The 144,179-nt window shown below is 44.1% G+C and overlaps 1 long non-coding RNA gene across 1 annotated transcript; it reads right to left on the bottom strand.

Moving 5' to 3' along the window:
* Window positions 1–50,603: 50,603 nt before the first annotated feature.
* On the bottom strand, window positions 50,604–119,103 carry LOC146776004 (uncharacterized). The gene is made up of 4 exons (XR_014972180.1): window positions 118,988–119,103; window positions 82,513–82,582; window positions 82,331–82,391; window positions 50,604–51,017 (listed from the first exon to the last, which is right to left on the bottom strand). It is a non-coding gene; the product is annotated as an uncharacterized LOC146776004 (long non-coding RNA).
* Between the last annotated feature and the right edge of the window lie 25,076 nt (window positions 119,104–144,179).

The raw sequence follows: 144,179 nt of genomic DNA on the forward strand, positions 1-144,179 counted from the left end.
ATTAGCATGAGTGACTATGTGTGTGAGTAACTCTATGGATAAGTGGCATTGTGTAACAGGATGTATAGGTGTATGAGTACATATGATGAGTGAGTACATGTATGAGTGACTGTATAGGACTGTTGGTGAATGAGTGGATGTGTATGTGGATCTTAGAATTACTGAATAGGTTGTTGTAACTGGTATTGGTATGTCCATTGTTTTGAAAATTATAGTCTCTATTTTTGAATGTGTGTATCAAAGGTTATATTAGGGTGAGAGGAGGTCTGCCACTCTATCACAAGGATGATATCATCAGTGATGTCATTTGAGATGTCATCAGTGATGTCATGAGTGATGTCACTGACCATGTCATGAGTGATGTAATATGTGACGTCATCAGCAGTGCATTGCGGGCACGCGAGTTATAGTTAGCTGAACTAACTATAACGGGGGAATTTCAATGGTTTTGTACAAGTGAAAAGTCCAGCTAACTATAACACCCCTGAAACCTATTGTTTTTTCAGTGAATTTCTGAGGTTTTTTAAATGCTAATTCCTAACTATAACGTGCCTGAAACCTATGTTTTTTTCTGTGAATTTCAAAGGTTTTTTAAATGCTAATTTCTAACTATGCCTACAGAGATAGGACATGTGAAGAAAGAAGAAAAAATGCACAGAAAGAAACAAAAGAAGTGCAGAAAGAAGCAACAGAAGTCCTCAAAGACGAAGAAAAGTGCAGGAAGAAGGATAACGTGCAGAAAGAACAAAAAGAAGAGCAGAAAGAAGCCTTGTTGCAAAATCATCCTGTACCCTCAAATTTTTCAGACGGATACTGGTGGTAACTGAGTCTGACTAACCAGTCCTAGAGCCAGTGCTATGTTAAAAGACACTTAGAATACAGTGAAAACACCTACATACACTAGGAAACATTATGCGTTGGGGTCCCCCTGTGATTAGCATGACCTCCTCTGTAAGCCCCTAGCATATAATAGGGCAGGGGGATTAAAACTACCTCTTAAAACAGGCCACAGGGCGTTTTTGCACATGTTAACTCAGGCCCCTTCCCCTCCCTTCACCCCTGTGTAAACACGCCCTGTGTCCGTTTTTAGTTGGGAGATTAAGTTCATTTGAATCCTGAGGGTCCCTAGGGTCCAACTAGCCCACTAGGTACCTCCAGTAAGTGCCAGAGAGCTGCGTTGCAGAGAGGTGTAAAAAGTGGCACGGCCTGGACCACCTCTCTGCAATGCAGCTCAGTGGCGCTTACTGGAAGCACTTGGTGGGCTAGTTAGCCCCCAGGGGCCCTCAGTATTGAAGGGAAATTATATCCCCAATTTAAAACGTCCCATAGTGCGTGTTTGCACACGTCACCTCAGGCCCCGTCCCCTCCCTTCACCGCTGTGTAAACGCGCCCTGTGGCTGTTCTAAGTTGAGAGATTAAGTCCCCTTGAATCCTAAGGGTCCCTAGGTTCAAACTAGACCACTAGGTACCTCCAGTAAGCACCACAGACCTGCGTTGCAGAGAGGTGTAAAAAGGGGCTTGGCCTCAGAACACCTGTCTGCAGCGCAGCTCCCTGGCACATACTGGAGATGCCTGTTGGGCTAGTTGGCCCTCAGGGGCCCTCAGTATTGAAGAGGAATTAATTCCCCAATTTACAATTCGCCAGGGGGCGCGTTTGCAGAGTGCTGCAAGGAGGGGGCATGGCCTCCGGCACAATGCCAGTCTTTTATTTATTTTAATTTTTTAAGAAGGGGGGGCTGTGTGGTTCCCCTTCTTATTCTAATTTATTGGCCCTGATGACCCCATCCCCCAGGGCCTGTCTCCTAATTATATTTTTTTGACCCCAATCTCCAGGGCCGGCCACTGTTTTTTATTATTTTTAAAAAATATATATTTATGGACACACCTAGGACATGCGGGACAAACGGTACGTACCTATCACCATGACGATTTGCGTGATATTCATTAAAAGGCGACTATGCATACAATGAATCCACGTGGAATGTATTTACACCACTAGTGAAGCTCTGACATGTCTGATGCCCTACCGTGCCTAATCCCGGTAGACACCCTTGTCGTTTATTTATACAAACATGGGTAGCTATTGACGGGCACATTTAATACACATGCACACCAAGCCCTTCAAAGGGGATTCGACAAAAATTCGACCAAAACTATGCAAGAAACCCCCCTCACGGTTAATAAAACACACATCCACTGCCGGATGTGTAATACTTTTTATTTTACTCTCTGGAAAGGGGACGAACATCACTTGAGAGTCACAGCGCGCTCCTGGCAGAGCCCAATGCTGTGTTACACCCACCATTGCCTGCTGAGGGCCACACACCTCTGTGTTGTATTCCACTAGCTAGTGCATATGCTATGACACTCTCTAGCCCATGTGCACTGTAACACCACCCCGTGAATATGTCATGCCACACTTGTCTTCGCACAGGTTATATTGCCCCATCTAACGTGCCTTCCTCGATGCCTATGTTATAACGCACAGTGCTATGCCATACATATTACAATCTGGGATCCATATCTTTGTCACAGTGCATATGCAACGTTACACTCCCCAGCACATATTTTATATTACAACTTTAGAGACTAGTTAGGTTACACAACACTGCCCTGTGCATATTACACTCCAATGCGCATGACGCATAGCACGCGCTAGTGCCTGAGCTATCTCGCGCTCTCCAATGAATCTGTAATTGCGCACAATGTATTGCATATTATATTTCACGCCCGGTTCATCTTATATCACACTTTTTGGTGCATAGTTTATACCATACACTATATCTAGTTTTCATTTTCAATCGTGCTCTCAGGACTATGTTCTATATAATACTGTGTTCACCTACCCTTTTCACGGGCATTACATTTTGCAATAGGGGGTGGAGGGTCAGGGGGTGTTTCTGCCAAGTGAGCCCAGAGTCACAGTCACAAACGTCCTCTTCTTCCTGAATAAAAGTGAGATTATGCTGCATACTTGTTCATATTTTAAGTAGTTCGCACAGACACACGTTTTAAAAACAATAAAGTTCCTAATACCCGCCTTCTCTGAACAGTTAGCTTGCTGCCCCATCCCCCTCCTCCCTATCCTCTGTTGTGTGAATCCATGGACTAGCCTCCTCCCTCCTGCCATGTATGGTCTGATGTGCTGCCACTGCCCTCAATTTAGTATGATGTACCAGTCCACTCCTCCTGCCCTCCATTGCCCAATTCTATGCCCCATCATTGACCTCCTGCTTAAACTCTGTGCTTAGCTTGCTGCCCCTATTCTCCTTCCCCCTGCCCTCCGATGTCTTTGTGCATGCCCCTGCCCCATCCTTTTTGCCCACCATGTTCCATGGACCTGCCACTCCTATCTACTCTGAGTGTTCTGTTGGGCTGCCACTCCCCTCCCACCTGCCTAGCATTGTCAGATGACTGTAACCTGTCCCTGCCACCTCCACCCTGCCTGTCCACATGCCATGCCCCTATCCTCTTCCTCCTGTCCTACATGGTCCATTGTACTGCCACACCCTTCTGCCCTCCCTGGTCTGTTGTGCTGCAACTGTTCCTCCTGCCTGCCCCGTGCAGTCTATTGTGAGGCCCCTTCCCCTGAACTTTGTCTGTGGACAGGTCCTGACCCTCCCTTCTATCCTCCATCGTCCTTTGTGCATGCCCCTGCACCCTCCTTCTTGCCCATCATAGCCATTGTGCTGCCACTAACCCTCCCACTTGCCATGCATGTTCTTCTGTGCTGCCATGGCCCCTCCCACCTTCCCTGTGTGGTCAGTTAGCTGCCCCTGACCCCCTCCCACCGTCCCTCCATGGTCTGTGTGTATGCCATCACAGTCTCACTGTTGCTCTTCATGGTGGGTCTTGCTTCTAGTGCCCATCCTGCCTGGCCTTCATGGCTATCTTGCTGCTCCTGACCTGCCCCTTGCCCCCAGCCCTCTGTTTACATGTGCAGACCCCTACTCCCTCCCTCCTGGCTTGTCTGTTCCATTGTAATGCCCCTGATCCGTCCCTCCTGCCCTTTATGGTCTGTTATGCTGCAGCTTTCTCTCCTGTCTGTCCATTATGGTCAGCTAGCTACCATTGCCTCTTGCCCCTGTGTTCTCTGTTGTCCATGTGCATGGTCCTGTCCCCTCTCTCTTGCTTTCTATGGATTGTTGTGCTGCACTCCCGTCCCGCATGCCCTGTGTGGTGTATTGTGCTGCTGCAAACCCTGATGCCTGCCCTGCAGGGTCCGTTTGGTGCACCTCTCCATGTCCCTCCTGTCCTCTGTTATCCAAGTCCATGTCCCTACCCCATTTCCTTCCATGATCCAATGTACCATACTTGCGAACATTTTGAACTTGATAAGAGGGAGATTTTGAAAAAAAACTGGGGTATTGATTTTCCCCTTTGAGTTACATTGAAAAAGAGGAGATTGTAGACAGGAGACAGATCAAATAAAGCCCATTTGAGCTTAAAAACATTGGCCGTTTCCTGGCTGAACTGGGTCTGTTGGCATGTATGGTTGTACTACCAGTGCCTCTTCCTTCTGCCCACAATGGTCTATTACATTGCCACAGCCTCTCTTGCAAGTCCTGTATTGTTGGTTTGTTGCCCCTGCCCCCCTTTCCACTGCCCTCCCTAGTCTGTTTTGCTGCCACAGCCCTTCCTGCCTGCTCAGTGTGGTTAAATTGTTGCCTTTGCACCCTTCTACCTGCCTTCAATTTTCAGAGTCCGTGCCCCTGGCCTCTGCCTCTCAACAGTATCCTAATGAACAACTAGATTGCTAACATTCTATATTTATTACAAAAGTGTGGAACGCCTGACGTCATCTTGATGTAATCAAAACTGTAATACCTAGAGCATTTCCTTTAGAAATTACATATATGAGAGGGTCTTATTGGCATCAAAATTATGGTTAGTGCTCTAAAAGACTAAAATAAGGACATATTTTCTGAGTTTTCAAATAGCGACAAAGCCCTTTTAAATTATTTGTTATCTTTATGTTTTTTTATCCAGTTGACCACTTGATTAAATGTTGCACTTAGGGGAGAGGATGTGGTGTTACTTCCAGAACTGCAGACTTTGCAACTGGGGAACCAGGTTGGAGTTTCTGCTTCAGCTCGTCATTCTGTGATTCTGGTCAAATCACTTAGTCTCCCCATGTCTACAACCAAAATGAATTTGTTCTTGTGTGATGTAACCAATGCTCATGTAAAGCACTCCAATACCTGACAAGTCTGCACTATATAACACTGCAAAAACACAAAATAATAAGTGTTTTGCACACTTCTGTCATTGGGCTATATTTGGGCTACATCTGGGTGATTTTGGGCTACATTTGGGCTCTTTTGTCTCCGGTGGCCATCTTGGGAGATTTACTTGTTATGAAGTTTCCTAATTTCCTCATGTACTGCAGTCTCCTCAGTAGGAAATGCTTTCAGTTTTTTACTTTGATTCCATCATGAAGGTATTCAGATATGTCACACATTTGCCATAAATTCTGAATGTTAGCACTCTAGTTGCTCATTAGATCACTGTAGTAAAACTACTGTTCACCATGGAAGTCTGCTCCTGGTATTAAAAGTGCATGTTTCAGTCTGCATGTCAGAATTTTTTAATGAAATAGAAGAGGATTTGAGAAGTCACTCAAAATGTGCCCTCATTTTCTTTCTTCAGCATTAATCATAATTTCTATGGCAAAATGAACCCCCTCATTGTGTTCCTTTTTAAATTAAATGTTTTAAGTGTTACCAATTTATTCCAATCAAGATGGCTTCAGGTGTGCCATACTTTTGTCATAATGAAGACAGTAAGCGCTCTAGTTGTTTTTAAGAACACTCTGGGACATTCTGTCATTGGGCTATACTTGGGCTACATCTGGGTGATATTTGGGCTACATTTGGACTCTTTTGTCTCTGGTGACCATCTTGGGAGACTTATTTGTTATGAAGTTTCCTAATTTCCTCATTTACTGAAGTCTCCTCAGTAGGAAATACTTTCAGTTTTTTACTTTGATTCCATCAAGAAGGCATTCAGATGTGTCACACATTTGCCATAAATTCAGAATGTTAGCACTCTTTTTGCTCATTAGATCACTGTAGTAAAGCTACTGCTCACCAGGGAAAACTGCTGCTGGTATTGAAAGTGCATGTTTCAGTCTGCATGTCAGAATTTTTTCATGAAATTGAAGAGGATTTGAGAAGTCACTCAAAATGTGCCCTCATTTTCTTTCTTCAGCATTAATCATAATTTCTATGGCAAAATGAACCCCCTCATTGTGTTCCTTTTTAAATTAAATGCTTTAAGTGTTACCAATTTATTCCAATCAAGATGGCTTCAGGTGTGCCATACTTTTGTCATAATGAAGACAGTAAGCGCTCTAGTTGTTTTTAAGAACACTCTGGGACATTCTGTCATTGGGCTATCCTTGGGCTACATCTGGGTGATATTTGGGCTACATTTGGGCTCTTTTGTCTCTGGTGGCCATCTTGGGAGACTTATTTGTTATGAAGTTTCCTAATTTCCTCATTTACTGCAGTCTCCTCAGTAGGAAATACTTTCAGTTTTTTACTTTGATTCCATCAAGAAGGCATTCAGATGTGTCACACATTTGCCTTAAATTCAGAATGTTAGCACTCTTTTTGCTCATTAGATCACTGTAGTAAAGCTACTGCTCACCAGGGAAAACTGCTGCTGGTATTGAAAGTGCATGTTTCAGTCTGCATATCAGAATTTTTTAATGAAATAGAAGAGGATTTGAGAAGTCACTCAAAATGTGCCCTAGTTTTTCTTTCTGCAGCACTAATCATACTTTTTATGGAAAAATTAACCCCCTCATTTTGTTCCTTTTTAAATTAAATGTTTTAAGAGTTACCACTTTAATCCAAGCAAGATGGCTTCAGGTGTGCCATATATTTATCATAAGTAGGACTGTTAGCGCTCTAGTTGTTCTTTGGAACACTCTGGGAAGCTGCAGTAGAACACAAAGGAATCAACTGACAGTCTCTGCCCTTGTTGGATGTACATGTTTTACTGAGAATGTCAGAATTCATTCTCACATGACTGAGAAAGATAATGTGAAGTTACAGAAAATAAGCTCTCAGTTTAGCTTATAGATCAGCTTCCAAAACTCTGTGGGAAAAGCATGAGAAAATATTTTTCTCTCAATCATGATATCCCAGCAGAAGGCTTTTTCACATGGTGAAATCACCTTAGAACATACCACAATTCCTAAAATGAGTATGGTACCATCAACAAATGATTTATAATGTAACTAAAGTCTTAAAACCTTCTATTAACTGCAATGCTTTTTAATGAGGTGCTATCATGTAGATTGGTCCCAAGATGGCTGCCAACACTTCTTGGATGAAGTGCTGACAGCCAATCAGATCTCAGGATGAGATGTGTGGTTAGGCTCCGCCCACATATATATATGATTTTACTTTTGATTTTCTCAGGAACTACTGAACAGATTGACACCAGACCTGCAAAGGCACTTCCCTGACCTGAGGACTACCTCTCTGCCAAATTTCAAGTAATTCTGTTCAGCAGTTCTGGCTGTACCTTGGACTAAAGGTCCCTATGGAAAATTGAATGGGGAAAACGCTTTTTGGGACCCCCTTTTTTCTCAGCCCCCGGTTGACGAATCCCCCCGAGACTTTCAGGGTAGGAGCGGAGCGGAGCGCCCCCACCTATTCGTCAACCGGCGCCAAAGTTATTCCAAATAGAATGTTGCGGATTTCCTATGGAAACACGGTCCTAACTATAACTATCTACTGGCGACCGCCAGTAGATAATATATATATATATATATGTATATATATATATATATATATATATATATTATCGAAAGAACTCTCCAAATGTGCAGTCACGCACAACAACAGGAACGGACAACTTCAATCGCCAATGCTTAGAAATCTTCTTTATTTAATAATCGATATGTGCACAGTCCATGACGCGTTTCGAGCCCCTTGGCCCTTGCTCACATGACCGCGTTACGTGTATAGCAGTGAATTTTAAAGGAACAAACCAACCATCACCTGATCAAAATGTTACGGCACTGTCATGGAAACTGAAGAAATACTTTGATGCGCTGTTAGTATATTTTAAATACAATATCAATTTTCAAACAGCCTTAACCATCATAAGCAGCATAGTGCTAAAATATATACTCAATTTTCAATATTACATTAACAACGATGGATCTTCATTGATGTAGATACATAACGATTATTTCGTTAGTGTCATGACGCTCTACATATATACAGATTATACATTTATGAGTAGTACATTGAAAATGTCAACATAGGTACCGCTCTTGAAAAAGAACTGGTTGTGGTATTTAGCTTCGCATAAGCCTGTATATATACGAACGAGTAGCATGATTACAGTGCCGTGCATTAGAAGTGCTCAGTGCTAAAGTGCAGTGTAAATCTAATCTTAAATGCAATTCTTAGTTAAAAGTATTTACTTAATGTATTATATATATATATATATTACCTACTGGCGGTCGCCAGTAGGTAGTTATAGTTTGGACCTATTATCCATAGGAAATCCGCAACATTCTATTTGGAATAACTTTGGCACCGGTTGACGAACTTCGTGAAATTTTCAAAACTGGTGGGGCGCTCCGGTCTGCTCCTATTCTGAAAGTCTCGGGATGATTTGTCAAATGAGGGCCGAGAAGAAAGGGGGTCCCAAAACGTGTTTTCCCCATGCAATTTTCCATAGGAACCGTTAATTGCAGCTGCAGCCCGAACTGCTGAACGGAATTACACGAAAATTGGCAAAGAGGTAGCCCTTGGTTCACACTCGTGCCTTTTTGTTAAATGGTGTAAATCCGTTCAGTAGTTGCTGAGAAAATCAAAAGTAAATTCATAGATATATCTGGGCGGAGCCTAACCACACATCTCATCGTGAGATCTGATTGACTGTCAGCACTTCATCCAAGAAGTGTTGGCAGCCATCTTGGGACCAATATACATGATAGCACCTCATTAAAAAGCATTGCAGTTAATAGAAGGTTTTAAGACTTTAGTTACATTAGAAGTCATTTGTTGATGGTACCATACTTATTTTAGGAATTGTGGTATGTTCTAAGGTGATTTTACCATGTGAAAAAGCCTTCTGCTGGGATATCATGAATCATGTTTGAGAAAAAACTATTTTCCCACAGAGGTTTGGAAGGTGATCTATAAGCTAAACTGAGAGCATATTTTCTGTTACTTTACATTATTTTTCTCAGTCATGTGAGAATGAAGTCTGACATTCTCAGTAAAACATGTACACCCAACAAGGGCAGAGACTGTCAGTTGATTCCTTTGTGTTCTACTGCAGCTTCCCAGAGTGCTATAAAGAACAACTGAAGCCATCTTGATTGGCATAAAGTGGTAACTATTAAAACATTTAATTTAAAAAGGAACAAAATGAGGGGGTTCATTTTGCCATAGAAAGTATGATTAGTGCTGCAGAAAGAAAAATTAGGGCACATTTTGAGTGACTTCTCAAATCCTCTTCTATTTCGTTAAAAAAACTTTGACATGCAGACTGAAACATGCACTTTCAATACCAGCAGCAGACTTCCCTGGTGAGCAGTAGCTTTACTACAGTGATCTAATAAGCAACTAGAGTGCTAACATTCCCAAGTTATGGCAAATGTATGACATATCTGAATGCCTTCTTGATGAAATCAATGTAAAACACTGAAAGTATTTCCTAATGAGGAGACTGTAGTAAATGAGGAAATTAGGAAACTTCATAACAAATAAGTCTCCCAAGATGGCCACCAGAGACAAAAGAGCCCAAATGTAGCACTAATATCACCCAGATGTAGCCCAAGTATAGCCCAATGACAGAAAGTCCCAGAGTGTTCTAAAAACAACTAGTTCTCTGGCTCTAAAGCAGCTCTGCTGACTTGGTTCCCTGGCTCTAAAGCAGCTCTGCTGACCTGGTTCTCTGGCTCTAAAGCAGCTCTGCTGACCCGGTTCTATGGCTCTAAAGCAGTTCTGCTGACATGGTTCTCTGGCTCTAGAGCAGCTCTGCTGACATGGTTTTCTCCCTCTAGAGCCACTCTGCTGACCTGGTTCTCTCCCTCTATAGCAGCTCTACTGACCTGGTTTCTCTGGCTCTACAGCAGCTCTGCTGACCTGGTTCTCTGGCTCTAGAGCAGCTCTGCTGACCTGGTTCTTGGGCTCTAGAGCAGCTCTGCTGACCTGGTTCTCTGGCTCTAAAGCAGCTCTGCTGACCTGGTTCTATGGCTCTAAAGCAGCTCTGCTGACTTCGTTCTCTTGCTCTAGAGCAGCTCTGCTGACATGGTTCTCTGGCTCTAAAGCAGCTCTGCTGACCTGGTTCTCTGGCTCTAAAGCAGCTCTGCTGACTTGGTTCTCTGGCTCTAAAGCAGCTCTGCTGACCTGGTTATCTTCCTCTAAAGCAGCTCTGCTGACCTGGTTTCTCTGGCTCTATAGCAGTTCTGCTGACCTGGTTCTCTGGCTCTAGAGCAGCTCTGCTGATCTAGTTCTTAGGCTCTAGAGCAGCTCTGCTGACCTGGTTTTCCGGCTCTACAACAGCTCTGCTGACGTGGTTCTCTGGCTATAACACAGCTCTGCTGACCCGGTTCTATGGCTCTAAAGCAGTTCTGCTGACCTGGTTTTCTGGCTCTAGAGCAGCTCTGCTGACCTGGTCCCTTGGCTCAAAGCAGCTCTGCTGACCTGGTTCTTTCCCTCTAAAGCAGCTCTGCTGACCTGGTTCTCTCGCTCTAAAGCAGGTCTACTGACCTGGTTTCTCTGGCTCTACAGCAGCTCTGCTGACCTGGTTCTCTGGCTTTAGAGCAGCTCTGCTGACCTGGTTCTTAGGCTCTAGAGCAGCTCTGCTGGCCTGGTTCTCTGGCTCTAAAGCAGCTCTGCTGGCCTGGTTCTATGGCTCCAAAGCAGCTCTGCTGATCTGATTCTCTGGCTTGAGAGCAGCTCTGCTGACCTGGTTCTCTGGCTCTAGAGCAGCTCTGCTGACCTGGTTCTTGGGCTCTAGAGCAGCTCTGCTGACCTGGTTCTCTGGCTCTAAAGCAGCTCTGCTGACCTGGTTCTATGGCTCTAAAGCAGCTCTGCTGACTTCGTTCTCTTGCTCTAGAGCAGCTCTGCTGACATGGTTCTCTGGCTCTAAAGCAGCTCTGCTGACCTGGTTCTCTGGCTCTAAAGCAGCTCTGCTGACTTGGTTCTCTGGCTCTAAAGCAGCTCTGCTGACCTGGTTATCTTCCTCTAAAGCAGCTCTGCTGACCTGGTTTCTCTGGCTCTATAGCAGTTCTGCTGACCTGGTTCTCTGGCTCTAGAGCAGCTCTGCTGATCTAGTTCTTAGGCTCTAGAGCAGCTCTGCTGACCTGGTTTTCTGGCTCTACAACAGCTCTGCTGACCTGGTTCTCTGGCTATAACACAGCTCTGCTGACCCAGTTCTATGGCTCTAAAGCAGTTCTGCTGACCTGGTTTTCTGGCTCTAGAGCAGCTCTGCTGACCTGGTCCCTTGACTCTAAAGCAGCTCTGCTGACCTGGTTCTCTCCCTCTAAAGCAGCTCTGCTGACCTGGTTCTCTCGCTCTAAAGCAGGTCTACTGACCTGGTTTCTCTGGCTCTACAGCAGCTCTGCTGACCTGGTTCTCTGGCTTTAGAGCAGCTCTGCTGACCTGGTTCTTAGGCTCTAGAGCAGCTCTGCTGGCCTGGCTCTCTGGCTCTAAAGCAGCTCTGCTGGCCTGGTTCTATGGCTCCAAAGCAGCTCTGCTGATCTGATTCTCTGGCTCGAGAGAAGCTCTGCTGACCTGGTTCTCTGGCTCTAAAGCAGCTTTGCTGACCCGGTTCTCTCCCTCCAACTCAACTCTGCTGACCTGGTTCTCTGCCTCAAGAGCAGCTCTGCTGACCTGGTTCTGTGGCTCTAAAGCGGCTCTGCTGACCTGGTTCTCTGGCTCTACAGCAGCTCTGCTGACCTGGTTCTCTGTGCTCACGATGCACGCACCCGACTTCGCGAAAATATATTTAAAAATAATATACGTTTATTCTAAGTACAAATATATTATTTTTATGATAATCTCTTGCCCTAATATGTATATTAAAGACACACACATCATTTTGGATCCGGTTCTCTGGCTCTACAACTGCTCTGCTGACCTGGTTTCTCTGGCTCTAGAGCAGCTCTGCTGACCTGGTTCTCTGGCTCTAGAGCAGCTCTGCTGACCTGGTTCTCTGGCTCTAAAGCAGATCTGCTCACCTGGTTCTCTGGCTCTAAAGCAGCTCTGCTGACTTGGTTCTCTGGCTCTAAAGCAGCTCTGCTGACCTGGTTATCTTTCTCTAAAGCAGCTGCTGACCTGGTTTCTCTGGCTCTATAGCAGCTCTGCTGACCTGGTTCTCTGGCTCTAGAGCAGCTCTGCTGATCTAGTTCTTAGGCTCTAGAGCAGCTCTGCTGACCTGGTTCTCTGGCTCTACAACAACTCTGCTGACCTGGTTCTCTGGCTATAACACAGCTCTGCTGACCCGGTTCTATGGCTCTAAAGCAGTTCTGCTGACCTGGTTTTCGGACTCTAGAGCAGCTCTGCTGACCTGGTCCCTTGGCTCTAAAGCAGCTCTGCTGACCTGGTTCTCTCCCTCTAAAGCAGCTCTGCTGACCTGGTTCTCTCGCTCTAAAGCAGGTCTACTGACCTGGTTTCTCTGGCTCTACAGCAGCTCTGCTGACCTGGTTCTCTGGCTTTAGAGCAGCTCTGCTGACCTGGTTCTTAGGCTCTAGAGCAGCTCTGCTGACCTGGTTCTCTGGCTCTAAAGCAGCTCTGCTGGCCTGGTTCTATGGCTCCAAAGCAGCTCTGCAGACCTGATTCTCTGGCTCGAGAGCAGCTCTGCTGACCTGGTTCTCTGGCTCTAAAGCAGCTCTGCTGACCCGGTTCTCTGGCTCTACAGCAGCTCTGCTGACCTGGTTCTCTGTGCTCACCCGACTTCGCGAAAATATATTTAAAAATAATATAAGTTTATTCTAAGTACAAATATATTATTTTTATGATAATATAATCTCTTGCCCTAATATGTATATTAAAGACACACACATCATTTTGGATCTGGTTCTCTGGCTCTACAACTGCTCTGCTGACCTGGTTTCTCTGGCTCTAGAGCAGCTCTGCTGACCTGGTTCACTGGCTCTAGAGCAGCTCTGCTGACCTGGTTCTCTGGCTCTAAAGCAGCTCTGCTGACTTGGTTCCCTGGCTCTAACGCAGCTCTGCTGACCTGTTTCTCTGGCTCTAAAGCAGCTCTGCTGACTTGGTTCTCTGGCTCTAAAGCAGCTCTGCTGACTTGGTTCTCTGGCTCTAGAGCAGCTCTGCTGACCTGGTTCTCTGGCTCTAAAGCAGCTCTGCTGACCTGGTTCTCTTCCTCTAAAGCAGCTCTGCTGACCTGGTTCTCTGGCTCTACAGCAGCTCTGCTGACCTAGTTCTTAGGCTCTAGAGCAGCTCTGCTGACCTGGTTCTCTGGCTCTACAACAGCTCTGCTGACCTGGTTCTCTGGCTCTAAAACAGCTCTGCTGACCTGGTTCTATGGCTCTAGAGCAGCTCTGCTGACCTGGTCCCTTGGCTCTAAAGCAGCTCTGCTGACCTGGTTCTCTCCCTCTAAAGCAGCTCTGCTGACCTGGTTCTCTAGCTCTAAAGCAGGTCTACTGACCTGGTTTCTCTGGCTCTACAGCAGCTCTGCTGAGCTGGTTCTCTGGCTTTAGAGCAGCTCTGCTGACCTGGTTCTTAGGCTCTAGAACAGCTCTGCTGACCTGGTTCTCTGGCTCTAAAGCGGTTCTGCTGACCTGGTTCTTTCCCTCTAAAGCAGCTTTGCTGGCCCGGTTCTCTGGCTCTAAAACAGCTCTGCTGACCCGGTTCTATGGCTCTAGAGCAGCTCTGCTGACCCGGTTCTCTGGCTCTAAAGCAGTTCTGCTGACCTGGTTCTCTCCCTCTAAAGCAGCTCTGCTGACCTGGTTTCTCTGGCTCTAGAGCAGCTCTACTGACCTGGGTCTCTGGTTCTATAGCAGCTCTGCTGACCTGCCTTTTAGGCTCTAGAGCAGCTCTGCTGACCTGGTTCTCTGGCTCTACAATGGCTCTGCTGACCTGGTTTCTCTGGCTCTACAGCAGCTCTGCTGACCTGGTTCTCTGTGCTCACGATGCACGCACCCCACTTCGCGAAAATATATTTAAAAATAAGTTTATTCTAAGTACAAATATATTATTTTTATGAATATCTTAGATAATTTCTTGCCCTAATATGTATATTAAAGACTCACACATCATTTTGGAACATACATTTTTTTTGCGGGAGTCTCGCACCCAGCGCGCCCCAGCATGTATATGACGTCACGCGGGACCCGCCACTGCGCAAGCATCTCGTACCATAATGCGCATGTGTCGCAAATGTGCAGGAGCAGGAGTCGCGGACTGGTCGCATACCAATCGCGCACATCACGTAATATTAAATGTATATAATGTAACTGAAAAACACGCAGCCATTGCACACCGTACGCAGATCCTTCACAACTTTTCTAAAATGGCGGCTAGATTCCGCGCACTCACCGTGATGTGTGCGCTTTGAGTGTGCGACTCCGAGAAAAAAAATGCATTTTTTTACAAAGAAATAATATAAATATATTAAAAGAAAAAATGAAAACAAAAAAAAATCAATCTTTCACTTTGAATGTTTTTAACATATTTTTGCAATTTTCAGAAAAATATATAATGTTATTTAATGAATAAAATATTTATAAATAAACAGTTAAAAAACTGTAGAAAATCAGTACAAAAAAATAGGTATAACTACTATCACACTTAAAAATTAGAATTTAAAAGAAATTTGAAATTTTCTGAAAAAAAACATAGGTTTCAGAGACGTTATAGTTAGAAATTAGCATTTAAAAAAGCTTTGAAATTCACTGTAAAAACCATAGGTTTCAGAGACGTTATAGTTAGAAATTAGCATTTAAAAAACCTTAGAAATTCACAGAAAAAACCATAGGTTTCAGGGGTGTTATAGTTAGCTGGCCATTTCACTCGTACAAAACCATAGAAATTCCTCCGTTATAGTTAGTTCTGCTAACTATAACTCGCGCACCCGCAATGCACTGCTGATGATGTCACATATTGCATCATTCATGACATGGTCAGTGACATCACTGATGACATCTCAAATGACATCACTGATGGCATCTCAAATGACATCACTGATAGCTGGATTGGTGACTGAACATGTAAATGAGTGTCTATATGGGTGAGTAAAAGGGTTGATGAGTGGCTCTATGGGTGCATGAATGAGTGTGTAAGTGGGTGTCTGGGTGAGTGACTGTATGGGTAAATGGTTACATGGACGTTATAGTTAGGCTAAGATTTCACTTCTAAACTACCAGTGAAATTCAGAAGTTATAGTTACCTGATCTAACTATAATGTGCACCCCCACAATGCACTGCTTATGACCTCACATATTACATTACTCATGACATGGTCAGTGGCATTGCTCAGGACATCACTGATGACATCTCAAATAACATCACTGGTGACATCACTGATGACATCATCCACATAACTTTTCATACACCCTATCACACCCCCATACAACCTCTTGTATGCCTACTAACACCCCCACAAAACCACTCACATACTCATTCACAGACTGTTAGAAATGGGGGTCTCTAGTTGGCAAGGGCTTGCACCTTTGTCCAAGTAGGGCCCCTTCCTTCTATTCAGGATAAGGGAGCAACACTCCTAAAATTACCCCTGCTCACCCTCTTGGTTGCTTTGCACAAGCAGTCAGGCTTATTTTAGAGGCAGTGTGTAAAGCATTTGCACATAACCAACAGTAATACAGTGTAAGCACTACAAAAGGACACCACACCAGTTTAGAAAAATATCCAATATTTTTATATACCTAAGGGAAGACCAAAAACGAAATCCACAATACATTACTTAACAATCTTTAGTTATCAAAACAAGCTTGAAAAAAAAGCTTGTTGAAGTCGCCAGCTTCGTCTGGGGCTATCACGGCATCGCGAACAACAAATCCAAGCAGTTCTGCCTGACCGCTGCATCGCAGGCCAGCTACGGTGTGGGGAAGAACCACAAAACAGTACCTGTAGAAATGCAGGGCGTCGGCCACCTCTCGTTAAGCTCAAAAAGCATGGTGTCTGCAGGCGTCGGTTCTGGAGGTCAGTGCAGGTGTTGGTCTCACGAAGTCGCACATAATGCAAATTGAACTCCTCGTGGTTAAAGTCGGACATTGGGTGCTGCACTTCAAAGTGCAGTGGTGTGGCGTGTGGTGCCCTCTGGTTGTGGTGCAAGCAGCAGCTCGGTGACTGTCATCCAGCGGCGTCGGTGAGATCAGGGCTGCAGTGCGCAGTGATGCAGTGCTTGTTGTGGTGCTGGCAGGTCACGGTGCAAGCAGCGTCAAAGTCGTTACTGAAGCGCTGTCGTCAGCTGACGAACTGAAGTCAATGGCGCCGACGTCAGTAGGTCAAGGCTGCAGTGTGGGATAAGGGTGCTGCATAGTGTAACTTACGAGCGGTGCCTTTGAACCACAGTGTAAGCAGCGGCATCGGTGTCAGCATGAAGTGAGGGCAATGGCATGAAGCAAGGTGGTGTGGAGTGCGGTGCCCACTGGCCATGTTGCAAGCAGCAGCTCGGTGGCGGCATCAGGTGGCGTCATCGGTGAGACCAGGTTGGCAGGGCAGCAGTGCCCTTTGTGGTGCTGTTGCTGCAGCGTGGAACATTAAATTCCCCCTTCGTCACAGACCAATTACCTCAACATCAAATTCACTTATATACATTCAGTGGTGGGGCCCATAACACCAATACTTACACTCAGTTGATCTGTTTTCTTAGGGAAATAAGCTTCCAAACGCTGACATGAAAGGAATACCTTTACCTTACCCTAAACACATTGACTTCAAACCTAAGATATCCCCTCTCATAAGGAGATGGATCATTTCGTTGTTTGTAGGTTTAGTTTCACAATCATTTATCTAGTCTTTAAATCCCACTAAATTCTCTACTTACAATAATCGACACATTTGTCAATTATTCAAATATTCTTTATCTAAGAAATATTGCAAGAAACGTTAGAAATCATCATCAGCATTTCAGAGCATCATATTTACCTATTCTGGCTAAAGTCGTCCTCTAAGTCAGTCAGTCAAGGAAGAATTTTATTCAGCAAAGTTAGGCCGCAATTCAGTCTCTCAAAGATTCAGGATAACAGCTGTCCAGCAGTGTCACCGTCCTCTCCGTCAGCATAACGTCAGGAAATCAAGTTCGTCAAAGAAGAGCGAGTTTTTTTTAGTTCAATTCCCTACCTACTTTTATAATGAAAATAATGTCAAAAAGTATCAAGATCGGGATTCAGAAAGTCCTGATTGGTTGACTTGGGGTTAGGAGGTGCAGTTCTCAGGGTGTTAAACGATGAACTCATCGTACTTGCTGGTTCCGGTTTTTAAATCAAGCATTGTCTTTGGTATTGGCTAGGTTCCCGGAGCGTCCTTGAAGGGTACATGTTCTCCCGGGGTCAGGTCCAGGCCACTGCTGCTAGCGGTGACGCCTGCGCACTTCACCCAGAACCTCGTGTTGTTAGGGCAGTCACGTTTAACGTCTCGTTCAGCCATCTTGTTTAGGCCGAAATGGTCAACTTAAGCAAAAGAAACACAAGGTGCAATTCCCACGTGTAATTCTTTTGTTAGTATGATTGGTAAATTTTCACTGCAAACCAATTAATATGATTACTATTAGTTAATTATTCAAATTAATATAAACATGCAGAATGGGGGGGGGTATACAAAATGTTGTACTACCCGCTATAGCACTGTCAGGACACGGAGTTGGCAGTGGCATCTTAGACGGCGTCAGGTTGCTTTTTCTTCTGTTGCAGCACAAAACACAGTCCTGAGTGCTGATGGCAGAAGAACTTGAAGTCTTTGCTGTTCCTGAGACTTCTTGGACAGGGGGCAAGCTCTACCTCAAACCCTTGGAGAAGCTCACAAAAAGAAATTGTAGAAAGTTCAGTCCAGTCCTTTTACTGCTCAAGACATAAGCAGCAACTGCAGGCCAAAACAGCAAAGCACACAGCAAAGTGGTAATACCTCCTCACTGATTCTCCAGCTCTTCTTCTTGGCAGTCTTCTTGGTTCCAAAAGAGTTCTAAGGTTCAGGGGTCTGGGCCTCAGTATTTATACCCAAAATGTCTTTGTTCTCTCAGGCAGAGAGTGTCTGTGCTTAGTTCAAACCAGTTTGGTCCTCTCTGGCCCAGCTTCCCAGGAGGAGGTGGAGACAGCATTGTCCAAGACAGACAGGGCTTATTCAGGTGCAAGGGAAATCTCCTCCCAGCACTCTAAATTCAGACCAGGCCTATTCAGGCGCTAGTGACAACTCCTCCCACTACTCTGAATGCAGCCCAGGTCTATTCGGCCCAGCCCTGACTCTTTCAGACTCTCTGGAGCCACTGCACATCCCCAAACCGCTGTCACTCCAAAGCCAGACAGTCAATACACATCCTAGCAGAGGCACACAGGATGGCTAAGCACGAAAATACCTACTTTCGAAAAATGGTATTTTCAAACACAGAATGTCAAAATCACCTTTACTAAAAGATGCATCTTTAGATTCGGAGTTCAGGCAAACTAAACTTTATTGTTCTACCTTATTCCCAGGGGTAGTTATTTTTATAAAATGTTATAAGCAAACTCCCCATTCTATCCTATGGGAACAGATGGCCTTGCAATAGTGAAAAACTAAATTGGCAGTATTTCACTATCAGGACATGCCACACACATCAGAGCATTTCCTACCTTTCACATTCACTGCACCCTGCCCACAGGGGTACCTTGGGCCTACCTTAGGGGTGACACACATGTAAGAAAAAGGAAGGATAGGGCCTGGCAAGTGGGTGTACTTGCTAATTCGACATGGCAGTTACAAACTGCGCGCAGACTCTGCAGTGGCAGGTCTGAGTTACCTTTTCCGAGCTACTTATATGGATGGCACAATCAGTGCTGCGGGCCCACTAGTAGCATTTGATTTACAGTCACTGGCACACTCAGTGCACTTTACTAGGGGCTGACTAGTAAATCAAATATGCCAATCATGGAAACACTTATCCATAACACAATTTACATGGAGAGCATATTTACTTTAGCTTTGATCAGCAGTGATAAAGTGCCCAGAGTTCTAAAACCAACAAAGACAGGTCAGGAACAAATAGGAGGAAGAAGCAAAACGTTTGGGGATAACCCTGCAAAAAGGCCCATTTCAACACAGACCTGTACCAGTACTCACATACACACTCACTCCTGCATAGAGGCACTCACACATCCGCTATCTCACTCATACAGGCACTCACACAATCATTCACTCGCCCATACAGCCACTCATTCAACCTATCAAGCACCCCTACAGCCACTCACATAGCCACACACTCACCCATATAGCCTCTCAACACAGCTACTCACTCACTCATACAAGCACTCGCACACTCACTCATATACCCACACAACCACTTACATATTAATTTGCACATCCACACGAGCACTCACACATCCACTCACTCACCCATACAGCCATTCACACAGACACTTACTCTCCAATACAGTCACTCAAACACTAACTCACTTAACCAAACACCCACTCAAACAGCCACTCACTCATACATCCATTCAGACACCCACTCACTCACCCATATAGTGACTACACACCCACTTACCCACTCATAAAGCCACTCACGCTGCCATTCACTCACCCATACAGCCACTGACACACCCACTCACTCACCAACACAGCAGAGAGAATGCCCTTCTCTGGATGGTTTGCGGCAGCAGGCTACAAACCAGACAGCCATTGGCAACAGGTACATCCTGGTCTTGGTGGACCATTCCACCTGGTACCCAAAGCTATCCCTCTCAGGACGACGGCACCCATGGTGGGCTGGGTGTTAATGGGGATCTAGTTCCACATGTGGTTCCCCAGAAAGTTCCTATCTGACCAGGGTACCAATTTCATATCCAAGTAGATGACATCCCTGTGGGAAGAGTGTGATGCAACCTACAAGTTCACTACTCCTTCCCACCCCCAAGGCAGCGGTTTGGTGGAGAGATTCAAACAAACTCTGAAGGGCATGATCAAATCTGACTGAACCCATGAGGCAGAAGTGGGACGTCCTCTTACCATGCCTCCTCTTTACTTACAGGGAGGTACTGCTGAAGTCATTGGGGTCAGTCTCTTTGTGTTACCGTATGGGCACCCTGTGAGAGGACCTCTCAGTCTAGTGAAAGAAGGCTGGGAGGTGATGTATTTAGTTACATGCTGGCCTTTAAAAAACCACACTGCGCACTTCAGGTGACTCGCTCATTAGAACCTGGAAGACAGCCAGGAAGAGATGAAATGTTGGTATGACCAGAATGCCACTGTGGTACAGTTTCAACCTAGCTAAAACGTGTGGGTCATGGCCCCAGTAGAGCATTTCGTTCTTCAGGACGAGTGGACTGGGGCTTTTGAGGTGATAAGAGCACAAGAGTGATGTCACCTACCTGGTGAAAGTACTCCCACGAACCCTTAGAGGGTCCTACATGTGAACCACCTCCAACCTCTATTTGAGAGGTCTGAAGAAAGCATGCTCTTAGCGACAGATGATGGGGTGGAAGAGGGGAGTGAACCTCTCCCTGACCTCCTGTCTGCCATGGAACACAATGGGTCAATGGAAGGCTTGAACCTCTCCCCTGCACTGACCCCAGAAAAGCAGACTAACTGTTGCCAGCTGTTGGGGCATTGCCATTTACAATGCCAATCGCTCAAAAACTTGCAATTGCATTGTAAATGCTTGTTACATTTTGTGTTTGAAAACAGCACTTATAGAAAGTGGGCATTTTCTTACTTAGCCATCCTGTGTGCCTCTGCCTGTTTGTGTATTCATCGTCTGGTGGTTTTGAAGTGGCAGGAGCTGGGGATGTGCATTCAAACTAGACAGTCACAAGTGGGGTTGAGGTGTGTCCTTCCTTTCCTGGGTGACTCATAGCCAGGCTGAATAAACCTTTTCTGCTTTTAGAGTTGTAGGAGGAGTTTTCACTAGCACTTGAATAGGCTGTGTCTGTCTGCCCAATGCTGTCTCCACCTCCTGCAGTGTAGCTGGACCACGGAGAACAGAACTGTGTTTTAATGAACTCAGAGACTTTCTGCCTAAAGCTTCAAAGGGAAAAGTAGTATAAATATTGGGGGCCTCAGCCAGAACTTTAGAACTCTTTTGGATTAAGGAACCTGCCAAGAAGAAGAGCTGCAGAAGCTGTGAGGGGGAACTACCACTTTGTTGTGTGCTTTGCTGTGTTGGCCTGCAGGGGCTGTTTCTATCTTGGACAGTGAAACGACTGGACTGAACTTTCTGCACCTCATTTTCCAACATTTCTCAAAGGGCTTGAAGTAGCGATGCCTCCTGTTGGAAGTCTCAGGAACACCAAAGACTTCACCATCCCCTGAGTACCTGCTTCTGGAGCTGTGTGAAAAGCAACTTGAAGCCATCAATGACGCCTCTGTGGACTCCGTGACCTGTTGGCACCGCATGGAGCACGACCCGCTTCGCACCGCAACCCTGGTTTCACCTACCGATGCCACCCATTGCCGCCACGGAGCCACAGCTTGCACCATGACCTGAGGGCTCTGCAGTCCGCACCTCCTTGCTTCGCATTGCCACCCAAGTGTCCCCAACGACAATGCTCCATGCCGACAACAACGCTGCTGCCTGCACTGTGGGCTGAGGGCACCGCTCGTAAGTTACTCAATGTACTGCTCCATCTCACAGCGCAGCCTTGGCCACCGACGCCAGAGCCATTGACTCCAAATCATCTACCGACGACAGTGCTTCAGCAACGAGGACACCGCTGCTTGCACCGTGACCTGCCAGCACTGCGACGAGCACCATCACACATCACACCGCAACCCTCGTCTCACTGACGCTGCTGGATGCTGTCACCAAGCCGCTGCCTGCACGTGACCTGTGGATACTGCATACCGCACAACTGCACTTTGCAGCGCAGCCTCGATGCCTGCTGACACTAGCGCTCCTGACTTCAATATCACAGAGTTTGATCTGCAACACGTGTGACTTCAAGGGTCCAGTGACTCCTGCACCAACCCCCAGGACCAATGTCTGCCGACGCCACCTCTCCTGTGCTCATCGCAAGGGCCATGATGCCCTGCATTTCCAAGGTACTGTTTGCGAGTCTTCCCGACACCATCGCTGGCCTGCAACGCCAGATTGGCCTGACCTGTTGGATTGGTTTGTTCACAATGCCGTGATAGCCCTGGACTGAGCTATTGACTTCAAGGCCGGGGCGTAACACAGGCCCCCGCATTGCGGGGGGCCCCCAAGCTCCAGGGGGCCCCCTCGGTACTACACTCTGGCAGGAGAGCTCCTGACTGAGCCCGGAGGGGGCCCCTCTACGTACCGTGCAGGGAGGCAACCTCAATTTTCGTTACACCAGTGCTTCAAGGGACTGTATTTTAAAGCTAATTTTTGCAATACTCTTATTTTGATTACTATATGTTGGCTTTCCGTTATTTTGGCCTTGTTTTACACAGATAAATATTGGCTATTTTTCGAAAACTGGTGTAGTGTCCTTTTGCAGCCGCTGCCTGCACGTGACCTGTGGATACTGCATACCGCACAACTGCACTTTGCAGCGCAGCCTCGATGCCTGCTGACACTAGCGCTCCTGACTTCAATATCACAGAGTTTGATCTGCAACACGTGTGACTTCAAGGGTCCAGTGACTCCTGCACCAACCCCCAGGACCAATGTCTGCCGACGCCACCTCTCCTGTGCTCATCGCAAGGGCCATGATGCCCTGCATTTCCAAGGTACTGTTTGCGAGTCTTCCCGACACCATCGCTGGCCTGCAACGCCAGATTGGCCTGACCTGTTGGATTGGTTTGTTCACAATGCCGTGATAGCCCTGGACTGAGCTATTGACTTCAAGGCCGGGGCGTAACACAGGCCCCCGCATTGCGGGGGGCCCCAAGCTCCAGGGGGCCCCTCGGTACTACACTCTGGCAGGAGAGCTCCTGACTGAGCCCGGAGGGGGCCCCTCTACGTACCGTGCAGGGAGGCAACCTCAATTTTCGTTACACCAGTGCTTCAAGGGACTGTATTTTAAAGCTAATTTTTGCAATACTCTTACTTTGATTACTATATGTTGGCTTTCCGTTATTTTGGCCTTGTTTTACACAGATAAATATTGGCTATTTTTCGAAAACTGGTGTAGTGTCCTTTTGCAGTGTTTTCCCTGTATTACTGTGTGTTATGTGCAAATGCTTTACACCAGGGGTCTCCAACGAGTAGCTCGGGAGCTACTGGTAGCTCACCAGCACCCTCAGAGTAGCTCTCAGAGGTGTAGTCAAGCAGCTCATTCAGAGAGTCTGTGCATATTAAAGAAAGCAATACTGCTAATCTCAAGACCCTTAGAGTGACAGCCAGGCAAACCAAAGACACATCTCATGATAATCAGATAGACACTCTGCCCGCATATCGGGTCTGCAAATTCACCATATGTCTCCAGTCTCAATCTAGCTAATTACCAAGAAGATTGGACATGTTTTATACCCTGCTCTAGGAGTCCACCTTGTGTGTGAATAATGGGCCATGAAACAAGAGTGACAGCAGTAGCGTGAGCAGTAACCGGTGCTGACCCACAAAGGTTTTGGACGACAGGATCCAGAGTGAAAAACATTGTTATTTAGGTGCATGATCAGTCAAAGAGCGGAGAAGAACAGGGTATGGATACAGAGCTGAGACAATTAAGAGCCCCATCAGTGCAAATTTATGTGCGTCTGTGTTCATGACATTGTGTCCCTTCATAATAAACAGTATCGCTCACTGAAAGCTTTTCCTGGTGTCAAGGACAACAGAAGTATAAGCTCCCATCATAACAGGTTATACTCTGGCACAGTTGTGTGTATTCATGTCATAATAGTGTGTATGGCATAAGGGTTTTCCTTGGCCATTTTTGGCAATCTTGGTCTAGCTGTGGCATTCTCAAAGCCATCTCTGACATATTAACCCCTTCAGTGCCCCGCCCTTTCCCCGCCCTGTGACGGGCCTTTCATTAGCGGGCGGGGTTCATGACGAGATAGTCTCGTCATGGGCACAGCGCAACCGCGCTCCATGACGAGACCATCTCGTCATGGGCACTGAAGGAGTTAAGAGCATAACTGGCCAACTTGTAGCTATCCCTGACAAAGGTGGCTGCCCCTCTCATGAAAATGACAATGCCTGATAGTTGAAAGATAATTCAATCTTAGTAAGCTTAGTTGGGGCGACCTGTTGCTGTGGTTATGTCCTTTGGGCTCAAGGGCATGTGATGCTTTGGGTGTTATTACATTAATTAGGGAGAGGCAATTAATACCGATGCCATTTATCCTGTGGTTTCTTGTGGTAACCTCACCTTTATTGCTTGGGTGGTCACTAGTGATAATCTTGCTTACGTTGTGTCATATCTGATCACTATTTTACAGTGATAAAATATGCTAGTAGCTTGTGAGGACTTAACTTGATCAGAAGTAGCTCTCACTACAGAAAAGGTTGGACACCCCTGCTTTACACATTGCTTCTGAGATAAGTCTGACTGCTCGTGCCAAGCTACCAAGAGGGTGAGCAGGGGTTATTTTAGAAGTATAATCCCCTTACCTTACTAGAAGGAAGGGTCCCTAATTGGACAAGGTGCATACCTCTGCCAATTGGAGACCCCCATTTTTAACAATGACACTCTCGCAAAAGTGTGCTGAAGCCTCCAAATAAAAGTACCCCAGCATACTCAAGTGTACCTTTAATTCAGTCATAATACATGTCTAAAGATTGCAGTAGATGGATTTCACCCAGTACGTCCCACAGTCCCCCCGTGGAGTGCCTGCTTTCAGATACAGCAAAGCAAAAGGACACACTCACAGAATTTTACCACTTTGAATTAAAACATTAATGTTACGGCACTGTACAAAAATTCAGTGCCTTACTCCACGTCAATAAAACATTTTGCAGATGCTGACATGCACAGGTTCAGATGGGAATTGTCTTTATTTAAAGTCCCAGTTAACCCCATGGCTAGCTAGGCCGAGGTCACAACTGGGGGAGAAATGCAGGCCCCTGCTGTGAAATTGGGCATTCTTCAGGGGTCCACATTCAGATGCAGGCCTAAATATCTCTGAGATGTGGGAGGCTGGACGACCCCTCACCACATTCTGAAGGAGGCCATCTTTTTGTTTTGCGCCCCAGCCAGAACAGCACTTTTAAACGATGATTTTGGGGGTGACAATGGTGGCACTTTCAATGTTAGGACAATTTAAAATATGTTTAATTCCAAAGTTCCATAAGTTATGGTAGACAGAAAAGTAAAAAGAAAGTTCGAATGCTTAGTTACGTTTTTCTTTCACTTTAGTCCCCCTAATTTTCATATGCCTGAAACCATGAGGCTTTCTTATATGCAGCCAGCACATTCTGATAGCTGACACTTTGCAAGTCAAGTGAGGGATTCACTAATGCAGGCTGGCATTCTGGGACCGCCTCCAGAAGCAGCCACTAATCAAGATGTTAAGAACCTTTCACACATGACATAACCCGGTGCCGGGCTGAAGCTGGCTCCCCCATCCCAGATAGAGACCTCACCCTGCCAGCCGCGAGCCGCAAGTGTTGCGCGAGCACAGTCAGGTGACGTCCGGGCTCCCCAGCGGCCACTGCAGAACTGACAGCCTCTAAATTACCGCCTGAAAAGCATATCACATGCCACCTGACAGAAGAGAGCGCGAGAGTGTAAAAAAAAAAAAACTACAGATTGTGTAACATCATTCATGCCTCTGAGGGGATGATATGTTTCAGTCCTCGGTTCCATTGGCCCTTAAAGCCAAATGAAAAATACAGGACTGCAAACAATGTGGAAACTGCTCCGCATTTATTATACAGCCAGGCTGAAATCACACAGAACAGGGCCTTGAAATAACAAATGAACTCGCAATTGCTTTGCTTCCGAGAACTCCCATATGTTTTTAGATATGTTCTGAAAGACGGCTTTCGCAGATTAATAAATGCTGCATGATACATTTCCCTGCTCCTCCGGTGAGATCTATGCCCAATCGCCGCTAAAAGCTTTCCCTGTTTGGAATATGAATGGAAAGCATCTCTGTGCAAATAAAAAAATAAATGTTTATGGTTATGAGAAAATGCAAATATTCTCGGCCGTCTCTTTAATGACCTTGCTGCACACCTAAAAGGCTGGAATAGGAACCCCTGGGACAAAGCCTGCTGTTGGAGCAAAGCACAGCAAATTACATTTATGCGGAAAGGCAAAATATGATTGAGCTTAAGAGTTCAGGGCTCGGAAAGGTGCTGGTAAAAGGTGTCACCAGCTAGCTAGCATATCCTATCCTAAACCTCTCCCAGCCACTCCTCTTCAGGGATTTGACAAGGGGCTTCCATCAATACACACTATCTTCCAGTGACTGTGAATGTAAGGGGGCAAGCTCCTATAAACATGCTGCTTAAGTGCTCTGCCCTTTAAATCAAACAACCAAGGTGTCACCCTCAAATAGGTCAGAGTGGATTAAAGCATTTGCACTGGGAGTTGATAATCAAGTTACAGCTCCTATCTGACTTGGCTGATGTCTAGTAAAGTTGGTCTTAACAGGTAATCTGTTCAGTAGTCTCTGTGAATTGAACTGGCGATTGTAAGTTGCTCCCTTACTCTATGACACTTTGTCAGATCCTGTGAATGCTGCCACGCATAGATAAGGGAAATTGCGGAAATTCAAAACAATTCACACATAGGCCCAATAACCGCAGACTTTGGAAAGTGGGCTAAAATCGGCTGCAAACATAAGCATTTCCTACAAACACATATTGAATGTTTTTTGGTGGAGCGGTAAAACTGATATCATCTCACTTAGTTTACTTAAGAAGTTTGTATTTTTTATTTTCTTAATCTAAATCTAAATAGCGGAGGCACCTGCAAACAATAAGTACCCGTAACAAAGACGATCAAAAAGAGAATCAGATAGTAAAGCCTGATCGCAATTACTTCACTGAGGGTGACAAAAGACAGGTCTTAGCCATCAACTACTCTGGCAAGAAATTAGTAGACCCTCAACTTAATAAAGATCGGCATGTCCTTTCCACTTTAAACATGTTCACGTACTCACTCCACACGAGGTTCTTCAGACAGGAGACAGCATCCGGACCAGTCCCTGTTTTACAATGTAGATATAGGTGCTCCCTCTGACACCAGGTAATGGCTGTCTTTGACTACAGCTAGATATGATCCCTAGGGGATTCCGGATGGCTTTGAACAAGCAAGTCTTGACTTCAATATTCAGAAGAATAGGCCACGAGTGGGCAGTCGTACCAAAACTGGGTTGTTGTATAGCACTGCACTAGATCAATGACATCACAATTCCAATCTTTCATTCAACATGTTGTGGACAGGGGTCCACAGCCTTTGCATGGGATCTAAGCTAACCTCACATGCACGAAATTCCCATTGGCTTAATCCTTGTGACTAGGGAGGGCATTGTAATGGGAACAGGGCACGATACATGCTTGGCTATGATGGCTGTACCAAAAATAATAAGCTGTGGGATGACCACCCACCAACTTGATGTGCATTTTCCCATTATATTAGTGCATTAATGACTTGTGTCTGCAGGATAATGTTGGGTGGTCATCTTTCCTTGGCCATTATGCAAATGGAGAAAGGCAGACTTCATCTGAACAAAGTTCGCCTGGGCTTGATGCCTTCACCTGGTGGGGTAGTGTCGTCAGTGTGATTGGTACTGATTTGCACCTTCTTGTATTCCTCTCAAAGATACATGGTTTCAGTAGTCATAGCGAGTGAGCGAGCATTCCCTTCATTCACTGCAGAAGATTTGGGATCACATGGGAGTGAGAATTAGAGAGTGAGTGAATGAGCTAAATAGCCAGAGAGTGTCAATATCTGATTCACTAAGTTAGAGTTATTGAGTAACCTACAGAGTGATAGAATGGGCAAGTAGATTAGTGTGAAATTGAGTGATGGAGTGAGTGTTAGCATTTCTATAAGTTCACCTTCTAATATCTTTGCTTTGATGAAATCGGGGAGGTTGTCCACCATGCTGATTTGATATTCAAAATACACATATTGTGTAGCAATAATAAGTAACATTGCCACAGAAATGAGTTAGCATGGTTCGGCAAGCCTCCAAGACTCGCAAGATTCCCAGGTTCATGCTTGAGTCATCCAGTCCTGATTTTGGCTTGCATTCTGGCATTTGTTGTCATTTTTCAAATGTAGTGAACAAGATTACAAGTTTTTTAAAGCTTAGATGAAACCTGGACTGGATGAGCTACTCATACATTAACCTGGAAACCTGACAGCTCTGACCTAATGCTCTTCCCACAGTCAATCACATTTATTCAAACACTGAATCACCACCTAACAGTCATTCTTTGCCCTCTTGTTAGTCTCTGATTTAAAGCCGCATTATTGAAACAACATACTGCATTACTGAAGGACATTCAACTAATAGTCTATTTTAGTTGGAATAATATAATACATGGGGTGACCTTTCTCTAAGAGCTGCAGGGCACGAGTTCGAAGGCCAGGCTGCCCTCTTCCAGGACCACTGTATGAATAAAATATTGCTTATCAAATGTGCATGCGCGTAAAACATTGTTAATGGACTGAATATTCTACTGAAAGACTTGAACGCCGAACGGAATAAACTACGGAGAAAGAAGTCTCCAGGTAATTGTATTGAACATTAGTATTTATTAAATTTTCATGGGTTTGGAAAAACACCTATTTAAAGGGATACTGTGACTCCAGCAGATTGCTTTACTGCCTATTCATCACAAGTATCATTGAAGCAGAGCTAAAATAAGAACTGACTGACACACGATACTGTAGGTACCGTGGCATTCACTGAACATCACAGGCATGCTTCCATACTACATAGCACTCACTCCCGGTCTTTTAGATGCATACAAAGACTATCCGAAATCACGCAAATGCCAGACATATTAATAATCCACATTTGTAATAATAATAATCCACATTTGTAAAGCGCGAACACTCACCCGTAAGGGTCTCTAGGCGCTGGGGGCCGTCGGGAAGATTAAGCAAGCTATTGCCCAGAGTCACATGGTGCTGGGCTGACCTGCCGCCGGCGCCGGGGATCGAACGGTTATCCCCAGATTCCGGAGTCGGTCGCCCTGGCCATGGCGCCACACCTCTTCCACATGTTTGTATATTCATATCTGTATGTCTTTATATTATTCAAAATGGATGACTGTTTTCATAGCTTACCTCTATGATAAACGTTCACGTCTAAGAATGTGCAAAACCGTAGCGGTTGAACAAACTCCATTGACTCTTTGGATGGCGGCATACAATATGCTGGAGACTCGAACTATGTCCATCATCGGCAAATGTTCATTTCTCAAAAATCAGCTTAAATGTGTCCTCTAACAGCATCTCATGGGGGCTTTGAAGCTGAGATATTATTCATTTATATAATATACGGAAGACTGCGACATATGTATAAAAACCTGCCTTCAATTTTCTTATAGCAGCCTAGATTTGATATCACAAGTCTTACGTAATACGAAAATAGTGTAGCCACTCTACTTTTACAAATAATTACAGTTGAGTTGGGATGTCCTCTTGCTGACTGGCAGAGTCAGCAGGCAAAGTGGAAAGCAGTTCCCAGAAAAGAATTGCAACCGCTGTTAAGCAATGAAAGTGATGCTATACCTTTCAGCTCTTCTCAGCTCTGTTTCCATGAAATGAACACTAATTAGCAGATAGAAGACATTTATGACATTATGTCTGTGTTTTTTACACTGCTTGTTACACAACAACAGCAGTATCCCTGCCTGTTAAGACTCATTCTGAATGACAGTCATTTTTAAAATGGCTTATATTAAACTGTTCAAAATGTTTTGACAACAAATTGCTTTAAATTACTTACATGATGTTTCACTACAGGTTCTGCATTATCTGCTATCAAATTATTCATTGCATATGGAAGAGCTAGAAGCCAAGGATTTAAGCTTTTCGATATAATGGTAGTGTTGCGACCATGTATTACAAGGAATTATAGGCCAGATGTACGAAGCTTTTTTCAGCTCGCAAAGGGCCCGATTCGCAGAATCCTGCCGTTTGTGACCTGAAGAAAGCATTTTTAAATTTACAAAGCCCTATTAGTGATTAAGTAACCTATTACCGAATCGCAAATTGGGTTTGCGAGTCACTAGTAAGAAGGTGCGTGCCAAGGACGACTCTTCCCAATAGCGAGTCACACTGGTATGTAGGAATATTTTGCGACTGGGAATGTGGTCCCAAAACATTTGCAGTTACCACCGACTTCAAGTTCGTGGTAACACATTCGCGAACGGGAAGGGGTCTCCAAGGGACCCCTTCCCCTTTGTGAACGTGGGTGCCCAAATTTCTTAAGAGCAGGCAGTGACTACTCTTAAAAAATGAAAAGGAAACGTTTCTTTTTTCTTTTTTAAATGCATCCCACTTTCCTTTAAAGAAAATGGGCTGCATTCACCCCCCAAAACTGCTTCATTTAAAAAGTAGTCACTGACATGGTGGTCTGCTGACCCCAGTAGGCCACCATACCTGTGAGTGCTGCCAATTCCCAGTGGGTCACAAATTGCGACCAGCCTCATGAATATTAATGAGTCAGGTCCCTTGAGACCCATTGAAATTCGCAAACAATGAAAAACACACTGTTGTACATAGATGTTTGCGATTTCCTAATAGGGAGTCACAAACATTTGCCACTAGGAAATCGCAAACAGAAATCTATGTACATCTGGCCCAAAATACCTTCTGCTTTATGTTAAAAGGATATCATAAATCACCTTGGAGCTTTTTGACTATATAACAGAGCGCAGCAGTTGGCCTCATTCCTCCAATATGTTCATGGATCTCCTTGATGACTTGCAATATCCTTGCAATCAATGCTAGGGTGTCGTTTATACCGTATGTAACGCTGACCACAATTCATTTCTCGCTTGATGCTGTAATATGATTTCTTATTATTCACTTTGTTGGAACTTGTTTTGACACTTTCAGAAGGATAAGAATTTGAGTGGGGGAGGGGGGTCATACCTTTAAACTACATATTACACATATGTCACTCCAGAAGGCTCACAACACCCTGAGCTATTGTGTGGGCTAAGGACTCTGCTAGTCATTTCAGCCATTAGATAAACGTTCTAAGGAACAATTTAAAGGCCCATTGGCAGAGCAATAGGAGGCTTGTACTTTGGCAGTGCTGTAGTAGGTTGCAAGATGTGTGGATGACTAGAAAGTTGCAGACAGTGCTTTCAATCAGCAGCAATGCATTCACCCACAATACAACAGATAGTGCACGGTAGTCACTGAATAAATAATATATGCTCCTTATTAAACCCTCATTTTACAGAAACATTGCTGAGGGGTGTATTGTTATCCCAGATTATAATGTCATTTTAATGGTGTAGGCCATCTTTTGCCCTGTGCTCTGCCGTCATGGCTGACACTTCTACTTCATCTTTACCACATCCCGCCGCATCCCTGCATCCATCTCACTAATATGAAGCTTGTTTGCAATCACCTTAAAACACTTCTAATGGCAAAGAAAGCTGATACAAAATAAAGATAATTGTATTAAGGTGGACTGACTGATTCACTTCTCTGCCAATTGCACTTTCTAAAGAGCATATAATGAGCTTTAAACCCTATTCCCTTTGTCCTTGTATGAGAAATGCAGACCTCTTCTGAAGTAAGGAAATCATCTACAGTTCACCTAAAGCATGTTTTTACTTGCATTTTTACTCAAGCTGCATGAAGCACTCTGGAAACAAAATTTAGGAGCTCCAGCAATCTTTAATATACCCTGCTTCCTTTTTATCCTTCAACACACAGCCTACGATGGACTAAACATTAATAATGATGACTGATAAAACATAAATATATATTTAATATCTTAACTATTCATAATCTCAAAATAAGGGCACTTGCTTTTCATTTAACCCTTCACACAATGGTTTTAAGATCTGCCTTACTAGCTGAAATCAGTAATTTATCAGTTTATTGTCAACTGATTCAGTGGTACTCAGTATGTTTACTGCGAAAGGATGAATGACTGAAAGGACCATTTGGGATTCAAGTCTCTGACAACACAGTGAAACACAGGCCCCTCGAGTAGATGCATTAGTCCATTAAACCACTAAATCAGTTTCAAATGCACTAAACTGCCTGGGCGAGGGTCATCTTTCATGAAGTGCAAATAATAAAGTTGTCATCTCTGAAAGCTGGCACTGTGTTTTTCTTTAAAGACATTTACAAACATCACAGACGTACTGCCAACCCTAAAACTCACAGCTTTCACGAAGTGTGAATAAACGTTTATCCCATAAATGGGAAGTTTATTACATTGTAACAGAATTTACTTCTTGTAAGAAGGAAACCTTCGTGATTAAGTCACAGCAAAAGAAGTCATAGTTTTTTGCAGCAACACAGCTTGCTGCCTGCGCCAAATAGAGGAAGCAGGAATGCGCCATATGTACTAAGATATTGCGCATTCCTGCTCTCTCCCTCTGTGCTACCGCACGGAGTGCAGGCTAGCGGCAAAGCAGGCACCCCTGTGCTGTGGTGCAAGGGAGCCTGCATTACAGGAAGGATTGGTTTTGTGCATGAAGGGACACCTTCCTGCACAAAAAAATTCCTCAGAGGCATTTTTCTATTTCTATGTGTGCTGTAGAATGCAGCACACCTAGAAAGAGGAAATAGGGAGCAGAAATAAATATATTTTTCCTCATTACGCCTCTGTTGGGATGATGTACCACTTTGACGCATTCCCAGGTTTACTATCTTAGAAAATCTGGAAATGCAGCAAAATCCATGGATGGATGCTTCGGAATGCTCACACTCCACCCATGGAACATCTTCCCAATGCAGAGTAATGCAAGGTAGCAACTTGGGCTACCTTTTGTTACTCTAGATTTACTAGGCCACACAGAGCCACGCAAGGGTGCTTTGCATGACTCAGTAAATCTGACTTGACAGTTTGTGTTGCCCTGCATCTCCTTGCACGACACAAGGGCAACACAAGCCCTTAGTAAATCTGGGCTAATGTTTTCATCCAATCCAGAAGAAAGCATAGGCACGTTTGAAGTGAAGGTCACAAACATCTAACAGCTGATACTCCATTACACCCTCTCAGTTTCTGTGTTGCAAATAATAAAGTTGCCATGTTTGAAAGCTAGCTTGGTGTTTTTCTTTTAAAACAATTACAAACATCACAGACACATACTGCCAACGCTAAAACTCAAAGCTTTCACGATGTGTGTATCAACGTTTATCCCATAACTGTGAAGTTTATTAAATTGTAACAAAATGTATGCATGTATGTAATGCATGCATGTAATGTATGTATGTATGTATACTAGAAAAGGAAAAACAAGGTCCTACTTATAACTATTTATGTATTAAGTATTTTATAGAGATACATTTCTTCTATTGGTTATTTCAGAGTGGTAGGTCTGGTACACAATGGTAGACCAGAGTCTAATCAATAATGAGACCAGAACTTATTATTATTTTTTAATAGAATGGGACAAGCATGAGCCATGAGGACTGGGGTCATTTACTTCTGATGTCACAGAATCTAACCTTCTGTGTCTCAGCAAACTGGGCCAGGTACAACACCTTCAGTACTTGACTCTCACAGGTAGCAATGGTGAGCAGTCACATGTTTCTTGGGAGGTTAGTGTGGTGTATATCAGGCTCAGAACTCAGCAGACCCCCAACACTGTAATAATGTAATTGTTCAATCAAGTGCTTATCTTTGTTAAAAGAAAAGTACTTTAATACACAATAGAATGAAATATTCCACACTAAACAGGAAGTATTAGGTACCTATAGTCTCTGGTTAGGGAGTACTGCCTCTCAACAAGGTTACCCTCATGGATCTCTTCCAACTCCCTTAGTGTAAGGTGCCTGTATAAGGAAACAGGGCTTTTTGCAGATGTCCCCCCACTTTTTGCCCCCATTTGGACTACTAGATGCTGTATGATGATGATTAATACCTTACACTGAGCACGAAAACATCTATGGTATAACCATGAACTCAAGAACAGCTTGCAAACAATGTTATTTAGCGATGCATTGGTACCTAGGTCATTAGTTGTGAAGAGGTCCCCAGGGCTAGCTCCATTTCAACTTTGCTCTCACCATGCGTGGCAAAGTCAATGCACCGCTTCTAGTATATACCAGTCACCCCTAATGATGTCCTCCTGAGCCTTGGAGACTGGTTCAGTATATTAAGGGTATAGACATATGAGTGCAAGCTTATATGTCTCTATAGTGGCATTTACCCTTAAACTATACTATAGATGATAGGCGGCCCATAGGTTAACATGGGCTTGACCCGGGCAGGACTGTGGTCCCTAGCGCCATTACGGTACCACCTAAATATGTCAAGTTTGGAATCAAATAATGTCACGTCTCACCCTTGATATGAATCTCGGGTCAAGGATGATGTGGCATTCATCCAGGTGAATTGTGGGACGGGTCAGGTCAGCATCCCGATCATTAGAAGAGCCAGGATGGGCAGGCGCTCCTTTAGCTTTTAAGCAGTTTCTCATTGGAATAAGCTTCCGATAGAGCTCCGGCTGGAATCATCAGAGATTATTTTCCGGAAAAAGATCAAGACGTGGCTTTTTCCATCTGGTAACTCTACTGTCTGACATGTCTCGGCTCTATCCTCTGCCTGGAACGGGCTCTTGTCGCAGCCTGAGGACGCACTGGCTAGTGCAGCCATGCGCTTTATAAATTTGATTTGATTTGAATTCCTTAGAGGTAGCCTACCTGGTTGCCCTGGACCCTCTGTGCTCTGGCTGACAGCACGTGCTTGCTGCTCCCAAGACAGGATTCTGACCTCCTGCCAGGGAGTGTGATCACTCCCCGGCATCATATCAGAAACAAAGGTTTGGGCCGGAAGGATATCACACCTCCTCCCTCCCATCAAGGCTAGTGAAGTGGTACATCAAGGCAGTGAGCTTCAATGGCTGCACCTCCTCTGATATGCATCTGGGCTGTCTCCCAGATGAGTAAACAGCCCTCCCTTCACCCAGGCACATTTGCACCTGGGCAGGCGGCATAATTAGGTAATCAGGAGGGGTACAAACCCAGAAGGCTAGACACACCTCTAGGGTGAGTGGCCTGGTCTGTACACCTAAGTAAGACTTATGCCATTTTTAAAAGTAGTAGAAATAGTGGGTTCTGGGTAGGGAAGGTGACCTACACTCCCAAATGTGGTCACCTTAGGGGTGGATAGGCTGAAGGGACTAGTAGCCCAATTTGCTACTTGATCTTACTTCCATAACTACCCTAAATCTAGGATTTAAGGGACACCCCTGACACCACAACCTCAGTTTCGAAGAATCTGCATTGAGGAGGGTAAAGAACAGACCCGTATCTGTGACAACAGGACTTGCACAAAGCAAAAGAGGGATACTCTGCACCTGTGGTAACACTCCTTGAACTGCCTGATTGAGACTCGCCATAGACTAACTCTCAGTTCACCCATACAAGTCCATACATGTGAGAGCTTGAAGCACCCTAATACATCCCTGGACTAGTAGCACTAGTCTCCTGCAAATTGCAAATAAAACAATGCTCCAGACCTGAAGAACTGCTGGCCATTGGCCCTCCGAGGTATCACCAAAATCCAGATGCTCTAGTGTATTGTGGGATCTGTAGTCCTACCTTCCACTAATTTATAGGCAGCTACCGCATTCCCAGGGACCTCGACATTGAAGTACCTTTATCCAAGGATTCCCGCTGCAAAGGTTGATCGTCATCAGTCCAGCAACTGACCCCTGCACTCGACGCTGCACCTAGTGGGAACGGCATCCAACCGTGTTTTTGCATCTTGTTCTCTGCAGTGCCATGTAAGCTGTAGCCATGTAAGCTGTAAAAGCAGTCTCCCACGGCGACCATTCAGCATCAGGGACAGCCAGGACAACCCTGCACCCAGGCTCCAGGGGTCAGGTAAAATTGAACTGACTTTCATAGCCTGGTCCTGGGACCCGCAACACCTTTATCCTGCAAGTGTACCACCCAACTCAACCTGCAAGTGCCCGATTGTTACTAGTGATTTTTCCTTTGAACGCAATGTTAAAGTTTCACTATATTATTTTGCACTGATTTTATATTGCTTTTAAAGTCTAGAACTCCGGTTATTTGTATGCTATTCCATTCACTTACACTCTATTTTAATAAATTGGCATTGGATTTCTCTTGAGTCATGTCAATTACTTATCATCCATGTTGGTACTCTGAAATGCTTAAAATGTGTTACTCTAGTAAAGCCTGACTCCTCTTTGCCAGACTACCAGGACTGAGCTAAGGATTTATTAGTGTGAATCCAAGGACTCTCTTTGGGGTTTGTGACAGTATTTCATGGAGAAGTCTAACCAACTTTACCACATAATACTCCACCTGCATACAACCTGGGTTAGGGTTTCAGCACAGATGCAATGTCAAACCCTTTTGAAATTGTAAGCTCTAGGAGACACTGGGACTCCCAGTGTTGTCCCACCTACAGTTTGGGTCTGCTGTAGGCCTCACTCTGGCCTCCCCCCCCCCAACAGTCTTGGTCCTCCCTCAGTGGGGGTAGACACATCAGCCACACGACCATCAAACAACTGCTCCATTGATTCTGAGCAGATGAAGACTGTGCAGCAGTGGCAGCTGCAGGAATGCAGCTGTATTCAGTCAGTTGCCTTCTTCTGGGTATATGACATGGTAGCAGATTGTTAGACTTGGCATCTTTTGGTGTGTTTCCCCTGAGTTTTTTGCTTTCTGACCTCCCGGTTTTGACTTTGTTTTTGCTGGCTTAGTGTCTGTGCACTTTCGTACTGCTGTTCAGTGTTAAAGTGCAAGTGCTCATGTTGTACATTGTATTATGGATTGGTGTTTCCATGACTGGCATATTTGATTTAACTGTCAGTCCCTAGTAAAGTGCACTGAGTGTGCCAGGGCCTGCAACTCAAATACTGTTAGTGGGCTGCAGCACTGAATTGTGCCACCCATGCAAACGGCCAATAAATGTAACTCTGGCCTGCCATTGCAGAGCCTGTGTGCAGCCTGGGACTGCCATGTCGACTTGGTAGGTGTACCCACTTGCCAGGCCCTAACCTTCCCTTTTCTTACATGTCAGTCATCCCTAAGGTAGGCCCAAGGTACCCCTGTGGGCATGGTGCAGTGTATGTGAAAGGTAGGACATGCCCTGGTGTGTCTGGCATGTCCTGATAGTGAATTATTGCCAATTTCGTTTTTCACTATTGCAAGGCTACCTGTTCCTATAGGATAGAAAAAGGAGTTTGTTTAAAACATCTTATAAACATAACTGGCCATAGGAATTAGGTAGAAAAATAAAGTTTAGTATGCCTGGACTCAGAATCTAAAGATGCATCTTTTAGTGGAGGTGATTTTTACATTCTGTGTTTTAAAATACCACTTTTAGAAAGTAGGTATTTTCTTGCTCTGCCATCCAGTAGGCCTCTGCTGGGGTTGTGGATTGACTGTCTGGGTTTTGGATGACAGGGGATGGGGAGGAGTCGTGGCTTCAGATAGTCTAGGTGGGTCAGGAAAGGGCTGAATAGACCTGGGCTGCATGTAGAGTAGGGGGAGGAGATTTCCTTTCACCTGAATGGGCCTGGTCTGCCTCTGACAATGCCGCCTACACCTCCTGCCAGGAAGCCACACCAGAGAGGGCAGAACTGGTTCTGGCTGGGCACAGACACTCTCTACCTGAGAGGACAAAGGATTTTGGACTATAAAAAGTGAGGCCCAAACCCCTGAACTTTAGAACTCTTTTGGACCAAGAAGACTGCCAAGAAGAAGAGCTGGAGAAGCTGTGAGGAGGAACTACCACTTTGCTGAGTACTTTGCTGGGTTGGCCTGCAGTGGCTGCTTCGGTCTTGGGCAGTGAAAGGACTGGACTGAACGTTCTACAACTTCTTTCATTGAGTATCTCCAAGGGCTTAAGGTAGAGCTTGCCCCCTGTTCAGGAAGTCTCAGGAACAGCAAAAACTTCAAGTTCTTCTGCCCTCAGCACTGGGGACTGAGTGTTTTGTGCTGCAACAGAAGGAAAAGCAACCCGACTCCATCTATGACGCAGCTGCCGACTCCTGAAGGCACTGCAGAGGGCACCGCCGCAACGCCGCACCGCAACCCTGGTCTCACAGACGACTCCTGCTGATGCCGCCACCGAGCCGCTGCTTGCACCGCGACCTGTGGGCACCGCACTCAGCACCCCCTTGCTTCACGACGCCTCCTTGGTATCCCCAACGCCGCCGCTCCATGCTGAAATCGATGCTGCTGCCTGCCCCGTGATTCGAGGGCACTGCTCGCAAAGTTACACGATACACCATCCTCATCCCGCACCGCAGCCTTGGTCTACTGATGCCATTGACTCCAGTTCGTCTGCTGACGATAGCGCTTCAGCAATGATGCCGCCTGCTTGCACCATGACCTGCCAGCACCGCATCATTTCGCACCATGACCCTGGTCTCACCGATGATGCCGTCTGACGCCGCCACCGAGCCGCTGCTCACACCGGGACCTGAGGGCATCACATGCTGCACCGCTGCATTTCGCACAGCAGCACCTGACGTGTGCCAATACCAGCACTCCTGACTTCAACTGGGAGGAGTTTGGTTGGCAAACGCGTGTGACTTCAAGGGCCCAACGACTCCTGCACCGACCTCCGGAACTGACGCTACAGACACCGTGCTTTCGGAAGCTCAACGAGAGGTCGCTGATGCCCTGCATTTCTAAAGGTACTGATTTGCGGGTCTTCCCGACACCGTAGCTGGCCCGCGACGCCGTGGTCATAGCCCCGACGGAGCTATCGACTTCAAGAACTGCATTTCGAAGTTAGTTTGATAACTGAAGATTTCTAAGTACTGTATTGTGAATTTTTATCGTTTTTGGTCTTGTCTTAAGTATATAAAAATATTGGATATTTTTCTAAACTGATGTGGTGTCCTTTTGTAGTGCTTTCACTGTGTTACTGTTGGTTCTGTGCAAGTGCTTTACACACTGCCTCTAAGATAAGCCTGACTGCTCGTGCCAAGCTACCAAGGGGGTGAGAAGGGGTTATTTTAGGAGTGTAACTCCCTTATCCTGACTAGGAAGAAGGGTCACTACTTGGACAAAGGTGCAATCCATTACTAACTAGAGACCCCCATTTCTAACACAGATTGACTCACAGGTCACGGCAGGGCCTCCTTCCTCCTGGATTGAGTGAGCTGTCAATTCACCAGCTTTGTCTGAGTTGGCGATGCGGTCTGTTTCTGGTCACAGGCCTGGGGATAGCAGCTGAGTATCCTCGAGGTCCAACAAGATAGTTAAATCAGGGATACTTATGGTCAGTGCCTCCACAGTCTTATAGTCAGTTGGGTATACAGTGCCAAGTGTCTGAAGGCGGGAGCTTCACTTCTAGGGGTGTAGTCCACATGGGCCCCAATTGGGCACGTGCCATGGGACTAACCACATTACATGTACCTTTGGACTCACTTGAGGTAAGTATCACAGTATTACACATCTCTTCTTCAGCAGCACAGACGTCTAGGGCATACTTGGGGTAAGTGTGACAGCTGAGACAGCAAAGTCAATTCAGGCATATTTGATGAGTGTCTTGATTTAGCATTAGGTTTTTTTTCAGCATAGCAGAATACTCCGGCACACTCTTTGCAAGTCCCTTGGCTACAACAGCAGAGTCGACCCTTTGGCATACTTTGACACACTTCCATAAAGACAGATGGATTCACAGCACAGGGGTAAACTTCTCTTGCCCATTTAGTAATCCATTTCTCCTTCAGAGTTAGCCCACTAATTCCCTCTTCTTCAAGGCCGGATCCACCAGGTGTCCCATGACAAGGAGCAGCTCCTCTTTAAGTTCAGACTCCAAGTGATGTCCCCTCACATCTGGGGAGATGGCTATTGGTCAATCACCAGCCTTAGTTGTACATCAGTCATCTTGTACTCTTTGGAGCAGGCCCTTCTTGGTTGAAGATAACTTGGAAAAGGAACAATAAGTGGATCAACAGCTCCCACTCTTACACAGGTACAACAGACAGGGAACATGCAGTCTCTCTATGCCAGTTTTGATTGGTTCTTCTTTCATTTATCCTTCTCAGGCTGTGTCCCAGACTCAGCCTTTGTCTAGAGTGATGATACTCACAGTATTGTTGTCTCCAGGTTGAAGTACCCATCAGAGGCAAAAAGAGGTGTGAGTGTTCTGCACCTGGTTATCACAGCCACACCTGAAAGAGATCAGGAAGATGGACAAAAGGCTGACCCTTTCCTAAAGGACCTTTCACACTCAGATAACCAAGACTGCAGTCCCGCGCTTCAGTCCTACCATCCATCATATAGGAGACTAATCAACAGATCTCTGCAGCAAAAAAACCTCATTGAATTTCTAAGGGAAGCTTGTCTCCTTTTTCCTCACTTCAGTGCCTAAGTCTCATCCATCCAGTCTCAGGAATGTCAGCAATACACTTCCACTGTCTGGGAAAGTGACCTCACCTCCATTGTGTGCACATAAACAGTCCAGAGGCTTCCAGAATGGAAAGCAATGCACTTTTCCACTCTGGTTCACTCAGACATAAACAATCTCACATGCAGACCACAAACATGCTAATGTACACATATGCCCAATATATCAGCAGATGTATGCCTTTTCACCAGTAGCACCAAAACTTTACATGGGAGACCTAGTAGATGGGGATCGGAAAGTGGTCCCCTTGTGTTCCTAAGACCTAGTAGACTGCCACTCCAGTGACACTGAAAACAAGCATTTGCAATGCAATAGGTCTCGCATTTGCGAAATTTGATTCTATTGGCATTGTAAATGACAATGCCTTTTATTTATATGTTTTCAAAACCAACACATAGATAAAAGGTTTGTCATTTACAATGCCAGGAGCTCAGTCTTGCAAATGCGAGACCTACTGCATTGCAAATGCTTGTTTTGGTAGGCACGGGGAGATTAAGTGATATTCCCAGAATCACAGGATGTGGAGTGGACCCCGAGGCTCGAACCTTGGTTTCCCAGCTCCAAGGCAGGCACTCTAGCCGTGAGACCACAACCTCGCCCCAACACTTCTGCGGAAGCCCTCTCACAGACATGACGGACCGAGTGAGCTACGCCACATTGCCACCCAGCACTCTTTCACCCCCTGCACCTTCCCTGTGCGAGCATCACCGGTGCCACCTCACAGCAGGTACCAGGGCCACTACTTTTTGATGTTTCCAACTGAGCTGGAAATGTAAAGCCTCTGCAGAGCACTTTCATGGTGTGTAATTATAGCACCAATATGTAACCTGCGGGTCAGAGGTCAGCGCGCTCGCATGCTGGCCTGCTTTGTGCTGGAGGGAGCGCGGATTGTAAACGGGAAGAAAAGACCTGCAGGGACAGGCAGTAAAACATGAAACAGAGGATGTGTGACTCGTAAACCTCACCGCATGCTCCAAGGGTGAGGACGGGCAACGTCCAGGCATGAGTCTGGACTCACCGTTAAAAACCCCATGCCCACCTCAGGCTGGGGGTTTTTATTGCCCACGGTCCCGTTGCCAACTCCCCATGGCGCGATTTGGTATGACGGCAGCCATATTAGCACAGCAGGGTAGTATGCCTCATAAAAAATAGAATCTATCTACACACACGCACTCACCTTCTTACATCGAGTTCCATTGACTCTTAAATAGAAACTTTGGAACTGGAAAACCAAATGCGAGTCTCGTAATCTACTCAACATCCCGTGATTCAAGGAAAATCGCTTAATCACCCTGTGCCTTAAAATAATAATAAAAAATAACCTTGTGCATTGTAACTGATGTTCTTGTAAAGCGATCCAGAACCTTTCGGTCAAGTTTGCGTTACATCAAACTGCAAAAAAGCATTCTAGTGCCTGATACTCATTTTTTTATACTAAAAATGAAGCGCTTAAGACTGTGTCCCCTGTTACAATTTAATGTCTTTAGAAGGAAGTGGCTCAACCCACAAAAGCTGTATGCTGTTTATATATCACACACATGGCCTGCTGTTGTAGGTGTCATAGATTTCTGATCACTGATGAAAGTCAGGCCCGTATGGGCCACTCACTTCCCACTTAAGCTTCCTCCATCTGCCCTCAGGTAGGTTATTTATGGACAATGCCCCGCCCAGCTCTGCAGTCTGGGTTACATTCAGAGAATGAAATTATGTTCACCAGGACTCTTACCAAGACACAAGAAGATGCACCTCATGGGTTACACCATTGCTGCTGTGAGGGATCTGCAGCTGGGGGCATCAAGGCCAGTGAAAAGATGGTGAAACCGGGGACTTTACACCATTGTTGCTGTGAGAGATCTGCAGCTGGGGGGTGGGTGGTGGAGAGGAACGCCAGAGATAAGAAGACACAACCGGGGAATTTACACCATTACTGCTGTGAGGGATCTGTAGCTGGGGCATAAAGGCCAGTGATAAGATGGGGAAACCGGGGACTTTACACCATTGTTGCTGTAAGAGATTTGCAGCTGGGGGGAGGAACGCCAGAGATAAGAAGACACAACCGGTGAGTTTGCACAATTGCTGCTGTGAGGGATCTGCAGATGGGGGCATCAAAGCCAGTGATAAGATGGTGAAACTCATGCGTTTGCACCATTATTGATGTAAGGGATCTGTAACCTTGTCTTACATTCATCCTTCGAAGTTTTCAAAGTTAAAGGCAATTCACAGAAATTAGTAATACAGAGTCAATGCAGGGAGGAAATTGGCCTGGGTCACATCAGAAAAGATTTGTAAAGGTTTCTGGGCAAGCCTGTTTATTTTGATTTTTTACGTTCCCCACAGGCTGCTTAACAATGGACCGAGCAAATGGGAGAGGTTTGTGTGCACTTCAAAGAACGTAGAGAGTCACTCCCTCGGGCGTTGCTGTGTGCATTTATTTATCCGTTGCACGGAGTGGCCCCGAAACGGGCGTTAGCAAGGAGCACACCATATCAGGAAGGCACAAAATACAGCTAGAAGAAAAGCACTGTAGTCCTCAAATGCAGCAGAAGAGCAGCAACTTCATTCTGATGTGAACCGCTGGTATCAATTAACTCAAAACATCACAGGTCACAGGCAGGAGTCTGGCGAGTGCACTGAAACACAGTGTGATGACCCTGATCCTATAGCTCACCATAGGGAGCACCGACTCACTGGCGGAAGAGGTGGTCCCGCTTTCATTTAACAAGTTACCAAACTTATTTTTTTTTAAATGCGTCTCACTCTCGGCGTAGCCCGCTGACGCTGGGTAAACAAGTGGGAGGGGTGAGGGAGTGCAGGGACATGCAGCGTTTACCTTGTGAGAGCGAGCGCACTAATTGGTAACACATGGTGTCGCTCGCTCACGCAAGGAAATCGCCAAACATGCACGCTTTGCCATTGAAGGCAATGCAACGCGTGCACGTTTTTAAGCGAAAAACCGAACCGATTTCAAAAGGTCTCCTCCCTATGCAACGCATGCGCGCTGCGTAGGCGAGACCTAAAAAGGTCTGGCCTCACTCAGCTCACTAGAAACACTGTATCCTGCCACTACTGTGCTACATGCTTGAAACCCTGACTTGGACAGAGCTCTTCTATCATTATGGGGGGAGCAGTTTGTGTATCCCTCAAGGTCAAGGACAAGTCCAGTCCTGAAGTCACATCAAGAGACAGGCCTGAGCCTTCATGCCTACTCTAGATTAGTATGCCAAAACAAAAAAAAAACAGAATACCTGATACCAACGGTTAGGTACTCAGGGCAAGGGGCATGCCTGTACACCATGCCGGGGACATTTCCACCCCAGCAGGGCTAAAGTTTTATATGAGTCCATCACCGCTGACACCTGGGTTGCTGAATACCAAGATTCTTAATCTTGCTTCCATCACAAGCCTCTTTCTTCACCACCCTACCCTTCCTGCTCCTTTATCTCAGTCTTGTGGGTTACTTTTCAACCCTCGTTTCTCCCTTTGCCATTTTTTTCCTAACATTCTCTTTGCCGTTTTTTTTGTTTATGGTTATCTGTCTCTTTCTCTGGGTCAAAGTCTGTGGGTGAAAAATATGACTAGGCCCCCAAAAATGAGAGCATGCTGGTTCGTGAGAAAGTGGGGAGCAAAGCAGAAATTATTGCCCAAGCTCTGCCTTTTTTCAGTGCCACACACTCAATGCTGCAAGACTGTTCTACTTATGAATGACAAGCCACTTAACATGGCTATTACAACTATATGGCACCAGGTGTGAGATCTAGAATTTGTCTCTTCCCTGCAGGCCACTTTTAAGTCTCACCCTACAGACAGCTTTAGCTGCCTGTTGTCAAAGTCCTATTTCCTACAATGCAATAGTCATAAAGTGTGGCTTTGGTCAGCTCCCTGCTTTAATCGCATGGATTTTTTTGCAAACAAAGTTCCCTGTTCCTTATTGGATGCATGTTTTTCTCTACATTGTGATTTTGTTCCTAAACTGAAGCACAGTTTTTTACCTTAATTTTGACTGGTGACTTGCATCCTTCGACTGCTGACATAAGTGGACTTTCATTTTACTTTGGTACCACACAAGACCACATGGCGTTCCTTCCTCTGTCCCAGCCCACATCATGTTATATATATTAACTATAATTTACTGTTCTGAAGTCTTCCATACTGGAATGGTAAATTAAAAAAAGACAAAAAATGGCTTCCGAGTATGAGAGCACAGGCACAGTAGTCATATTATAATGATTTTTCTGAAAGCAAATAAAAACAATTCAAAGATGGCTGCAGTTAATGCACAAGCATGTCCTTTGACCATCTCTAAATGATTTTCGTTTTTCATTCATAAAATTCCTTACAAGAAGGCTTCCACCGATCCAAGTGATCTATGAAAAGTTTTGGCAAAGCCAGTAGATTTTGTGGCCTAGACCTACTGGATTGCCAGTGCTTGTTTTTAACCCTTGAGCGGGGTCTCCAACCTATAGGGGTCTGCTTGTATTTATTTATTTACCTGTGGTCCGACAAACACTTCTAACATGTCTGCGTACACAAACCACCAACTGCATGCACCAGCACAAATTAAGTACTGGCAGAGATGTGGGGTGTTTGCATTAATCTGCATTTGTATTAATTTTTAATTAGAATACAGTAGCACATCTTCACAGAGTTTTATCAGCACTCCTGAAGGATCAGGGTCGCACTGGGACAGCAAATAGGCTCGGGTACCAAAACAAAAGTTGCATCGATTGGTGAATTAGAAAGCTAAAAAAGTGGCCCAGGTTTGCAAATTGAGGCAATTTTCAAATTGTATAGACAAGCTGTATAAGTGTTTTGAAAGGTATGGAAAAGCTGCACTGATTTGAGCTTGCTGCAGGCAATGTTAGCTTTCCAATGAAATAAACCGTAACAACTGGCCCACCTGACCATGAAACAGGCCCACAAACAGCCAAAATAAACGTCCCACACACTGACCTGTGAGCCAGCCCGTCTGGCACTGCCTGGTCGCCTTACAGGCCCTCCAAACCTGTCAAGGACTCCTTACTTTTGCCAGGGGCCGTCATTTTCTGTGGCTAGCCTTCTTGCTGCCTTCCTGGCTATTCCTGATGTATTTTTGTGAGTTTACTTTCACACGGCTTGCCATTAATTTGAGTAAGCCTGGAATCTGTTAGATAGATGAGCCTTTCTGCTCCCCGATGACAACCCTGCAGTTTATTACATAAGTAGTTTACTGCAGCGAGATCATTATGCGGAGTACAGCCAGAGAGTGCTTTCGCTCTCTAACACTTATAAACAAGAGCATAGTAAAACATCCCCCTTCTGACTCACCCCCAAAATCAAACATATTTCCTTACTTTATCAGATCATCAGTCCTGCCGTCCCGCGTCCACCTGACAGCTCCCTCGTTTATTTCCGTGTAATATTAGCGTGCTTTGTTACATACGTGATTTATTGCAGAAGCTTCCCGTATGAGGGGCGCAACTTGTTTAAAATGAATCCGGGAGCCCGCGCGGTCCCCGAAGGCAGCGTGTACTCCCACTTAATTTCCGAGTGGTGTATACCGCGCTGCATAATTGCTCTAAACAGAAATGGTCACTTGGCAACAAATGCCCGGCTTCACAAGATAAAGTGCGGCTACTTGCTGAACGTCCCTGAAAAATTGTGGCATGTTGGCAGGCCTCCCCCTAAGGTATCCAGCAGACCATTAATATCTCGGCCTAGAAATACCTCAAATACACCATTAGTTAACAAGTTATGATTTCTGCCATTTCCTAAATGCTCCTGCTTTCCTCCTGCCTTCCTGGATTCCGCGAGGCAGAAGTAGATTAGAATGATACAGGGATATATTGCAAAAAGAAGTAATGATATGGGTTCTTCTAGAATAGACACAAGCCCCTGTGCATTGTAGTTCTGGCTGTATGATGAAAAGTCAGGTTTAGGAGTGCTTGCCTTACTTACAGACAGTGAAGTTCAAGACACGTGAATAAGCAAATGGTGATGAATATTATTTTAGAAGTGCATTTTTTTGCACAAAAATTGACACACCTCTTGAAAGACTACATCAGGGCACAGTAATAGTGCATTTCTGCTCTTAGAGCCTGTAAGGATATTCAAATACAACATACTTACATAATATATATATATATATATATATATATATATACGCGCACACACATATACACATATATTGGATTGATGGTAGACTTCCTATTGTTAAAATAGCAATGGATAGATCAATGTTAATTGATGATTTATGGATAAAGGCAAATTTGTACTTGTACTTTTGTAGTGTGGATGTTGTACACCCGATTGTATAATTGCACATTTTATCCTTGGAGTACCACTGCAAAAGTAGAATACAGCCCACACATTTACTTCTTCAGAATCTATATTATAAAATATTATGGAATTTTTGTCCAGTCCTTAATCCCATTCATGAGTTTCTCACAATATATACTCCTGAGGTTCATGGCATATGATCAATGGATTTTTTGTAAAAATCTAAACCCTCTAAATTGTTATCAATGTGGTGTACCTGTACCATGTTGTCTAGGGGTGTGTGAAATTTGTGTAATCTGCTTTTGCATATTTAAATAAAATTGCTGCAAAATTAGATGAAAGTGTGCATAATTACGCAAAATGTGAATCAGGCATTTAGCACTATATTATAGGACAAAATGTGTCCTCTGGTTAATTTTGGATGCGAGCACATGCTTCATGCAAAAAACAGAAGCGAAAGAACAGAAGCACAAAAAACGAGTGCTGTGAACAACAGGTGGCCACCTAGGCCCCAAATTACGTAGTTGGGTAGCACTACTCTACAACCTGCCCATTGCCACTGTCAGGGTAAATGGGGTGAGATCGGCAGCCGTTCCCATCGGCCGGGGATGAGACAGGGATGCCTCGTCTTGCCACTCCTTTTTGTGCCCACCCTCCAGTCCCTCGCCTGCTGTATCCGACTCCACCCAGAAAGTTTCAAAATAACCCCCACTGGCGAAGAAGTGGAAAAGATTTCCCTCTACGCCGATGATGTCCTCCTATACGTCACCAACCCCGATACTGTGATTCCTGTATTATTCAAAACCATAGATGAGTACGGTAGTCACTCTGGGTACAAGATAAACTGGAATAAGTCCACGCTTTATTGCCCCAAAGGAATCCAGTCACAGTGGCCGCTGCCTGGAGACCGAAGGGTGGTTCATGAAGGTTTCCAATATTTAGGGATCTTTGTAACCCTACACAGAGAGAGGTGTAGGCTCCAAAACCTCAGAAAGATATTGGAAAACTTTGAACTGGATGTGGAGCGATGGACAGACCTTCCCCTCTCCTTGCTCAAAAGAGCAGCCATTTTTCAAATGATTTCCCTGCCCCAACTGCAATACGCCCCCCAAACTACGTACCACCTACTCCCTCGAGCAGTGTTCGCCAGGCTGGAGAGTGAACTCAGATCCCTACTGTGGACATTGAGGCCACCCTAGAATTGCGCTAAAAACACTACAGCGAAACCCCTACAACAGTGGAATCGCACTCCCAGATGTTTCAGGCCTATTACTGGGCCGCCAACCTCGCCCCCATAAATGAATAGCTACATCGAGCCAGGGACCATCCCACATATCTGTTGGAAAGAAATTCGATGGTGCCTTATACACATTTGCACTATCTTTCCAGTGGGAAGGAAACCTCCCAACTATTGCAGGAAACAGCCTTTGCAATGTGATTTCTACATCACAGTGCCTTCACCACGCATTTGTTAGGCCGCATTTGTTTAGCAAGTATAGGCCTTTACCAAGCATGCCTTTACCACGTATTTAAGGTAAGCAGTATATTTGAACTTACCTTACCAATGCGTGGTAATTGCATTCGAGGTAAAAGCATATGCGTGCTAAACAAATACGGGGTAACAAATGCATTTTAAAGGAATGCAATGTTTTTTCTAGCATTGTACCATCATACAATTACTATTGCCAGCAACACAAGTTACCCTGGAGGCATGGGTGAGGCAACGAAAGCAATAGGATGGCCAAACCAGACAACAAAGGCCACGCCGCTCTGGGAGGGAAGAGGGTTCAAGGTATTGTGCAAATTAAAGGGGTTTGAAGCCTGGGATCTCTTAGACATCTCCACGATAGGAGATATAATGGACGAGGTGAACTTAAAACTTGGCCCATACTTAGTCAATAATATGGTTTTCACAGATCCCAATTCATCAAATATGCACAGTTGTGCCATGCATTGTGGGCAGAGGTCATACAGTGCACAAACCTACCAGAAAACGCCCCATTAGAGGGAAGACTACTACAGTAGGAACTTGTAGAGAAGGCCGACTCCCTTACGTACAAAACCATCATGCCAGATAGATTACGGGAGCTGCGAACGAGGTGGGAGAACGGCGTTGGGCCCTTAGAAGATATATATTGGGAGACAGCCTTAATGCACCCCAGAGAGATTGCTATCAAGGCAAGGATGCGCATTGTCCAATATAAGAACCTACATAGAATATATTATGATAAAGAGAAACTACACAAAATGGGTAGGTCAGAGACGCCATACTGTCTTACTTGTAAAAACGTCAAGGGTGATTTCTTTCGTACGATATGGGCTTGCCCTGCTATACATGCCTACTGGGATGCTATAATTGAGTTGTTGGGACGATACCGGGGTGGCGTCGCTGATCAACCCTGGATTGTCCTTCTTGGGGTCCTGAGCGAGGTTAATATTAATAGGGCCCAACTACTCTTTGCATCTCTGGGACTGGCGGTAGCCAAGAGAGATGTGGCTAGACGATGGGGAGTGGTGAAGAATCCCACGATTCAGGAATGGACAAGGGGGATGGACCTCAACATGACCACTCAACATACCACATATCTGAGCAGGAGTTGCCCCAGAAAATTCCACAAAGTTTGGGGTCCATGGAGACAGCACTATGGATTAGATCTCTATGATGCCACAGAAGAGCTCACTCCACAGTCTGCAAGTGATGCCAACACTGTTGGACGCAGGGATCCTCCCTAGTAGGGAACATATCATGCTGTCCTTGTTCATGGGCATAGAGGGGAGGGCAGGTTCCACGAAATGTTAGCAGTAATTAATAAATTCAATGTGGTACACCGGGGATGTTGGGATTCTGTCCGAGATGACTGTTTTATGAGACTGAAAGTTGTAGTTTTGACATTTATATGTATTTGGCATATACAAATAAAGAGATTTATGGAAAAAAAAATCCTGTTGTGTAATTTCCTTAATTTCACCTAAAAAGTGTAAAGCAAAGTTCTAAAAACTATGCAAATTCCCAAAACTATGCAAATTACACTGGGCTTATTTAAGTTTTGCCCGGCCCTAATGTTTTTGAGACAAGCAATATAGCACTTGTTCTGTTTTATTCGAAATGTAACTGACTAAAACTGCAAGCAGCCAATTAAGAAGCTCAGATGAAGTTAACACGGGCTAGCATGTTGTTGTTTCTTTTGCTTGTTAATTGGTCTAATGGTGTACATTTTTCCACATGGGAAAAATACTCCCAGAAAAGTGAAATTCATAATACTGCGTGAAAACTGTGTCAAATATGCACAAGAACAAATGTAGAAATTGTACCACCATAAATAATTATGTAATAAAAATATAACGGACACAGAATAATAATAATGGACAACCCAAAAGGACTGCTGCTCCTATGCTATTCCACATATTTCTCTCACTACATTCACAAAGATAAAGTATAGTTCACTGTTAGAAATGGGGATATCTAGTTGGCAGAGACACCTTTGTCCAAATAGGGACCCTTGCTTCTAATCAGGGTAAGAGGGAAACAACTTTAGATAACCTATGCTCACCTCCTGGGTAGCTTGGCACGAGCAGACAGACTTATCCCAAAGGCAATGTGTAAAGTATTTGTACTCAAAACACACAGTAATACAGTGATAACACCACAAATGGACACCACACCAGTTTAGAAAAATAAAGTATCTTTATGTAAACTTAACAAGACCAAAACGACAAAAATCCAACAAACACGTAATCAGAATATGACTTTAATAAGGTTTCAAACAACTTGGCACATAGAAAACCATGGATGCGTGATGTCTCTCAAAGTACCTGTAGGTAGTTGCGACACAATTCACAAGTCCAACTAGCCACAGAGATGGGAAGCGCAGAAAAACAAAGAGATGCGTCAATTGCTGAGACCATGGGGAGGCGATGCAACAGTTCTGCTGCACGCAGGAGAAGTGATGCGTCGAATCCGGTCTGAAGGGAAAAGTGATGCATCGATTCTGATACAGTTCTGGTCTGCGGGTGATGCATCAGGAAAACTTGCCGCACAGGTATGATGCGTGGAAATCCGAGATGTGTTGCGATCGATGCAGCGGCATCAAGCTTCTCTGCATCAGTTTCTTCAGCCGTGATCCCTCGACGCGTCGGTTCTTGCAACGGCGATAGGTGCTGCATTGGTTTCGGCACCGGTGCCTTGATACGCTTCAAAAGAATTACATCAAATGTATCAGAAAATGATAAATTAATGAAAGAACAAGTAGAAAGGTATCAGAAATGGGGATACCCATCAGAGGTATCAGAAGCTGCTAAAGAAATTGTCTCCCATAAGAAACGAGAAGACCTACTCCGAAAGACCACTAAAGTCTCGAAAAAACGTGAAGTATTTGTTTTAAAACATTCTCAGCAGGCTGGTACAATCAAAAAAGTCATCATGAAGAGATGGGAAATTGTGGAGCAGGAGACTGATTTCACAGGAGTGTTTCTAGATAAACCTCTTTTTGCCAACACACGGTCAAAGAATTTAAAACAACTTTTGAAGTCGACACTTGTGCAATCAACACACAAACACAAAGGCATGAGAAAATGTTGGAATTGTGGATAATGCGGGAATGAAATTACTGGTAACATTTTTCATCATCCCCACACCAGCAAAAACATCAGGTTAAAACACACCTCAGACTGCCATACAGAGGGAGTGATATATGCTGTATGTTGTCCGTGTGGATAAACATATGTTGGCAGAACTTCTCATAAAATAAAAACGAGAATGTTTGAACATAAGAGTATGATACTTAACAAAAACAGCAACTCATGTTTAGCCGCTCATTGGATAGACACAACACACACCATCCCACAACTTCGATTCATCATTCTAGAAAAAATAGTTGAGTGTGCTTGCATAGAAACTCATACCTTACTAGCCCAATGAGAAGCCTTCTGGATAAATTACCTTGGAACTCTCATACCAAAGGGTCTCAATGACCATTATCTATAAACCTCATTTTAATGCTTTGGTACAGCTTATGTATTAACTTTTGATATGTGAGTGTACATCTGTGCTGGCATCCACTATCACCAGGAGCCACTGGTTCACATCCTTCTTTAACTTTTCTTGCACTTTTGTTTAATGTTGTCGAAAGAATCTTGTTCAATAAGCCCGTCACACTTTATGCCAGTCACTATTTGAATTTTTAAAATAAATAAACACTCCCCTTATCATTTGGGTTTGTTCTGGTAGCATTAAACATGTTTTTTGGAATGAGACACGATCACCAGCCCTGTACGTATCACCGTGTAAGCCTAGATTTCAATAAAGTTAGTGCTCTTTTGAACCTAGAGCAGCACAGAGCAAGCGTTTAACCTTAAAAGTAGCTGAGGCGTAGTTACGGATAACGTTCTGATGAAGTCAGGTGACCAAGGATGACGTCTCATGTCAGACACAGGTGAGTTAGTTTGCATGTACTGTTTCACAGATGGAGTAATGGTCGTCGGAATTTAACTAGAGAATTTTTTTTGTTGTAGACAATATACGCAAACTTTTGTACAAGTTTCGAAGGTAAGACGCATCACAAGTTGGTATTTATTGGGCATTCTATGCGAATTCGATTAGAAACGGGGTCGTTGATAACTTAGGATTTGGTATATTTTTTAGATTAAGCTGATCACGGCACAGCCGTAGGTAAGATTTTCACTTTCTCATTTTATCACGTTCTAAATCGTTAGTTGGTGTGCACAAAGTGATGGTTTGCGTTTTTTTTTTTGCTTTGATAGATCTGCTCCTTGACGAAGCCGGAAGTTCCTTTTGGTTCTTCCAGACTAACGCCCGGAGGTAATTGAATTAACGAATAACTCAAGTTCACACGACAAGATTACGTATAGACTCCTAATATGCATGTACACTCTTATATTTATTTTCCTACATTTTTCATCCAACACGAGCAGGTCGCACCATGTTTAATGCAGCCACCCGGCGTGCATGAGCAAGTCACTTTGGTTTAATAGGTTTAGGTGGGTCAAAATCACTTCTATAGACCACAGTATCTGAAACATTCCGAACCTTCACTCATACTGCATGTATTTTCATTTTAACTTTTCTGGAGCAAATTTTCCACAACTATACTGGTGGATAGTGATTGAAAGCACAGATATTGCATGTCATTTCGATGACACTGTGTATCAGATCAAGAATGATTTGATGTTGTTCTCTGTTTTTTTCTTTCTTTCTTTAATGTTCCGGCAGGAGGCCACAGTTCTCATCATGTCAGAAAGAATCATCATTTTTCCCCTGATGAAGGGTTCAACCCAAAATGCATGGGGTCCGCTTTGTACAAATTGTTAATACTTGGGATTGATGCATATTGTTTGATGCAGTAGATGTGTTCAGCTTTGAACCTTGGACATCATTACGAGTGAGCAGACAGTTGATGTCTTTATATATTTGTTTGGAACACAAATATGAAAGGAAGAATTGCTCAAAATCATATTGGTGTATAAAGTTTTTTATATTTTGATGCAAATGATTAAAAACGTTTTATGTTATAACAAGAAACCTTAGGGACATTACGCAGTGCACTGTGTGTCAGGAATGGAGTTGCTCCGTTTCCTACTCAGACTAAAATACACCTTTTGCCAGGCTTAAGCATTGCATTTTTATACAAATGAGCCACCCTAGGATAGGCCTTAAATAGCCCATAGGGTATTGTTAGTTGTATGTAAACTTTGACATGTACTTTTATGTTGTACATGTCTTGGTAGTGAAAAAATCTCAAATTCATTTTCCAGTATAGCAAGGCCTACTTCTCCCATGGGATAACATTGATTTTCATTATTTCATTTAATGAGTGATACATTTTGTTTGGGAGCAGGTAGGAATGTCATCTTTGGTGTCTGAGGAATCGTAATTTTAAATCCTCCTTAATGGTAAAGTCAGATTTTAAGTCACAATTCTGAAAATGCCCCTTTTAGAAAGTTGGCTTTTTCTTGTGCTAACCATTCGGTGCCTGCAGCCTGTATCCTAAGTCACATGACTAGGTGTACTTGGCAGTTGGCCTTTGTGTATTCCTTCCAGACAGTATCACAACAGAGGGTCTAGGTGTTGGCAGGATGGGCTATCTTGGCTTGATGGGGGGCAGAGCGCTCACCTACCACACTTGCACTTCAGAGGCACTGGCTCAACTCAAAAACAAAGGACTTCACACTAGCTTATTAGGCCCTTAGACAAACTGGGGCCAGGGTAGGGAGGCAGAAATTCCAGACACCTCAGTAGGGGAAAAATTCCAGAAGCTACTTCCTCTTCAAAGGGCCCACCAAGTATAAAAATGAGACCCTCAGAAGAATTCTTCAGTACGTCATCTTCTAGCATCATTTTAGCTCCTACTTGAATAAGAGGAGTAATTCTGAACTTTGGGCTCTTGGCAACTGAGAATGTGCTAGTTTGTGCTAAGATCTTGCACCCCACTGCCAACACAAAGCTCTGTTGAATGCGGCTCTTTATGCTACAGCGACCTCCAGCGATGAACAGCAACACGAGATCTGCATTTTGTGCTACAGCATCAACAGCGTGAGGTGACCGCCGATGCCATGCTCCAGCAATGACCATCCACGACGCCCAAAAGGATATTTGCACTACAGCGACAATCGTCCTTGATGCCTGGCCTGCACTTCGCACTACAGTAGTGACCATCCGTGACACACTCCCTGCTCTACGCAGCCTCATCCACTGTGAACTGAACACTTCGTGCTGAAATTAAGAAGGTAACTTTCTCACCAGGACTTACCTGGTCCCTGTATTCTGTCCATACCCCATTGCGGCAACCATAAGTGGCACTTTGTGATTTTAGGTGCAATACTTACCATAAATCTTGGAAATTACATATCTGCAGTTCTACTCATTGGATTTTTGTTGTTTTTGGTGTCAAATAATTAATTTAATTTTACTCAGTTTTTTTCACATTGGTGTGGGATATTTCTAGTGTTGTGTTTTCACTTTATTATTGTTTGTGTGCTGCATAAATACTTTATACATTGCCTCTAAGTTAAGCCTGACTTCTTTCTTGCCAAGCTGCTAGAGGGTTACACAAAGGTTTATTTACTGACTTTTGTAGTTCACCCCGACAAGGATTGTGGCTGTTGCTTGAGAAGGGCTCACACGCCCCCTCTCCTCAGCCAACAACCTTATTTCTGGCATTTCTGCTCAGCGGTGGGATCCAGTACTTGTGTTTGTGCAATACCATACAATGATTTTCTGTAGCACTAAAACACAGTATAAATAATGTTATACCATATTCAACCAATTTAAAAATTTTCCTCGATTGGCTCTTTTGCTTTTCCCAAATTCACTTCATTATACCCGACTTCCTATGATCCTACCAGCAAGGATGACGTTTAAGCTTAGACCGATGGAAAGCTACACTGCAGCTTTGGGCATTCTGTAAGGAGAGGGGTCTTCCAGCAAAGAGGAGCTCCCTGGAAGCTGTAGCTCAAGAAGGCTGTTAGAGCCTCAACGGAGGCCCACTAGTTGCTAGCCATAACCCAAAGACCAGAATGAGGAGGAGGGTATGGAATGTCAAGAGGAGAACCTGAGCACAGGTCCTCAGCTTCAGTAGTCAGAGGAGGAGAACTTGCCTACATAAGTGGTTTTCCCTGCCAGGGCAGAAGCAGCGTGTCCTCCCAAGGCATGTCCTTCAAGGAGTTGTTGAACAGGAGGGCGGAAAGAGAATTCAAGCTGCAGTTGACCTAACTAAAAATGCAGGAGGCCACTGCCCAGAAGTCTTCAGATGAGAGAAAGACTGAGGCAGAGAGTGACTTGACTGAAAAAAGATCTTCTAGCCGAACATCAAAGTAAAACAAGCTGCAGGGTACAACAGCAATGCATGCCCAAGACTTGGTGCCCAGCTATGTGCCGGGGGATGATGTACATAACAGGATTTCAGCATATGAGGTAGCCCTCAGAATGCACAAGGTTCTAGATGGGGGGCTGAGGAGCAAGCTTGTGGAAACACTTGCATAGTGGATAGGACATCCTTCAGACACTAGAGATGGGGGAGCAAAGAAGTATGCTCCCGTGAAACCATTTTACTAACCAAGTTTGGGCTGACTCTTGAGAGGTGCCACCTCAGGTACAGGGACGTAACAAACTCCCAAACCAGTCTTGGGTAGATAGCTTGAATTATTCCAGCAAGGCACTGAATGTTTGGGTGAGGGGCAGCAAAGTTGATGATTTTACTGAGTTGATTAATCTGATATTGAGAGAGCATGTTAAATATCTGATTTACAGAGCTGCAAGAACACCTGGTTGATAGGAATCTCACTAACCATAGGGAGCTTGATAAGCAATCAAAACTCTGGATTAGTACCAGAGTTTCTAAAAAGGTACCGGGGAGAGACCCCTAAGGGTGGTTCAGGTTCCCCCCGGGAGAGTGAGAGGAGTCAAGGGAGACACAGACAAGTCCCACAGTAAAGTGGAGGGAAACGGTTCCCATGCCCAGGGTGAGAAATAGGAAGGAGGTTTTGGTGGGCGGTGGCCCATGGTGCCTTATTTCGAACCCCAAACGTTTGATTGTTCCCAGTCAGGACACAAGCACGGGGACTCTCTCTGCCGTAAGAAACCACGCACTGGTTGGACCTCTACAGGGGTGGCCATTGTGTCCTTAGTGGGAAGTAGTCCCTGGAGCCAATGGTAGCCCTTGTCTCCCTTAGATGAGAGATAGACAAAGAGGGTAGGCTTTTGATCCCTGAGGTGGGAATCATCACTTACATCAGATCACAGTGAATGGGATGCCTGTCACTGTTTTGAAGGATACTGGTTCTAGCTAGACCTTTGTATTAGAAAGGCTGTTTTCCCCAGACCAGTACACCAGTCAGGTGAGAATGGTAACTCTGGCCCAAGGGCAGGACTTTTTCTGGAATCCCTGGAATGGGGTGGGCAGAGGGCCCAGAGAAGGGTCATAAGGGACATAGTTAGTCTCAAATTCTCATTGACTACATTCTGGGAAATGGAGTTGCCACCGGTAGTGGAAGAGCTAGGAGGGGTGGCAGCCCAGGTTGCCCTGAAAGCTCTGTTTTCTGGGGGTACCACTCCCCAATGGAGGGTATCAAGTCCCAGATCAAGGGGCAGAAGGAGGAAAGACTCAACCATGTCACGTGTTCAGTCTCAGGGTACAGACACTGGACTGAAAGGGCAGTCACAGGATAGCACCCCATGGCTGGTGAGAAGAAGAGTAGAAGTAGTCTCCCTAACACACGGGACTGTTGCCTCCACTGTTAGAAACCTCGGAGGACAGAGATCCCTTGGGAGCCCAAGGCTGGAAGTGAGGCCTGCCTAAGGTCCCTGCTTGGAGCTTTCACCTGGCGGTGAATGGCCAGTGGCCTGGCTCTTGTAAGCAGAGTTTTCCTTGGGTTGAGGACAGAAGTCTGATCCAAGGGATGGAATGGGCCACATCACTTTTTTGGCCATGGTAGGCATGTCCACCTACTGGGCTGCATCTGTGAGCAAGTTAAGGTTATGAGCTGCACAAAAGGGGCCTGCAAATTCGGCAAAGGGTTCCCCATGGGTCAGTCCAGTGGCTCGGAACAGTGTAAACAGAGGGATCCATCTGAGTTCATACGGGCATAGAACTGGAACGGGCTTCTGCAGTAGAAAGCCAATGTCCATCTTCTATTACCTGAGCAGGGAAGCTCATCAAGGTATGGATACGTTTATCCTGGTTTTAGGCTAGAGGTAAATCATCATGGACCTGGTCCATTCTGCATGTTCATCCCCAACCATATTGGCCTTCACTACTCCTGGTTTTGATTAAATTTGTTTTGTTGGCTTTAGGACTCTGTGCAGTTTTCCACTTCTAACCAGTGTTAAAGTGACTGTGCTTCCTCCTTTAAACATAGCTAAATTGGCTCACACCCATTTGGCACATTTAATTTACTTACGTCCCTCGTCAAGTGGTACTACATGAACCTAGGGCCTGTAAATTAAATGCTACTAGTGGGATTGCATCACTTATTGAGCCATCCACTTAAATAGCTTTTTAAACATGTCTAGTGTCTGCCATTGCAGCTTGTGTGGGAAGTTTTAAATTGCCAATTTGACCTGGTAAAGTAAACCTCTCACCAAGCCTAAAACTACCTTTTTAATACATATGCCACCCCTATGACGTAAAGTCCCTAAGGTTACTCCATCTTATCTAGGACCCAACCCCATCTTGGTCCATGGAGGTCACAATCTTCCATAACTTACAGAACTTCCTAGTTATGGGTAACAGGAAACTTGACCGGTGCTGTTTTCTCAGATTACTGATCACCAAATCAGTAATTTGTATATGTTCATAGGATTGTAGATTCTGAGAAAATACCCTCTTCAAATAAATTCCAAATGTCAAGTCTCTTATTCAAACTTAGATGAGTCTTCTTCCCCAAAATGTCAATATTTCAAGTAATGTTAATTGTCTCAAATTTCCAAGGCAAGATGAGCATCCATTTCCAATGGTACAGACAGTCTCAAAATTCCACATTAAGTTTAACAGCCAACATATGTTGCTTTTTCAGGGATAAAGAACACCACCTCATTTCATTTTCTACCTTATGATGATCAATCAAAGAAAAGTCACAATACAGATATCTCCAAATTCAGTCTTCCATATTTGATATTGATAATGAATTAGTCCTTCAATACCTCATTCTTAAGATCTCAAAATCTTTAAAATATATCCAACTACATTATGGTAATCCCCCATTATACGGAATCTAAACATTCAAGAAAACAATTCTCTGTGGTCACAATACGACCCACCCTATCCAACATGTTTATTAACTTAGACAATGGACGTTGCCATATGCAGAGTCATTGTCATGTCAGCATTTATATGCAGATGTCACCTGACCGTATCTTTATAGGAACTGTGATAGTGCCAAGTTCTTTAATTAATGACATAGATACACTATCTAATGCGACGTTCATCTGGGTCAAATGTCTACCCTTCAACAAGCCATGGTTAAATAAAAACAAATACAGACATATAACCAAAATAATATAGTGAGAATTTACGTTCTTTTGCTTATATATTCACTAAGAAATGTCTGGGACGCATACCTTGATGCACATAAGCTATGTCAGACATTGCTTAACGTATGTCAGAAATCCAATTTCTCATCAGATTTAATTTAAAAGAATGGACACTTGAACACATGACAGAAGAGGTCCTTCACCCAGATTATCGCTTGAAAAGGGGTGCTTTGTACTTTTAGGTACTATACGTACCTTAGATCTCTAAAATTGCACCACTATGGTTCCTCTGATTGGCTTTTTGAAATTTGTGTGAGATTATTCTTGTGTTGTGTTTTCCCTTTATTACTCTTTGTGTGCTGCATAAATACTTTACACATTGTCTCTAAATTAAGCTTGATAGCTTTTGTGTCAAGTGACTTTCGTGGTTTACACTGAGAAGGATTGTGGCTTTTGCTTGAGAAAGGCTCACACACCCCTCTATCAACAACCCAATTTCTCACAGCTGTCACCAAAGGCCAGCCCTTACCAAAGTTATTACATGGGCGACACAGTTGGTGGCAGTGGTTGATGGTGGTGATTGCATTGGGACAGGAGATTAATTTTGATACTGACTCTAGCTCCAGTGGCCCTTAAGGCATGGGGCGTCAACCTACTGGTGATCCACTGTGATTTACTGTTTTAGTACTGCATAAATATTTAACACATTGGTATAGATTAAGCCTGTCTGTGCGATGCCATAGCTATAAGGGTGTTGAGCTTAGGTTCATTAAGTGACTTTAGGGTTCACCGTGACAAGGATTGTGACGACTGTGGAAGGATACCTCCAAACGTACATAATAAGCACACTACAGATCACCACAGAGTACCATGACTCTATGATGCAACTGAGACTGCAGTGTCATGCCTCTGTATGGTAATGGAACCCCCCATGTGACTTGCAATATTCTGATTAGGTACACCTGGGTTTTCATTATTATTATTATTATTATTATTAAGAAGAAGGAGAAGGAGAAGAAGAATGCATGTTATTAATATTAACCCTTTCAATGCTAGGCCTCCCCTCCTTGCTAAGCCTTTTTTTGGCTATTTTGGGTAGTTTGTGCTTAGGACCCTGTAACTGTTTGTCCACATAAGGTATCCATGTCAACTTTATGTCCTTTTTTTCCCAACACCCCAAGGATTCTAAAGGTAGCCAGGGTTTGTGGATTCCACTGGAGGGGACCTAGAAATTAGCCAAAATACAGCTACGTTTGTTTTTGTTTTTTTAAAATGAGAAACAAGTGCTGCAGAAGAAAGCATCTGTTTTTTTTACCTGCAAATGACATCAACAAAGGGATTGTGGTGCTGAAATCACCCTCTTCTCAGCTTCTAGGAACAGGCAGAATTGTGACAGAAAACCAAAATTCCTTACACAGTTTTGGCATTTTACTGGGACATAGCACATTTTTGCTATTTTTTGTGCTTTCAACCTCCTTTCAGTTAGTGGTAGAAATAGGTATGGAAGCAATAATGGATCCCAGAAAGGTATACATTTCTGAAAAGTAGACAAAATTCTAAATTCAGAAAAGGTCATTTTTGTAGATCCTTCAAGGTTTTTTTTATAGAAACTAACAGTTGAAAATAAGAAAATATTGAAATTGAGTTGAAAAAAACAGCAATTTGTGCCAACGTTTTCACTTGTAGCTTCTTTTAAGTATGACAGATTCTTTAAAGCAATATATTGCTACATCCTCTGGACCCTCCTAATTGTGGGTATATAAAGGATTTGTAGGTTCAGCAAGAACCCAAGTAACCCAGAGCCAATAACTGAGCTGCATCTTGCAATGGTTTTTTATTGTGTACCTGGTATGTAGCAATTAATTTGGTAAAATATAAAGAGTGAAAAATAGGTAGCAAGGAAACCTATATATTTCCGAAATTTGAACAAAATATAGAGCTTAGAAGCATTGGTTATTTGCACATCTCCAAAATTGTGAGTACCCGTACAAGAATGTGAATTATAGGTCATTTGTCAAATTGACGTCTTTTTTTAAAAATCATCTTACATTTGGCAGGCAGAAATGCAAAGAAAGTCATTTAGTAATACCACTTGCTCTACTATTCTGTGTTTCCCTAAGTCGCCCGATAAAAAGATACCTTACTTGTGAGGGTGGGCCAAGTACCCACGACAGGGAAGGACCGAAAACATATTGTGGAGACACCAAAATTACCAATCTCACAACAACCTGGTTTTGCAAGGGGGGCACCTGCGGTTTTGGTCCCGGGCTCGGCAGCCATCTACGGAAGCGTACCAAACTTAGACGTTTCTGAAAACTAGACACCCAGGGGAGTCCAGTGAGGTATGCATTGCACGGATTCCCCCAACTGTTTCCTACCAAGAATCCCCTACAAACCACAAATTTAGCTAAAAAAAAAAAATCAACTTTTCCTCACATTTCTGTCTGGGATAATCATGCTGGCACAAGTGTCCTACCACTCAGCTTTCCCCTCAGTCTTCTGAGTAAAATGATACCTCACTTGTGTGGGTGGGCCAAGGGCCAGCGACTGGGAAGGGCCAAAAATATAGGAATTGAAGGGATAGCACAGCAAACCCCAAGCACTATATGTGTTTTAAAGTTTAGGCGATTCTGCATTGGACACCCACACAAGTGAGGTATAATTTTCATCTGGAGACCAAGGGGAAGATTGCGTGGTAGGACATTTTTGCCGGTATGGTGATCCCACACCGGTATGTGAGGAAAATTTCATTTTGTTCAGCTAAATTTGAGGTTTGCAGGGGATTCTGGGTAGGAAAATGTTGGGGAATCCACTCAAGCTACACATTCCTGGACTCCCCCGAGTATCAAGTTTTCATAAATGTATGGGTTTGGTAGGTTTCCCCAGATAACTGCCGAGCCCGGGGCAAAAAACCCAGGTGACCTCCCTTGCAAAACCAGGTCGTTTTGTGATAGGTAATTTTAATGTATGCACAACACGCTGTTGGCCCCTGACTGTCGCGGGTACTTGGCCCACCCACACAAGCAAGGTACCATTTTTATAGTGAGACCTGGGGAAACGCTGGGTGGTAAGAAATTTGTGGCGGCTTAGTGATCCCACACAGGAGGTGTTAATGTTCACTGTCATGTTATGCTCTCACACATACATTTATGGCTCAAAAGGATCAAGCAACAGCGTTAAAACCCACTAATACTTTGCAGTGTAAAAACTTACAGCAATCATTCCGGCACTAGAAAATTCAAATACAAGTAAGTTGATCTATTTCTGGCAGTTAGCCTGTTAGTACACTTTAGCAGGGCTTTCTAGACCATCTGCAATAAAGAATTTGGAGAAAGATTGAAAGCAATGACTTCCAAAAGTGATGACGACATTAAAGAGTTTAATGCATTCTTGGACCATGTTGGTGGATTTAAAATGGAAATGGTCATAGTGGGACAGTCAGGGATGAGAAGAGAAGTACAGCCTCCTGAGAAGGAATAAAATCACAGGCATTTTCAAGAGCACTTATGTGATTACGGATTAATACTTAATTTCCCTTCACCTCGTGTTCATGTATTCCACCTCTAGTGACATCATTACCCCCTTGCACATACAAATGCACACACATACATATTTTATTCTGACTTGCAACAGTTCCAAACGACAACAACTGAACGTCGACTTGAAAACATAAGTAGCTAAGTAGCTAGCTAGACTATCTATTGGAAATCTATACACATTGGAAAAATAAATTATTGTTAGTTTTTAATAGCTTTTTTCCAGGATAGCCATTTTCCAACACAGCCGTCGTTCACATTTAGGTCAACATACTATGTTCAATAGATTTAAGGTGGGAAGATGTTAGGGCTGGAATTAGCATCTCCCCACCGAGATCTGGCCATTTGAAGTGGAAGTCCTCACAATGGGGAATACTCAGTTCGACCCACAGAGACTAGGGACCTGAATTAGAGTTCAGCAGGTGGGAAAGTCTGTCAAAAACGTGACGGATATTCTGACTGATGTTACTCGGGTGCATTATATCCTATTGCATTTGTAAATGCAGCAGACGGGATATCTGTCACATTTGTGATGGAGAATGCCATCCACTGAACTCTAACGCAGGCCCTAGGTCCTTTCCCACAGGTATTCAGTGATATGGAATCCATTTCTGTTTACATTTATGTGATCAGGTGGTAAATTTGACGGCTGCGGTCAGAGTGGGTTACATTGCAAGCCAAGGAATAGGGAGAGTGTTTGTTCCGGCTTTGGGGCTGTAGCTAGGAACATGCCATTCTCCCTTGGTGCTGTGGGAGGGATGTTGGCAGTGATCCTTGAGTCCCAGTCCCATACTTCTCAGTCAATTCTCCCTGTTATACCAGGTGTGTTTTTATAGCCTGAAAAATTTTACTAGGTATTTCCACTCCCATAATTTCAGGTGTTGACCCCAAGAAAGCTCTCTATAGTCCTTATATGAGTTTACTAAAAAAAAAATCCGTTTACTGAGAATAAGACATGGAGTATTCTAAACATGCCCTGGAAAATCCCTGGCCGCACTGAAGCTAGAACATTTTGCAGCTCAGTAGACAATGGAAACTATACTTACACAAAAACTAGTGCGAGTTTCCTAAGCGCCCACTGACACACACACTTTACTTAAGATGTCACAGATCTCTCTCTCTCTCTCTCTCTCTCTCATAAATTAACAAAGCTGCCATAGAAATCAAGAAGGCGAAACCATTTTGAAATAATCCCATTTAAAGCTGCCCAGTTTCAAGAGTTTACTGCATGACTGTACAATCCCTCCAGGCCAGCGCGAATCTCCTTTATACTTTCAATGATGCCCCTTTCCATTTGCATTTAAAAGACTGTAAATTGCAGGGTTCATAAACATTTTTACAGTGATTTATTGAAGGCTCGAATGTCACTCCTGTTCTTCACACTTTAGCAGTCCTTGGATTCTGCTGCAGGCCTGAGTGTCTGTTATCTTGCTTTATCCATAAAGCATTGAAGAACAAGACAGCAGTGATGGGCGGGGGGTTGATGTGAGAGGCAATTTACAATATTTTAGAGTTATATTTGCAGGAAGAGCAATTTAATTATGATTTGATTTATAATTGGATGTCTGCGATTTAAAAAGCATATGTTCTTATGCAAGAAGGGATAAACTACCTCAAAAGACTAAACAGGACAATGTGTTTGTTAAAAATACATGAATATAGTTGTCAGGCAGTACATATATTTGATCTTTGGGAAGACGCGGGTTTTGGGCTGATTTTAATGATTTTTTATTTTAAAAACAAAAGGAGAATATCTTGATTCAAGGATCGGCTGAAATAAGACATAAGAACAGACGCATAACAAAAGTATTTTTTTTATCTCAACGAAAATGTCCTCGTTCTCAGACAGCAAAGTCACGCAGAAAGGTAAACAGTGCAGAGAAGGGTTGTTTTTAAGGGCACCAAGACCTCCTGTCTCCCAGCGGTGCATTGCCTGAGGGAATCTGCAAACCTCCCTGCATGAGAAACAAATACTGTTGAAAAGAAAAACCAATGTACCTCGTTTGCCCTTCCAGTGACCAGAAGGGAGTATGTCTTTCTTCCTTTTTTTTCGCATTACAATAATAGCTTCACAGCTCTTGGAGCGCGCGCTAGTGCAACGGCAAATGGTGCATGACACACCGGCGCCGCGGTCTTTGTCACAACAGCTCCGCTCCAAAGAAAGTCGCTCCTTGCCTTGCCATTAACTGTGATGAAATGAGTTTCCCTCGTTTGAATCCAGCCCCTCCCGCACGCTGCCTATTGCAGGGTGACCTGATTGCACTTATGCACCGATTATTTCATAAATACATCCTCTTTTTTCACGCTGTGCGGGAAAAGCTGCAAGGTTATCGGTTCGCAAAGAAGCACCACATTTGTACCGCACCCCCTTTCATTTTTAGGTTCTTCAAATCTCACAGATAAGAAGTGTAGCGGTCACGTGGCATTCGTCAGAATATTTATGTTTGGTATTATTGCCTTTTTCTAGCTTTTAAGCAAAGTAGACGTAGTAGTCAAAATGCACGTCATGTAATTGAATCAAGCATCATCTCTTGCAGATAGGAAGAAGTGAGAATTGTCTCTGGTTAACAGAATTAAAATAATATTAAAAACCTTTACATAAAAGTTTTTAAAAAAAGGAATTCGAACCTCATGAGGCTATTGCACTAGTAATGTTTAATCTACGAATGATCCACGTTTAAATGGAAAATCGTTATTCTTGATTATATTGCATGTGGTGGTCGAGTTATATTAGTTTACCGCTTGTTCTTATAAATCTGTTGAAACTCGGGAGAGGAACCAAGGAGGTCAAAAGGATGTATTTTGCAGAACTGCGAACATATAACCAAAATATTTCGGTGGTACATAAATATGGCCTAGACCACTACCTCTACAAGAAAACAAACTATTCCATGTTTTCATCAACAACCAATTTAAAAACTGCCTTTCCTGGGGGAATAATCAAGACAAAACAAGCGTATTTCAGAAATATGAACAGATTTTTTTTTAGTATTTATCTCTTTGCGTTTCTTTTAGGTTTAGAGTTAGCCAAGACCTTCTGATGTCACTAAAATTATATACTTGTCTAGTAGACCTACTTATAGGGGCTTCCAGACAGTCCTCTTGATAAGTTAATTTGTTATTGTGTCATTTGCATTTTTGTTCTGCACACTGCAGCATGTAGCGCGTCGCATGGGCCACTTCAGAGCACTAAACTGTGAGTGAATAACCTTTTTGAAAGGGCACATCCACAAAGCAGTTCCCTTCAATGCATGCACTACTATGGCAACTCAAGACCTGGCTGTTCGACCAGTTGCGCCCCCCCCCCCCCCTCCCAGCGCCTTGAGACCCTCGCGCGTTAGTAGTGCGCTCTACAAATGATTGATTGATTGAATGTATGCTTGTTGAGACCTAATAAAAATCTTGTTTTCAGCTCAATGTTTTTTTTTTTAGATTGTTGAAGTTCAGACACCCTCCCCAACAACAAAGCTTTGCAAAAACATGAAAAAACAAAAGCATTGACGAACAAAAAAGCCTGGCAGTCAATACCAGATCAATTGGCTTGTTCATATTAGCATTAACACACATAACACAGAAAATTACTCTAATTGATGTACGATATGGCAGAATGTGTTTCTTTACTTCGGCCCAATGTCAAAGGTCATTCAAAGGTCACTTTTGAGCTAAACACCACATGGAATTATACAATAGGAGTGTCTTGTGCAGCCAATAGAGCAGAATTCCTTGCCACCTCCATCTACATGCTGAAATAAAATAAACAATCTGAAATCGTCAGACTCTACAAGGCCCTCAGGGCCTGCAAAGATGGTTGTATCTACTGCTCTTCTGTTTTCCTTTTTTTACAATACTGTGGTCTAGGCTTTTACTATCTTTAGGAAATCGTGTTTCACCCATTTAAACCCCTGGATTTTTTGTTTTTAAACCCCCTGGTTTTAGAGTCTTACTGTGATTGAGTGTCACTATCTGAGTCTCACTCACTGTAACATTTCACCCGTAATGTATGTATAATTCATTAACGCACCCAATCTATCCAGTTAAGCACTACAGGCTTACACTATGAATGCCCATACACCAGTTCAGCACCAATCCCTAAAGGATCCCTTCTGCAAGGGGCTACCTGTGCGCAGATAATGGGCTCGACTTCACAGTACTTTCACATGCTCAGCTAACATACCTATGTACACTTGTGCGTTTACGTATTCTTTTTTTTTTTGGGAATTCATATTTAACTTTATTGGTCACAGTCACAGAACAAAAAAGGATGCATATCATTTTGTCTTCCACAAACAAAAGAATACAAATCAAGAAGACATTCTTCTATTACATTAAATACAATTACAAATAAGTAAATAAATACAGATGGATAAATGCACTAAACACTTATATAAATGTCATATCAAATCATACCATGTCAAGTTTCGGCAATAATTACAAAAGTACTTTTAATCCCACTGAAGGCTAGACCAAAGCCGTCCAAATTTAACCCAAGATCTCAATCCCCTTGCTTTTGCCAATGCTAATTCCATTTTGTAGACCCCCCTCAATAACAACCAAAATTCAGTAATAGTGGGGCTGGATTTTTCTATCCATACCCTGGCAATAGTCAGACGAGCACATGCCATAAAAATTGACACAAAAGAATTTGACACATTACCGGTATCCAATAGTAGCCCTAATAGGATTTCCTTCTCTGATAAGACCGTTGTTTTACCAGTTAACTTACTCAGTTCCTGGGCAATCCTACACCAAAATTCGGCGAGCTTAGGGCATGTAACAAACATATGTCGTAAATCTGCAGCAAATTCGTTACACTTGGGGCAATAAGATTTAATAGAATTACTTGAGACAGCCCATTTAGAAATCACATTTGGAGTATAGTACAGCATAAATAAAATGCAGTGCTGTTGTAGTTTGAAACCTCACCGGAAGTCACCTCTATACCGAACAAGGTATTCAATTTAGCTGTAACCTGTAACATATCATCGGCAAGTTCATCCATAAAGCAGCAAAAAGCTCTCCCTATAAGACCACGATTACCATTCTTAAAAATTACACGAAGGACTTCTGTTGTTAAAGGGAGAGCCAGCAATCCTTTCTCTTGCATAAAAAAATTCCTAATTTGTAAAGATTTGAAAAATGAATTATACGTGAGCCCATATTCCATTAATAATGACTGAAAAGACTTGAAACCGTGTTCATCATAGAGCTGCCCCAACATTATAATTCCCTGTTGTTGCCAAAATTGCGTAACTGAATCCGAAAAAATATCAGGAAGCTTCGGATTATCCCAAAGATAAGTGAATTTGTGCCAATCAGGAAGATTAAACTTTTTACAGATGTCTTGTCAGATATGGAAGATATGTCGAATAGTCTTAAATCGGACTCTTTTGTAGTAGTTGGGATCTGACATAGACTGTAGCAAGAAGCCAGTATTTGAACCATGTGCCAACTGGTACGATAACCAAAGTTTCCTTCCCTCAGGTCCCTTTATTAAAGACTGAATTCGGCTAATAAAGGCGGCCCAGAAGTAAGTTCTAAAGTCTGGTAGTTTGAAACCTCCCTGCTTAAAAGACAGCTTGATGTATCTGAGCGCCCGTCTTGCTCTCCGATAATTCCAGATAAAGCTTCCAACAACACTGTTTACATGCTTAAAAAAAGACACTGGAATTCTGAGGGGAATGGCACGAAAAAAATAGAGGAATTTAGGCAATATATTCATCTTTACTATGTTGCACCTCCCAATAATAGTCAGCGGAAGCTTTTGCCACCTACGCAGGCGTTTACGTATTCATGTGCAGCCAGCTCAGAGACTCTTACCCAGTTGCACAGTCACGGGCCTTGCTTTGAAAGGGTGCATACTGGCAGCAAGCACTCAGTCCATCTTGACAGAATTTACAATCAATCAATCAAGCATTTGTAAAGCACTCTATATACGCGTGAGGGTCTCAAGGTGTTGGGGGGGGGCTACTGATCGAAGAGCCAGGTCTTGAGAAGTCGTCTGAAGGCCAGCAGGTCCTGGGTCTGTCGTAGGTTGGTAGGGAGAGTGTTTCAGGTCTTGGCGGCGAGGTAGAAGAAGGATCTGCCGCCGGCGGTGGTTTTCTGGATGCGAGGGACCGTGGCGAGGGTAAGGTTGGCAGAGGGGAGGCTGCAGGTGGAGGTATAGAAGCTGAGTCAGTCGTTGAGGTATGCTGGTCCGGTGTTGTATAGGGCTTTGTGTGCGTGGATGAGGAGCTTGAAGATGATCTCTTGTTGATGGGGCCTCTCAGGTGGGGTGTGATGTGGCTGCGATGGGGGACGTCGAGGATCAGTCGTGCCGAGGCGTTCTGGATACGTTGCAGCCGTCTGAGGAGCTAGTTTGTTGTTCCTGCATAGAGGGCGTTCCCGTAGTCCAGTTGGCTGGTGACGAGGGCCTGGGTGATGGTTTTTCTCGTGTCGGGGGGATCCATTTGAAGATCCTGCGGAGTATTCGGAGAGTATTGAAGCAGGACGCAGAGATGGCGTTGACTTGCTTGGTCATGGAGAGGGCGGAGTCGAGGATGATCCCCAGAGTGTGTGCGTGGTTGGTGGGTTCCGGGGCTGTTCCTAGCGATGTTGGCCACCAGGAGTCGACCCAGGCTGATGGGGTGGGGTCGAGGATGAGGACCTCTGTTTTGTCTGAGTTCAGCTTCAGCCTGCTGTCCTTCATCCAATCGGCGACGGCCTTCATTCCTCTGTGGAGGTTGGCTTTGGCGGTGGGGGGGGTCTTGGGTGAGGGATATGATCAGCTGGGTGTCGTCTGCATAGGAGATGATGTTGAGGTTGTGTTGTCGTGCGACATTGGCGAGTGGTGCCATGTAGATGTTGAACAGCGTCGGGCTGAGGGAAGATCCCTGTGGGACACTGCAGATGATCTCAGTGGTCTTGGATCGGAAGGGAGGGAGGCGGACGCTCTGGGTTCTGCCGGAGAGGAAGGATGTGGTCCAGGCCAGGGCCTTCTCTTGGATTCCGGCGTCATGGAGGCGTGCTGTTAGGGTGCGGTGGCAGACCGTGTCGAATGCTGCCGATAGGTCTAGAAGGATGAGGATGCTGTTTCTCCTTTGTCCATCAAGATCCTGATGTCATCAGTGGCTGCGATGAGGGCGGTCTCGGTGCTGTGGTTGCTGCGGAAGCCTGACTGGGAAGGGTTCAGGATGTTGTTGTCTTCAAGGTAGCGGGTCAGCTGTCTGTTGACAATCTTCTCCGTGACTTTCGCCGGGAAAGGGAGCAGGGAGATGGGCCGGAAGTTCTTGAGGTCCTTGGGGTCCACCTTGGGTTTCTTCAGTAGGGCGTTGATCTCGGCGTGTTTCCAGCTAGTCGGGAAGGTTGCTGTCTCGAAGGAGGTGTTGATTGTTTTCCGGAGATGGGGTGCGATGACTGTGCTGGCTGTGTTGAAAACGTGGTGAGGGCAGGGGTCAGATGGGTATCCGAAGTGGATGGAGTTCATGGTCTTGATGGTGTCTTTGTCGCTGACGTAGGACCAGGTGGTCAGGCGACTGGTGTGGATGGAGGTCGAAGGGGTGGTGGTCTCGGCGGTGGGAGTGGGGGTGTCAGAATTGAAGCTGTCGTGGATGTTGGTGATCTTGCGGTGAAAGAAGGTGGCCAGTGAGTCGCACAGGTCTTGTGATGGTGGGATGTCGTTGGTGTTGGAGCTGGCGTTCGAGAGTTCTTTCATGATGCTGAAGAGCTCTTTGGTGTTGTGTGCGTAGTTGTCTAGGCGGTCCTTGAAGGCGGTCCTTTTGGTGGTCCTGATGAGTTGGTGATGTCTGCAGGTGGCGTTCTTGTGGGCAGTGTAGCTGTCTGGAGTTCGGTCTCGGGGCCATTTCTTCTCCAGTTTTTGGCTGGTGCGCTTGGAGGTTCGGAGGTCTTCGGTGAACCATGCGACTTTCTTGTTGGTGTAGTTAGTAGCGGATGTCTTGATTGGGGCGAGGGGGTCGGCGCAGTCGTTGATCCACCGTTTGAGGTTGATGGCGGCGGAGTCGGGGGTCGGTGGGGTCCCCGGGTGGTCTCAGGGCGAGGGTGGAGGTCAGTTGATCCTTGGTGACCTTGCCCCAGCAGCGGCGTGGCAGCTGTTGGGTGCGGTGGTGCGTGGTGAGTTTCCTGAAGGTGAAGTGGATGCATCTGTGGTCGGTCCAGTGGGGTTCGTGGTGTGGTTAAAGGAGACGTGGGGACTTGCGGAGAAGATGAGGTCCGGTGTGTGTCCGGCGATGTGGATGGGTGTTGTCATGAGCTGTTTGAGTCCAAGGTTGGTAAAGTTGTCGATCAGGGCGGTGGAGTTGGCGTCGTTGTTGTTCTCGAGGTGGAAGTTCAGGTCCCTGAGGAGGATGTAGTCCGTGGAGGTGAGGGCGTGGGTGCTGATGAGGTCGGCAATGGTGTTGCTGAACTGTGGTCGGGGCCCGGGAGGTCTGTAGATGAGTGTTCCTCTGAGGATAGTGTTGGGGTCGGTGTGGATCTGGAAGTGCATGTGCTCGGCGGTGGTGAGGGTGTCGTCGGTGTTGGCCGAGACTCGGAGGGTGTTTTTGTGGACGATGTCGATTCCTCCTCCCATTCCGTTGGTGCGGTCTCTGCAGGAGATCTTGTAGCCTTCTGGGATGGCTATGGCGACGCCTGGTGCCGAGGTGGTGTTCATCCAGGTCTCCGTCAGGAAGGCGACGTCAGGGGTGGTTGAGTCTAGGAGGTCCCAGAGTTCAATGGCGTGCTTGCAGGCTATGCGGGTGTTGAGGAGGATGCATCGGAGGTGGTTGGGTTCTTTGGGTGATGGTTTAGCAGGCCGGATGCTGGTGAAGCTGTAGTTACGGCAGGTGAAGGGTCCTTTGATGAGCTTCGGGGCGGCCCGGTAGCAGGAGTGATCTCGTCCGGCGTTGTGTGCGTGGAGGGTGCTGGAGTCGTAGTGCCGTCTGGTGTAGTGGCGGCCTCGGGGTCCAGGGGTCCATGCGCTGGGCGCGGTCCAGGTGTGGACGGACGCAGACGGGCTTGCCTTTGGCGCGCAACCGGCGCGCCCGCTGCGCGTCCTGTCGGTCGTCGCCGTTTAAGGCAGGGGGAGGGAGCAGGGCGGCGAGGGGGTGTGGCTGCAGGGAAGCGGCGGGAAAAGGCCAGGGACACGGAAGGCAAGAGGGGGGGTGGGAGCGGTGGCAGAGGGCTGTGACGGCGAAAAAATACAGAGGGGAAAAAGTACAATGAATGAATTGGCAGGAAGAACAGCAGTGGAGAATACTGTAAATTACAATGAAAACAACCTTCAACAGAGCGCTGGCGGAGCTCCGGGGGCTCGAACCCTGCCGGGCAGTGATTGATTGATTGATTGATTATGGGTGAAATCTGTACCCAAGCACAGTTTCACTCTACTTAGGCCTAGAGAGTTAGATTAGGTACCAATCCTAATGTAAAAATAGCCCCAGAGTACACATCCAATGCCAGTTTTGTGATATCTGCACTCCTTTTGGTATAAGAGATTTTCATTTTTCTCTGACTCCGCTCACAATGAGATTTCAGGCCGTTGGTTCCCCTGCTTGATCAACTGATGGTCAGTTGGAAGATCAAAGGCTTTCCACACAATAGATCCATTTAACAGTGTTTGGGCTTGTTCCTGGGAAAGAATAGGATTGGGTGGAATCTGCATGTTTTAATTACCTTTTACAATGCACAAGGCCTGTGAAGGTTTACTCCCACAAAAACAAAGAAAGACAGCCACACCTCTCAAGTCAATCATAGGAGTGGCTTCCCTTTGATGTTTTGGAGGGAAGACACCAGGCAGCAGTGGTAGGTAGGTAGGGGAGAGCTTAAGCTCCCAAAGAAGATCTTCTATAGACCACTTCAAGTGATCATCTTGGAATGTACCAAAATGCTGTGCAGGAGGGTCAGGTCAGTAGTGAAGTGATAATGTGACATTCAATGATTGGACACAGTTCACAAGGGGAGGGGCTTTTGAGAACAGTCTGGACATGGAGGAAGCAAACCCGGAGGAATGCCCAGCTGAAAGAGTGAAGATACCTGACCCCTGCTGCAATGATGGGCTCAAGAACATCTGACTTCAAAATTATTTTCTCCAAAGAGAGTGTCATTGGCTCCCTGCACTCTTTGGGCAGGAGATGGATTGACCTACTGGGTGAGACCATGGAGAGCACCCCTCGATCTTTTAGGATTTGGTCCTACAGGATTGCGACCTCTGGAGGCATGGAAACTCTAACTATCACTGTCCCAGGTGCTCTGCATGTGGGCAATCAGAAGGCCATGGGACCTGGAGGATTCAGGAGGGAGGGCACTCTACCGTAGGGACACTGGGGTGCTGCAGAGGAAGACCACTGGCACAGGAGGCACCCAAACAGTAGACCAGCTCTGAACAAGGGGGGAGCACAGTGACGAACAACCTTCCAGAAGAAAAGAAAGGTTTGGAGGCCTGAAGAAAATTCTTCTGGTGGCTAAAGCTGACCACCTGGAGCAAAGCATTGCATAAGCATCCAAATCGGTCTTAAAGGGTCAGCGATAACCCAATAAAGGAGTCAAGCTCCCCCAGGGAACCAGCCGGAACTCAGCATGCATGGTGTCTTACAGGAATGGGTTTGAAATGCCACCAGAGGCCCCCATTCGCACTGGGGACCCAAACCAACAGAAAATGACCTGGGGGGAGCACGTGTGACTTCCCCCTATTTTTTATCACAGATGTCCCTAGGGCCCTCATCTTCCTGAGAAACAACGCGGTGGCGAAAGGAAACAGAAGCTCCACCACACTCTTAAATACATGAGGTCTCCGGGGACCCCTGTTACCAGGGACCGAAGAAGTATTCAAACCTTGTGCTTCTCCCACCACTCATGACAGTGCCTGTGAGGGGACAGTTGTGCCAGGCATCAAGTCGGCACTGGCAGGAAGACTCCTGGTATCGCTCCCCCACGGGGCAGAAGAAACAGCTGTCTCCCACTCATTGTGTGGGAATTAAAGTGGAACAGCTGCCAGTGACGAAGCTCACTACTTGAAGATGGCCGCCGCACTCACAATAGCTATGTAATTCATTTACATTAGCGGGTTCCCACTTTCAGTCCTTGGTTTTAATATCAGGTTCATTGCTCACTCACTTAACATAGTCATCCATGACTATTAACAATATATATCAATTGGTATTACGCTTAAGTTTTAAGACAGAACGAGCGTTCAGGCATTTTTTCACCAGCCTAAGATAGCTGCCTCATCTACGATAGCTAGGTTCCTGTCAAGAATTCCTGTCATACAAGGGAAACACGCCCTTATGTAAACAGGAGAGCTGTTACATAACTCAAGGGAAACACGCCCTTATGTAAACAGGAGAGCTGTTACATAACTCAAGGGAAACACGCCCTTATGTAAACAGGAGAGCTGTTACATAACTCAAGGAAAACACGCCCTATTACTCAAGGAAAACACGCCCTATAAAGGGAGGAACCGGGAGGTACAAGGCTGTCGGATATTGTGTTTACACCGACGTACCTGCTTCGTGAAGAGCAGTGTTCCGGAGTGGTGCTCCACTAAGGCAAGAACGGAGGTAGGTCGAGTCGTTACTCCCTGGGCCGTGTCTTGCCCCATCGTCACCTGTGAAGGACCCGGAAGCTCTACCGGTCAACCATTGAGCTTCGCTTTTTGACTCGGCTGAGTCCAAGCGCAGTGGCGCTTTTGCTGGTTGGAGTCGTAACTCCCAGCCCGACCAGAGACACAGGGACTGCCAGCTGTAACGCACACCAGGAGGTGTTTGCCGCGTTACAGACTCGGAAGTCCACAGGATCGATCGAGCAGCTGCTCTCGGTTCAGTCTTCTTGCTTGTGATTGGGGTATCGGTGACGCATCACCAGGAGGTGACTCCGCGTCCCGGTGCAGTCTGAGGAAGAGGTTGAGCGGCTGCTCCCTTCAGGTAGAGACCCCGGCTGGGTGTTTCCCTGACTCCTCGATTCTCCCCAACACTCTTCGTGCCCCTCACAGCCTACCGATTGGCATTGTCGGCCATTTCATTTCTGCCCTCTGTTGGCATACGCCGGGATCGGCGTATATGCAGAGGACGGTTAGGACCATCCGTGCTGTGGGCTGGTAACGTACTTAGCCTGGAGGATTCCAGTGACTATAACTTTTGTTTGTTCTTTGTATTTTATTTGCCTTCATTAAAAGAACTAACCCTTCACAAGTGGTTGCGTCCTCATTGTCGTGTCTGTTAAACGATCCTGAGACGTTCAGGGCGTTACAGTTCCTTAGCAACGTGGGGTTAGTTTATCCACTTCCGGTCGGCGGTTCCATTACCAGGTCAACGCCGAACCGCGCATTGCAGTCAATCGTTACCATGCGAGCGGCGTGATATCAAGTAAGTGCTGCTACTACTAGAGACTATCTAATCAGTTTCTTACTATACCTCAGCTAATTATTCCCCTCTTCCTGTCTAGATCATTCCCAGCGTAAAATTGAAGCTTATTCTTGGCTCAACAAACTGTATCTACACGAGTCCGTCCTAACGATCGGGGACTCCGTATCATTGCATACAAAATTGTGAAACTTAGTCAGTGCCTTGCTCTATCCTTAGTGTTTATTCTCCTTAATACAGGTCAGTTTCTCATGTGTACACTCGTTTTGCCTGTACAGGTTTATATACAGTTTATTGATACGATGGAGCCACCCAGCGGCCTTATGGTTATGCGTATCCTCAATACCACAGCATGAATTTTCGTAGATGGTAGCCCAAATAGATGTACTCTGGTACAACAGGCAACACAATAGTGAGTACCGTGTTATGTTTATTCCATTGGCATTTTTTACAAGTTTCCTTGACACAGGTCAGGAATTCCATGTCCCTGTACCGTGTTGTATAATCTAACAGTTAATGAGGCATTAATGTATACCTCTACAGTAGTAATTTAGCCCTCTATGACTATCTACAACAGCCCACATCCATTCTTTTTTTTTCACAGTACCCCAGTAATTTGGTCCTGATGAGACCCCGTACCTAGAGAGGGTCGAAACGCCGTCGACTACAGACAAAAGAGAGAGCTCATAAATTGAATAATCATATTGTATTACGCTCATCCCTTTGTACCTTACCAATAACCTGTTTTTTTTTCCTTGTTTGTTCACTTTGTCACTGAATACTCACCTAATAGTTTATGGTCACTTCACTGGGGCACACTGAAATATTTTGAATGTGAAATAATATGTAAAATCTTTTGATACTGTTTAATTAAATTACCTACTTCGGCTGAAGTTAGGTAGTCTTGATAAACAAAGAGACTATATGGGCTTTTTTCAATCAATGTTGATGAAGATAAAAGTAATGTAAAATGTATTTGGACTCAATAGAGAGTCACGATTGAATCCAATAATTTCTGTTTTTGATTTAATCTCAGCGACTAATTGAGTTGCATATCCTCAAAACTTTCAGTAAAATGAGTTCCTTGTGAACGTTGTTTTTTGTACTATTCCACCATAGGGAGCCGGCAGGGACAGTGGGGGAAGTGTAGCTCCCTCACGGTCTCCAACATCCAACAGAAAAGATGCTGTGAGGCAGCATTCTTTTAAAAAAGAAGGCTTGGTTGCAGCACAAAGCTGCTAGTTAAATATGCATCCTTCCATGTATAGAGCACCCCAGAAGTCTCTGGGGTGTTCTAAAAGAATTTGCATATTGGTTCTTGTGGTGTCCCAGATGGGACAGGGACACCACCAACCAAATAATTGAGTGTTGTGGGGGTTGCCAGATATGCAGCAACTCCCCTCAAGTCTAGCCCTAAATGTCACCCTATGTTTCCAGATCTTAAGATAAATGGCCTGGAGAGGCTGTGTTACATTATATCAAGCAATTCTGGAGTTGCAGCCTCTGCTCAGCGGCTCCAAACTGCGGGGTCTCATGTTTCTTGGCCCTAAGTTTGTTAAATGTAGAAGAAACTCTGATGCTTTCATGACAATGATACTCTTAAGAAGGAAACATAAGTTTTGACTGAAGTCATGAAAAAGCTTTATTGGTACACACAAAGTTAACAATGATTCATTATATATCTTAAAGAAGGCCACTAGAATGTTTTGAAGTGCTTCATTGACAATCACAAGGGTAGCATTGAGTCATGACAGGCCTTAATGAATGCCATTTTAAGATAATTCCTGATCTAATCGGTGGTTTTAGTAGTGTTGTATTGGTTTATTGTGATAAATATCTGCTTTTATTAATGTGATGATACCCTGAAAATCCAGTAGGCCTACCATTTTATAAATGCATCCATTTATACTGTAACTAGTATATGTGGGTAGTATCATGGTTTTAGGGTTCAGGGCTTGCTAAGGGTGTGAACTGTTAGGCAAGCGTCACCAAATGTATTTCCACCTGCCTACTTGTATGTATTTGTAAAGCAATGTGTAGTATTGAATAGTGTATGCGTAATAAAGTATGTTTTGTTTTATAAATAAAATCACTGACTAGGCCTGCTTTATTGGGTGTCAGATTTTAAAAGCCCACAGACTGTAATACAAGCCCACACCACTTCCCCTGAATAGGCCAAAGACTGCTCTGCTTTGCTACCCTGGGAGAGTCAAGTCAAGTGCTTGGTTCACAGTAAAAAGGAAGGTTGTTACCTGTGAAGGACCCACATCCTTTGCAAATATTTACCCACTTTCTTAAACTCTCTCATCATCCAGACTAACCAATGCCCTAGGAATAACTTTTTGGAAAGGACTATTTAATGGCAGGATTCATTCACACTCAAGTCACTGACAAAGATTTTAAGATACATCAAAGGACACAAATCTATCCACCTGCAATAAAATTATGCGCTTCCCAAAAGACGTATGGTGTCCAGTAAAATTGGATGCTGGCCACCCCAATGGTCACAAGATATATAAAGAGGCGTAGGGCCGTATTCTGAGCTTGGTGGTCCAAACGGACCGCCAAACCCATGGGGGCTGTCCGGATGCATCCGCACTGATGGTCCGACCACCCTATAACAAGTGAGGCAGTAGGACCACCATGGGACATCTGCTGCCCAATCCCTGGTGGTCTTGCAGCAGTCTGAGGCCACAAATATGCTGGTGGTGTCGCTATGGCACCGCCAAACATATTTGGAGTTTCCTCACCGCCACAGTTTTCATGGCAGTGAGCCCACCATGAAAAGTGTGGCAGTGAGGAAAGAAGGTGCCTCTGCGGCAGGGCATGCATGCAGGGAGCGCATGGATTGTACCCCTGCCTGCATGCACTCTCAGTTCCTGCAGGGAATGGACTTGACAGTCCATGCCCTGCAGGAACGTGCAATGGCATTCCCATTGCAGTGCCTTGCTACGGCGCACGTATGAGCCTTAGCATTGCACAGCCATGGGCCTGCCTCCGCAGAACCGCCCGACCTGGATTCCTGTTGGAATCCGGCCGGCAGTCGCATTATGGCTTTGGCGGTGTGGCTGCAGGGTGCTGGTGTGGCAGCCCACTGTCACACTGCCAAAGTCATAATAAGCCCTTAGCATTTCCTCATTACGTTTCTGGCAAAAAAGTGTCAGTTGGCGCCCACTGAACGCCAGTAGAGATTTCCGTTGCAAACAGTCATGCAATTCACTTCTGTATCTGGGGATACCTGGATTCATTTCCTCTAATTTCCTTAAATGCAGAGTCACCACCTATGTATAGTTTGGTTGCATCTGCCTACTTCCATATTACCTATATGTGTATATCATACTGGGCCAAATCATTGGCTTTTACATTGACACTAGCCTGTCTTTCAAAGACCGCATCAATAAGAAAATATGGATGTCATGGTGCGATATCTGCTTCCTCTGCAACAAAGAAATGTTCACCTGGGCAAAATGTCTATACAAGTCCTTGTCTTATCCCATATCTATAGGGGGCAATGCACTCTTCACTTGCCCTCCTGACTTCTGACTCACCTTACTCAAATCCACCTTCCATGCCAATGTTTGTCTAATCAGAGGACCAACACCTATTTCCCAGTCACACACTTCCATTGACTCCCAAAAACTTCACACATCACATTCAAATACCTGTATATCATGCCTTACACATTCAAAAACATTATTTACTGATAAATAATGTATTCACTATTCATTCTCATTCCACTCACAGCACCAAGGAAACCGAGAAATCCCGGGAGATTCCATAACCAGAAAAATAAAAGACATAAAACAATTCCTTATTCATTCTGCCTGAAAAGACTATGAAAATCCCTCCTAATCCCCGTGTAAGAACACAAGACCTACACCTTTTTATTGCATTGACTCTCAAACTGATCAATTAAAAGCACAGAAGCTGCAATATCAACTCTGTAGTTTCAAAATAAATTATGTATCTCTAAATGTATGTTATGTAACTTACATATAATGTTTTGTAAATGCAATACCTATATATTTTTTTCGGAATTTCCCCACATATTGAAACATATGATGCACTGTAAAATATGCACCCTCGTCAAAAGTGATGTAACTTTTCTGAACTGTTTTACACATGTTCACCCATGCTGCTGTAACCTGCAGAGGGCAATACGTGCTGTCTTACTAGCCACCTAGCACCACCCGCCCCCTCCACAGGACTTGTATTGTGATATTTAAATAAACACCACCAAAGAAATTAAAGTCATTGTTTCACTTTTATTCACACTGATGGATGTGTCTTGCTGTGGCGCAGAGTAACAAAACAATGACTCCATGGGCAACACAAAAAATAATTTCCTCTTTTCTGCACAGCCAGGAACGCAGCAACAATGCTGAATCAGTGTTTTGTAATAAAGAAACTGCCAACATAAACAGACGTTTGTGAACTCCTAAAAGTACCATTGAGTTGGGTAACAATAAACATCTGTTATTCAGCGCCGAGTTACCCGTGGATGAACGTGCACTTTACAAATACACGTTATGTTAAATACAATAGATTTTGTATATTTCGCAAAAAGAAGATGCATCATTGCCTCTCTCCTCATAAAGAGAAATTAATGTTTACAAATGTAAAATAGGGTTTAAACATTATTTATAGAATGACTCAAACAGTCTGTTGTAATTAAAAAGCCTCTCTCAACATAATCGGCTGATTCACTATAGCATTCACGAGTTCACGATTTAGTACTAAAGAAGTAGTCTTGTACGCACTCTTACATGCCTTTGTAAATGGTCCCTAAACTTCCACCTCTTTATTAGTAAAAGTGCAAGATGTGCACACTCGTTTCTATTTGTACTAAGTGTATATGAATATTCTCAGAATATTTCCATTTTTGTTATTTTGGAACCAAGACAGAGAAGCACAGAAGTGGTGGAGTGCTCTTCCAGAAGTGAGCAGATCTCAACAGAAGGAGATGCACGTTTTAGTGGTAAATGTCGGAGGGATAAAGTGGAGTGGTTGGAAAATAGCAAAATATCTACTCCTAAATGAATGGAGTTAAGGGAAATTGGAGGGAAGGTTTAGGGAGAGACATGCAAATGCAAAAACACACCGACAAAAGAGAAAGATAATTGCCATTTACAAAAACCTACACCTAAATCAACTACAATAGTATTACTGACAAAGTAAGCTCTAATCAACTCAGCTATCTGTTTGAGCAAGTCAAGCACCACACATGGACAATCACTGGCACTGCAACACACTCACAAAGAAATGAACATAGGCAAGAAATAGCACTATCAACATACAGGGAAAATGGAAAACTGTTGCCTGTATTGTCAACACAGATGAGGCCGCTATTTGGAGGCCACTGGAACCACTAAGTCCATAATCCCCTGCTGCGTGACACACATGCTATAAAGTGCCACCACTGCCCCGCTGCCTTTGGGGGCGGTTGCCTGCATTATCACCATGGGGAAAGCCACTGTTTGGAGGACACTGGGACCATGAAGCCCACAACTCCCTGGTGCGTGACACGCTCTGTGAAGTGCCACTGCTGCCTGCTGTGTGGAACGTGCCCAGGCAAATCTTGGTCGAAGAACATGCCGTCAGCTCCAGGAAGAGGCAGGGCGGGACCACCCCCCGTGGGTTTTCTTCCTGGCACTTCGTGTCTGTCCTGCAGGATCTGGTTACTGGGGATTTTGGGGCTTTAAGTTTGGAGGGCCAAAAGTCATGGACTAGCTGTGTTCAGGATGTACATCACCACAGAAGAGTGAGATCTACTTCCTGGATTCTTTGGGACTGGCCCTGGATATACAGGCCGTGTAGTATCACCTAATAAACTTGCCAGCTAGCGCCTGTTGTTTGGAGCAGGTGGATCATTTAATTTGATTTTGGGACTCAGTTGGAGAGGTGGACTGTGTAATTACTAATTCGTCCCCCTTCTTGGCTGTCCCCTAATTGAGTGGTGTCCCTGGAGTACCTAACTATGGGAAAAAGGAAAGCACCTGTTGCAAAAGCATCTCCGCCTCCCAAGACCCAGGGAGTTACCACTATGGAAGATTTTTTGACTCTGGGTGTTTCACGTGTATCGAAAGATATTAAGTTAGTGGAAAGAAGGTTAATGTTAACTAGGGGTAGTCCTTTGTATTCTCCCTCAATCCTTTCTTTACCAAGGGAGACCCCTAGGAGGGCGGAGGGAATAACTGGTGATGGGGCTCAGGGGAGCCAAGGGGTTTGGAGAGGACAGGGGGTGTGAGGATCCTGTGATAGCTATCAGCCCATTAACGCATGAGGAGTTGGTAGTCCCTCTTTTGGACTCAACTCGCCCCACTAGTTCGACCCTCAATCTGAGGAGCAGGGAGAAAATCCTGAACCCTTGGAGCCCTGTTACCTTGTGGGCATCCTGGGTTGATCCTATTTTGTTTTTCCAAGCACGGGAGTGCCCATTTGGTAGGGATTATGGGGTATATGTATGAAGCATTTTTCCTGTTCGCAAACGGGCCGATTCTGAGAATCGGCCCGTTTGTGAACGGGAAAAAGCGATTTGGCATGTATCATCCCAAAAGGCCCTCACAAAATAGGGAAAATGTGTGATTCCCTATTTTGCGAATGCATTCAAGGATTCGCAAATTGCGATTCCTTAAATGCAATGTAGGAAGCACCCAAGTTGTGCGATTTTGGCTTAAGAAATTGCAAATTACCACCAACTTCAGGTTGGTGGTAATTTTTGATTTCTTTGAAAAATTCACTTTTTTGCATTTTTCAAAGTGCCATGTGGCACACATACATGCCTTTAGGGCATGTATGTGTGCCACATGTGCACACATACATATTTCAGGGGTGCAACAGGGTGTCCTTTTGACACCCTTGCAATTGCATTCACAATTTGCAAGTACCTAATGGGTACTTGCAAATTGTGAATGTCTTCCCATTCATTCCTATGGGCCTCTAGGCCCTTAGGAATGAATGGGAAGGTATTCCATGCCCATGGATGTCCATGCCTCAGGAGATATTAAACAAACACAGAATTGCCAATACTGATAATTCTTTTCTTAACAATAAATGCCCAAAAGTGCACAGAAACCAATCAAAGGCACCTGGGTGGATACTAGATCAACAATCCAACTTTAATTAAATTTGAAGTAGAACAAACACATCTTTTTCATTTAAATGTGAATATCAATTTGAATACTACATAGAAAACACATTTCATCACATCAATAATTCATATGACAAAGCGAATAACGACACATTCAAAAGACAAATGTTTGACAACATCTACACAAAGACTAAGACCACGTTCAATACAAAACATAAAATGACTAGACATTCAAATATAAATGACACTTGAAAAACAAACAACAATACTAAAGCCTCAAACAGTGTGAATGATTGAACCAATCATGCTTCTGCAGAAAACTAAATTGACAACATTTCTCTCTTTGAGTTGGGGCAGAAAAACATGACATTAATATATGACCACACTTGTTTGGAAGAGAAAAAGAAATACTGGTTGACACGTTTCAAACCTCTCATCAATTGTTTAGAGGTTCTCCTCATGACCAAACACTACAATAAAAAACAACAAAGATTGTAATTTACTCTAAGCCCGACCAATGTGTGCAACTTTGCATGTGCACCAGATACTTCAAAAGCGCTTACCTATTACTAAGGATCTGCCAATCTTAGCAATCGCTTGGAAAAAGGTTTTTTAATCCTGAATCTACAGAAAAGAGAGACCAAAGGCCCAACTTTAGGTATATTTAAAAATAGAAAAATAAATAAATAAACAAACTGAAAAGCTGTCAGAGCAGAGGAGCTACGTGTGTGTTGCATCAACTTACTTTTTTTTTTTAAACGGTCGAAGTGTCGTGAAGCTCTATCATGATGGAAGACAATCTGAATCAGTGCAGTCTGTAAGAACAAAAATATAGAAGTGAATATTTTTGGAAGCTTAAAACAAGAAAGCTTATGTTGGGGTAGTCTGAAATCCCACGTACCTTTTTAGAAATGTACAGCTGTATTTAACGATGCACACAATGATTCATGCAGGGTGTAGGCTATGAAATGAACAAAGGATGTTGGTACTGTTCTAAATGTCACAAAAATTTGAATGGCAATAAATAAAAGCATGTTATTTGATGAGGGAACATCATTCTATGTAGAAGCATGCAAAGAGGAAGAAAGTCGGCGCGTGTTCCAGAATAAACAAGTTGCTCGCACTACGCGGGGATTCTCAAGTCCAAATACCTTATTCCACAGAGTGACCCGATGCTGGCATCTCTCTCCGGATAATTGACGGTGTGCAGCAGCGTTAATACACTGATTTGTACGGCTTTTAACTTCCGAGCTCCGTAAAGACACATCCGGTATCAAACTTTATTAAGCATCCGTTTTGAAAACTTATCACCCGGGGCATCTGGGAAATGTAGTCTTTTTTTCATTGCGATGCTTCAATATACAATACAATACAAAAATTCTTTATTTCGGCAATATTTCAGCCATAAAAGATGCAGATAAAATCAAAGTACACTAAAAAGATACAGCGTTGGGACAGTATCTACATATGCAGAAACCAATAAAAACAGTGTTACTATCCACTATTTGAAATTAAAAAACTCCTTTTGATCCAGATGGCATGCAGATACTTGGATAGGGCAAACACAATATGTCCTGCAGTGTCAGATTTAAAAATTCTTAGTGCGTCTGAGCATTTCCGGAAGCCCAAGTTTCTACAAATAGGTACAATCCAGTGCTTCCGGGCTCTGCTGTATAAAGGGCAGAAAAATAAGATGTGGCATTCATTCTCTTTGTCAGCACCACAGCCTGGACACTGGGAGGCCCTGGACATAGACCATTTACTTGTAAGGCTCGCTATTGGAAGAGAGCCGAACCTCCATTGAATATAAAGCTTCCTAGCCAATACAGGGTAAATCACATTTAAATAGTTTTCAAAGGAATATACAGATTTAATCTCTAGGAAAGATTTTACCATAGTGCCATTCTGTGAATCGTGCAGCCATACACTGCAACAGCGTGATCTATAGCACTCTGTGAGTGATTTCCCTGCAATCTCGCTGCAGGCGATTGCCGGATTATGCCACATATCTGCCAGGCCCATTGTCAATAGTTCTTGTTTGACATAGATGAGCCAGGGAATATGCACTGCCTTACTTGAGCTCAGAATTTCTTGTAATTCATCTCTGAACTGCAAGAGTTCGGGAGTTATCCATAACCTCCTCCAGAACCTGAGGGGTTTAATGGATAATTCCTCCTGGATGGGGAGTAAACCCAAATCGAGCCTTAGCGGTAGAAGGGGTGTACTTTGGGGAAGCAACAGCAACTGCCGCAGAAATCTGTTCTCTACTTTGGTGATTTCAGGTCTAGCGGCATGCCCCCATAGTTCCCCTCCATACAATGCCGCTGCTCTTGCCCTAGATTTATGTATTTCAAGCCCTGGACTTATGGGCCTAAATGATGAGGCATTGGTCATTTTTAGTATTCCCCCCGCTATTTGGGTCAGTTTGAGTTGGGATTTGGCAAGGTGAGGTCCCCAGGAGAGGTTTTCGCTTAGTGTAACACCTAAATATTGGAATGTCTGGACTCTCTCTAGTGAAACTGAATCCAGAATAGGTGATGGTCTGGTGTGAGATGAGGGATTGAATATCATATATTTGGTTTTGTCTACGTTGATCTGTAAGCCATGATCACGGCAAAAGTTGTTAAAGCCGTTCAATATGCGCTGTATCCCCATGGGTGACTTGGATAGTAAAAGAGTGTCGTCGGCAAACATTATAGCCGCGACTTTCTTGCCTGCCAACCTAGGTGCATCATTGTTTGGCACTGCATCCAAGTAAGCTATCATCCCATTTACATATAAACAGAACAAGGTAGGGGCTAGGACGCACCCTTGCCTTACTCCCTTGTTCACCGGAAACCTAGCAGACAATACTCCTCCTCTCGCACACCTAACCTGTGCAAAATTCTGGGTGTGCAACCTCACCAGTATCCCCAGTAATGTATTAGGAACTCCCAAATCACGAAGAACAGCCCAAAGTTTCCCCCTGGGCACAGTGTCGAAAGCTGAGCGGAGGTCTACAAACACCATGTAGAGGCTGCCACCCTCTACTAGCACAGTCTTCCAATACAGCATAATTAAATGGAAGATCTCCATGGTGGATGTTTTGCTCCTGAAACCCGCCTGATAAGGGGAAAGAATTTCATTCTCATTGATCCACTCCTGCAGACGATCTAAAATAAGTCGTGCAAATATTTTTGGGGGGACATCAATGAGACTGATGGGCCTGTAATTAGCAGGGAGCAAAGGGGAGCCCTTTTTATAGATTGGAATAATTTCTGCTCCCAACCACGTGGCCGGTACCTCTGCCCCATGCAATATAGTATTAAATAAAGCACATAAATACAGCGCCCATATCTTCGGTTGCTCTTTGAACATATCCCCGGGGAGTTTGTCAATACCTGGTGCTTTGGCACTCATCAATTTTCCAAGGGCAATATTAACATCCTCAAAGGAGAATTCCAGAACCTCGGCGTCCCCAGATATAGGTATATGGAGAGGCAAATGATCTAAGTCAGAAGTTGCTGCATATAAGGATTTAAAATGGGATCCCCACACCCCCGCGTCTAGATTGACTTCAATCGCATTGCGGGGTTCAGCATACCCTGAGTTCACAATGGCCCAAAATCTCCGCAGTTCCTTATTGGCAAGCGCGGAGGCTAAGTTCTGCCATCTCTCCCAATCCCAATCTATTTTTGCCTGTTTCATTACTTCTTTGTAAGGATACCTGAGAGCGTGGATAGTCGACCTATCAGTGCCATCTTTGATGGCATTTATCAGGTCGGTTTTTAACCTCCTGCAAGTTCCATTATACCAGGAAGAGGAGCGGGGCACCCTGGTCTTGTTAGATTTGGCAATTGGGTTAAAAATGCCTGCTAAAGTGTCCACCAGGTCCTGATGAACAGTAAGCAGGTTCTCAGATGCACCGGGGTGCGACCCTTGAGCCCAGATATCACTTGCCATTGTAAGGAGGGGGAGGATCAGTGTATATAGGTTGGAGAGTGCGTCCCTCCGCTCACGCAAGTTCCCCCACTTAACCCGCCTCCTGTTGTTGGTGATGACGAGGCCAGGATCATCGGTCGATTCAGTATGGCTTTTTAAAGTGGGGGGGAATTCCATCTTCAGCATCAGGGCGTTATGATCACTATCCGTTCTATTCAATACCTCCAGATCCACTATCTTTGCCCACATCCTAGTCTCGACCATAACATAGTCTAAGTGGGCTTCATGATCTTTTTTATTGAAAGTACACTTGGAGGGAATATCTGAAGGCTTCCTGCCATTAACCGCCCTGACCGAATTGTGAAGAGTTAAAGTCATAATCTGCATGGCCAATGGAGACCATGCCTTTGCAGGAACGGACTTGCAAGGTGGGATTCCTCAAAACTCATCCTCTCCCATCAGTGCCCCCTCATTCAGCCCTTGCAGGGGCTCAAAATGGCAGTTCAAATCGCCTGCAATCACAAACTGAGTATCACGGTTTAGAGAATCAAGAAAAACGGATAATTCCCCAATGGTACTGGATTCTTTTGCCAGAGCGGTCGGTCGAGAATACACATTAACTACTGCTAGTTTATATGAGGTGGGCCATGTCATAAGGACGCATAGAATATCGCCCGAGTTGGTCTGGATCAATTCCACCTTACATCCCAGGTGTATACCGACCCACGTTGTCAGACCACCGGAAGGGCGGCCTTTACCTCCCCAACGAGCCATAATATTAAAGGCCACAAACCCTAATCTATGAGCATCCTCCCTGGCCCAGGTCTCCTGGAATAGAATCACATCGGAAGTGTCAACAAAGTTACCCCATTCTGGGCAGGCTAACTTACTTTTCAAACCTGCCACATTCCATGATGTGATGATCATGTGCTCAGGGTGACTCGTGGTATGTGGTAGGGGGTCTAATGGGTGGGATTGACAGCCCTGCAGATGAATTTCAATAGACCGCGTTAGAACAACGCTAGTACTATTTGGGTCGGCTGAGGGGTGCTGCTCACTGATAGTACGGCTAATTTTCTCTGAGGGGGAACCAATACTAGTCCCTGTAGGGTAAGAGGAGGTCCCCTGTTTACGAGAGGACAGGTTACTTTCCCTTAATGCCTCACCTGGCTCGTGAGCCATGGTCTCACTCTCATATTTCTCCTGAGTTACTTGGTTAAACCTGGCCAGTCAGTCAACCTGATCCAGGTGACTATATCTGTTTGAACAGGGGATATAAGACCGTGTCAGGGCGTAGAAATCACGCCTTGACTTCCCACCTCCCCCCCAACGTGAAAATGGGACATAAGTCCAGCCATTTTCCTGTGGCCTCAAAAATTCGCTAGGGTAGAAAAAGATAAGGGGACGTACTCCTATTTTAGTATCTGAGCGGGGTAGTCCCCAATTACAGATGTAGTCTGCTGTCCTAGGATCCCTAAAATTGACTATAACACAGTCACCATTTAGAGTTTTAGGGGTGGGCCCTACCCAACCCAACCCACCCTTCTAACCATAATAATCTCGCTTCTGACGTGTGGAGGCAAAGGCCTATTAAAACTAAGCCATTGTATTGTCTTGTTTTTCAGGGAAATAAAATCCTCGCTGCTTGAGTCGCTAATTTCAGGTACCCCCGTAAGAACAACCAGATAAGGGCTTGCTTCCGGGGGCAGATCGAGTCTCGGAATAAGCCTAAGTGCTTCACCCTTACCTCCCTTTCGTTCCGTCCTCCCCCTGTCACTAAGTTTGGCAGGTAAGGCCGTTCCTATGGTATTGTAAACTGAGTGCTGATTATCAGTAGGCCTAGCTTCATGTTGTGAAAGAGGGGGATTGGGTGTATTAACGGGCACTACCTGTGATACAACGTGTGGGTTGATAGGTGGCCGGGTGTCTAAACGTGAAGCGAAAGCGTCTATCGCTGCCCCCTCCGTCCTACTATTGGGAGTACAGTTGCAAGAACATTGAGGGCGTACTTTATTCATGGCACTACCAGAAATGCCCTTGATTTGTTGTTCAAGCTTTGTAAGGTGGGTCACTATGCTATCTAACCTTTTTTCCAGAGGGCCTAGAAGGGTGCGCATCAATGTGTCTAGTTGCAGAGTTAGTGAAACCCCATCTACTTGTGGCAATGAGGTAGGAGAAGCATGTACATGATCTGAAAGTTCCCCGGGGGGCTTTGGGTGTGTAGACTCTGGGGGCGGTATACCGTTGCCAATGCCTTCAGCGCCCAGATTGGGGGCCTCAAATACTAAGTTATTTCGGGGTTTTGCTAATTTAGCTCCCCCAGGTTTAGCTCTAGTTACATTGGAGTCGTTGGACTTTATTTTTGAAATCGTCCCTAGTGTTTTGCCCTTTTTGTGTCGCAAAGTCGGTCCGTGTCTAGTCACTGGGGGCGAAAAGTCTCTCGGAGTATTTGGCAGATCATCACAACTCAGGAGGTCGCTGTGGGACGTGTCATCTATGAATTGAGTAAGGGGCAAAGCAGTTGTTTTAGCACCAGTGCAGTTAGGGGCACCCTCTAAGGCTTTGGGGGTACGGGCAATAGCAAAGGGGCCCAACGAAGATCGCCTGGCCAGGGCAAGGTCCTGCGAGACTCTACGTTCCATGAGGACGATGCCCTGGTCGATCACGGAATTTGCTCTCACTATGAAATGATCTAAGGTACCCGTAAGGTTGCCATTGGAAACATGTTTCTTGCCCTCTTTGGTGGCCATTCAACTAAATACCAAATATACTAAGGTCGTAATAATTACACACCAATAGTTGCTGCAATCAGCCTATGTGTATCTGTTACCAGCCTACAATATCCAATAGCAATATGATAACAGTAAAAGGTACACATACGGTTTGGTCCACAAGTTCAGGAGGGTGGGCCCGGTCCGGTCTCTATCGGTCTCAAACGGGCTACAACGGGACCGCCCTTGGCCCGGGCTTCGCCAGGGACACGCCCCGGACGCGTCCCGCGTACGCGTGGGTGTGGAAGTAGTTATAGTGGAAAAGAGGGGAGGAGCCGGGAAGAGTCACCAGCTGCGGCCAATGTCCAGCAATCAGAGGGGCCGCTGGTACTCGCAGTCCCGGATAAGCTGTTAGTCCGTCCTCAGCGCTCCCGCACCTATTCCAAGCAGCAATCTCCTCCGGTGAGTAAGGAAACCTCGCACAGCCCACGAACAAAAGACTGACTCCGAGCGGCTTCAATATGATAAATTATCGTGTTGCCGCAGATTAGCCTTCGCTGAACATTTGTAGAAGTAATATAAACCAATATTCTGTAGATGTTTCTTTGCGCCTACCACGATATATTTAGGCATCCAAATTGCGACTTTGGAAGATGTAATCTTTTTACGATGTTTGTAACAAAAATGTATGCTCACCAGATGGAACGTGATCGGCAGTCCTTCAAATAATGGCAAAACTCGCCATTGTGGACGGTGGTTTTCATAGTGGTTCTTTAAAAAAAATTAAAGATGCATAATGTGACTCGAACAGTAATTCCATTATATGACACACCCGCGATGTACCATCGGTGTGACAAGCACTCAATTGCTCTATCCCAGAAAGTTTGGGTGTAAATGAACCTTCCAGTGAGAACAGTTTGTATGATTAAAAACTAATAATTCAACTGAATGAGCCCTTATCATAAGGAGATATCAGGCATTCTCAAGATGCTCCTGTCCCCCCAGGTTCCCCTTCAAGGCCCGGGGGAGGCGGTGGGGCTGCCGCCATGGGTACTTCACCACAAGTTCCCCCTGTGCCAGAGAGCTCCCATATTCCCACAGCTCAAACCCAGCCCTCTGGACATCCTTGATTTGCCTCCAAAAGCATCCCGTTTTGTAGTTGTTTTGGGGACCATTCCGCATCTATCAAGCTCCTCTTCTGAACCTTAACTTGAGTTAAAAAACAAAGTGACCTATAAGTTAAAGCACCTTGTTCAGGGGAGAGCAGGTATTCCTGACACAATCATTATGATCATAGAGTCAGTTGGGAGGGTAGAGACTGTAAGCTCTGGCCTGAGGATTGTGTGGTAGCTAATTTCAATAACCCTGGGATGGTAGCAGACATTTTAACCCTCTTATCCTCCTATAAGCCTCAAGACCAGCAGGGCATTGTCACTCTCCCCTTAGAGATATTTGCAAACCAGAGAGAGTTTGTCGCCCATAAGGGTACCTAAACTGGCAGACCCAGGGCTGTTTTGGTAGCGCCCAACAAAGTACAGGGCAGCCTTGGCCTGACGATTTTGCCCCTCTGAGTAGCCTTGAATCGTGAAACTGATTGGCTCCTATTCTCCCTTCCCACTCTCCTCCTAAGTTCTACTCTGGTCAGGAAGTTACCGTGTCTCCTTCTGCAACCCTCTTTGCAGTCACTCTGGCCTTGGCTATTCCAGCTCTGAATCTAAGGGCTTTTAAAATTGTGTCATGGAACAATGTGGGGCTTTCTGCTAAGTTTTCTGATCCTACCTGTGTTGGGTTTGTAACATCTTTTCAAATTATTTAGTTAGAGGAAACATGGGAGGTGAATAACAGGTTTTTTCTGGAAGGTTACAAGACATATTTTCTGATCGTGCTGCCCACAGCTTCAGGCAGGGCCTTAGGGGGCAAGATCTTTTTTCTGGCAGTAGATCTGTTTGGGCAGGTCATTAACTTGGATAAGAACTTGATGGTACTGCAGGGACTGAGGTATCTCTCACCGGAAGCCCCATCTTTACTTCTGGTTAATTTCTATAATTAAAGGGGACATTCAGAAGTGGTCCGGAGCCTTCATAGAAAAAGGGTGATCCTGAATGCTCAGGTGGTGCAGGGCGGTGGGTTTGGTCATGGGATGACTGTGTTAGTGGGGGATTTTAATTGTCATCGCTGTGACTGTCCGCTGCTAGATGACAATAGGCTGAAATATATGTTATCAGAGGGGCTTCACTTCATTCATTCCAAAGAAGGTCAGGATATGGGTGAGATCTTAGCCTTCCATAACCTGGTGTTTGCCTTGGAAAAGTTGATTAGTTCACCTAATCCTAGTGTTACTCCTACTTTTAATGGGAGGGGCTGCACTTCCATTATAGATTTAATTTTTATTTCGGCCCCCTTTTTTTGTATATTGCCAATTTTGACATTGTTCAAAGCCCCTTAAGTCATCATAATCCCTTCATTTTGGAACTTAAAGGTCACAGGGACTACACGCCTGGTGGGACTAGTAAAGGACTCTTTTTAACAGATCATTGCCAGCGAATAAATTGGACTCAGGTTGATCCGGTTCTATTTAAGACATCCCTTTTCTCCCAGGTGTCCCAAGAGATAGCCACTTGTTTAGATGCAGCCACTCCTGATATGGATATTTTGCAAGCCTTTGTAGGTATTGTGAATAAGGAAAAGAATCTACTGACTTTCTCCCTAACTCAAGCAAGTAAGCAAGTCCCGAAATGGTTTGACAGGGAAGGCTCCAAGTGCTTGCGGCTACTGAAGATAGCTTTCAAACAGGCCACTATAAACAGGAGCCAGGTGGTGGCTAGTAGGCAGACCTACAAGCAGGCAGTACATAAATGCAAGGCTACTCTCCAGGCCCAGGCCTGGGATGAGTTAACCCAAGCCAGTGAAACTAGAGATTCCTTTTTTCTTTTCTGGAAGGCAGTGAACAAAGCCTTTTTTGCAGATGGGTAAGGTCCAGCTATTTGTACCCACAAATCTGAGCAACAGTGGATAGACCGCTACGCAGGAGTCTATAATTTTTGCAAGAATGCAGAGGTGGAGCGGGTGCTAGTAAGAGAAATGTGGTTCCAGTGGATAATAGAAAGAATGATTTAAGCAATGAATACGCACAATGGCAATAAATTTAAAAGGACTTGGTAATGTCAGAGGACAAAATGAAATCTCTACACAGTTGAATCAATACAATATTTTATATAAAGCAGTAAATAGTATATACACTTCTTTTAAATCAAAAACGTAAAGACATTTGTTTGTGCATAGTGTCCCCAGGTGAAAATTGGAACCAAAAAGTGACTGTACAAAACAAAATGCTTTTTAGAAAAGTGGGTTTCCATAAATAAAAAGAGGAAAAGAAAGAACGACCATTTAAATACACTTTTTCAACAGTCTACGTATGCAATGATACAGGTTGGATTGTGGTCTGTTCTATGTGCTTGTCGACGGCGTTTTGACCCTCCTGTAAATGTGGGGTCTCTTCAGGACTAACGATGCAGTGACATCTACAATAAATTAATGAAGGTAAGCATGAGGCCCATGTACCGGCACAGATGCGAGAAACTGTATTGAAAGGCTAAGCTGAAGGATTGTTACCTGGGTGTGGAAAAAGGCGCAGCCTGGGTGAAGTGCCTTCGTGAAAAGTGAAATTTCTACCCCTTCTCTATTTGACAATGCCCGCTCCAAGAACAGTGCCTTTATTCCCTGTAAATAGTGTTGTCTCAGAGATTAAGGGGTCAGATAGGAATCTGCTCTCCCGAAGGCCATAAGTGCAGACTCGATATTGGCAATCCATGGAATTCGAGATTCACTGTCCAGTGGCAAGCAATCAGAGAGGATCAATCTATTTAGCTTGAGATCCTGTCTGGTCCAGACTTTTACTCAACAAAGTAGAGGTCTTAGGGCCACTAGATCAGCAAGAAATCTAACTCCAAGCAGTGCATGTACAGACCAAGCTGGTATATAATGCGGTAACTTTGCCAGTCGTATGAGAAATGTATTTTCTACTGTTTGGATTAAGTTGGTCTTCACATAACCCCTGACCTCACTACCATAGTGAACCTGCAAAACACACTTAGCCACATTAATTTTAAGCAAGACTTGCAGGGGCCAAGAACTCAGCTTTTGAGCTAAGCAGGCATGGGCCCCAGTCAACTTAACAAGCTTGGCTCTTTTCTTCTCTAGTATGGTATGCCAGTAATTCTCAGCATAAAAAAATAACCCTAAGTAAGGAAAAGCTGAAACTTTGCCCATAGTATGCTGCCCACATTGAAAGTCTTGGAGCTAGTGGACCGTGGGCCTACAACCATAACATAAGATTTCGAGACATTTACGGCGAGGTGAAGACAATCCATAAAAGCAGCAAATTTATTAAGGAGAATCTGCAACTCCCTAGCCATGCAGGCCATTAAGACCGAGTCATCGGCATGCAACAACACCAGGAGCGACCTTTGGCCCACCTTGGGGCAAATGCCTAAGTTGCAAGAAGGGCCTCCTCAAGGTTTTTAACATATAGCGTGAACAAAAATGGTGCAAGGATGCACCCCTGCAACACCCCGCTCCTAGTGGGGAAAGACCTGGTGGGGACAGCATCGGTCGAGAAACATACTGAGGCTGAAGCATTCATATGTAGGTCTTCCAACAGAGTCACTCCATTGGGTTCTACTCCTAACTTGAGCAACAGGACCCATATTTTAGCTCAATTGACCTTGTTGAACATGGACGTAAGGTCCATAAATGCCAGATGTAGGCTCTCTGACTGGGCAACGGTGTACTTATTAATAATTAAATAAAGATTCAAGCATTGGTCGGATGCTGACCACACAGTCCTTAAACCATACTGGACGTCCATCAGAATATTGTTAGCATCTGACCATTCCATCAATCTGTTAAGTATGACCCTCCCAAAGACCTTAACTACTGTGCCGATCAAGGCGATAGAGCTATAGCATTGGGTATTGTCCTTATCCCCCTTCTTAAACACTGGTACTATCACCACAAAAGACTCAAGAGGTTGGCACTCCATGACATGCAGCGGCATTCAATAGCTGGGTCATAAGGGGGCCCCATAGCTCCACATCCAGGCACAGCAGGTCAGGGAGAATTCTATGGGGTCTTTGTTTCTGATAAAAAATGTAATACCCAATGTTACCTCATCCAAAGTAAAGACGATGGGGGCCGGCCACATTTCTCTTACTCACTCCAAATAACAGGGAAACCCTACTCACAACAGAACCAGGGTAATGGTTATATATGGAAAAACAGTGGTTCCAGTGGATAATAGAAAGAATGATTTAAGCAATGAATACGCACAATGGCAATAAATTTAATAGGACTTGGTAAAGTCAGAGGACAAAATGAAATCTCTACACAGTTGAATCAATACAATATTTTATATAAAGCAGTAAATAGTATATACACTTCTTTTAGATCAAAAACGTAAAGAATTTTTTTTGTGCATAGTGTCCCCAGGTGAAAATTGGAACCAAAAAGTGACTGTACAAAACAAAATGCTTTTTAGAAAAGTGGGTTTCCATAAATAAAAAGAGGAAAAGAAAGAACGACCATTTAAATACACTTTTTCAACAGTCTACGTATGCAATGATACAGGCTGGATTGTGGTCTGTTCTCTGTGCTTGTCGACGGCGTTTCGACCCTCCTGTGAATGTGGGGTCTCTTCAGGACTAACGATGCAGGGACATCTACAATAAATTAATGAAGGTAAGCATGAGGCCCATGTACCGGCACAGATGCGAGAAACTGTACTGAAAGGCTAAGCTGAAGGATGGTTACCTGGGTGTGGAAAAAGACGCAGCCTGGGTGAAGTGTCTTCGTGAAAAGTGAAACAAATAACTCACGTGAGGACCCAGCCGGGTTCTACAATGGTAATTACAAAGGAAAGAAGGTAATGTTTAATTATTGGCACTGCAAGAATATTGGCTACAATGGTAGTTGCAAAGAAATGAAGGTAAGTACTGCGGTATTGGTTAGCTGTAAACAGTAATAACCATGGCAGAAAGCCTGAGTTACCTCACGGAATGGGCGGCCGGCTCTTTAAAGTGGAAACAGGGCTGAAAAGGCTCCTCAGATGTATCGCTACAGCCGTAGCAGTTGGATTCCCCTTGTCGATCTCAGCGTGCAGGGGTGTATAATAGGATGGTACCGCAGTGAATGGCTATGGGAATAATGATAGCAGGTCGATATAGGCTGAATTAAAGAAGGGTGCGATAGTGAAAGGGCACTGTCAAGCAGTGCACACATGTACTTACAATTAAAGACGGGCGAACCAATCTCCGCGTATGCCGTTGCAGCGACCTGGATATGCTGCAGGAAGGTGAGCGTTCAGTGCGCTCTTGGTGTAATAACGACGAGCGGTTGTTGTCCGCTTCGTTATAAACATAGGTTGCCGCCAATACGACCTGCCGCTCATCACGTAGCGGTGAGGAGCGCTGATTTATCGTACAATCGGGTGACCGGTGTGCCGGTAGTATGGAAACTGAGGAAAGACTTAACCCCGTGACGAAGAATACTACGGTGCAATGCGTGCAGCGAAATTCTAGTATTCTTGGAAGATGGAGTGACATCTATTGATTGTATGAGCGCTTGGCTACTTGGTGGGGAGACCAGAGCATGTAATGTGGGTACTACCTACTCTATTGTGGCCTTAAGTAAAATACATATGGACAATTCTCCTTGCATCATGGGCACGCTATCTGTCATATATCCTCAAATGAAGGAAATATGCTCACATTCTACATATTACAGTATGAGCTACCCTATACAAGATATAAGAATAAAGTTATGCTTAACATGATGCGTGGAAATGTTATTAACATTGTTATCATAAAACTGCTGTGAACAAGGACCTTCGAATGCTGTGAACACTAGCATGATAAATGTAATTAGTGTGATCATACAATATGTTGCTTTGTGAGGGTACAGCATGCAAGGGCACTGTCCAATGCTCAGGTGCTAGATAGATGGTACGTGTGTCATTACTATAAGGTGGTTACCTAGCCTCTCCATTCCTCAGCGGAATTTAGGCCTTCTTCTATCGAATTGACCTTGTCTATCCATCTACATTCTATGCGTTGTAGCATGTTGGTTATGTCACCCCCTCTTTCTGGTAGGGAGGCGATATCAATCACTTGCCATTTCAGTTCGTCGGCCGTGTGGTTTTTTTCATTGTAGTGTGCGACCATGGGAGCATTAAGAACAGATCTGCGAATACAGCTTCGATGCTGGCAGATCCTGGTCTTAACAGGTTGTTGGGTCTGACCTATGTATGGGAGGTTACAGGGGCACCAGATGCAATACACGACATTGCGTGTGTTGCAATTTGAAAAGTTTTCAAGGGTGTGTTTGAGGTTGCCATGCTCAAAGGTAGAGGTGTTGAATGTAAACTCACAGGAGACACAGTTACCACATTTGTGGTGTCCCTTAATTTTGGGTAGGCCCCACGCATTTGTGAGAGTATTGGGTGAGTTCACTTTCTTGTCCGTGGCTGACCTAACAAGATGGTCTTTTATGTTTTTCCCTCTTTTGTAGGCAAAAAGTGGTATCTCGAAGGTCGGGTCTATGCTTCTGATAATGCTCCAGTTTTTTGTAATGAGGTTGCGTACTTGATTAGTATGCGTTCCAAAAGTAGTGACGCATACTGTTTTCTCCATCTTGGGTTTCTCTTTGGTTTTCAGAAGTTCCTCCCTTGGACAGTACCAGGCCCGTTTGAGTGATCTTTTGACTTATCTGTCAGGATAGCCTCTGTTGACTAGTTTCCCTCTGAGTATATCTGCTTCTCTCATGTAATCTGCCTTGTAGGTGCAATTGCGGCAGATTCTGAGAAACTGCCCGAATGGTAGGCCGTCTCTGAGGGCTCGAGGGTGTTGGCTGTGATATGATAGTAATGTGTTCCTTTCAGTGATCTTCCTGTGAAATGAAGTGTAAAGTATACCATTCTCATGATTGATGTTGAGATCTAGGAACGTTATGGTGGACGCATGTGTGGTAGATGTAAATGTGAGATGCGTCTGGACAGTATTAAGATGTGTAACAAAATTACTGAAATCAGTGGCAGTACATGTCCAAATAATAAAAATGTCGTCGATATAGCACTTCCAACATTTAATTTTTGAATGGTACAGATTGTTGTCGTTGAGGGCGAACTTGTGTTCAACATAATGCATGTAGATATTCGCTAAATTTGGAGCAAAAATTGCTCTCATGCTTGCACCAGAGCACTGTTGGTAATAATGTCCTTCTGAAATAAAATAGTTGCTCTGTAGAGCGATGCGCAATAGGCGAATGATGAAGCTAGTGGGTACCTGTATTGGCCTTGGTCTTGTCTCTAATAAATTCTCTATAATCTCTATGCTGTCTTCCTGAGGTATGTTGGTGTAGAGAGAACTTATATCAAGGGTGGCCAATAGGTCCCTGCCTAGGTTGAATGGCATCCCATCCACTAGGTTTATCATGTACATTGTGTCCTTCAGATATGTATCTTGTAGAGGAACGAACCCTTTAATGAAATGGTCTATGTAGGCGCCTATAGGTTCCAGCACGGAACCGCATCCTGATAGTATAGGACGGCCTGGGGGATTGGTGGTGCTCTTATGTATTTTAGGTGTGGTGTATAGGACCGGGGTCCTAGGATTATCGGCATTCAGGAATTCAAATTCTTTTTTGGTAATGTAACCCTCTTCTCTTGCTGCGGTGGTAACCAACAGAATAGCTTTGCTGATTTGGGGTAGGGGATTGGTATTGAGCTTTTTATAATGTTTTTTCTCATTTACTTGTTTTTGAATATCTGCCTCATAGTCTTTGCGATTTTGCACTACAATACCTCCTCCCTTATCTGCAGGTTTCAGAATATTGGAATCATCATTTTTCAATGCCTCGGGAGCTTGGCGCTCTGCTAGTGTGATGTTGTATGGAATGTATGATTTCTTTGTTTTCATGTTGTCTATGCCTTGTAGGATCAATTTTTCAAAGGCTAATAGCTCAGGTGGCATCATGCCATTGGTAGGGTAAAAATTACAAGGGGGTCTGAGTCCCGTACATGAATCTTGAATCAGAGGCTCCTTATCTCGAAAAAATAACTTAAGCCTGATCTTTCTGAAAAATTGAAAAATCTCTGTTTTAAGTGTAAAAAAGTTTGTCTTTCTGTGATGACAAAGGAGAGACCTTTACTGAGCAGTGAGATTTCTGCTGATGACATTATATGTTGAGATAGGTTGAAGATAGGGATAGTCTCTGATTGGGTGGTATTGCGTGTTAGTATGGTTGTGGGCCCCATTGGTAATGCTTCCTGCGAGTTTGTCTTACCCCTGGGTGTTGATACCATGTCTTGTTTTTGGCTTTGCCTCCTCGATCTAAAAAAGACTGACCAGGGTGATTGTCAGCTCGACTAGGACCTGCCTGTACGTCTGAGTCGTCTGAACCTCCCGATGATTCAGAAAATGTGATTGGCTGGTTTCTTCGGAACCTACCCCAGGTGTTCTGTCTATTTTGATTGCCAATAGTGGTGTAATAGTCTTCTCTAAGGTAAGGGTATGCCCTTTCTTTTGAGTAGTTTTTTATATCTTTAGAGACTTTATCTGCTTTTTTCTTGAGCTCAAATGTATTGAAGTCTTCAATAGTTTTATTGAGTTTATCAAGTAATGCTTTGGATTCAGTTATTGCGTCTCCACTTTGGAGTTCTTTTTCTAGTTCTTCAATCTCTTTTAGTTCTGCTTTTGCGTGTTCTAGAGCTGTTTCCACGCCGAGCACCATCCAGTGGCGTGAGCAGGTCGTGGAGATATTACTAAATTTACCCTTGAATTTGGGATCGTCTCTGAAGAAAAATTGATCCTACAAGGCATAGATAAGGGAGGAGGTATTGTAGTGCAAAATCGCAAAGACTATGAGGCAGAGATTCAAAAACAAGTAAATGAGAAAAAACATTATAAAAAGCTCAATACCAATCCCCTACCCCAAATCAGCAAAGCTATTCTGTTGGTTACCACCGCAGCAAGAGAAGAGGGTTACATTACCAAAAAAGAATTTGAATTCCTGAATGCCGATAATCCTAGGACCCCGGTCCTATACACCACACCTAAAATACATAAGAGCACCACCAATCCCCCAGGCCGTCCTATACTATCAGGATGCGGTTCCGTGCTGGAACCTATAGGCGCCTACATAGACCATTTCATTAAAGGGTTCGTTCCTCTACAAGATACATATGTGAAGGACACAATGTACATGACCTAGTGGATGGGATGCCATTCAACCTCGGCAGGGACCTATTGGCCACCCTTGATATAAGCTCTCTCTACACCAACATACCTCAGGAAGACAGCATAGAGATTATAGAGAATTTATTAGAGACAAGACCAAGGCCAATACAGGTACCCACTAGCTTCATCATTAGCCTATTGCGCATCGCTCTACAGAGCAACTATTTTATTTCAGAAGGACATTATTACCAACAGTGCTCTGGTACAAGCATGGGAGCAATTTTTGCTCCAATTTTAGCGAATATCTACATGCATTATAATGAACACAAGTTCGCCCTCAACGACAACAATCTGTACCATTCAAAAATTAAATGTTGGAAGCGCTATATCGACGACATTTTTATTATTTGGACAGGTACTGCCACTGATTTCAGTAATTTTGTTACACATCTTAATACTGTCCAGACGCATCTCACATTTACATCTACCACACATGCGTCACCCATAGCGTTCCTAGATCTCAACATCAATCATGAGAATGGTATACTTTACACTTCACTTCACAGGAAGATCACTGAAAGGAACACATTACTATCATATCGCAGCCAACACCCTCGAGCCCTCAGAGACGGCCTACCATTCGGGCAGTTTCTCAGAATCCGCCGCAATTGCACCTACAAGGCAGATTACATGAGAGAAGCAGATATACTCAGAGGGAAACTAGTCAACAGAGGGAAACTAGTCAACAGAGGCTATCCTAACAGATTAGTCAAAAGAACACTCAAACGGGCGTGGTACTGTCCAAAGGAGGAACTTCTGAAAACCAAAGAGAAACCCAAGATGGAGAAAACAGTATGCGTCACTACTTTTGGAACGCATACTAATCAAGTACGCAACCTCATTACAAAAAACTGGAGCATTATCAGAAGCATAGACCCGACCTTCGAGATACCACTTTTTGCCTACAAAAGAGGGAAAAACATAAAATACCATCTTGTTAGGTCAGCCACGGACAAGAAAGTGAACTCACCCAATACTCTCACAAATGCGTGGGGCCTACCCAAAATTAAGGAACACCACAAATGTGGTAACTGTGTCTCCTGTGAGTTTACATTCAACACCTCTACCTTTGAGCATGGCAACCTCAAACACACCCTAGAAAACTTTTCAAATTGCAACACACGCAATGTCGTGTATTGCATCTGGTGCCCCTGTAACCTCCCATACATAGGTCAGACCCAACAACCTGTTAAGACCAGGATCTGCCAGCATCGAAGCCGTATTCGCAGATCTGTTCTTAATGCTCCCATGGTCGCACACTACAATGAAAAAAACCACACGGCCGACGAACTGAAATGGCAAGTGATTGATATCGCCTCCCTACCAGAAAGAGGGAGTGGCATAACCAACATGCTACAACGCATAGAATGTAGATGGATAGACAAGGTCACTTCGATAGAAGAAGGCCTAAATTCCGCTGAGGAATGGAGAGGCTATGTAACCACCTTATACTAATCACACACGTACCATCTATCTAGCACCTGAGCATTGGACAGTGCCCTTGCATGCTGTACCCTCACAAAGCAACATATTGTATGATCACGCTAATTACATTTATCATGCTAGTGTTCACAGCATTCGAAGGTCCTTGTTCACAGCAGTTTTATGATAACAATGTTAATAACATTTCCACGCATCATGTTAAGCATAGCTTTATTCTTATATCTTGTATAGGGTGGCTCATACTGTAATATGTAGAATGTGAGCATATTTCCTTCATTTGAGGATATATGACAGATATTGTGCCCATGATGCAAGGAGAATTGTCCATATGTATTTTACTTAAGGCCACAATAGTGTAGGTAGTACCCACATTACTTGCTCTGGTCTCCCCACCAAGTAGCCAAGCGCTCATACAATCAATAGATGTCACTCCATCTTCCAAGAATACTAGAATTTCGCTGCACGCATTGCACCGTAGTATTCTTCGTCACGGGGTTAAGTCTTTCCTCAGTTTCCATACTACCGGCACACCGATCACCCGATTGTACGATGAATCAGCGCTCCACACCGCTACGTGATGAGCGGCAGGTCGTATTGGCGGCAACCTATGTTTATAACTAAGCGGACAACAACCGCTCGTCGTTATCACACCAAGAGCGCACTGAACGCTCACCTTCCTGCAGCATATCCAGGTCGCTGAAACGGCATACGCGGAGATTGGTCCGCCCATCTTTAATTGTAAGTACATGTGTGCACTGCTTGACAGTGCCCTTTCACTATCGCACCCTCCTTTAATTCAGCCTATATCGACCTGCTATCATTATTCCCATAGCCATTCACTGCGGTACCATCCTATTCTACACCCCTGCACGCTGAGATCGACAAGGGGAATCCAACTGCTACGGCTGTAGCGATACATCTGAGGAGCCTTTTCAGCCCTGTTTCCACTTTAAAGAGCCGGCCTCCCATTCCGTGAGGTAACTCAGGCTTTCACTTTTCTGCCATGGTTATTACTGTTTACAGCTAACCAGTGCCGCAGTACTTACCTTCATTTCTTTGCAACTACCATTGTAGCCAATATTCTTGCAGTGCCAATAATTAAACATTACCTTCTTTCCTTTGTAATTACCATTGTAGAACCCGGCTGGGTCCTCACGTGAGTTATTTGTTTCACTTTTCACAAAGGCACTTCACCCAGGCTGCGCCTTTTTCCACACCCAGGTAACCATCCTTCAGCTTAGCCTTTCAGTACAGTTTCTCGCATCTGTGCCGGTACATGGGCCTCATGCTTACCTTCATTAATTTATTGTAGATGTCCCTGCATCGTTAGTCCTGAAGAGACCCCGCATTCACAGGAGGGTCGAAACGCCGTCGACAAGCACATAGAACAGACCACAATCCAGCCTGTAACATTGCATACGTAGACTGTTGAAAAAGTGTATTTAAATGGTCGTTCTTTCTTTTCCTCTTTTTATTTATGGAAACCAACTTTTCTAAAAAGCATTTTGTTTTGTACAGTCACTTTTTGGTTCCAATTTTCACCTGGAGACACTATGCACAAAGAAATTTCTTTACGTTTTTTATTTAAAAGAAGTGTATATACTATTTACTGCTTTATATAAAATATTGTATTGATTCAACTGTGTAGAGATTTCCTTTTGTCCTCTGACTTTACCAAGTCCTTTTAAATTTATTGCCATTGTGCGTATTCATTGCTTAAATCATTCTTTCTATTATCCACTGGAACCACTGTTTTTCCATATATAACCATTACCCTGGTTCCGTTGTGAGTAGGGTTTCCCTGTTATTTGGAGTGAGTAAGAGAAATGTGGCCGGCCCCCATCGTCTTTACTTTGGATGAGGTAACATTGGGTATTACATTTTTTATCAGAAACAAAGCCCATGGCCATAGAATTCTCCCTGACCTGCTGTGCCTGGATGTGGAGCTATGGGGCCCCCTTATGACCCAGCTATTGAATGCCGCTGCATGTCATGGAGTGCCAAACTCTTGAGTCTTTTTTGGTGATAGTACCAGTGTTTAAGAAGGGGGATAAGGACAATACCCAATGCTATAGCTCTATCTCCTTGATCGGCACAGTAGTTAAGGCCTTTGGGAGGGTCAAACTTAACAGATTGATGGAATGGTCAGATGCTAACAATATTCTGATGGACGTCCAGTATGGTTTAAGGACTGTGTGGTCAGCATCCGACCAATGCTTGAATCTTTATTTAATTATTAATAAGTACACCGTTGCCCAGTCAGAGAGCCTACATCTGGCATTTATGGACCTTACGTCCATGTTCAACAAGGTCAATTGAGCTAAAATATGGGCCCTGTTGCTCAAGTTAGGAGTAGAACCCAATGGAGTGACTCTGTTGGATGACCTACATATGAATGCTTCAGCCTCAGTATGTTTCTCGACCGATGCTGTCCCCACCAGGTCTTTCCCCACTAGGAGGGGGTGTTGCAGGGGTGCATCCTTGCACCATTTTTGTTCACGCTATATGTTAAAAACCTTGATGAGGCCCTTCTTGCAACTCAGGCATTTGCCCCAAGGTGGGTCTAAGGTCGCTCCTGGTGTTGTTGCATGCCGATGACTCGGTCTTAATGGCCTGCATGGCTAGGGGGTTGCAGATTCTCCTTAATAAATTTGCTGCTTTTATGGATTGTCTTCACCTCGCCGTAAATGTCTCGAAATCTTATGTTATGGTTGTAGGCCCACGGTCCACTAGCTCCAAGACTTTCAATGTGGGCAGCATACTATGGGCAAAGTTTCAGCTTTTCCTTACTTAGAGTTATTTTTTTATGCTGAGAATTACTGGCATACCATACTAGAGAAGAAAAGAGCCAAGCTTGTGAAGTTGACTGGGGCCCATGGCTGCTTAGCTCAAAAGCTGAGTTCTTGGCCCCTGCAAGTCTTGCTTAAAATTAATGTGGCTAAGTGTGTTTTGCAGGTCCACTATGGTAGTGAGGTCAGGGGTTATGTGAAGACCAACTTAATCCAAACAGTAGAAAATACATTTCTCATACGACTGACAAAGTTACCGCATTATATACCAGCTTGGTCTGTACATGCGCTGCTTGGAGTTAGATTTCTTGCTGATCCGGGTAAAAGTCTGGACCAGACAGGATCTTAAGCTAAATAGATTGATCCTCTCTGATTGCTTGCCACTGGACAGTGAATCTAGAATTCCATGGATTGCCAATATCAAGTCTGCACTTATGGCCTTAGGGAGAGCAGATTCCTATCTGACCCCTTAATCTCTGAGACGACACGATTTACAGGGAATAAAGGCACTGTTCTTTGAGCGGGCATTGTCAAATAGAGAAGGGGTAGAAATTTTGAAACCTCTAGTAAGGGGCCATATGCTTTTGCAGTCTCTTCAGGGAATGCAGCAGTATTTGGTGGTGGTTACCAGTAGGCATGTCCGATTTTTCTTAGCCAGGTTTTGTTTTAATCAATTCACCATTTACTGGCCTTTCCTGTTGGCTGTGTGCACCCTGGTAACAGGTTGCTCTGAGGCTATGACAACAGGTTTCCGCAGGATACCTTACACTTTGTTATGTTTTGAAAATTCCTACAGTTGGCACAGAAAGAGGTTCCTGCTACCACTGCAGAGGTCCCTGAACTTTAACCAAGGGTGCACTGCTCTTATGTACTTACAATTGCTTCCCAACTAATATGTTTTCCTTGCTGTGTTGAGTTTTCTATGGGCAGACGTGGCATCTAGACCCTCAAGGCCTGATTGACGAACTTGTGCATACAGCTGATATTTTGTTATTCATCCTTTTCTAATTCTGCATCTTATGCTATTTTTATGCAATTGTGTCTTATTTATATTTGCTATTGCAATGTATGCTGCTCTTTTATGGTTGCTTTGTGCGACCGAATAAATATTTTATGATCATGATGAAATGAAAGTGTGTTTTAATTTCTTAAACCATTTTAATTATATTATAATGGTTTATTTATTAAACAAAATAAAAAGTAAAAACAACAATAATCTCAGCTTCGAGTTATATAAACTGCATATTCTAACAAGGCCTCAAATACACTCAACACACCAGGTACTGCAAAGGAGACAGGGAGTAAACAGTTCGGATTCTGCTATACCCATCAACAGGTGAAAGTAATTACAGCATCTACCAGTACCACACAGCATCTTGACATAAGAAAGCAAAATACAAACAAAAACATTTGTTTATCAATGTCTGAATATTTTTGTTACTTGCTACTCAATTTGAGGGTAGGTTATTTAAAGAGGAGGGAAGGGGAAAGGAGAGACAGTAAATGAACATCTGTAATATATCTCCTTGGAAGCAGTCATTTCTAGACACTAATACTCAATTGAGTGATAGTTCACATAGTTGCAGACTGGCAGCAGGAGTTCAATTCACCTAGAGCTTGCTCAAGGCCATACATGCATATGTCATAAAACAATCTGAACTCTACTGCCTTTCCATTGGATCTGTTCAGCATGTGAGTGGATGCACCTTGGCCATCTCACAGGCAAGCTAATCACAATGCCTTTTGCAGGTACTGAGATACATCACCAGCTAAATGAACCTGTTTATCACCCAGCCACATTCAGAAATACTAATGCTCTCGGTGTTGCTATGAATGTACTAGATATTGTGAGTGAATATCATAAAGGTAGAGTGAGAACAATTTTAACAGTGTACTCCTCGGAAAGGATAGGTGTTAGAAGTTGTGTATGTGATGTCTGTATATCTGTGAAGGGAGGGACAAAAGTAGCATGGATGCTGATAAAAGACCTAGTTACAAGAGAGAGGTGATAAAGTTTTAACTGGCCTTATTTTGATGTTCCCAGGAACAGGCAGGCCATATAGCATCTGAGGGTGCATGGTGGTGGGGACACACTCCTTAATGGTGATGAGACAGATATGTGATCCAGGTCCACCTCCAGGAAGGGCATTTGGTACTTGTTCCACCTCTTCTTCTCCTGCTACATTTACTTGAGGTCCTTCGTAGCCCTTACATCCACCACCAATGCATTGACATAGTCTCCCAACTCCTGCCAGATGACCACCTTCTCCCTCCACTAAGAGTGAATGGTGCAGATCATGTAGTTCCTAGTAATAATCCTGTACAATGGTAACTAGAATGTCTGTCTTGTGCTCAATGAAATTCCTCTTCTTCTTGAATGCTGTTGGCTGCATTATAGAATCTGTAGGCATCCTGTCAGTGAGACGGTTCTAGGAGAACATGACAGAGCCTATGGTGTGGGGTGTATTTATCGTACAGCAAAGATAATGTGCATTGGGTTTTTGGGATTTGGGTCATCTTATGGTGTTCACTTTTCCTTTCCATTTTGAGTTCTCCACCTTGGTAGTGATAACTTCTCCTACAGCCATATTGTGGAAATCTGATCGTATATTTACCATTAGTAACATTATAATCATAATTTCTGCCTTAGGAGGCACCACCCCGTTATGGGAGAGGGTTGAGACTCATAAATGCTACTAGTAGCTGGAGATTATTTCCCGGAATTGCTGATTCCTATCCTGGCAGAGAACTCTGCCTAGGCAGAAATCTGTGTGTGTGGAGAACTCTGCATGCAGATTTCCCTTTCTGAATTGGGCCCAAAATGTTATTCTATAGTTTAAAACTGTGCATGTCATTTTCTAAGATAAAGGAATAATTCCAATCATGAGCTGGAATATGACTGCTACCATGTCAAGAAACTCAAATAAGCTCTGCATAAAATATAAAAGAGCATATAACAAGGTTACATTACTTAGTAAGTGCAGTAAAGGTCCCTGAACAAAACATCTGGAAGAAGTAATTGTGATTAGAATGTCCCAAGAATGTATAATATTCCAAGCCAATCTTAGTGTCATAATTCTTTTCAAGTGAATTACTAAAGAATTTAGAGAGAAAATAAATGTTGTTTTCAAAGAAATGAAACATACCTAACTTGCTTTCATCAGGATGTGCTTTCTGCTTCAGGTTCATCTGACAGGAAGGCATGAACAAATCTACTGGCAAAGAAAATGGCAAATCATCCCTACATTTGATAGGGTCTTTGAGAGATTTGGACAATTGAAGAGGGCTGAGATATTTAAGAATATATTGCTGCTTACAGCAGAATCTAAGGAAAAGATCTGCTGCAATCGTAATACCTTAAGGCCCCTGTCTGAGTGCAAATGCATTGATTCCGTACCGGTAATCCTCATTATCCTGAGACCTAGGCCTCCTTAAAGGTTGCCTCATCTCATAGACAGTATTTAGCTGTCCTAGCTCAACAAAAAAGTAAGAAATTCCTTGCTAGCCTCTTATATTAAGGCTACGGGCCTGACTGACTAAGTTAACCCTCACAGTCTTGTGGGTAAACCTTAAAATGAAAATGGAGGGGGGAAATAGGATGGCATGAAAAAGAAGAGTACTCAGACTAATGAAGCATACTGGACTATTAACTTCTCAAATGTCTTCCTTGTCTGAGGCCTAATAAAGTATAGATGTACCCAAGCAGAAAGCCATTCGACCACAGGAAAACCAAAGAAAAACACAGAAACTAACAACCATATCAACCAGTGATCCTAGCTAAAAACCAGAAGGCGAAAGTAGCAGATGACGGGAACAAACATTGCAGTGGGAGTTGCTGGAGAAGCGTCATCCGTATATAGCATACAATAGAGCTCTGCTGCTGGTTGGTAAAGAGAAACAGAGAAAGTAGGGCCAGCCTAACAGAAATAGTGATTCCAAATATAACAAAATGTGAATTGATCTGCCAATAAGAGGCAGCTGTGGCAAGGTGGATGGGGCTCTGTTAATGTCCATTGTATGGAAGGGTACTTTCTCAGTCAACGAACGAGCTGAGGAAAACAACAGGTGGATCAGACCCTGTATAAATAAACAAGCAGAGGGCACTTTTAAAAGGAACTCTGCAGAAGCATATGTGTCTGTGCTGCATAGTGAGGAACTGGGACTGGGTGATTCATGTTTCCTGAGACAGAACTTTAAAGAATCTGATTAACTGATTCTATTCCGTGAGCAATGAAGCATCCAAAATATAGGAATTACAGGAGGGAGAGAAAGTAAGAAAATGGCCTTTGGCTGGCCTCGGGAAGGGCTGAGAGGTGATACCAAAGCCCTGATTTGGAGCAAAGGTGTGCAGGGGTAGCATGGAAACAGGATTTTTCAGCACATGAGTTCCCCAGGTTTGACAGGGTGAACCAGCATCACTGACAAAGGTGGAGAAACTGAAATAATAACCACCCAAACACTGCCCCGGCCAGCAGTACTGACTGGCCCCATCAACTTACGGTTCCTTACGGGCTTCAGGTGAGAACGTAAAGTCCTGGCCCTCATGAAAGGCTGATGTATCAGAAGAGCTATGTGGGAGTTGTCTGCTTCTAGGATTGCATCTAAAGGTAAGGTTAGGATGCCAAACTCATGTTTTGGCCCAAGGTGTAGAGAGAGAAATGACCTGGAATCAGGACTTTTCGGCATTTAAGGTCTCCCAGATTTCTAAGGGTCATTCAGAATCACTGGCAGAAGTTGAGTGAGTGAAGAAAGGCCACCAGGAGCTTGCAGCTCACAGCAGGACAGATTGACACCATACGACTACAGTCTCCAACAGACGTCAGTTGAGAACCTTAAAGCTTGGCCCTGTAAAAGGTGGGTTTATCGGAACTGTTGCCGGGGGTTTTCTGCATTCTCGGATTGAATCTAAATGTGACTTTGAGCTGGCTCTGAGGAGCCCAAAGCAGGAGTCAGAAAGATCCAACAGGGACCAGGCATGTTGCTCCATGATGTCCAGAAGTGGGGTACAATCCTCCTTCTAGAGTCTGCTGAGGCCTGAAATCTTGTACAAGGAACTGCAGTGTATAAGTGGCATAGGAAGCAGGCAGTACAAATAGCAAAACAGGAAGCTGAAAAAGAGCATTAACTGCTGTTGCAAATCAGTAGGTGATGCACATCAAACACGTCCTCACGTTGCTGGGATTTGGCCATCTATTGAACAATCTCACCTTATTTGGATCTGATGCAAGGGAAACAAGCAGGGTGATTTACGAATTCCTAAAACTTAGAAATGCAGTTAATACAGGCTAACTATAGTGCAGTTAAAGGAACTATAGATTGTGAGCTATACTTTGATTGAATTCATTATGCGGCACACCACACTTTTTTTATACTTTGATTGAATTCATTATGCGGCACACCACACTTTTTATTTAAAATTTAAACTTGTCACTCTTTATACTAGAATAGACAGGGCACAGTGGGAGCGATCATCTCCAAATAACAATTTCTGTGTCTGTGTTTTTGGGGGGGGAAGAGAAAACATACTACACTTAAATGTATTTTGCAACAATACAGTGGTTGCATATCAGAAATGGACGTTACCATTATTTGAAAATGTAGATGCAAAAATAATATGCTGAGGCCCTTATGCTTGGTTACAGAACAGACCTATCTTCAATTTATTTTCTATAGCATTCTACATACAGCATTTTTGCTTATTGTGGAGAAAGGTACACAGGGGTTACATTATACTATATGGCCTCGTTTTTGACTCATTGGATTTTAAGAGGATACATGTTTCATCTTTACTTTAGCCTTATACTAGGATAATTTGAGGATTTCTCTAGGGGCAAATTAAGACTATATATAAGGGTTTGTTTTAGTCTTGAAGTATATAGGTATTTTGAAGAGAATTTTTAGTTTTTTTACTTTTTATTTGCTTGTGCCATTTTAGTGTTTTAAGAAGGGAATTCATTTGTTGTTTATAACATTTCATTGATGTTCCTTTTCATGGCATATGCCAAAAACAAGACTATCTTGCTTCTACAGCTAATACTGTACGTGTACCATTGACGCTTGACAGTAATACGCTGTGTGAGAGGAACATTGTACTGTTAGCAGGGCTTTTTTTCAACAGCACTGAATGACTTCCATGCTTATTAACATGCAAACATTTGTTAATCTTTAAGTATGCTTATTTGGAAGAAATAGATGATTGATTAGGGCTTGTCACCAAGTGAGGAAAATAATTTGAATGCTACTTGTTAGATTCGACAATTATTTTTTTCTTTTGTACTTGTTTAGCATTAGCCTATATGTCACCACCTTTACTAATCTGACTTACTCCATGGCATAGATTATTTGAAAAATATATGAAATTAATCACATATCAAATACATGCAAGCTACACTTCATTTGTAAAGCATATGTTTAATAAATGGAGTCAACTTTGCTGAGTAAAAGTAAAACGTTCAATATTGTATGAACAGAATAGCCATACATGAGAATGTTCTAAGATTTTCGGACTCTATAATAACTCACTATGCCCCGGTTTCTCGTGACCATTAAATGTAGAGGGAACTTCCACTCTATAACGAACTCTATATGGCACAACAAATCCATCTGAATACTAAACAGAAACTCGTATGTAGAAGCCTGAACCTGCCACTTGTAAATATATAGGGCCAGATTCCTACAATTTCTGGAGAAAAATGTAAACATGGAGTAGAATTCACTGGTTAAATTTCCTACACCATACTATACCAACGGGCATGCATTTAGATGGTGAATTGTCTCCATATTCAGAGTTTCCTTCAGAAACTGGCAGAGTTTCAATTAATATCAGGCTCTAAATCAAATCAAATAGTGATATATGAACCACTATGACAGTGCACTCCAGTATGCATAAAACACAGATGGAATATTATTTTAAGCTATGAAACAATCTACTGGAAAAATGGCATTTGAGCCGATATAATGTTTTGACTCTATGAGAGTCAATTTAATTTGCATCTCCTACCAGAAAATCCAGCTCTTCCTCTTCTTTAATAGATCCCCTTTAATTGTATCATTTCAAGGAATCACTTGCTGAACGAATCAGACTATATGAAACATTTGAATCTACAAAAACATTACTACTATTTTAATGAAAAACAAATTTCCAATGATTGGCCATTTTAATTAAATTTAGAACCCAGATTAGAAGACAATCTTTTTTTTATTATTTATTTGATTGACATTTTCAAACAGCATACAGTAATACGTCAGCACAAGCACATCATTAATATCTCAATATAAGTTACATGGTGAAAGGTACATTGCAGCAATTTAGATCATACACATTTTCACAATCACAACGCCGCATCCCAGATGACAAGTTAGCAATTGCACATTTTTAGGTATCTAAGGGCATATGTATCAACATCACCATTTGCGATTCTCAAATAGCGATTTTTAAAGAATCGCTATTTGAGAATTGCAAAACGGGATGTATTTAAAAAATTGCAAACTTTTTGCGATTTCTTAAAATTCCTTAATAGCGATTAGCAAATTGCGAAATCGCAATTAAGGAATACCTGCCCATTCATTTCTATGGGCCAGGAGACCCATAGGAATGAATGGGAAGTAATTCTCAAATAGCGAATCGCAATTTGCTAATCGCAATTTGAGAATAATTTCAAAGGTGCAAGGGTGTCATGATGACACCCTGATGCACCCCTGAAATGAGCATGTGTGTGCATATGGCGCACATACATGCCCTAAGGGCATGTATGAGCGCCACGTGGCACTTTGTATAATTCAAAAAAGTGCTTTTTGAAAGGAAATCGCAAATTACCACCAACTGGAAGTTGGAGGTAATTTGCAATTTCTTAGGAATAATTCGCACAACTTGGGTGCTTTTTACATATCATTTAAGAAATCGCAATTTGCGATTTCTTAAATGCTTACGCAAAATTAAGAAATCGCTAAATTATCAATTCCTTAATTTTGCGATGGGATTTGGCTCATACATCCCGAATACCGATTTTTTAATCGCAAACGCTGTTATTTTGCGAATCGCAGCGTTTGCGATTAAAAAATCGTTTGATACATATGCCCCCTAGTATCTAAAGCCTCTTGGCTGATTTCCATATTTCCAGGGCCCTAGCGGCTTCTGTAGTTTTGGAGTGGGTTCCCATTAAGCTGGTATCTCTTTTGAATTCCTAATGGGGGTTCTCACTTCTGCTCGGTTGGAGGGGGGCAGGCGGTATGCTCATCCAACACCCTTGAGTTTGTTAGCAGATATGTGCGCAATGGGTCGCAGATGTCCCTCGGTCTAGAGGATGCAGGGAGTAGTTCTGCGTATGTTAGTGTCTGTTCCAGCCAAAAGAGGAGGTCCTGGACCCATTCTTAAAATGTTGGTGCTCACCCTCTTCCCCATCTGCACGCTACCCTCGCTTGACCAGCAACAGCCCCAGCACCATGTACCATCTGTTTGCTGAAGGTATGTCTTCCGTGTAACCCAGAAACGCAACTACTGGTGATTTTGTTAATGATGTCAGGGTTGAGAAAGACAATGTTTCTTTGATGAGGCAGCTAAGGGCCTGCATGATACAGTCCCACATCTAAGCATGACCGGCTGTACACCAAGCATTTTAGGCCTTCCTATTAGAAATAGAAGTCCTATGGATGCCACAATAAAATGCGAACCAAGTGACCTTTGACAAGCGCTGCGCCAGTTTATTCAGCAGCGATCCCAGGATGTGTCGGTACTTACAGTCGCGAGAGGTGCTGCGTCATCTCGGCAGTGGTGCAATGATGTGTGGAGATTCTTCTCGCACGGCGGTGCTGCGTCAGGAAAAACAGCCACAAGAAGAGCGATGCATTGATTTTCTCAGTTCTTCAGGTTTCATCCAGCTCCCAACAGCAGGAACAACCTCCAAAGGCCAGAACTTGAAAAGGCACCTCCTGGCAGGTCAGAACTCTCAGCAGCAGAGTTCGGGGGAGCTGGGGTTGAAGTCTTTGTGTCCCTGAGACTTCAGAACAGGAGGCCAGCACACACAGGCCCTTGAAGATCTTCTTCAAGCAGGTTCACAGCAAAGTTCCAGTCTTGGTCCTTTTCTTGACAGAAACAGCAACTGCAGGACAACCCCACACAGCACACAGCAAAGGGGCACTACTCTCCTACTCACAGCTCTTCAGCTCTTCTCCTTAACAAAGGTTCCTCTTGCGTCCAGAAGTGATCTCAAGTTTTGGGGTTTAAGGTCTACTGCGTATACCCTATTTTGTCTTTGTTCTCTTTGTGCAAGGGTCTCTGAGCCCAGTCCAAACCAGTTCTGTCCTCAATGGTGTAGCATGACCCCAGGGGGGTGAGACAGCATTGTGCAAGGGAGACTGGCCCTATTTAGGTGCATGGAAATCCTCCCACTACTCTAAATGCTGCCAAGCCCTATCCAGCTCAGCTCTGAGTCATCAAAGAAGGGCTAGGTGCACCTCAACCCTCTCCCCCCAGTGACTGTCTACAGTGAATGCACATCCCCGGCTCCTGTCACTCCAAAACCAGACGATCAACCCACAAACAGGCAGAGGCACACAGAATGGCTCAACAAGAAAATGCCTACTTTCTAAAAGTGGCATTTTCAAACACACAATTTAAAAAATATCTTTACTAAAAGATGTGTTATCAAATTATGAGTTCAGAGAGCCTAAACTTTATGTATCTATCTTGTCCCAATGGGAAGTTATACTTGTAATATGTCACAAAGTATTTCCCATTCTATCCTATTGGGCAGATAGCCTTTCAATAGTGAAAAATGAAATTGGTAGTATTTCACACATACCAGTACATGTCCTACCTTTCACATGCACTGCGCCCTGCCCATGGGGGTACATTGCGCCTACCTTAGGGGAGCCTTACATGCAAGGAAAGGGAAGGTTTGGGCCTGGCAAGTGGGTGTACTTGCCAATACAGCGTGACAGTTCACAACTGCACATGCAGACACTACAGTGGTAGGTCTGAGACACATTTACAGGGCAACTCCTGTGGGTGGCACAACCAGTACTGCAAGCCCACTAGTAGCATTTGATTTACAGGCCCTGGCATATACCGTGCACTTTACTAGGGACTCAGAGTAGATCAAATATATCAATCATGGATAACCAATCATATAGTTTTTACAGAGAGCATATGCGCTTTAGCACTGGTCAGTAGAGGTAAAATTAGCAGAATCCTATAGCCAATGAAAACAGGGTCAGATAAATAGGAGGCAAAAGGCAAAAAGTTTGGGGATAAACCTGTGAAAAGGGCAGGTCTAACAGAGGAATAGGGCAAAAGACTAAGGACTACATTGAGAAACCTCAGGGAAGGGATAAGTGGCAATGGTTAAACTATGGCAAGATTGGCAAGGTAGGATCGGGGACAAACAGATGGGGTGGATGAAGTATGAAAGAATGGTTAAAGATAATGAGGACTTGGCTTGCATGAATTGATGCCCTGGTGGACTTTGTGAGATAAGGGAGATGTAGGAAAAGATGGATAGCTACCTTCTGAGAAAAGTGGCCCTGAGTATATGGAATAGAGTAACAGATGAGGAGGGCTCAGAGGTGGATGGGATTCAGAATGTGGGGGGTGGGGTGCAGCAGTAGCTCCCACTGGGGTGATTAACAAGAGTGAGTTCATGCACCAAAAGGCATCGGAGTTGTACAGGTTTAGAAAGGCCTATCAGTCTGGAAATGTATAAAGGGAATAAAACTTAGGTGGAGTACAATGAGGAAAATGCACCAAAATACCTTATATGGGCATAAAGAACAGCTGGAGCAAATTGCTTATGACTAAGTAGGAACAGATTTGGGTGGGAGGATATTTGAAAGTATTTAGGACTCTGCAGATGAAACTTGGTGCAAGGAAATGATTGGGACTGTCTGTGTGCCAATGTCTTACCACTCACATAAAAGTTTGGGACCTATTCACAAACTGCCTTTTGAAATATGTAAAGTAGCACCATAATGATACTGCTAACATACTGCAAAACACTTCACAAATCTAGGGTGGAGAGCTTTGATTCGTTTATCTTTTCTGTTACGGGGATCCCCACACATGCAGGTATATATTTCAGCAGTAATGTGAGAAAGACAAGTGGGAGTGTCTGGGAAATGGGGAATGCTTATACCTAAATGAGAGGGGTTTAAGGAAATTTAAGGAGTGATTTAAGACATGCGAACACACAGCCACAAAAGAGTAAAGCCATTGCTATTGACAAACTGAACTTCTAAAGTTACTACATCTGTAAAGGTGTCAAAACTGGTGTAAATGCATTCAGCACAGCCTTGCGGTGAGTCAAGCACCACACATGGCCACTCACAGAGGTTGGTCAACCAGGACCTGGCTGTGATGGAGTCTTTCAGTGCTACCTGTCTAGACAACATTGAGGTCTTCATTTCCAGCTGGGAGGACCAACTTTTCCACCAAAAGAAAGGACTTCAGACCCTGCAGAAGGCAGACCTGACTATCAAGTCCGGTAAGTGCCAGATAGGGCAGGGATCAGTGGTCTACTTGGGACACCTAGTTGGTGGGAACACAGTGCAGCCCCTTCAGGCCAAAATTCAGACCATCTTGGCCTGGGAAAACCCCAAGACACAGACTGATGGGAGCCTTCTTGAGCCTCACTGGATACTACAGGATATTCATCAAGGGGTGTGGCACTATAGGTGCTCCCTTAACAGAGTTGACTTCTAAGAAGCACTAAAGTATACAAAAAACTTATGGATGGAATGCTTGAATGAATCTGCCACTGGTAAATACGCGGGCCCCATCCCAGTCCATCATTGTTTTGCACACCATTCCACCTCAGTTTGGACTCAGCCACATGCAAACAAGCTTGACACTGCTCCATTGAGAATGATCCAGCCTGAACTGCCAGGCCAGGTACTCCTTGAACCAAAATGCAAGCAGCCCAGGACTGGTTTTTCCCTAATTTAGGGCTCATCCGCCAGGTGTTGCTTGATTCCAGTGGCACTGTGTGCACAAGACCCACATTTGGGCATACACGTCTTACTTAGGATGAAACACTAAAGTATACTAAAAAGTGATGGATGGAATGTTTGAATTCATCTCAGCCACTGGTACTTACTTAGGGCTGCATCCTACTCCACTGTGATTTTCATACCTTGCCACCTCAGTTTGGACCCAGCCAAATGGAGATCTGTCTTGGCCGTGCTTCAATGGGAACAGTTCAGACGAAACTGCCAGGCGAATTCCACCCTGAACCATAATACAAGGCACCCATGACCGGTTTTGCCCTAGTTACGGCTTATCAGCCAGGTTTAGCTTGACTCCAGTGACAAAGTGTGCACGGTACTCCCAATTAGGGCAAAGTACTGAATTATACAAAAAGTGATGGATGGAATGCTTGCATTAATCTCAGCCACTAGTAATTATGTGGACCGCATCCCTGTCTATTGTTATTTTGCGCACCATGCCACTTCAGTTTGGATCCAGCTATATGGAGGCTGAGATTAATTCAAGCATTCCATCCATCACTTTTTTGTATATTCTAGTGACTTCTAAGAGGCAGCACAGTAAGGTAATCGAGACATAGGCATGCCATAATGCTTTTGACTCCTTAAAGAAGGCCATGTGTACAGCACCAGTACTCAAGGCCCCTGACTTCTCTAAGGAATTTATTGTCCAGATGGATGACTCTGAGCACGGCATAGGGGCTGTGCTCTCACAGCTGAAGAAGAGAGCCGGCCCTAGACCAACCTGTAGCCTTCATCAGAAGGAGGTTGCTTTCCAGGGAACAGGAATGGAGTGCAATTGAAAGGAAAGCCTTTGCAGTGGTCTGGGTACTGAAGAAGTTGAGACCATATTTGTTTGGGACGACTCACTTTCAAATTCAAACAGATCACAGACCCCTAAGATGGTTAATGCAGATGAGAGGTGAGAATCCCAAACTGTTGAGGTGATCCATCTTCCTACAGAGAATGGACTTTATGGTGAATGTTGCCCATGTGAATACTAATGGTCTTTCCAGATACTTTTGCTTTAGCGATGAGAACTCCCATGAGGTTCTCCCTGCTGTCAGGTGAGGCCGGGAACATGTTAGACCTCACATCCTTGGCAGGACATTCCCCTAACTTTTTGCCTTCAAACCTTCTGTTTTGCTGATTTCATATTTTGGGGCTTTAAGACCCTTTTGTACATGTTACCACTGCTAACTAGTGCTAAAGTGCTTGTGATCTCTCCTTCAAACATGGTAAAATTAGACTACACCTAATTTGAACATTAAATATACTTGAAAGTTGTTAGTAAATTGTACTACCTGTACCCAGGGCATATAAATTAAACCCTACCACAGGCCTGCAGCACTCATTGTACCACCCACTAAAGTAGCTTTTTCGAAAACACTTCGCAGGCCTGCCACTGCATCCTGTAGTGGAGTTCTAAACTGCCATTTTGATCTGGCAAAATAAACCCTTTGGCAAGTCTAAAACTTCCTTTCTAATACTTACAAGGCACCACTAAGGTAGGCTCTCAAAGCTCATGCAGAAGCGTGCATCGTATTGAAAACGCAGCACATGTGTGCTTAAGTTTTAGATGTCCTGGTAGTGAAAAACTCCTAAAGTAATTTTTCCATGTTGTAAAGCCTATCTCTCCTATTGACTAACACAGGCGACCTTATTACACTTATTAGGTGATAATTTTAGAAGGGGAGCAGGTAGAAATATACTGTTTACATTCAAATGAATTGTAATATAAAATCCTCTTTAATGGTAAAGTCAGACTTTAAATACAATTCTGAAAGGTCACTTTTACAAAGTTTGCATTCTCTTGTCCTAACCATTTGTGCTTTTTGCCAGTGTCCTCCATCAGATGACTGTGGATGGCCTTCCTGCAACTGCCCAGCTGACCAACTGCAACTATACCTGGCTGGACCTGAAACTAGACCTGCCTGAGCCTTGCTAGACTCTGCTGGAGCGAGTTCCTCATCCCCAAGAGGTGCCCCAGGTCCTAGACACTTAGATGGCATTAGGTTGAGCTCCTCCAAGAGGAAAAGGTGAATTTCTGAAGTTTGGGCTCTTCGCGACCTCAAATGGGCCATTCGCAGAGAGCCTCTGACACTTGTGACGACCACCAATGCAAACTTCCAGTAAAGACCTGCTCTTTGCGCTACAGCATCAACAGCCAGCGGTAACTCCCTACGCGAAGCTCCAGCAATGGCTGCCTGCGACTGGCTCTTAGTGCTACAGCAATAACAGCCCTAATTGCCCGGCCTCCTCTTTGAGCTATAGCTCTCCCTGTTCCTCACAGCCTCCTCCACCATGAACAGAAATCTTCACGCTGGACTTAGAAAAGGTAACTCTTTCAGGAGAACTAACCTGGTCCCTGTATCCGACCCACGCTCCATTGCAGTTGGCCTGAACTTGTGACTTTCCCTCTGTCTAGAGAGACCAGATGACTGCCAGTGGTGTTTTGTACTTTTAGGCTCTATATTTATTTCAACATTTTAAATTTAATATCTACGGCACCACTGATTGCATTTTTGTCGCTCTATTATCATTTTATTTCTTAAAATATACTCTATTGTTTTAAATTGGTTTTGGATTTTTTTGTGTTGTGTTTCACTTTATTTCTCTTTGTGTGCTGCACAAATACTTTACACATTGCCTCTAAGTTAAGCTTGACTGATTTGTGCCAAGCTATCAGAGGGTTGAGCACAGGTTAATTTAGTGGGTTTTTATTGTTCACCCTAACAGGGATTGAGGTTGTTGCCTGAGTGGGGCTTCCACCCCCATCAAGCAATACGCCAATTCCTTTCACTCCACAACAGAGATGGAAAATCTGCTGAATTTAACATTCAGACCTGCTACCATTTACAGTGGAGTTATCTGCGAACGTTGGCAGGCAGCGTATCCAGTGCTTAATTTGAGCCTGTGGTTTCCGGTGCTCAGCACTGGCACTTGATCATCAACACCGGCGCTTTTCATGAGCACCAGTAGAGGGCATATTCATTTATGTTAAGCACGGGGAGACTAAGTGATTTGCCCAGAATCACAGGATGTTGAGCCAAAGCCATGACTCAAACCTGGTTCTCCAGCTGCAAAGTCGGGAGCTCTGGCCGTTACGCCACATCCTCTACCCAATTTCATGTTTGGTAGTTGGTTCTTTTTAGGTGGTGCTAACAGAAGAACTGGGCTGGTGTAAGCTGCCTCCTGATGAGAGCATCAGCACTTATGTGTTTTACAAATTAACCACTGCCGCATGTCAGAGCACTACTATACAGCTGGAAGTTTACCTATGGCGGCTTCACTGTCTGATATGCAAATTGCCAATACTCTTTTGGTTTGATTCTTATTTTTCCAGTGTCCTCCAAGTCAGGCCCTCTGTTTATTTACTTTTAACAAAAAATCGTAAAAAAGAGGAAATTCATGCACTATTCCACAGGTCTGCTCTGTTTTGCTTATTTAGTGTTACTCAGGCTCTCAATTGCTGCCATTTTTTGCCTATGAACTTCCCTGCCAGTGACGTGAAAGCTAAGTTTGGAAAATACAACGGATTGTGATCAGCTTTCCGAATATTACAATATGTATTTGATTCATATTAATCATTCTTTCGAATGACGGCATGCACACGTCAATACTTCGACGCAATAAAGAGCATGACCATGCTAGCAAACTCATGAAAGAACGAAGCATTACCAGAACAGAGGGCATCCGTCTGACTAGGAGACCAGAAAGTGCGCGCTTTCCGCTCCCCTTGTCGCCGGGGTCTCTCTCAATAAAATAACCAATTTTCTTCCTGTGTGAATTCGATAGTGTGCAGTGGCTGCTTACCACGGAAGTAGAAAAGCAGCTTGCTCCAACCTTATGATTAAAAAAATCCTGACTGCATGACTGCAAAGAGAAAATACATAACGCACCCTCAAGTATATAATATATTTTTTTTTTCTTTTTTTTTCTTTTTAAGTTTGAAACAGAAGTACAGATGCAGATTTTCATTTTCAGCCGCTACGGCACACGCCGAGGGTTTTAAAAAGGTCAACGCCGTTGCTAAAACCACCGGTGTTTTTGTCCCGGAGGTAGCAACACAAAGAGACCTTGTGACTCACCGGGGGATGGCGCAGCTCTCGCGGGCGGCGCGAGGTGGACGGCAGAGCTCAGGGCCCTGTCTCCGCAGGAGGCACCGCTGCACCCAGGCCTGCAGCTGATAACGCTGTAATAGTCCTCCTTTGAGGACCGGGGCTCCCGCGCGCTGATTACTCATTTATCACACCTGGCAGCCCTGCTGATCTATAATTACTCTTCCCTTATCCGGCTGCACTGTCATGTCCACGCGCAGAGCAGAGCCACTGCGAGGCAAAGGCTCCTGCTAATGACACATTACCCTCCTGACAAGCACTTGAAGGTTTTATTGTAAATATTCACGATATAAGGCATCCAAGATTCCCTTTTTAATTATAAAAGTAGAAAAGAAATCTTCGGCGCGTTCCCATCCTCCCACGCTGCCCTGGGCGCCTCAAAACACAGTATTTTGAAGCTAGGCCAGGCTCGGTTTTCAGCAAACAGGTATGGGCTTTTTTTGTCACATTAACACATGACTACAACCTCAGTATCTCGCTGCAATTATCAGACATATGGCCCAGGAAATTTGTCAATTAAACAGACATCACTTGCCAACAAACGCTAGCTTCCCAACCAAAAAGAAAGGTTGGCTGATTTTATATGACACATTACGCATGGAAATAGCTCTCTGTGAATGTAGAAGCGTTCACCAATGGTTTAAAAAAAAAAAATCAAATAATTATTCCACATATTTGTGAAAATGTGAGTTTACAGAGACAAAGCAGGGCCTTTAACCAAATCAAAAATAAACATACATACGTTGGCAAACAGCTGTGAGAGAATCGCTGATATACATCCACTCTTTCAGAAGTCGACGTTATCTCATCCGATAAGCCTATCTCACTGTTAATCACTTCTGCACGCCCAGCGTCTTTGAAATGTCCCTTTATCACTTGGAGGATGCTCACGCAAAAGAAAAGAGGCATTTTTTTAAAAGATATTCACCAATCAGAGGAAAGGTTTGTCTGCTTCGTACTCGTCAGTGTGAGGAGTGTACATCAAAGGCATAAAAACAGACTTCTGTATTTTGCATCCAGAAGCTACACTGAATACGTGGGTCCGTACTCTCCATGCTACTGGAGTCAAGCTATCATGGCTGAAGAGGGGTGAAACCACGAAACTGGTCCTAGGATGCTTGTTTCCAGTCCAGAAGGGCATAATGTCCTAGGATGTCCTAGGATGCTTGTTTTCAGTCCAGGGAGGACCTGGCCTGGCAGTTCAGCTGGACTGTTCCCATAGAGCGCAAGGTCAAGACTGATTTGCATATGGCTGGGTCCAAACTGTAATGGCATGGTGAGCAAATAATGATGGATTTGGGCCCAGATTTCTGTACTGGGATGAATGTATGACATTGTTCTGCATTCTGTCCATCAATTGTTCTTTTTGCTTTTGTCACCCTGAGTGGGACGGGTATGCCCAGACTTGGGTCCCATGCTCTGCATGCCACTGGAGTCAAGCTATCCTGGCTGGCCCATGCTCTCCATGCCCCTGGAGTCAAGCTCTCCATGCCCCTGGATTCCAGCTATCCTGGCTGATTAGGGGTGATGCTCTGAAACATCCTAGGATGCTTGTTTCCAGTCCAGGGAGGACCTGGCCTGGCAGTTCGGGCCAGACGTGGGTCCCATGCTCCCCATGCCACTGAAGTCAAGCTATCCTGGCTGATGAGGAGTGAAGCCCTGAAATGTCCTAGGATGCTTGTTTTCAGTCCAGGGAGGACCTGGCCTGGCAGTTTGGGCTGGACTGTTCCCATAGGGCGCAGGGTCCAGACTGATTTGCATATGGCTGGGTCCAAACTGGAATGGCATGGTGAGCAAAAAAATATGGATTTAGGCCCAGATCTCTGTACTGGGGTGAATATATGACACTCTTCTGCATTCTGTCTATCAATTGTTCTTTTTGCTACACTGAATGTCCTCATACTGAAGGCACTTAAGGCATGATGTTCTCATCCTTACTGCCAAGGTGAATTGCCAACCCTGAGTGAGCAACTATTTGCTCAGGGGTTGTATTTAAAAGTAGTGTAATGTTTTTTTTTCATAATCTCTAATTATAGGGTGAGTTAAAGTTTTCACCTCTCCACTTAATGGGTGAAGAATTCTTGGTAAATACCTGTGGATTTTAACACTGACATCCATGTGTTATGCAGTCACGGCCGGCATGGCTCGTGGGTGAGGGGGTGGGCGTGAGGGGCACGGGGGCCATGGGGGAGGGGACACGTTGGAGGTCACAATTGCGGCTGGAAGGGAGAAAAAAATCACTTACCTTGCCGTAGCCGGGTCCCGTCTCTGCTCCTGGTCTCCTGCTTCTGTCACAGGAACAGGAAGTAGGCAACCAGGATCCCTTCCCTAAGCCAAACACAACGCTTCAATGCAGGGGCTTGAGGGGTGAGTATATTCTCCAGCAGCCTGCATGGAGTAGGGGAAAGTGCACATGACTGGTAGTCATTGTGCTCTTAGGATTGGGCAAAGCACTCCTCCACTGCCCTTCTTGCAGAGCAGCCCCGCCCACTGCCCACCCGCAAAGCAGCACAAAACACATAAAATGATAATAACTGAAAGTTACTATAATTTTATATTTTTGCTTCCCACACTGCTTGAAAGCAGTGGGGCGATGCTCCTCCATCATAGCAGAGGAGCCACCAGTGGTGTTACGCCCTATTTTTGCAGGCTAACCTCGGAATGGGAGATAATTACCACACCCGAAAAATTCCAAACACCTTGTTCTCAGATTTTATCGGGTGTGATATTTATTGAATCCGAACGGGGCACCTGTAATCAGGCCCTAAATTGCTCAAAATGTTAGCATATCATACTACAGTAGTGTATGTTTGTAAGGGAACCCCCTATTTTGTAAGGTAACAAAAGAATACACCTAAATAATTTGTCATGTAATGTCCGTGGAGTGGCTAAATGGTAAGAGAAGGCAGCGACCTATTGAAGCGCTCAGAGTCTAGCAGCGGCTGCATCTATGGGGAGTGGGGGGTGCGGGCACGCTCAAACATAAATAAATAAATACAAACTTACTGTGCGAACACGGTCTCTGCTCCAGACCTCCACAGGTCCTGGACACTGGAACCTGGAACTTCCTAGACCAATCAGGACACTAATCTCATGCTATGAGAGCAGCACACTGATTGGAGCGAACAGCCTCACTTGGCGCTCCACAGCGCCCTGGAGGCCTGCACTGACTCTAACGCAACTCTCTTAAGACAGCTGGGTTAGAGATGTTTAAAGTGCGCATGTGAGGCTGGCCGTCTCAAGACGGCTGGCCAAATAGACATGCGCACTTTAAGCATAAGTGCATAGACAGCCCACACTCCCACCTACCTGCTGCTGTCACTCAGCAGCAACACTACCCCTGTACTGACGCTTGGCTTGGGACAGGGATGAAAAAAATTGTAATAAATTACCATTTTATTTTTCATGGGGTTTTCGGAGGATTTTAAGTGGGGCAATGCTCCTCCGCTCCAACGAAAGAGCTACCCCTGTTGGAGTCCAGTCCGTTACTAAGTATGTCTTAATCAGCAAGTCTTTGATGTAGAAGGGCCACTTCTACGATTCAAGCTTCTTCTCCATAAGCCAAATGCAGAGGTACTGTCCAAACTCATGCATATATGATTAGCCTCTCTTAGAGTCTTTTAACACAATTTTGTGCATTATACCAATGTGCATAGGCACTCCCTCTCAATAATTCCCTCGTTCACATGTATATGCCACATTCAATAAAAGGACACTTTAAATCAGGAAAGTGGCCACAATGTTGCCACTATGGGTCTGAGTACAAGTTCCTCATAATTTTCCGGCCCTTACCTAAGCTCCTGTATACACATGGGTTGGAATTACGAGTGTGAAGATATTTAATGCATCCAATAAAAATACCACAACCCTCATTACATTTCGGCAGGTCTAACCTGCTGAAATTTAACAGGGGAAAACATAGAGTATTTACTGTTTCATGCTGATTTTGGTGCGTTAAACACAAACATCCACATGTTATTCCCAATGAACTCGTAATAGGACATACCACGGGGTTTCTTATTTATTGGGGTGATAAATAGCACCTATTACGACTTATTGCGGAATAGCATTCAGATGTTGGTGTTTTAACACTAAAATCTGCATTATACAGGAAATACCATATGTTTTTACCACCCTTCAATTTCGGCAGGTGTGACCAGCTGAAATTTAATGAAGGGTGAGATATTTGAGGCATCTAATCATTATCCGATGAGTTAAATAACTTCAAACTTGTAATTCCGACCCATGCATAAACATGGGTTTACGCATGGGTTGGAATATATATCGAGTAATTCATAATCGGGCCCTAAATGTCAATCAACAAGCAGGTCCTGTGGTTCTACAATGGCTGCAATTTTTTATTTCGTTTCAACAGTAACTATAGACTGAATCAAAGACTTTATCTACAACCCCCTAGTGCTCTGAAGTTCATGTTCGGCACCATGTTAGCGCTATACTAAACACAAACAAACGTGCACAGGCTTATCTGTTTCTAGGTTTACAATTACAGAAATCCTTGCTTCATCCAAGGAGGGCCAATAAAACATTGACATTCTTTACCCTGTCCTGTGCACATTGAGGGACAAATATACTTAATGCAATGGGTCAATCGTACGTTAGATATGTCTACAAATAGAAAACTGCTGGATGTGTGTTTCGATATTATGGCAATGAGACATGGTTATTTTATGGGATTTTTTAATGTGTGAGATGGTTTTGTAAGAATGAGATGAATGTTGAACATCTGTATAGTTGAGTGAAAGCTAAATACTTGGTAAATAAATAGACGAACCACCTGTGAAATGAATGAGAAATTAGTGGCGGGTATTGGAATGGTTGAATTGAAGGTGACTACTTATTGAAAGGATTGGTAATTAGAATGTTCCATGTGAATGAACAATGGGGGCTGTATACGTGGAATATGAATGACTGGATGAATGGATGGATGAGTGGAACGTTTCAAATGATTGAGTGTTGAATGTTGGAAATATGAATGGATCATAGATAAATGATACATGGATGAAAAAGCTGATTTTCTCATAAAACAAAGGCGAATATTGCATAAAGGTATGTATAAACCGAAAGGTGGATACTTTATGAATGGACTCGTGGGTGCATTCCTCTAACTTCATGGGAACTGAGTTTGGTACTAACCACTCTTCTACAATTCCTCAATACACTTTTCTTCACATGTTGGAGTCACTAAATCCCAGCACAAAGTAGACAACAGATCACTCCTGGAGAAACATTTGATAGCCATGAATGTTTCCATCCAGGGACATGACGTTGGGCCACATCTGGGAGAGTTGCCCTTCGTGTTCCATATCAAAGTATGATCGTTGACTTACTCCTCCCACACTTACAAGCTTCAATTCCACCACTGGCATAGCAAGGGTGCCATAGGCCCTAATGCACTAAAGGATAGTGGCCAAACTTACCATCAGTTGCACAGCAAAAGAAATCCATAAATTGGGGGCAGTGGAAGACTTAGACCATTTTTCCCGGTGCCATTTCACCCGCTGCACTAGTGATACCCACTCCCATAAGTTGAGACTAGCACAGATGAAAAAAAGCTAAGTCTGGGGTCTCCAGGAATGTCACAAAATGCCGTCCACCCCTGAATGGTTATGCTTTCTGTCTTGCAAGTGCACGTGATGCTTAATATATCTGATATTGGTAAAAAGGTGCTGCTCGTAGTTGTAAATCCTGTCAATCGATTTTATATACATTGTTGCTTACATAGCAAAGATTTGTCTACTTAGATTTAAAAAAACAAATAAACAAATATGCAGTTTATTTTCAGGAGTTTTAATAGAAGACCCTGCCAGATGCTTCGTTGACGTCTCCAAGGGGCATATTATCAAGCACGGCGTTAAAATTATTGCCGCTTTAGCGGCAGAAAACTGCTACTAAAGCGACGATAATGGGCTTGATAATATGCCCCTGAGAATTCCAATAGAAGCCCAGGTTGACACCAGAACATGGGCTTCTATTGGAATTCCCAAGGGCATATTATCAAGCCCATTATGGCCGCTTTAGCAGCAGTTTTCTGCCGCTAAAGCGGCTAAAGCGGCGATAATTTTAACGCAGTTTCTTGATAATATGCCCCCAAATTCTGTTTGAGGTATGAGTGGAGAGCAGACTCAAAACACTGTAAGGAGGTTGAGGGTGGTATTTGTAGGGTTAGGTGACTGAAATGGATATTTAGAAAGCACAATATTTAAATGGGTACCTAAGACACAGTGACCTGGGGACTCGGGTCTGAGGATGCTTCTTGCCTTCATGAACTGTCTCAATCCAGTATATTCCTGCCAGGGGTGTAATGGCCCCTGTGGTGTGAGGGCCCCCAGTCTTCCATACATAAATGGGGGGCCCTCAGCTTGTCAGTTCAAGGGTATGTGTAGTGCAAGCCCCCCCCTCACAATTCCTTGAAGTGTGGGGGGAGCTCAGGTTTCCTTACACCACTGCTTCCCCCTGTTACTTCTATTCGCCACATTCCTCTCCAGCAAGAGAAATAGCTAGTGTGCCCCGCAGACATCGAAGGATGTTGGAATTGTGAGCACAAGGTATACATCCTGAGTTCTCTGAATGTGAAATTTCTGGACATATGCTAACAGTGGATGCTTTACAAGTTGTTAGCAGTTCTGACATTTTAAAAAGCTACAGGCAACCTTTATATAAACAAAAAAAGCATTACTAACATGTATTTCTACCTCAAGGGAAATAGTTTTCAACAGTGTGGTAAGTACAGTGGCACCGGGCGCTGTGGTATGGTGTCCGGCTGCAGTCCAATTATAAAAACAATTTTCTACTAAGCAGCTGGGTGCCATCTTCCTTGCTTGCTTTACTGTTCAACACAGTCTTGCAACACCACCATATTCGTTTTTTTAAGATGCCACAAAAAAGGTACACAAATACAATCACAAACACCAGATGTTTTTGTATTTTACAAAAATATTTAAAAAAACAATCAGCCATCTCGTAGCATTAATTCTGTGAACCAGATTCCTACTGTACTCAGTGTTTTCCCCCAAATCTGTATCACTAATCCTTTGGTTATTAATAATTCTGAGCCAGCCTCGCTCCTCCCTCGTGCAGCGCCACGAGGAATGTCTTAACTGAGAGCATGGGCGATCCATCAGGCTCCCTCGAGATCATCCGGCCCATTGGCCTGCCTGTGGTAGCTTTTCGACCAAATGTGCAAGGCCCGAGCTTGTCAAGCAAGACCAATGTAATGCTCTCTATTTGGGTCTCCCAAAGAGAGGAGACGCAAAACTTCTGGCAGTTCACAATGTCACAGCTGGCTAATAATAGGCCACGGTAACCATCATGCTCTGCTCCCTGCACAGGCTCCCCCTGGCTCAGAGAGTTGACTTTAAAGCACTGACTACAGCATACAGTAGTTAATCACCCACAGTCAAACACTGACAATGAAATTTACAGAATGCAGCCATCTCTTGGGAACACCTTCCTTGAGCCCTATAGATGTCACCTAAGAATGATGGGAGGATGGTCTGTCTCCCACGTGGCTCCAACATTTTGGACAGGGCTCCTCCAGGTCGCTAGTACGCATAATGATCTGATGTTTTATAAGGACAAGATAAAACGTGACTCTTACAGGTTTCCCTTTGTTTGTGACATTTGACTTTAAAGTGGTGCTCTCTATACGGCGGGACTTATGGTAAATCTAAGGCTGGGGGAATTATTTTATTTCATTGTGAGTCCATGTGCGTCAATTTCAAGTCGTTGTATCAAAGATTACCTTAATCGGAGAAAGGTCGGTGGTAATGTCAGCCATCAGACACCTGAAAGGACATAGTGTGGATTGTCTACAATTCAAAAAGCTGCTCACAAAACAATAGCTTCTGTTTGCCACTCAGGCAGCCTCTTTATGGCCCGGAAGGTGATTGTCACGGAGCAATAGAGTCGAACCACAGTCCCTGCTCACTGCCTCTGTGCAAAAATAAATATAATAAACAATCTCCCCATGCGTGAGTAGTTTTTGTAGAACCGTGTGTCCCATTCTTGGACTTGTAATCATGTTTGCCCCATTACAAGTTCAAGACTAACGCGCTTTTGTTGCTATGAAAAACACAGGAATTTGAATACCTGCAAGTGTACGGAATTTTAAGATTTGAGAGCTCTGAGGTCATCAAACCCCACTTAGTAATGAAGAAACTGTAATGGACAAGAGACGCGTCACGAATTTGGAAACTGAGGGGCAGATTTACAAGCCCCTTGCGCCACTTTTGCGTCACTTCCCCCATGTCAAAAGTGACGCAAAAGTGTCGCAAGGGGCTTGTAAATCTGCTCCTGAGAGTTCTTTTAAGTTTCGGAGTTCCAGACGTGAGCAGGTCATCCAGGCCAGGTTTTCGTCTTCTTTTTTTTTGCATTCTGCTGTGTGTACTCATATTTATCCCACAAAACTTCCAGGATTGCAACCCCCAGAATGCAATGAAATAACCTGGCCTGGATAAGCTACTCATGCCGGAAAATGTAACATTTGTGACCTCAGACTTTTTCAAACCTCACATAGGGCTTAAAATGGAGGCAGTGTCACTTCGGGTTTTCATTTGCTTAGGAAAAAATGTGTTTGCATTTTAATACATTGTCCTCAAAGTAACAAGCTGAGCTAAAAGAAGGAATGATCAATAAAAAAAAGGGGGATATCATTTTTAAGGAGTCCACTGACAGAGCTGAGAAACGCGGCAGTGCTGAATATTAAGGCTGCCTAGTTCTTGTGATTTCACCTCATGCGTCTTTCATCCACCACTGACACTCCCTGTTTCTTAATTCCTCTCTTGCAAGTTCCTTTCATTCTTGCTTTCAGCTTTTGTCACCTCTATGATGCTTTTCCTCCTTTCTTTTCTGCCTTTCTCCTTCTAGCTCCGGCTTTATGTCTGGAAACGCAAAGAAAACGTCCTGTTCCTCAAAAATGAGTTCCTGGACCCACCACCTGCAACCGCTAGTGCAAATGACGCACAAAATAACTGCACGTGAAGACCGGCTTTTTGTCTCGCGCACCTATGCAGTATTTTCAGAAGCAATTAGACAGTGGCCCGACCTCCAAAATAGTTCTTCCGCGAAATCTCCGACAGGAAAGGTTAGCAGTTCAAGGAAAGTTGTAATAAGATGCTTCTTTTCTTCAGGGTGTGAATTATTCAATGTCAAACCTCTGTGGAGCACATAATATATTTTTATTTTTTTGTTGGAGAGGCGTTCACCTTTTTACCACATTGTTCTGTACACTGCGTTCTATCCCTCACCCCCCCCCCACCCCCTTTATCATGAAAAACAGCAGGTGCACGAAAAATCTGTCGTAGCAAATGTTGCCTTATGAAATCAAATTCAATCTCTTGGAAAAAAATATCACCACAGCTGTGTAAGTATGTGCGGCATGTGGGCGCTCCCCAGGCAGAGACGCGGAGAAAGTCTCTGATGTTCAGGGGTAAACGGTGCCAGAGATTACCTTTTTTCCAGACATTTTACAAATGAATCATAGTAGATGTGAAGGGGACGTGGACCCATCCATGCTGCTCTGTCTTCAGAAGAAATTGCCGCTCTGAGAAGGCGCGCGACTTGAAATCCCCTGATGTTGTTTGCCCTTTCTCATTGAGCGGTACAGCTGTACTTTCGCGAGACATTATGCAAATTGTGGTTTTGAATGTAATGGAGAAAAATGAGTTTTCTCCTTTGAGAAGAGACAGTGACAGACAGTGAGAAGAAATCATTAAACCATCTAGTTTGAAGGTTGAAAAAAACACCCTATGTATTGTCCCGTAATTGTGACTTTGCTTGTATCCTTCCTGCTCGTCCTGTGAAAAAGAAGTTCCCTACATAACATAGGCATTTGTAAAGCGCACAGAGGCATGTTTGCGCTGAATAACATATTTATTGTTACCCAACTCAATGGTACTCATTTTATCGACGTCAGATGGGTGAAAGGCTGAGTGGGTCCGCTTGGATTTGAGCCTGTGACCATGAGGTCAAACACAGGCCCTAGCTGTGGACCCACTGAGTCACCAGACCCAAACTAATCAGTGGTTGGTTCTCATGATGTCAAAAAACTCTTACATGTGTCCTGTAAGGGGGGGACTTTCATGAACTGCATCTGAATGAATGAACATGTTAAGGGTCCATAACCTCCATACGAGTAGTGATTTCAAAGACTTTATGTGTAATTACCACCGTGCATGATTACAAGTTGCACCGGACTTGGAATTACACCCAGTAATATAACTTGCTTTTCTGATTTCCGAGAGTCTTTCTGTGTCCATGGAATGCTTGGGAGGTGATGTGCAGTCAAATCTATGTGGAGATGTGTAAACCACAATACATTTGCCATGTTGGTACAGTGGCGCTGAAAAACAAAGATATTTTGCCATCCCAATTTCTGCTGTTCTGAAAGTCACAGGGGTACGGCTGCAAAATACATCTTTGTAATGTGCAAAAGCCCTTTTATGAGTTGGAAAAGATGTTTTGACTTGTAAAAGGGCTTTTGCAGCCCTTTCCATATTACAAACATAAGAAGGGGTAATAGAGGCAATCTCTCCTGTTTGCAAGTTTCAGAAGTATGTATTGATAATTGTATGTCTGGTTGCACACTAAATGGCAAGACTGTCCCAGTACTCCCCAAATGGACAATGAGTCACAGTCTCTAATCATTGTAGGTAAACAGTTGTTTCCATGTTCAAGGGAAGCCCAGTGGTTGGCAACCTTTGAATCGTGTTTCATATCTCCATAAGCATCAGAAGGGTATATCTGCGTGCTTGGAAGATCTTGCTCCTGTATTATTAAATGGATAAATGACAGCACCAGCTTTCAGGTACTAACCCTAGGCTCCAGAAACCAAATTTCAAGCTCCCCTAATGAGCAGGAGTCTGCTGCAGTTAATCATAGTGGGTTGTGTTGCACGCAGGCTAGCAAGAATGTGCCAACTTCTCCAAATGCATGATTACATATGTATTCACAGTCTTTACTCACGGTACATAAGTGGGTGATTGCATGTTCAAGATGATTGCAAACCATGATGAGTTACCAGCTCCACAGTTCCCGGGTAACTGATTTCTATGAAACTGATTCTTTGGGACTCATGTTTGTAGCCTGCGGGGAGACAACACTGGCCAGAGGAACACTGTGAGCACCCCCCCAGTGTCTTCCCCGCCTGAAAATACATACTTTTAAAAAATGTAAATGTAAAATGTAAATTTGATACTTGTATAGCGCACTACTCACCCGCAAGGGTCTCAAGGCGCTTGTACGAATACCGCTGTGGAACCCATCCTGGCTTTCCCTGTGAGGCGTCCACTCCTGGGCACCCCCAAGGTGGAGGCCAGGCATCCTTAGCGTTGTGGGGGCCATTGTGGAGATTAAGCAAGCTATTGCCCAGAGTTGCAGAGTGGGACTCCATGATTGGAATGGCACCAATGCGAGAATTATCAGGTCCGTGGAATTTTTGAGCCTAAGACCCGCCGAGGCGGGGAATTGAACCCTGGTCCCGGGCTAGACCTCTGCATCAGGGTCTGCCGCTCTAATCATTGAGCCACACTTCTCCACATTATTGGCCACAACAAGGCATAAGTCCTCTTTCAAAAATACATTTTTTTCCAGTAGGATATGCAAATGTTCAGCATTGCTGTCCATCAGAACCCTCCATTCCCACATTCACAACCATGTGTAGCTTGTCACAAATTGTCCCCAGTCTTGTTATTATTAGCATGATAAGAGGTTTTTAGTTCTGCTGTGAATATCCAAATGAAAGTAGTTGATAAGCAGCATTTGAAAATGAAGGACAGTTTACAAAACAATTGGTCTGTAATTTGACAAGCTGGTTAGTGAACTCCCCTACATTTAGCCCTAAAATTGGGAGTCACCAACTATCATATATATGGAATATAGTACAGACTGATATACCTTGAAGAGGAGTTATATGACCATATAGAGGAAAGACGTTGAAGGTTTAGTTCATTCATAATGTAATGAAAAACTCCAAGGTGACATAGCCTTATCGTTATCAGGTATGGCATGGGTACTTTATTCTTATAATGCATGGTCACATCATCACCTTTCCCACAAACCACTTACATCCTTGGTGTGTAGCTCTTTCAAATGAAAGAGATAGCATGTTTGCAAATATGAAGAATAAAAGTAAAATCTCTCGTAAAAATTAAAAACATCAAAAATGTTTTAGATATTTGTTTCAAAAAGACGATAGCAGCCATTGAATACAAGTTAGTTGTTATAAAAAAGGCACAGTAGAAACATGCAGAATGATTCTCACTTTTCTTTATTTACCATAGGAGTGCAAAAACTGTCTCCTCGCCGCTGCATCCTTGCCTCTAAAATGAGCAGAGCAAGTTAACTGCACCTCGATTAGAAAGGGAAGACCTCCGGAACACGTAGGGAAAGCAGTGCAAGCTTCAAAATAGCCCTAAACACTCCCTGCCCAATGCATTAATGCAACCAGGATGTGGACTGCCCGCAGCCTCCAACATGGTCGCTTCCGTTCCTGTAACACAGCAAGGCCACGCCTGAAGATCCAATGTAATCCCTTCAGCTAGGGAAAACATGCCATCGAACCTAAGCTTAATGGCCCCTACATATCGAAAAAAGTGAGTGACTAGATTTGTCCCGACAATCCCATAATGACCTCATCAGTGCTGCTTGTACTCCAGCATCCACGTGTGGTCTCACTATGTCTGACTAAAGAGGCCGCAGCCCTGTAACCAGATCTGCCACTGTAGAGGTCGCCTCTGTGCTTACACTTGCACTTCACGACCGTTGAGGACTTTTAAATCACCCATGATGCCTGCATTGTATAGTATTTACAGTATTTACTACCCCACGGACCACAATAAGTGAATCTTTTCCTTACATATACTTGGGCAGTAATCTACACAATCACACTCATATCTACTTAAGGAGCCACATATCAGTCACTCACTGCACCACGACAGAAACACTCCTAATCAGCTGGGCAACATTGATTTAATGCTGCCTTGAAACAGGCCTTCATCACAGTCACTTCCACATTGTAAAAGTAGGCCACTGTTTGAGCCTGGTGCGACTGATTCAGCCCAAGGCATCCACTGCACCATACCTCTGATCACGTGCCCTGCTGCTACCAGAAGTAGTGTGTGACTTCAGCTTCTCCTGTGAGGAAGCTAAAACCCCCAATTAGCACCATACAGGCAAACCTGGCCAGTATCAAATCTGAATCATCAAAACTAGGGCACGTGAGCAGAACTGTGAATTTGAACTGTAAATCAGGTCAGACCTAGTGCAACCTGAATTACAGCCTCCTTACAGGTTTCCTTTCATTCTGGGCCCACTCTTGACAAGCTCACTCTACAATCAGCACTTTCCTTAATCCCATACCACCAACTCATGAAGCTGCAAAACTACCAAGCCCTGCAGGAAGCTGCAACCCCAGAGTTAAATACAGAGCTGTAGGCTAAACATAGCCACCCACGCCAATCACCAATGTCAAAAGGGAGTGACTACACTTACATTGTAAGGCATGCTGCAAACACCCTAACAGTTTGGAAACACTTGTGAGAACCTCACTATCTCAGTGCGAAGGACCCTGCATTTCCATCTCTACTCTGTGGTGACCAAATTGCCAGGATGGCCAAGGAAGACTGGAAAACAGCCACACAAAGGACAAAGTCAGATCCTCCGGCATCAGACTCTCCCATTAAAAACAAAAGTGACCTAAAGGGCACAATGGACACCATCCCAAAAAACTATCAGATGTCTTACAACTCGCCCAGACAACAAAAGTCAGTATGGACATCATGCAACAAGATGTGGCGGGCATGAGATCTGACATCAAACAAACAACAGACAAGCTTTCCTCTGCTGAACAACACATTAGTGATCTGGCGGATAAATCTTTCTCTACAAAAAAAGATCTCAACTCGCTACCTGAAACCTCTGCATTGATCCAACGAGCTATTGTCGAACTCGAGGACAGAAATAGGAGGAGCAACATAAGATTATTTGGCTTTCCGGAGAACAGTGAAAGACACATTGGCTCCTGCATTGCCTTTCTCGAAGACTGGATCCCTCCAAATATTAACATATACTTTGATAAATGTTTTGAACTTGAAAGAGCGCACCGTATCCCCTTACGACAAAATGAACACACTGCTTCAGTTGGCCCACCGAGGCCAATGATCTGTAAACCTCAGCATTATCAACATGTGGAACTAATTTTGAAATTCATACGTAAGAACAAATACATTACCTGGGAAGGACACCAGATTACTATCTCGCAGGATTACTCTAAGTCCATGGTTCAAACGAAGAAAGACTTACTCTCTTTCAGGTCTAGACTAGGGAACATGAACATCCCATTTTCCTTTACACGTACCGCCAGGTTTCGAATCACCTACAGAGGGTCTGCAAACCTGTTCCAGGACCACAGGGACTTGGCTTATTTCCTGGATAACATTCAAGAAGCTGAGATTAATACATCTTCTTCTAACACAGGGATATTGTAAAGTATCTTCATCTTATCTGCTGCTTTATCCTCCTTTCAATCTGAGTATGCCATTATTTGTTTTCCCTGTTGACTCTGCGTTATTGGTAGAAATGTTGGTTGTTTGTATCTGCGAGCACTAACCTAAACTGTTCTCTAACTATCATTTATCACTGCCACAACATGCTCCACTTCCTCAGACATGTTTAGGCTTATTCCAAAGTCGCGTATCCACACAATAACCCTAATATTAAAAAAGGAGGGGGAACAAGAGGCTACGTGGCAGTAAGGGTAAGCTGGCCTCAAAGTCACATGTAACACACAACAGGAAGGTACCGTAACAAAGTGTCTGATTCTTTAAGGAAGATAAGGGCGCACTATGCCTTTTATCTATGTGGTGTTGGGCATCTCACAAAATTGTAAGGACTATCCTCACACACCACCAGGTGTCATGCTTCATCATCGGGGGTCCTCGCTCTTTAAAAACTGAGTATGATAAAGAGCGGGCCTTCACCTGGAGACAGGGAGGCACTTCTACAACTAAGTGGGGGCCCGTGCTGGTAAAGTGAGTGAGTGATTTAAAAATCGATGCAAATACTACATGAATTTTATTTTCCTCGAATTTTCTCAATATTAAAACTAAGGGTATGGACACGGGGGTTTAGTACCCCATCCTTATCAGTGTTGCCAACATGTTTGTGCCATCGTGGCCAGGAGGGTCCATGGCATTTATCAGGGTGTGAATAAGGGCTCCTATCTAGTCTCTAACAGACTAAGATAAATCCACCTTTGTAGGTTGACCTTTGTCAAACTCTACTCTGAAACTTCAAGACCTGTAAAGATAAAGGTATACCACATTATCAGAAAACGTATAATAACAGCGGAGAGAAGAAAAGAATCAGACTGATATCATGCATAAATACATTGTAAAGCATGTGGGTGTTGGCACACGTGTCACTGCAAACGTGGTGCACACGAAAACGGAAACTGTGAGTCCAGATCACAATCTTACCCCGGGTTAGGGGTAGGGATGCCCCATGGGAAGGGAGGATTTGAGGGACCCCTGTAGTCACACTCTGTAATCTGAGTGAAGAAAGAATAAAGTAAAGCAAATCATTGTTGTTGAACCTGTTGCACAGCTATTCATTCATACTGGCTTAGGAGACAAGCTCCAGGCTTTCTTATCAACCAGATTCAACCCCTTACTGTCTCAAGGTGCGTCCATTATGATGCTCCTACGATCCGTTCTCGTCGCTTCCCCGCTGGTAACTGAGTGCCGCAGTGAGCATGGTTTATAAAAGTGCCCAAATTGCTAATTGAATCAATTAGGTGTAGTTGGGCTCCGCCCATGTGGGTAATCAGCTGCAGCTGAAAGCAATTGCCATCTAAGTTATACGTGACGCTTAGAAGAATCGACCAGCTTCCGCTGTCGAAAAAACTGCCTGACTCACGCGTCAGTTGCAGGAGACTGAGGCGTTTCAGTGCTTGCGGCGGCTGGAAACCGCTGAGAAGGGCGTGCCACTGGCGAGTGTGGAGTATGAACATGACCACTCTTCCGCGTGAAGCCACCACTAATGTGGTTCTCAATCTGCTCATGCACTGAACAAATTGTGTTCAAAGCGCAAATTGCGCTTGCGCAGTGAAAGAGGCAGCTGAAACGCCTGAGCAGTGCCTCAAAACAATGGATATAATTAAATTAAAGTACATTAAAATAAAACAAAGCAACAAGCAGCAAGGATTATGGCTGCCTATGTTAAACAGAAGAAGAATAGCTTAATTGATGATTCGTATTATGGTGTCTGGGGTACCCAACAACAGTATGGAATGTGGGTAGAACAAGGGAGGGGGTAAATGCTTTGTTTTTGCAGTTTTAAATGGTGCGCGCCCACAAAAGGGGTGGATGTTGTGGTTAAGAAACACACAGACCACGTCCATAAGAGTATTTATCAATCCTGACACATAACGTTCTGTCCCAAATGGGGAGGTGGGATTCTGTCCATCTCCTGTAAGTGGCTGGTTTAGCCGATATGAAGCCATGGGATGTCGTCGTTTAGGCCCAGTTCACATGACTTGAGACGGTATACCCAGCGTTGTTCCCGTATGTGCTGTTTCTTTTGTATGTTTGGGATACCTGGGTTCATCTTCTCCAGGATTACCCATTCCAGGTCTTTATTGCAGTGTCCTTGTTCCAAAAAATGGCGTGTCAACTTCGTGTTATTCTTCTTGCATATGATGGTACTCCAATGCTCATTAATTCTTATTTTTATCTTCCGGAGTGTCATGCCCACGTAGAAAAGGTTTCAGGGGTATTTGATTAAGTACACCACATTTTCACTTTTGCAGTTCCTACTACCCCTATTAGACCTCATTCATGACTATACAGGAACAACTGCAAAAGCGATTATAGCCCTAATACCCAAAGAAGGCAAGCATCACACCCATCCTAAAAACTACAGGCCGATCGCACTCAGCAATTCAGATTGCACGCTTTCACAAAAAAATTGGGACAAACGTACCGAAACAATATGACCTTTTTTGATCACGCACATCAAGCTGGTTTCCTCAAAGGCAGGCTCTCCAGTGACAATATGCGGCTATTAGGACATGCATTACAGATTGCTAAAATTAAAAATTCACCAGTGACTGCCTTTGCACTAGATGCTGAAAAAGCATTCAATGTTGCACGGCCCTTCTTGAAGGTCACAATGTTCGGTTTCAATTTAGGCATGTTATTTATAAAGGTAGTTATGGCCCTATTCCCAGACACCAGTGACAAAATCAGGTTCTAATAGTGTAATATCTGACTCATTCCCACTCAAATAAGGCACAAGACTGGGTTGTCCTCTGCCCCTTCCCTTTTTCTACTAGCCATTAAACCACTCATACTCCCATTCAATGAACACAATAACTCAGTCCAGCTAAGCATCAATGGCACTTCTTTTAAAACAGCGGCCTACGCCAATGACATCCTAATAATTACAGAACATGCAGATACTGCTATCCATGAAATTATGGCCAAGATCGCTGTCTACTACCCGGTTTACCTATTCTACATAGAACCTTCTGCACACCGCACTGCTTTGCCACACCAGGGCTCATTAACAAAGATAGCGACTGGAATTCTAACTCTGAGAATGCGGATCTCCACACACATGTTGTGTGAATGCACCCTACTACACAATTTCTGGACAAAGATACACAACACCATAGATGACATTTTCAACACCAGTCTCCCAATGAGCTTTTCGTTCTCCATCTGTGGCGTCTTTAGCCCCTCACTCTCGACTAGGTTTCAGGGAGCCTACGTTTACCAAAGAGTATACACTTGCATTCTTCTCACTTAACTGTATGCTGGTGGTCTTCAGTGAGCTATATATGAACTGCAAAAGTGAAGGAATCATGGCTTTTTTTGTGATAAGGATTAAATAGGGAGGGCAGAAATCCTTTGAATAGTGAATGGCTTTCTTTGCTATAATAGTTTGTCATGTGGGATTAGAAATTACATTTCCTTAAGATGCAGAACTGACTCAGCTGACCACTATCTTATGAGTACATTTGAAAAACTTCCATTTGCAATCTCATCCCTTGCCATCCATTGCCTCCCTTTTAAGTTCCCATGTTGAAAAAAAGCAATATTTGAGGCAGCTATTTAAACCAACCTCAACTCACCAATCTTCTAAGAGTCTCAGGGGTAAAACTTCGATTCCATTGAAAATAGTGTCATCTATAATGGTAATTTTAAAAATGGGATGACTGATGTATACTCAAGCTTTCTACCTTTTTGGTCACTATCACAAAGAACATGCTGCAGACTTTGATTTCTTACAACATAAACTAATTATAAATAGATACACTGTTGGAAATTTGCCTTTTCTGCAGGGTCACCTCAGATCTTTTTATACCTTTGTACTAAATCCTATTTTTGCTGGAACTCTGTGTACTTTATCCCTGCTAACCAGTGGTAAAATGCTTGTGCGCCTCAGACTAAGGCAGGGTGCAAGGTATTGAAAAGTAGGACATGTGAAGCTTAGTGTTAAACATGTTGTTATAGTGACCAGCACCACAAAGGTATTTTTACTGTAGCAGGATTGGCTACTACATAGGAAAGCACTGGGATATAATATTAAGTTTAATACATGTTATCTCTGCTTAAGATACATATATATTTTTCTTGACTTTTTGACACATTCATTAGAATCCAAATTCACAGGTGAAGTCAGATTTCTGATAAATATTTTGGAATAATGATTTTACAAGTCACCGTAACCCTGCCTGAAGTCCCTGAAAGCTAAATCTGCAATTTACTCTTTCCCATCTGCGAGGCAATAAATAGTATTTTAATGGTTGTGAATGAGGTGTGAACTTGCTTCCAGGACAGGGACTAAATGCCTTGGCTGTGCAGACATGTTGTTGTGGGCTTGACAGGATGGCCTGTTGACTGGGCCCAAGGACTTGCTTACCTTCAAAGAAGCCTACCCTGTCACAGGCAGATGTAGTTAACACCGAGGCCTGTACCCTTTTATTGTCCAGTTAGCCAGACCAGCCTCCATTACAGTGGGCCTGTTGTTGACATCACAATGTCAGATCCAGCTGAAGTGCCAAGATCTGCTTGTTAGATTTGCTGGGATTTTTCATATGACATTTGAGACACACTTCAAAGAAGGAAGACAGTATGCGAAAATAATTGTGTGAATCTACTGTCTGGTTGCTGAAAGCTCAGCTTCGTCCTACCAGACATCTGTCTTTGAGTTAGTAGGGGGTACAGGGATTGAAAAAAACTGAAATTTAGTGCTAGATGTAAGAGGACAATAGGATTACCATAGTACATGCACCACACATACCTCTAGCCCTCAGAGCCCAAGTTTAGTGTGAATGAAAACTTTGAACATCTAGTACAAATTGGGTCGGGTTAGCCCCGGGAACCTTTACCGCACTGGTTAGGTCATCCCCAGGGGTCAGTCCCACTCGCTAGTTTGTACCAGGTATCAATGTGGTATCACTATGCATCCACTTCAGAACACTCCTGGACCTGTGGAAGATCAGAAGCAGAGTCCCGATTTGACTTTGAACTGTCTAAAATTGCAACAAAAAAAAGAAAAGAAAAAAAGAACGAACATTGAAAGGGGTGGTAAACAAACTCAAGTGAGTGTGGGAAAGAACAGCGGGAGGTGATAAGGATTATAAACAATGGTCAGTGGGAAGAATAAAGCAGCCCAAGGGAGCCAGAGGAGGGCAGTGGGAGTACAAGTCAAATAAAAAAACTGCGATCCTGTGCAGAAACATGACAGAACACATACAGTTGTATGGAGTGCGGGGATGATATTTAAAAAAAAGTACCTCTGAAGCATGCGGCCAGTGGAAGCACACTGTTCGCCAACCGGAAACAGTACTTGGTCCAAGCTCCAGGGAGCAGCTGAGCAAAGAGAGGAAGTGCAACCTGATGACATGAGAAGCTGCTGCTGACCAGTGAGAAGCAAGAAAACGAGAAATGACTGGCGAAGCCTACAAATGGTAAGTCACTTTTAAGATTTTAGTTTTTTATTTACAAAAGATTCACAAGCACAGCGCAAGCTCTGTGCTGGCGAAACCTAATGAGTACAAAAACATCAGTTTTCATATATGTTTATGAGCAAAACCGGAAAAGCAACCGCTAAATAATTATTCATTACAGGGCATATATTTTTACATTTCAATCAGATACAGGTGTATGAAGCACTTAGCTGGAGTGTTGGGGGTGACTTTACCTTCTGTGTTTATTCTTAACAAATTATGCGATAAGCAACCCATAATACTGTTTTAGGGGGCCTGCGATTACATATTTATGTGAGCATGTGCATGACGTTTCTTCTCGCAGCTCCTGTATCTTGTGTACATGTTTAAGATTCCCAATGAACCAGAATTACTCTGTTTTTCCTTGTGCCTGCCTGGCGCTGTCAGAGGCCCATAGAGCATGCAATTGTAGTGCATGGCTAACCATATAATTGATATCTCCCTGGTCTATTCGCTGTGGGAATCTGTCAGTAAAAGTCTAAAGACACACGCTATGAAAATGAACGTCCATAAACCTTCTTGTGCGTGGGGAAGAGTGTAAATGCAGCCTGTAGTTTAATGTTTAATTGGTCCGCGGCTGGTTTTCCTGCGCACACATGGGTTTCAGCAATGTTTAGTTGTAACCTGGCTCCCTCTGACAGATCTATTTAGTATACAGGAGCCCACATTTCGCGAGTTAATTGCTCTGAATCCTGCTTGGAGAAGTGGGACAGGAGAGCCTCACATTTGCAGGGATATTGACGGGCCTTTGAGGAAGCAAATGAAAAATCCATAGATATATTTGTGCAAACCCTCTCTTATGCAAAGGTTTTTATCATAAATGGCCGAGCTCTCTAGGGCAGTGTCTAAAGAAGAAGGCTATTAAATATAATATTTAAAGCCGGCTTTAAGCCCATCGACCCGATGCACAGCCTACACTCGTGACATGTACTTTCAGGGCAGCTGGGACAGTAGTTCAGTAAATACAAAACAGTCAATAAAATACAGAATTATATTTGTGCAACAGTAAATATTGCGGATGTGTTTCATTCAGCTAGAGTTCTGAGTAACATCAACATTGCAACAAGAGCCAAGCTCAAGTTGTCTATGATGTCACTCAGGATCCGATAGTGAAAACACATCCCTTGTATTCGGTTTTTACCAACTATAATTGTAATGGCATGTATGGCCCACAACACCAGCTGGCCAGGCTCTCAACTGCTACTGTAATAGAGGAGCCTACATAACATGGATTCCTTTACCCTCCCCTCTGGAAGCTTTGCTTTTTGTTCTCCATGGTGTTGAGAACCCTAAATACAGTGACAGGCTCTCTGAGAGTCCTATCAGGGCACTTCAGAATTCCTTTATGATATGGCAACAGTAGGAAGCATCGCTTGTTTCTCACCGCTGTGACATAATAACAATGAATAAATGGATTTGGAGTTGGGTAGTCATGCTACTGGCTTCCAACCGGTGACGGGCGGTGCAGGTAAGAGCAGTGAGTGATAGGGCGGGGGAGTCGATAGGCGACGGCGTGGACAATTAAAATAAAAAAAAGAAAACCACTTACCATGCGCTTGCTGCATCGCCGAGGGTAAGGTAGGTGGTTTTCTTTTTTAAAATTTTATTTTCCCTAGTCGTTGTCTGTCAACTCTCCCCCTCCCCTGCCCCACCGCTCTTGTCTGCACTGGCAGTCATTACGTCCAACAGAAGCCATGCATAACAAACACAATTTTAGATGCGTAATGGAGGCTCCATGCATAACGTGGCCACTTTGGTTACCCACTATTATGACACCATCACAGTGAATAACTGGATTTCGATCAAGTTATTTACAATAGAGACTTTCTGTAGAGTGTATCTCCTGAATATGGAAGACAGAATATAGAGGCATGGAAACATCGAGGTCAAAATATCAAAACCGAAATATCCAAAGGTAAGTATCGATCTTCTGTACATAACTCCACATATATGTACCTTAACAATATTTATATATCTTCAAGGTACGTAAATGTGAAGTTAGGATCAGTGAATCTGTACTTCCTCTATATGCACGTACCTTTCAATATTTTGGTCCTCAATATTTTGCCCATAAAATTCTAATAGCACAACATTCTTATTGATATTCAATAGGACAATCTTCCGATATAAGCCATATATAACATAAGACCTTATTCCCAAATAAGAACACAATCTTTGCTTGGTCCTCTTATTCCATTTATCAACTTTTATTATACTAGTCAGTGCCAAGATTGTGCCAGTAGTAGCAGGTGGTGGTCACAGGCACTCCTTTTTTTAGATCAGTACTTAGGGCTTTATTTAGAGTTTGGCAAGCATGATACTTCTTCACAAAGTGGTGGATATCCCATCCACTGTATTACATGTCATTGACTATAATACAGTTAGGTGGATGCCACATTGTGATGGAGTATCAGCTAAGGCCCTTAGTTTTTGTCATTAGACTCTGACTGAGAGAAAAAGAGAGAAAAGCAGACAAAAGGGAAAGAAGGAACAAAGGAAAGATACGAAACAGTGAAAAGCATTGACAAAGCCAATAGATCCCACCTATGCAAGAACTATTTGCTTTGCAAATGTGTTTTAGCCATGTTGTACACCTGTGAGGCTGCTGTTCAGCATGGCTAAAAGTTAGTGGCGTAGGGGATAGTGGAGTGGAGTGTCGTAGAGTGGAATGGTGAAAAGTGGAGTAGAGTGTTGTGGCATAGAGTGTTGTGTATTGCAGTGGCATAGAGTGGAGCGGCATACAGTGGAGTGGCGTAGGGTAGAGTGAACTGGTGTAGAGTGCATTGGCATAGAGTGTTGCAGAATATAGTAGCGTAGAGTGCAGTGGTGTAGAATGCAGGGTCATGGAATTCAGTGGCATACAATGCATCATCGTAGAATGCAGTGGTGTAGATTAGCATGTTGCATAGGTGAGTACAGTGACATAGACTGCATTGGTGCAGGGTGGAGTGGTGCAGAGTAGAGTAGAGTGGCATACAGTATAGTGGCATAATGGCATAGAGTGCAGTGGTGCAGAGTAGAGTGGAGTGACAAAGAGTGTAGTGACCTAGAGTGGTGCAGAGTAAAGTTGAATAGAGTGGTGCAGAGTAGAATATAGTGCTGTAGAGTGCAGTGGCATAGAGTGCAGAGGCGTAGGGTGGAGTGTTGCAGAGTGCAGTGGCATACAGTGGAGGGATTCAGAATAGAGTGGTGTAGAGTGGAGTGGCGTAGAGGGCATTGGCATAGAATGAAATAGCGCAGAGTTGATTGGCGTAGAGTTCAGTGGCATAGAGTGCAGTGTTGCAGAGTAGAGTGTCATAGAGTGCAGTGGTTTAGTATGACATAGAATGCATTGGGGTAGAGTGCATTGGCATAAAGAAGAGTGGTGTTGAGTATAGTGGCGTGGAGTGCAGTGGCTTTGAGTACAGTAGTGCAAAGTAGAGTGTAGTGGCATAGAGTGCAGTGGTGTGGAGTGGCATGGAGTAGAGTGGACTGGTGTAGAATGCAGTGGCATAGAGTGTTGGAGAGTATAGTGATGTAGAGTGCAGTAGCATAGATTGCAGGGGCTTAGAATTCAGTGGTTACAATGCACCATCATACAATGCAGTGGTGTTGATTGGAGTGGTGCATACTAGAATACAGTGGTGCAGAGTGGAGTGGTGCAGAGAAAAGTGGCATAGAGTGAGGTGGCTTAGAGTGCAGTGGTGGAGGGTAGGGTAGAGTGGCTTAGAGTAGAGTGGCAGAGAGTGTAGTGGTGTAGAGTGGTGCAGAGTGGAGTGGCATAGAGTGCAGTGGCATAAAGAAGAGTGATGCAGAGTGCAGAGCCATAGAGTGCAATGATGCTGACTAAAGTGGTGTAGAGTGCTGTAGTGCAGAGTAGAGTGGCATAGAGTTCAGTGTCGGAGGGTGCAGTGTTGCAAAGTAGAGTGTCATACAGTGCAGTGGTGTAGAGTGGTGTAGCATGCATTGGCATAGAGTGCAATGGTATAGAGTAGAGTAGCATGGAGTACAGTGGTTCAAAGTAGAGTGCAGTGGCATAGAATGCAGTCGTGTAGAGTGCAGTGGCTTAGAGTAGAGTGCCATAGAGTGCAGTGTCATAGAGTGGAGCAGTGTAGAGTGGACAAGAGTGACGTAGAGTGCAGTAGCATAGATTAGATTGTTTCAGAGTAGCATGTGGTGGTCAGAGTGGAGTATTGCAGAGTAGAGTGACATAAAGTCCAGTGGCGTAGCGTGCAATGGTGTAGAGTAGAGTAAAATTGAGTGGCAGAGAGTACAGTAGTGTAGAGTGGTACAGAGTGCATTAGCAGAGTGCAGTGGCATAGAATTCAGTGGCGTACAATGCAGCCTTGTACAATGCAGTGGTGTAGATTAGAGGTGTGCATAGTAGAATGCAGTGGTGCAGAGTGGAGTGGTGCAGAGCAGAATGTCATAGAGTACAGTGGAGTAAAGTGCAGTGGCATAGAATTCAGCTGCATACAATGCAGCATCTTAGAAATTAAGTGTAGATTACAGTGGTGCATGGTAGAGTGCAGTGGTGCAGAGTGGAGTGGTGCAGAGTAAAGTGACATACAGTCCAGTGCCATAGAGTGCAGTGGTGTAAAACAGAGTGGCATAGAGTGAAGTAGCAGAGAGTGCAGTAGTGTAGAGTGGTACAGAGTGCATTAGCATTGGGTGCAGTAGCATAGAATTCAGCGGTATACAATGCAGCCTTGTACAATGCAGTGGTGTAGATTAGAGGTGTGCATAGTAGAATGCAGTGGTACAGAGTGGAGTGATGCAGAGTAGAATGTCATAGAGTAAAGTGGAGTAAAGTGCAGTGGCATAGAATTCAGCTGCATACAGTGCAGCATTTTAGAAATTAAGTGTAGATTACAGTGGTGCATGGTAGAGTTCAGTGGTGCAGAGTGGAGTGGTGCAGAGTAGAGTGACATACAGTCCAGTGGCATAGAGTGAAGTGGTGTAGAGTAGAGTGGTCTAAAACAGAGTGGCATAGAGTGAAGTGGCAGAGAGTGCAATAGTACAGAGTGCATTAGCATTGGGTGCAGTAGCATAGAATTCAGCGGTGTAAATGCAGCCTTGTACAATGCAGTGGTGTAGATTAGAGGTGTGCATAGTAGAATGCAGTGGTGCCGAGTGCAGTGGTGTAGAGTA

The sequence above is a fragment of the Triturus cristatus genome, chromosome 12 (assembly GCF_964204655.1).
Source record: "Triturus cristatus chromosome 12, aTriCri1.1, whole genome shotgun sequence".
NCBI classification, from domain to species: Eukaryota; Metazoa; Chordata; class Amphibia; order Caudata; family Salamandridae; genus Triturus; species Triturus cristatus.